This window comes from Fistularia commersonii, chromosome 31 (genome assembly GCF_037954325.1).
Source record: "Fistularia commersonii isolate RoL2024-O1a breed Wild chromosome 31, RoL_Fcom_v1.0, whole genome shotgun sequence".
Classification (NCBI taxonomy): domain Eukaryota; kingdom Metazoa; phylum Chordata; class Actinopteri; order Syngnathiformes; family Fistulariidae; genus Fistularia; species Fistularia commersonii.
In genome coordinates this window covers 11397123-11536745 of record NC_141314.1, presented here as the reverse complement: position 1 = coordinate 11536745, position 139623 = coordinate 11397123, and the positions used below count along the sequence as shown (strand labels likewise).

General features: G+C 53.6%; 6 protein-coding genes across 16 annotated transcripts in view; 3 read left to right on the top strand and 3 right to left on the bottom strand.

Annotated features, from left to right (window-relative positions):
- Positions 1-19601: 19601 nt before the first annotated feature.
- Positions 19602-60987, top strand: LOC147215901 (spermatogenesis-associated protein 13-like). 5 transcript variants are annotated; one of them, XM_086178758.1, is made up of 15 exons: positions 19602-19926; positions 20509-22101; positions 24409-24744; positions 25690-25816; positions 25904-26010; positions 43460-43639; positions 45030-45119; positions 46129-46329; positions 47828-48007; positions 48633-48865; positions 49528-49657; positions 52058-52189; positions 53777-54020; positions 55056-55124; positions 56971-60987. In XM_086178758.1, exons 2-15 carry the CDS (start codon positions 20581-20583, stop codon positions 57144-57146), a joined length of 3726 nt encoding a protein of 1241 aa, XP_086034884.1. In that variant the 5' UTR covers positions 19602-19926; positions 20509-20580; the 3' UTR covers positions 57147-60987. The 5 variants fall into 5 exon arrangements, with proteins under 5 accessions (XP_086034884.1, XP_086034881.1, XP_086034879.1 ...); XM_086178755.1 differs by lacking the exon at positions 24409-24744; XM_086178753.1 differs by lacking the exon at positions 24409-24744 and having other exon boundaries at positions 25901-26010.
- On the bottom strand, positions 60749-64186 carry asb12a (ankyrin repeat and SOCS box-containing 12a). The gene is made up of 4 exons (XM_086178762.1): positions 64022-64186; positions 63404-63733; positions 61787-62315; positions 60749-61710 (listed from the first exon to the last, which is right to left on the bottom strand). Exons 2-4 carry the CDS (start codon positions 63662-63664, stop codon positions 61565-61567), a joined length of 936 nt encoding a protein of 311 aa, XP_086034888.1. The 5' UTR covers positions 63665-63733; positions 64022-64186; the 3' UTR covers positions 60749-61564.
- Positions 64187-66765: 2579 nt separating this feature from the next.
- Positions 66766-71883, bottom strand: zc4h2 (zinc finger, C4H2 domain containing). Of its 2 annotated transcripts, none has more exons than XM_086178763.1 (5): positions 71577-71883; positions 70654-70825; positions 70401-70573; positions 68400-68589; positions 66766-67431 (listed from the first exon to the last, which is right to left on the bottom strand). In XM_086178763.1, the coding sequence occupies exons 1-5, from the start codon at positions 71627-71629 to the stop codon at positions 67318-67320; spliced, it is 702 nt and encodes a 233-aa protein (XP_086034889.1). In that variant the 5' UTR covers positions 71630-71883; the 3' UTR covers positions 66766-67317. The 2 variants fall into 2 exon arrangements, with proteins under 2 accessions (XP_086034889.1, XP_086034890.1); XM_086178764.1 differs by having other exon boundaries at positions 68400-68562; positions 71577-71846.
- A 1588-nt stretch (positions 71884-73471) lies between these two features.
- msnb (moesin b) lies at positions 73472-82257 on the top strand. Of its 3 annotated transcripts, none has more exons than XM_086178761.1 (15): positions 73493-73593; positions 74089-74136; positions 74314-74397; positions 74639-74734; positions 74812-74934; positions 75333-75484; positions 75565-75648; positions 75733-75879; positions 76230-76326; positions 77285-77448; positions 77597-77727; positions 77851-78011; positions 79577-79669; positions 79966-80124; positions 81724-82257. In XM_086178761.1, the coding sequence occupies exons 1-15, from the start codon at positions 73585-73587 to the stop codon at positions 81886-81888; spliced, it is 1713 nt and encodes a 570-aa protein (XP_086034887.1). In that variant the 5' UTR covers positions 73493-73584; the 3' UTR covers positions 81889-82257. The 3 variants fall into 3 exon arrangements, with proteins under 3 accessions (XP_086034886.1, XP_086034887.1, XP_086034885.1); XM_086178759.1 differs by having other exon boundaries at positions 79891-80124; XM_086178760.1 differs by lacking the exon at positions 74089-74136 and having other exon boundaries at positions 73472-73593; positions 79891-80124.
- Positions 82258-86619: 4362 nt separating this feature from the next.
- Positions 86620-96841, top strand: LOC147215897 (androgen receptor-like). 4 transcript variants are annotated; one of them, XM_086178861.1, is made up of 9 exons: positions 86620-86858; positions 89753-89889; positions 90111-90227; positions 90338-90421; positions 90506-90715; positions 90978-91122; positions 91602-91732; positions 91844-91995; positions 95929-96841. In XM_086178861.1, the coding sequence occupies exons 1-9, from the start codon at positions 86713-86715 to the stop codon at positions 96091-96093; spliced, it is 1287 nt and encodes a 428-aa protein (XP_086034987.1). In that variant the 5' UTR covers positions 86620-86712; the 3' UTR covers positions 96094-96841. The 4 variants fall into 4 exon arrangements, 3 of the variants coding, with proteins under 3 accessions (XP_086034987.1, XP_086034986.1, XP_086034985.1); XM_086178860.1 differs by having other exon boundaries at positions 90503-90715; XR_015109242.1 differs by lacking the exons at positions 86620-86858; positions 89753-89889; positions 90111-90227; positions 90338-90421 and having other exon boundaries at positions 90547-90715; positions 95929-96148; positions 96345-96841.
- A 30192-nt stretch (positions 96842-127033) lies between these two features.
- efnb1 (ephrin-B1) overlaps positions 127034-139623 on the bottom strand; it is a 54357-nt gene continuing 41767 nt past the window's right edge. Inside the window, exons 3-5 of the mRNA XM_086178664.1 lie at positions 137387-137479; positions 131248-131364; positions 127034-130139 (exon numbers count right to left, since the gene is read on the bottom strand). Of these exons, the coding sequence (XP_086034790.1) occupies positions 129748-130139; positions 131248-131364; positions 137387-137479 (602 nt within the window). The 3' untranslated portion in view covers positions 127034-129747. The remainder of the gene's footprint in view (positions 130140-131247; positions 131365-137386; positions 137480-139623) is intronic.

Sequence of the window (139623 nt, the reverse complement as noted above, 5' to 3'; positions counted from 1 at the left end):
TCGCCGGCGCTTCACACGGCCCGGTCCCACCTGCGACGCCCCAACATCCACGTCGGGATGATGTTCGTGGACTTTAACACCGTCCTCCGAGACGAGCTGGCCCCGAAGCTCTGCAACCTGGGTCTCCCTGCCTCTGTAATTGTGGATCTACGATGTCCTCATCCACCGGCCTCGGGTGGCGAGGTCGCAGAACTCCACGTCTTCCCCTCGGCGTCCTGAACGCCGCAGGGCAGCGTACCCGGCCCGGTCTTCTTCACCATCTTCATACACAAACAGCACCATCAAGCTTGCAGTGACACCACTGTGGTGGGTCTCATATCAGACAAGGATGAGACCCGCTACAGAGAAGAGGTCCAGCACCTAACCTGGTGGGGCTCCAACGATAACCTCATCCTCAACACAAGCAAGGCCAGAGAGATGGCTGTGGATATCCAGAGGTCCAGGAGGACACCACGTAACCCCTCCACGTAACTGGGGATACAGCGGACTGTGTTGACAGCTTTGGGTTCCCAGGCACCCGGCCTGACCTGGACCGCTAACACCTCACGCCTGGTGAAGACAGCCCAGCGACGAATCCCCTTCCTCAGGAAGCTGAAGCAAGTGTAGGTCCTTCACTAACTTCTACGGACAGACCACTGAAGTTACTCTGGGTCCCAGCGCCGCAGAGCGGTGTGGTGGCTGTGCAACACGAGATGGAGAGGAGCTGGACCGGCTGCCAAGCGTCGTGGGCTGCCTTCTCTCGGATCTGGGCTCTACCAGGATCTGGGCTCTACCAGGATCTGGGCTCTACCAGGATCTGGGCTCTATCCACGATGCCCAGATGCAGAACAAGGCCGGGAGCTTTGCACCGGATCCCTCACACTTGGACAGCAGCCTGGTCGTGCCGCTCCCATCGGGAAAAGCGGTGCAGGAAAATCAAAACCCACACATATTGGCTGGAAAAACCACTTCTATCCTTTTCTTCTCCTTTCGGTTTTTCCCTTCAGAGGTCACCGCAGCAAACCCACCTTCTCCGTCTCACCCTATTCTCTGGATCCTCCTCTCACAACAACTTCTCTCACTACGTCCATAAATCTTCTCTTTGGTCTTCCTCCAGACCTCCTGCCCGGCAGCTCCAATTCCAGCATCCGTCTACCAATATATTCTCCATCCCTCCTCTGTCCATGACCTGACCATCTCAGTCTGGCTTCTCTGACCTTCTCTCCAAAACATCTAACATGCTGCTGTTCCTGAAACAGCTTCTATCCAGGAGCTGTAAAAGCAAACCCTTCTCGCCCTTGCAAGCCACCACACCCCACCACACTCGCACCTGAACCCCCACCTGTTCGGCCACACGCTAACACGATTCCCCCCCGCTGACGACCACTCTGCCCCGGGACCCCCGCCGAGACAATCTCACACCGACACCCCCTCGCACTGATCTGCACTTTAAACTCATCCTCCGCGGCGTCCTGCTGCTAAATGTAATAGCGTGTCCTTCTGCACGCACCGTTCTCGCCGCACTGTGTTTGTAACCCGTCCGTCTATTTTACTATCCTGTACGCACTCTGAGGCGGGAGCCGTCGCCACGTGCACGATGACAATTACACTCTTGAATCTTAACCGTTCGAAGCACGGCTGTTTTTAATATGATCGTTCAACAGAAAAAGAAGCCGTCCTGCATTTGGTCTCATTCAATGCTACAAAACGTCACAGCGTCATCGGCGTGCCGTCGCCGCGTGCACGATGACAATTATACTCTCGAATCTTAACCGTGAGACGCACGGCTGTTTTTAATGTCATTGTTCAACAGAAAAAGAAGCCGTCCTGTATTCGGTCCCATTCGACGATACAAACGTCACAAATCGTCCGCCTAATGATCGCGTTCCAACCCCGAGCCGCCACTCAGAGATTCAGTTCGACACTTCGACCGACTCGGAGGATTTCGGGAACGCGGCCGGGAATCCAAGATGGCCGCCGCACCCGTCCGAGCCACGCCGCCAGGTTCGGAAAGTCACGTATGAACGGAGGCGCATCGCGGAAGCATCTGCGAGCAGTTTTACACAGAGGCTGATCGAAAGCAGTGCTCGCAGATTAAAAATGACAAACTAAGCCCTGAAAGGAAGTTTCCGCCGGCGTCGTGTCCGCGTCGAAACTTCCCACATCTCCGCGCCGACGTGAGCCGACTCTCGATCGGACCGGCGAAGCGCGGACTCGGCGATGGTATCCGGGTTTCATCCCGAGGCCCCGCGGTACTTAGGCGCAGCGCTGAGAAGGCTGGGGGGGGATTCCGAGGAAGAAAAGAGAGGCCCGAGCGGCGAGAGCCTCAGAGACCCTTCCCGCTCTCCCGGAGATCGCTTCGACTCTGAAAACTCAATCTGCGCTTAATCCCGTCTCGGAGGGACGCGCACCCGCACGCGTACATCGGGACGTACGCATGCAAATGCACGTGCGGCTGAATTATGCATAAACATCCGACGGATGAATATTATACATAATCACGACAGCTGCGAGGAGGACCCTCTCCCCACAGGAGAACGTGCGCTGATGAGTTCTGAAGATGAGTTAAGTACAGGATAATAATAGTTTTCCTACATTTAGACCATTTTCTTATTATGCGCGCGCGCACGCCTCAGCCGAGGTGGTTTCAGGGCCTGCCTCGCCAAAAAGCACATGTTGAAAGGACTCTTTTGCAAAACATATGACACCTTTCCCAGCGGAGTTCTGGCACAGAACAAAGTGTGTGACAGATGAAGAAAAGCCGAGGCGTCTTCAAAAGATCTCGCCGCCTCACCTTCATATCCGAATATACATGAGATTTCGTTTGCCGTTTTTTCTTTTTTCCCCCCCGCCCTGCGTTTCGGTTCAAATGTACACGCCGCCTTTTCGGTTGTCACGCGGTGGTCATGACGCTGACAATAAACAGCTCCCGTGCCCCGGCCCCGTGCCTGTTTCATGTTTTATTTAGATGTAATTGTCTATCATCAGATGGGGAAAAAAAAAAAAAAGAAGAAAAAAAAAAACTTACACGAGTTCCGCGAGAGCGAAACGACCCTGCCAGACTGCAACAATGTCTGAAACCCATCAAGGTTGCTTTCTCTCCGGGGACAAATAGTCTCATTCATTCCCGGCGACTTGTTCTGTTTTGATGCGGGCTCGGCTCTCGGCAGCCATTTGGATGATCTGTTCTTCCGCAGCGAAAAGGTGAGTCGCGAACAATAATGTTTTCAAGGGAGGTAAATTAATTCCTTGGCACTATGTCAATATGCACTTGGAGGAACCACAACACTGACACATCTCCAATTCCAGGGTGGAATTACCATAAATTACACCGCCGAAGTTGATTCCCGGCTACTCCCACCGCTACTTGCGGGACGAGTAATGACCCGGGTGTCATTATATATAAGGATAATTAGCTAAATACAAAGAATTCTGCCAACCGTTCCCCAAAAAAACAAAGATTTAACCAGCTTGTTTACCCGTCGCGGTGCGTGGGTTAGCCGGGCAAGGCGGTCTACGCGCTGTGAAAGATGGCATCACGGATGCAGGGCATCGCTCAGACGCGGCAATCAGCTCGCCTGGAAGGTTGTCAGACGCGAGGTGGACTCGTCTCAAAGAGCAGCGCCGCAGCTCACAGGCGGCATTAATGAAGCTCGGGCTTTTCTGCCGGCTCTCCGGCGGTCCGAACCGCCAACGTGTCTTCTCTTCGACTTCTTTTCAAGCGTCTACAGTCACTAAAAAAAAAAAAAAAAAAAAAAAGTTCATTATACTAATGAACCGGGTCTTTGAAAGCGTCAACACTCTGTTGATGTGAGGCTCTTTGATCGACGCTCTCCCTAATGCACACGTTCACGATGTTCCAAGGCTAACTCATCTTCGCCTGGAAAGACAAGCAAACATTGAAATGGTGGTGATTTGGACTTGAAGGGATGTCACGCGTCGCCTCGTGACTCCTCAGCTTTTCCGGAATATTTGATTTCATGCAGAACTCTGCTCGGCGCGTTTTCTCCAAGCTGTTAGCGTTTACCTTGCAGACGTCCCAGGTTGTGTTTGTGCAAATAGAAACGACAGAGCGCTTCTTCTTCTTCTCCTCCTTTGGGCTGCTGCCGCATCCAATCATCTGCCTCCATCTGCCTCACCCTCTCCTCCCATACCGACCCCTCCCTCCCTCCCTGTCCTCTTCCCCTCCATCCATGAACCTGCTCCCTGGTCTTCCTCCTGCATGGCTTCAACCTCCTTCTACCCAGATCTTCTCCATCCCTCCTCTGTCCAAGTCCAAACCATCTCAGCGTGACTTTATCTCCAAATGAGGTGCAGAGAATTCAGAAGAGCAAGCGGAGTGGAGGGGAAAATTGGAAAATGTCTCCCCTTATTTAGCTTTTTCATGACTTGCAGTTTCAAAGCACTTTGCAGTAGATCACATTCATATTCACACACACACACTCACACACACACACACACACACACTGAGGCACTGCCCAGACCAGCTGGAGAACCTGTGGCACTTTGCTGTCGCGGCACCTCGGCCTGCAGACGGGCGTCTCGCGGAATCGAACCGACAACCTCCGCCGTCGGACGGCTGCTCGGACTTAATTATCGCTCCTAATATTTTTTCAATAGGACTCAAAGTGGTCGTGAAAATTAGAATGAAGCCCGCAGACATTTTCATCCCCTCTGCCATAAAGTAAACCACAGTAGAAGTAATAAAGATAATAAAAAGATTAACTTTTTCTGGCAAGTAACGATGGCAGTAGAAAAGTTGCGCGGCCGAACGTCAGCCCTCCAAAGCCTCGCTCTGCCTCTCGCCTTCGGCCGGCCGGCCGCCAGCATCCTCGCACCCACGGCTACGCCCGCGTTATTAAATCAATCTGAAATATTACGCGTCCATTTCCCCGGCAACATTAGCCGCGTAAAGTAGAAATGGCTTTTCTAACAAGTGTCCGTGTGCGAGTGACTAATGTTGGAAACAGGTGGAGACCAGATGATCGCAGGAGGCTGCTTGATAGATGACCTGGAAATGAATGATCTAATTATCTTTGTCTGTGTGTGTGTTTGTGTGTGTGTGTGTGTGTGTGTGTGTGTGTGTGTGTGTGTGTCAGGACATGGTGGGTCTGAATGCCAGGGTGAATCCCACAGATTTCTGTCACACTGCAGGGACTGTTTATGTAACAGGCTCAAATGTATCACAGATTCATGGTTTTGCTTTTATTTGCAAGTGGATTTGTTGCCAAATGGTGCGGCAAGTGTTCAATAATTTTTATGATTATTAATTATTATTTTAGACAACAAATAGCAACCAACTTCAATAAGATAAACGAAATAAAAAAAAGAATATTGAAAACGATTTTAAAAACCAAAATGATAAAAAGTGAACAGCAACAGACAATAACAACAATAACAATAATGGAATAAAAATGAAAGAACAACAATGGCATTAACAAAATAACAGCAACAAATCAAAGATATAATTAATACATTTTTGAGAAAAAGTAGGCCTATTACTATTGTTGTTATTATTTTTATTGTTTTTACGGCAGGTCTTGTTTTTGCTTGTTATTGTTATTCATGCTGCTTTTATAATCATTATTATTATTATCGTCAATGCTGTTTAACTGTTAATGTTCTATTATTGCCGGCTGTCATTGTCATTAGTTTGGATTAGTCTTTCATGACATTATTATTGTTGTTGTCAATGCTGTTGTTAATGTTGGTGTTGTGTTATTTACTGTTGCTTTTGTATCGTTCATACTTTTGTATCCCACCTTAAGCTCCAGTGACGTGCAGTCAGTAGAGGCAGGGGACATCATGGAAAGAAAAAAAATGTAAATGAAAAAGTAAATCAAATGGTTATATTTATTCAGTGATTTGTACTGTAAAGTTATTTTCTGCTTAACGTCACCATTTTTGGTTGTTTTTTTTTTGTTTGTTTTTTAAAATCGCTGAAAACCTGTGATGTGTTTCTTGTGCTGAGCGATCATAAAACATCTGTGAAGAGACGTTAGGTGAGGCAGGCAGTGACGGTGCCTCACGTTAGGGGGCGCCGCTGATCCCAGGGATCCTACTTACTACTCCGCAACAGAGTAATAGAATTAGCATTAGCAAGCTACAGTAAACAGTTAGCAAGTCAAGTGCAGCCATCCAGTTATTTTTCCCGATCTCGTGGGTCTGTATAGCTCACAAACGGTGAGGGATGAATGTAAATCTCCTGGGCAGCTTCTCCACTTTTTGGCCCAGAAGGATCTCATTCAAACTGTTCCTGACACGACAAAGTTCCTCCGACCGGCGGTCACCGTTCCGGCTACGACAGCGTCAACGGAGCGCTCGTTCTCAACGCTGAAAACACTCAAAACACACAGTGGAACAGGAGCGATCGAGGACGACTGTCTTCACTGGCAGTGATTTCCAGTGAGACTTTTAAAAGTGAAGAAAGATAAGGACGACTTCTACAAGCAAGTTATCCAAGCTTTTCCTCTGAAGGAGCGGCGTATGGACTTCATTTATAAATAAAGATAAGAGATAATAACATTTTTTACATGTGCCTTTTTTCTATGCTACAGTCTGTATATGTAAAGAATTCTGATCTGATATTATAAACAAAACACATTAACCGCTGCCAATAAAAAGGTGAATAAGCTGCTCGGTAGGTTCATATGTTTGTAAATCTGACAGCGATGACGTCAGTGTCTCAGCAGCCGTGCACCTCAGTGCACGTCACTGATAAGCTCACAGCCTTTACTTCTCACACACGTCTATGTTTCCATCTGCATCAGTGGAGATGCCGTTCCCAGCCGAGGAGCTCCAGCCTCTACATTATTTCAGAGACGGGCCACTGAACCGTCGACTATCCGCAGACTTTTAACTGTTAAACCACAAAAATGCTTTTTTGCTTCCTCTCATAGATGTAGAAAACATCTCTGATCGCCGAACGTAATTTGGATGCGTCTTGAACTCCGGAACGTGAGGCGAAGTTAATTCTGCTTTGGTTAACCCGGGCCAGCGTGCACGCTTCCACCGGCTCTCCAAGTATGGAGAGTCTGCTTCTGACCTGACCTGGTGTTCTCCAGAGAAGGTCTCCTCTGTCACTCCAGGCCACTCATTCATCTCCGGCTCCATTTTTGACTTTGCAACACATTTTCATTCAATTGATGTCCGGCGTTATCAAAGTTAGCATTTTAAAACCCGACAGAGTCCGGAGGCACGGAGAGGGTGAGGGGAAGGTGGAGAGCAGGCAGCCAGGAAGGGCTGGAGAAAAGACTATCAGCCTGAAGGAAAAGAAAGGTGGAGAGCGGCGGCTTTGGAGGCTCTCAGAAGCAGACGGGAGGCAGAGCTGGAGGTGTGGACGCTCCTCTTTGGGAGTGAGGAGGATGGAGAGGATCGGGGAGGAGGTCATCAGATCAGACGGCCCTCAAGGGCCTAAAACCAAACCCAAGGTTCTGTTTTAGGCCCTCGGTTGCTATTTGTTGGTTGCAAACCCAAGGTTTGGTTCTAGGTCCTCTCATCTCCTCCCTGTACACAACATCACTTGGTTCTGTCATTCGCTCCCGTGGCTTCTCTCACCACCGCTATGCTGACGACACACACCCGATCCCGTCTTTCCCTCCGTCAAACACACAGGTGGAAACCTGAATTACAGCTCGTCTGTCCGACATCTCAGATTGGATGGCGACTCACCACCTGAAGCCCAACCTAGAAGAGACTGAGCTGTTCTTTCTCCCGGGAAAGGTTGTCCACACAGAGATCTGGTCATCACCATTGACAGCACCGTGGTCAGGACGACCACAGCGGTGAGAAACCTGGTGAGGTCCTGGACAACCAACTGTCACTCTCAGCAAACGTGGCAGCGGTCCAGGTTCCTGCAGATTCCTCCTTCACAACATCAGGAAGACTCGCAGATTCCTCAACGGTGACCATCAGGCCTCTGGAGCTTCTTCAGAAAGCGGCAGCTCGCCTGGTGTTCAAGCGTCCTAAATTCTCCCACACGCTCCCCTTCTTCTGTCCCTTCACCGGCTCCCGGTAGCCGCCGCATCAAGTCCAAGAGCCTGGTCTTATCTCCAGGATATGGTCGATGCACTCGTCCCTACCCGTCCCCTCCGATCCGCCACCTCCGGACGACCGTCCGCCCCGTCCCTCAGAGCCCCGGCCGATGATCCGACCGGTCTCGGCTCTTCTCGGTCTCGGCTCCTCGGCGGAGGAACGAACTCCCGGAAAAGGTCAGACCGGCAGGTCGCTGCATCTTCTGCCGTGAGCTGAAAACGTACCTCTTCACCAAGCACCACCACACTAATCGCACTAAGGCCCCCCCCTCCCCGAAAAACAGCAATGAAATGACTCTATATGTATGTATGGGGTTTTGAGATGCCATTTAGAAGAGTGGTGACTCCTGACTACTGGTACTTTGGATCTTCGGTGACTGAATGGCACTTTTGTAAATCGCCTTGGATAAAAGCGCCTGCCAAATAACTGTGATGTAATGTGATGTTGTGCTAGATGTTCTGGAGATAAAGTCACACTGAGACGGTTCGGACATAAACGGAGGAGGGACGGAGAAGATCTGGGTAGAAGGACGCTGAGGGTGGAGCTGCCAGGCAGGAAGACCAGAGAGGAGGTTCATGGGGGGGTTAGATGGAGGCAGATGATTGGCTGTGGAGATCTGAGAAGAGCAACCCAAAGACAAAGAAACCCACGAAGAACAGAGAGCCTGGAATAATGAGGCATATTCAGCACTAATGTTTCCCTTCCTCATGTCACCTTCAAGAATCAAGTCTGGACCCCCTGCCGGGCGATCATCACCGATGAACCACCGACGTTTGTCTGACCAGGATTAGCTCGCACGCTTCGGAAGCCCGACGGCAGGAGAACACGGTCGGGGTTCCCCGGGATCGTCCGAGGCGCTCGATGGCGCGAAGACATCCCGGTAAATAAAAACAGAAAGTATCAGATGAGCGTCTCTCATAGCAACAGATATTTTGCCGTCCCGGCGGGGAGCGGGAGCGGCGGCGGCGCTGCGGGGCGGAGGACGAGACGTGGGGGTTTGATTGCTAATGCTAATTATCCTCAGATTTCCGGCGAGGAGTTCGGGGTATCGAGTTAAGACCCGCGATTCGGCGACGGAAATTTGCCGTCTGACGAGCGGATCGTCTTCCTGCGACCGCGTGACAACGGAACGGAGGAAGGCTCTTCAGTCCGCCGAGGACGGACGCCGGACGGCGTCCAGATCGACCGCGGCGGCCGCCGGCCCGTAATTACAGTCCACACCATCACGTTGGACGCGCGTGACCAAAACACAACGCGCTGTTTGCGGATCGGTCGCTCGGCAGCCGGGAATAAATCAACATTGGGCGAGCGCTAACATTAGGAGAATATTTATCCTGGAGGACAAACGACGAGTGTGACAACGCTGCCATATTGGGAGAAGTAAATAAAGCGGATTAAGCGTTCTGGTGTTCTGGTGATGTTCTGTTCCCAGACATGTTCTAGTGGGACAGATGGAGGCAGTGAGACATGCAGCCCCGGTTGTTACGGCGGCGGCGGCGGCATCAGTCGCACCACAATAAACTGAGGAGCGCGGAATCACTTATCACGCAAGCATCCGGAAACCCGGGGCGCTGGAAATGAGGCGGGATATTGAAGGATGTCGGGACCTTTGACGGATGGCTTCGGATGCACTGACATGCTGTTGTGACTTTTAAATTAATTTCTCCGCTCCTGGTGTTTGTCCAAACATGAGCTGGGCTCACAGAAAGGTACGTAAACACAGCAGCGCTCGGCCTATTCATGGATATTTGAAAGGGAGAGCGCACACACACACACACACACACACACACACACACAAAACACAAACACCGGTTTGCATCTTTCATTCATTCATGCATTCATCATCCGTACCACCTGGCCTGCACTGAGGATCGGGGGGGGCTGTAGCCAATCCCAGCTGTCATTGGGCCAGAGGAGGGGTTCACCCTGGACCAATCACACGGCCCCATTTAGAGACTACAACCATTCACCCTCTCATCCACGTCATACAGACATTTCAGGTCACAAGCATTTGCCCTCGTTTACACGTCATTCAGAGACCAAGAAGCATTCACTCCTTCATCCATTCACTCCTTCATCCATTCACTCGCTCATCTATTCACCTGCTCATCCATTCACTCCTTCATCCATTCATTCATTCACCCATTCAGTCGCTCATCCATTCACTCCTTCATCCATTCATCCATTCACTCGTTCATCCATGTACTTGTTCATCCGTTCACATGCTCATCTATTCATCCATTCATTCATTCATCCATTCACACGCTCATCCATTCACCCCTTCATCCGTTCACTTACTCATCCATTCACTCCTTCATCTATTCATCCATTCATTCATTCATCCATTCACTCCTTCATCTAGTCATCCATTCACTCCTTCATCCATTCATTTGCTCATCAATTCACTCGCTCATCTATTTACTTGTTCATCTATTCACCCGCTCATCGATTCACTCCTTCATCCATTCACTCCTTCATCCATTCACTCGCTCACCCATTCACTCGCTCATCTATTCACTTGTTCATCTATTCACCCGCTCATCCATTCACTCGCTCATCCATTCACCCTCTCATCCATTCACTCGTTCATCCATTCACTCGCTCAGCTAGGGACGCGTGGCTCGATCCGTTCACTCGTTCATCCCCTGGTCCTCTGTAGATCATGCATCGCCAGCTCCTCATGCAGAGATGTTCCTCCTCTCTGCCTGGGTTCTCCAGAGTTCCTCCCTCCTGTTGTTGGAGAGCGGCAGCAGAGGAGCTCGCCGCGCCCACACAGCTTTCAATAATGGATGAGTTTCATATCCTTGCAAAGTTTCATTCTGATTAGTGTCGACCGACGTCGGGCAGAAACGACGGTCGTGGAAAATAAGCAAAATATTTTGAAAAGAGAGGAAAAAATCAGCCGTGGCAGCTCTGTGACAGTAACCGAGCATTTAATGAAAATGGAAAATCAGACATTATTGGAAAGCTTCTGACGGCGCGGGAACTGGAAGACTGACGTGACGCGGCGCGTGAATCTCGCTCGGCTTCTATAAAAGCAAATATGTCTGACGGCAGCACGCGTGTCCTAGCTCTTTATTTCCATCGCGTTCATTTAATTTCCACATGAAACTAAAGGGCATCGTGTACTGCAAACATATGAGGACTTCATTTTTCATCCAACTTGAGGGTTTATTTCATTTTATTTCTAATTATTAGCCATGTTCTTTGGGGGGAATCGCAGGGTATTAATGCAAATCTGGAGGAAGGGGCTTATTTGCGGAGAGGCCGAGGCATCGGAGGGAGCGGGGGGATTACCTTAAACCCGCTCGCAGTTTAAGAAGGTTGTGTTTCTTCTCAAAGCCGCAGGTACCGGAGCCTCCGACGCTCGGACGTCTTTGAGATCCCGAAGCCGATCTTCTTACCGCTCTATCTGGGTTCCCCCCGAAACACGGATTAATGAAGGAGCGGCCGGTCGAACACGTGCGTCCCCGAGGTAGCAGGAGCTGATCGGGACGCCGGCCGGCGTCGTCCGAAAACCACCGCCGAGGTCCGGTGGCCCACGGTGGCCCACGGTGGCCCCCCTTACCGGCTCTGGGTTCCTGGTCTTTGCCACCTTAGCATGCTGTCGCTGCGGTGCACCGACCTCAGACTGAACCAGCGAACGCCAGCGAGCTCGGGATGGAGACGGGATGGAGACGGGGTGAAGACGGGGTGAAGACGGGGTGAAGACGGGCCGCTGCCGCGTCCACAAACATCACAAGCAACCCTTGATGTTGCTACTCCTCCGATCAACAACGCGATGACATCGTCTGACACCCGTTGCGCGCACGGACATCCAGAAGCGCCGTCTGAGAGAACGAGATGAATTTTCTTGGCGACGAAGGGAAGAAGGCGGAGTTTGGGAAGAGCGGCTAAACACTGATTAAGTTGGAAAACAAGGGGTTCATTTGAGGGCCGCGAGGAAGGAGAAGGACGTCGTCTCAGACGCCGTCAATGGAAGGATTTGGAAATAACAAAAGGAGAGAGAGACGTTTCATTGTTCGTGGCCCTCTGAAAGTATGGGATGCCCATTCATCGCCACCTCTGTGAGAAAACCCTGCCAGCTCTCTCTGTTTAATCAGCAACTGCATCAGGAAGGCAGTGCAAATATCAAGTCTGGCCATTTCCCCTTTTTTACATTTCACATCTCAAGCATGAGGCCAAATAGAGAACGCAAGACCCCTGCCATTTTACTGAATCCTTGTAAAATCAATTTTAAAAAGTACAAACAAAGAGAAAGGGGAAAGCAGGCGGAAAGTTTACGACATTGATTGAAGACTGAAGACTGCAGAGTTTAGTGCATTCAGACGCTTTGGTAATTATATTTTTGGTTAAAAAAAAAACACAATCCCCTGTGAGAGCAGCGGGGTGTTATTCTGTCCACGGGTTTATTTTCTCCCCGCACGGCCGACCCCGGAATAATGGACGCCCGGCGATCTTTGAAAGCCACTCTGACTTTTAGATTCCGCCGCCTGTAAAATGTTTTGGGTTTTTTTTAATGATTTTTTTCTAATCACGGAGTCCGAGCTAAATCACGCGCAGCAGGTCCCCCACTTCAAGATGGCGGAACCTCCGAGCACCATATGGACGCGGCACCGAGGACGTCGTCCCGAGCGGAGCTTCGCGCCGCTGATCCGCAACCGCGTTTGGCAGAAGGTCTGCGCGCCGACGGATTTATCGGGCGAGGATATTCTACCCGGGACGCGCGAGAAGACGGGCGCAGACGGTGATTAGGACCAACACCAGCACGGAGGATTAAATGAATATGTGGGTTTATTCTAGTCTGGTGTTTATTGTTCTGATTTTAATGCAGCCTTTGGGGCCTCGTGGATAAATTATAACATTTATACGGCGGAGCAGAGCATTTGTCTCGGCGGGCAGCGCACTGCTTATTTTTAGTATTACGTAAAAATTTTTTTAAAAAAACAGACAAGTTAATTAGCAAATTTGAGTCTTTCAAAAAGGTGTAAGATTAAGCACAGCGGTGGGTCACACACTCACACCCGCACACACACACACACACACACACACACACACGCGGGATTTTTTTTTGATAAGTGTGTCTTTCAAGATCCGAGGCGACGTGCACGTGTGCTGACAAAATAACTCTTTTGCAAGTCCCTTTGTGTAGCGGCTCATGTGTTGGCCGCCCTGCGCTCGGCGGCGAACAGGCCACCGCGCATTCCTGCAGCTCCACAGGAAGCCCGATTTGCGACCGTCTCATAAATAGCTAAAGAGAACAATGACAAAAGTCATAATTCATTCATTATCTGCAGCGCTCATCCTGCACTCAGGGTCGCCGCCGCCTATCCCGGCTCCGATTGGCCGAGGCGCCGCTCACCACGGGCCTCGTGTAGAGACAAACGTTCACAAATCGAAGAAATGTAAGGTCTCTGCTGGACCTCCTGGACCGTCGGTGGAAACCAGAGTGAACATGGAGACTCCACACACAAAGCCCCCCCACGTCGGAATCCATCCCGCCACCCTCTTGCTGTGGAGTCGCTAATCACCACGCCGCCCGCCTGGGGAAAATACGGTTTCCCAGCACGGAGCTCCCGACGCGAAGCTCCGGGTTCATCTTCCGAACAGGTCAAGAAGCTCGTAGAGGAACTCAGGACACACGAGAGCATGCAAACATCTGGACCAGAGAGGTTCTTGTCAGGTGAGAAACCAAGCTCACAGCTCCGGGAAAAGATTCAACTTAATCATCTTTCGGTGTGACAGAAAGTCACAGGCGACGAGGGAGAAGGTTCGGCAAAGAAAGGAAGCGACAGACCTGAAGCAGGAACGCAGGACCTCCGCAGAAGATCTGCCCATCGCCTGCAGGAACAGGTGGAGACAATCAAGACCTTTCCCAGCGAGTGAGTGAGGGAGCAGGTGGAGGCAATCAGGAGGCGTCCAGGTTACGCCGACACCTTCTATGGACGGTATCTTTCCCAGATCTCGTCTGCTCCCGGGCAGCAGCCGGAGAAGAACTCCAAATCTGACCTTCTCTGTAAATGCGACGAGAACTCGGTTTCATTTCTAGCGAGCGGGTCCTCAAACGTAGGATTGTAATTCTAGTCCGAATCCCTGCGACTCGCGACAGCGTGGCTGCGACTGTTCGCTTCCCTCTGATCTTAATCTGTGGCCCAAAAGGCGGTTCCCGCTTTCATTTCTGTCAGAAGAGACATTCTGGTATTGATGTCGTCCTTTGCTGAGATCCATCCGCTCGCATCAAAAGGTCAGGAAACCGTTTTAGATTCCTTTTCAATGGCAACCCGAGCACGGCGGCGTCGCATTATCAATCTCTACCGAGAGTGGCTATCTCATTTAAGACGCGCCGGCGTGGCCTTCTTTGGCACGACCTTCACGACAACTCCATTTGTTGACTCCAGTAGGAGACATTTAAGGCAGCGGGATCCCCCCCACCCCCCCACCCCCCGGGGATCCTCAGAGTGGAAAGAGTCAGGAGATCCCTCTGCATCTCTGTGGAGGACTCCTGTGATGGACCACCAGGGTGGACTACGATGGAGGACTCCTGTGATGGACCACCACGTTGGACTACAATGGAGGACTCCTGTGATGGACTACCAGGGTGGACTACCATGGAGGACTCCTGTGATGGACTACCAGGGTGGACTACCATGGAGGACTCCTGTGATGGACCACCAGGGTGGACTACCATGGAGGACTCCTGTGATGGACCACCACGTTGGACTGCAATGGAGGACTCCTGTGATGGACTACCAGGGTGGACTACCATGGAGGACTCCTGTGATGGACCACCAGGGTGGACTACCATGGAGGACTCCTGTGATGGACCACCAGGGTGGACTACCATGGAGGACTCCTGTGATGGACCACCAGGGTGGACTACCATGGAGGACTCCTGTGATGGACCACCAGGGTGGACTACCATGGAGGACTCCTGTGATGGACCACACTGCTGTTCAATGATACCGTACACGTCCCATGAAGACCGACATGCTTGTAATCTGTGCCCCCATGAAAGAGTCCCAGGGAGGGATTCTGTTTCCTCCTGATGATACCAATAATAATAATAATAATAATAAGGATACTAACAACAACACCACGCGGATGCTTATCACTCCATTTCTTCTCTTTTTCCTTTACATGGTGTTTCTATTTGGGGGGTTGAACGTGGCCCCGACGTGCCTCTGCTTATTCGCGCCGCATAATCAATGTGAAAAGACTCCGAGAAAACGCAATTACTACCGTTATTACCATAAAAACAATTCCTGCGTCGGCCGGCTGCGGCAGAAGGACCCGTCTAATTGAATCTATTTCCTTTGCAGGTGATGGATTCACCTTCTGTCATGGTGGATGCCGTCTGATTTCCGTGCCGGGGAAATATGGTTTTATTTTCTGGCTAATCTCCGCCGCCTCGTCTGCTGCCGGGTCCCGCCGCATTCTTTCTTTTTCTTTTTTTCCTCTCTTTCTGTTCCCTCCCCCTCCGACTCTCTCTCTCACATTACCAACACCAGCAGGGAAATGATGGTAATTGGCCATTTTGGGCTCGGACAGCTGCTAACATGAAAGCAAAATTGTCTTCGGCTCCGAATGTCGGGCTCGAACCTATTCAAGAGTTTTATCCCTAATAACTAGAATCTGTCTTTTTTTTTTTCTTTTGCTTTCTGCACACACAGACACACACACACACACACACACACATGCGCCGATGTAGAAGAGATAAATAAATGAGCCCATATGGGATAAACACACAAACGCTCTTCTCAGCGAATCCACCTCGATTCGGCTGATTGGGGGAGCGAGATGAGGCAGATGTATGTCTCTCATACTCGGATTAAAAAAGGCTCTTATCTCTCCTCTTAAAGCCTTTAAGCAAGGACGATGTGCTTCGCTGAATAATAAATGAGAAAGTTCCACTTGACTTGTAGCTCTTAATTTAAAGCCAGCCATTACCTAACTCGCATCAATTAGGCATCCTCCGATTCTATGAAATTGGCCGACAAAAGTGTGATATCACGCTTCTCCGGGACCGAACCTCTTTGCAAATGTGCAGAGCAAATGGAATCATCTCGCAGCCCGCCGGTGGAAAATCACCAAATTGAATACAGTGATTCGGCGGCCCCGTAGAACGTCTCCGGGCCGGAGATGGAATCGATGGCCGAGGGTTTAATCACATCTAACATTAATGCCGGCCACATCTCCCCGGTCTAATTCGTTACTTTCACGCTAAATTACTTCTTAGCCCGGGGCGCCATTTCTCAGGCGTAAAAAAAAGTATATGCGGTGGCAGTTTCGGCGGCGCGACCGCGACCCTGGGATTGACACGCACCCACGGGCCATATCTCCTCCGAGAACGCGCCCGGGGGCTGCCGCCGGACGCCCGGCGGCCGCCGCTTCCGCGTGGAGGCCGAGGAGGATCCTGTCAGCGGCCGCCGCCGCCGCCGCACAGCCCACCAAACACACATCGACGGCACTTCATTAAAGTGCCGCATGCAAATTCACTCAGTTTCATTTCATCACTTTAGATCAATTCCTCCCATTTCACTTTATCAGCATGACCCCCCCCCCCACACACACACACACACACACACACACACACACACACAACCTGGATTCACTCCTGAAATGGAGCTGAAGTTTACTATATATTCGATTCTTGGTAATAAAATGGGTTGACTTGCAGTGTGTGTGACCGTGTGTGTGTCTGTGTGTGTGTCTGTTTGTGTGTTGTGAAAGAGCCTGAGTGCCATCATGTGGCAAGGATGTGCAGCTGCAGGTGTGTGGTTTGTGTGTGTGTGTGTGTGTGTGTGTGTGTGTGTGTGTTGGGTGGCTGCAGGGAGGGAGGCGGGGTGTGTTAACACACTCGGACAGCAGCAGCAAATATTTCAAGCCGGGAATCAGACGGGCGTCGAAGCTTCAAGACCCCCGGCAGGAGGAAGGAAGGAATTCTTCTGACTCTTCTGCGTCCATCAGGTCTGGCAGGAGGACGTGTCCGTCCTCCATGATGCATCCTGGACCTGAAGAGCCGAGGTGTCTCCACATCCTCCTCCTCTAGATGTCTCTCTTCGCCCACTTTGCTTTCCTGGCAGCACAGTTACATCAACATGGAGGAAACAGGACATCTCAACAGTGTGTGTGTGTGTGTGTGTGTGTGTGTGTGTGTGTGTGTGTGTGTGTGTGTGTGTGTGTGTGAGGAGGAAGAGGGGGGCAGAGTCTGCATGCCTCTCCATTGTCCACCATGTGTTGGACCTGCAGGTGCTTGTTGTTGACAAGAAGGTCCTCCGTCACAGTGTTTTCGTCCTCCTAGACTTTGAAAAGTCTCCTCGCCGTCGTGGGAATCAAAAGCGCTTTGTGGAGAGTGATTCTCGCTCAGCGGACGGAAGGCGGCGTAGAAACCAAAACCTCTCTCTGATAAGACGGAGGATGTGCCTGGAGGGAACGGGAAGAGGACGACACGCCGTTTGTCGTCTCCCTCTGCCTGGAACCGGAGCAGGGAGAGGACGGGGCGGCGGGGGAGCGTGTCCGGCTCCTCTGTAGCGATCATCTGACCGTCTTCTGTCCTCCTCCGTCCCAGAGGACACTGGCCAGAGTCAATGGCAAGGTCAGAGGTCAGCGTTCATCAAGCAGATAACAGACTCGCGGCCAATCAGCCAGAAGAATGCAGCTCCACGCAGATGTTCTTCTCAGGTCACACCGGGAGGAAACAAGACCTGCGACTCTTTATCTGCGTTATTTCTACCCAGTGGAACCTCCTGCAGCCCGGGTGGCCTCCTACTCCTTCTTTCTCCTCCAACTCCTCCTCCTACTCCTACTCCTACTCTTCCACCTCCTCCTCCTCTTTCTCCACCTTCTCCTCCACCTTCTCCTCCTCCTCCTCCTCCTCCTCCTCCACCTTCTCTTCCTACTCCTCCTCTTTCTCCTCCTCCCCCGTCGCAGCTCCTCTGTGGAGGAACGCCCAGAGCCGGCGAGAACAAACATGGTGTAGAAGAAGGTCCTCCAGAGCGAACTGCCATTTAAATTCCTAAAAAATCTGCCGTTTCCTCTCCTCCTCTTAAACAGGAAGTAGAGCCGCGGCCGTCTTCCGTTGATGTTGTTTATTGGAGCACGCCTTCCTGTTCTCAGATGGGTGCTGATAGAGCCGCATGCCCTGCCATTTTACAAACACACACACACACACACACACACACACACACACACACACACACTGTCTGGTCAGCCCCTGTCTCGCTGCTCTCTGATGGATGCAAGATTAGCAGCGTTTAAAGGCGACAAGCCCCGCCCACAATCAGGCCTGTAACAGTCCCGGCGGCCATGTTGGCGCCGTGTGACCGCGACGCACCGCACGTAGGGGTGCGCTCGTTCAGATCGATGCGTGGGTGAAGGTGCCGGACGAGTGTGTGTGTGTCGGAGGGACGGCGCCACGTGCAGCGGGGCCGGGGGGGGGGAAGGTATGCAAGTCGGCGTGGGGGGGGGAATGTCAGGAATGTCGGGGTAATTCGACCCCTGCGACGGCGCCGAGGGCCGGTACCTGCTCCGCCTCCGCACGGGGGCCGGCGGGGTCCGGCTGGGCCCCGGGCTCCCCGACACCTGCACGGGGCCCCCAGCTGTTTTCACACCACATTCACCACTTCCATTCAGTCGGCCGCCCATTTGATCACACACACACACACACACACACACACACACACACACACACCCTCGGCGACCCCTGGCCTGGCCGGGTTTTCACCGGCTCTGACAAAGACCGGTGAAATAATCCCAGCCGTCCTGAACCGGGGGCCCGAGTGTTCGCCCCGAAGAGGAGGCGTGGCGGTCGCCATCGACCCGTCGTTCGCCACCGATAAGCCGATGGCGGACGGCCGCCATCTTCTTTCGGAGCGGCCGAGGCGGGGGCGGGGGGGGCAGGAAGTCTGCCGGGACTCACAGGAAGCGAGCGCGCGAGAGGAAACGGAGAGGAGGGCGACCGGCGGCCATTTTAATACGACATGTTGACGACTTAAACGGGAAGTGTAAATCGCCACGTCGCCACGACGACCACTACGCCCCGAGGAGCCGGGAGCCCCCCCGCTCCCCTCCCCCCCTCCCGGCTCTGCGGGCAGCAGGGGAAGCGCGGACACGGCGAGGTATTTACATACAGTCAGACAGACTTCCTGTGATTGTCAGCGCCGCCGCGCTGATGTCAGATCCAGCGCTTCCTGTGCGGGAGGCCGAGCGCCATGTGATGACAATGGGCTCCAGCAGGACGGAGAGGAGGAAACGTTTAAATTTAGGCCTCCCTCCTGCCGCCATCTCCTCCTGGGCGGCCGCAGAAACGTTTGGTCTGGGTGGATTCCCGGTGCCCGCTCCCCTTTCCCTCCCTCCTATGGCAGGACCGTCTCAGTTCACGCACAGCACCCCGGCCGCCTGCGGGGTCCGGCCCCGCGCTGCTCCCGCACCAGTCCTCAAGGAGGTCTGAGGACCACCTGCACCTCCAGGAGGAGGAGGAGGAGGGTCAGGGCCGCAGAAGGAGGAGGAGGAGGAGGAGAAGAAGGAGCGGCTCCTCCGTCTGAGGCCGCGGACGCGCAGAGGAACTGCGTGCGTGTGTGTGTGCGTGTGTGCGCGCCACCCGGAGCGCCTCACCAGAGACCAGCCGTTGCCGGACGCGTCCTCCGCGGCTCTGGAGCGGCGCCGCCGGCCTGAAGGGCTGACGGGCAGCGGCAGCGGCAGCGGCAGCGGCGGGGGGGCGACTTCCGCCGACAGCGTCCCGGGGAACCGCCGCGGCCGACCGGCGCTCCCATCCAGCCGCCGGAGCCTCCGGGTCTTCCGGACGCGTCTCGGGTCGGAGGTGCGCGGGAGGCGTCCGGTGCCGCCCGCCGGTTCGAAGCCGTCCGACCGGAAGCCGCGGCTCCGGGCGCAGCGGGAGAAGTTTGGAGGCTGAAGGTAAGAGAAAGTTTTACTCTCAGAAGAACAACTTTACTCGCAGTTAAACTTTGCGTCATCAGGGACTCTTTACGCCGGTGGCGTCATTTAAAGAGGAAACTAAGCGCGTGGATTCTTTCTCACGTGTTTTATCTCCTTTTGAACGTTTGAGGAGAAACTCCGCTCTCAGACGGAAAACTTTGATCAGTCAGGAAAAAGCCTATGAATTGGTAATGACGTCATACTCGGCCAGTCCCAGCCCCCCCCACCGGTTCCCATCGCTTCAAGACGCGTGATGACGTCACAACCGACCAGGTGACAGTTATGGCGGCCGTTTCCGTGACAACACCCGTCTGGGTGGTGGAGGCGTTTTTTCAAAAGGGGGGTCGGGGGGTCGGGGGGGTCAGGGGCTGTTAGGTGGATGCCCCCGATGCCCCACCGGGGCGTCAAGGAATATATTGATAATCCTGATTGATCGGCGTAAATAAGATCGTCGCCGTCCAGGTGAACCCGTCGCTTGCGAGAAGAGTCCAGTCCTCGAAGCGACGGGGCCTTCGGTTCCGTGCCGGTCCGCCGTTTTGAAACGCCGTTTTGCTCCTCCAGGTTTTGGAGGCGGAGCGAGCCGAGGCGCCATGGTCACCGGGGGCGACAGCTGACCCGAGGAATGAGAAGAGGATGGAACGGAGGGACGCCGCCGCCGCCGCCACGGACAGCGACGACCCCAACGGGTTCGTCAACCGAGTGTTTAACGTCTCCCTGGACGTGGAGAACGAGACCGGCAGCGTTTCTATTCAGGAGGGCCGGGAGGAGGTCCTCTCCGAGGCTCTTCGGGCCCCTGTCAAGGACAGGCAGGAGGTCAACCGAAGGCCCAGACCTTCGGGGGGCATCTGGAAGATCCTGAGCCGGAAGAGAACGGCGTCGGAGCTGGAGCGCAGACCCCACTCCATGGTCCTGCTGGGGGAGGCCTCCGTGCCGAAGCTCTCCTTCACCGACAAAGTCCGGTCCTTCAAGAAGCTCAAATCCCCGGCGGTGTTCAGAGGGAAGACGGGGAAGCTGTCCACCGCCAAGTTCGGCAGCTCCTCGGTGGACGAGGACTCTTTCTGCCGGGACTTCGGCACGCCGCAGCAGACCGGCAGGGGCGCGCTGAGGCACCGCGGCAAGAGGCACTCGTACGCCGGCTACACGGCGGAGTTCGACTGCTCCTTCGAGGACATCGACCTCGCCGCCCCCCCGGACGAGCAGGAGCCGGCCAAGGCCGGAGAAGCCGCCGCTCAGAACGGCTGCAAACCTACAGAGAGAGTGTCCTACGTGAAACGAGGCCACGCCAACTCGACCGGCGGCCTCAAGGCGGCGCCGGCCTGCGAGGAGCCCTGCGTCAAGGCCAGTCCTGGTACCCACCCCCGCGCCGGGAGGAGACCCAAAGATGTTTGGAGCTACCTGAGGAGGATCTCTCTTCTGGGTAAATCCCATCCTGCCTACTCAGAGAGGAGCTTTGACTCTGAGCTCCACTCCCTGGACAAGACGGTGGACTCGGACTACGGCTCCGTCGACCTCGAGAATATCAAGGACTTCCAGCACCCTCGGACCAAGCACTCGGAAATCAAGGGGCACTTCGGCGGACTCTTCAAGTTCTTCAACAACGTAGCGGAAACTGCCAGAAAATGGCGGACGACGTCTCGCTCCTTCTCCCCTCCGGAGGAGGAGACGGATCCCTCCGGCTCCCAGCGGTCCAGGCAGCAGCCCCAGCTCAGCCAAGGACCCCCGGCGGCCCCGGCGGCCCCCTCGTCCCCGCGGACCGCCGCCCGCTTTGACAGCGAAGCCTCGGCCCCCGCGAAGGACGGACAGTCCCCGAAGGTGGTCCTGAAGGCCTTCAGGCCCTGCCCCCGGAGCCGGGCCGCCAACGGCCTCCGGAGTTCCGGGTCCACGGATGGACTTTGGGACGGCCAAACGCATCACGTGTCCTCGGTGGTCGTCGACAGCCACGCGCCGGCGTCGAACCCGAGGACGAACGGGGAGAAACCGTTAAACTGCCTCCGTCGGGAGCGGAGCGCCGAAGTCCCCGCAGGAAATGAACCGGATTCCAGGGACGCTCCGTCCGACTCCCGGCGGGGAAACGATATCCAATCACAACAAGGCGATAAGGAGAGCATCGCCAACAGTGCGCCGGAGTCGGATTCCACCGAGGAAATATTCAAGGTATGTGACGTCGATTCTAAGCGTGTTTCCTGTCCGTGGACGTCTTACACGACTCCGCGTCGAGGAGTCGGCGCTCCACGTGTGATGATTTCTTCCAGGTACTTCCGCACATTCATTCATTCCTTCATTCTGTGACCGCCTGCCAGGCTTCCTAAACGTTATTAACGCCGCCGCGGGCATGCATCATGTGATTAATGTCTACATTTCCAACCAACCCTCCCCATGTAACTGTCAAACCACCGCCATTCTGCTGCTTCCTAAAACAAAAACGTCATTAACGGCAAACAAAGATTGTCGGCCGCTCGGGCCGGAGTCACCGAGGTGTGGCTGAGCGGACGAGGAGGCCGGCGGCCAAAGAGGAAACGGCGTCCACCGTTGTCCTTTTGCTCCATCTGTTGGAGAGCAGGGGGAACTGTGGGGGGGTTCGCTCCATCCTCCATGGGCCTGTGAGGAAGCCCGTTTCCCCTTGCTTTGCCTGTGTGTGTGTGTGTGTGTGTGTGTGTGTGTGTGTGTGTGTGTGTGTGTGACGGCGGTAGCCCAGGGAGCTCGTGATGCCTGAGCGTTCATGTGGGCAGAGTTAGTCACCTCCCTCCCAGTCCCAGCCGCAGGTCGGGGCACGTTGACGACTCCAGATCTGACATCTGGAGACTCAGCACCCTCTCATGGTGGTCGGTCACGGCGGCGTGGCGAGAGCGGCCGGTCGGACGCTTGTTAACGCGCCCGCTTGTAATCGGAGAGGCGATGGAAGCGGAGAACCCTCGCCGTCATCGGCAGATGTAGCGATAAACGTCAGGGTATCTGCCTCGCAGACAAAACCTAGCGATTCCAAGCTTATCGCTCCAGATGAGCTCAACAACAAAATACACAAATTATTTCTGCTTTGCTTTCTTTTAATTTTCCAATTCATTCGAATGAATCACTTTGTTACTGTTGATTTAGTCACTTATGGTTAAATTTGGCTGCTTTTTATTTAAATCATGATAAAAATAAATGAAATAAATTAGAATGATTAGAAGAGCCATGTACACAGTGCTAGTTTGTCCCAGAATACTTGCACACACTCAACAGTGTGTGAGCATTTGTGTGTGTGTGTGTGTGTGTGTGTGTGTGTGTGTGTGTGTGTGTGTGGGTGTCGGTGTATGTGTGTATAGCTGAGACCCAAATTATTCATAACCCCTGGGGGAGGAATAATTCTGACCTTGACAGTATATAAATATATATATGTATGTACATACACACACACACACACACACACACACACACATACACACACGCACTTATACAGTCCAAAATTATTCATATCCACAGGATATGAATAATTTCAGGCTTGGCCGTGTGTGTGTGTTTATATGCATATACATACATACATACACACATACTGTACATGTATGTGTATACATGTGCTTATATATGTGTGTGTGTGTGTGCGTGTGTGTGTGTGTGTATATATATATATATTTATATATATATATATACATATATACATATAGATAGATAGATAGATAGATAGATAGATAGATAGATAGATAGATAGATAGATAGATAGATAGATAGATAGATAGATCTATATGGATCTATATATTTACTGGTCAAAAAAAGTAAATGGAACACTAAAATAACACATCCTAGATCTGAATGAATGAAATATTCTTTTTAAATACTTTGTTGAAATACATGGTTGAATGTGCTGACAACCAAAAAGATCAATGGAAATCAAACATATGAAGCCACGGAGGTCTGGACTCCAAGTGAAAGTGTAAAAACACACTCCGGGCTGATCCAGCGTTGATTTCTTGTCCGTAAAACTAGTCCAAATAAATGTTGCTTCCTAAGTGAACCGTTGGATTTCACACAAGTGTGACTGACTTGGAGTTACATTGTGTTGTTTAAGTGTTCCCTTTATTTTCTGAGCAGTGAATATTATATATATATATATCTATATCTATATCTATATATATATAGATAGATATAGATAGATATACATATACACACAGATATGGACATTGTCAAGTCGAAAATATTTATATTCCTGGGATAGGAATCATTTTGAACACACACATATTCTGTATGTAAGTGTAGTTTGGTATATCTATACATATCTATAAATGTATAAAACCATGGTATCTCCATATGTTTAGAGTCCATAAATGTAAAAGATGCACTTCAACACCTGCGAGGAGCCGGAGCTCGCCGTCGCCAAAGAAGGCCCCCCTTTTCCGAGGGGGCGTCTTTTATTCTGGCGGTTGTGTTTCTCTGAAATTGCCAATGTGTTGTTGCCAAACTGCTGAGAATCTGTGCCAATCGCAGCTGTGTGAGCAGATCGCCGGCGTAGCGCTCGCCGTCGGCCGGCCCGGCCCTGCCGTGCCCCGTTGTTTCGCGGAGGGGGCCGCGGCCGAGACTCGGAGGCCCCGCCCCCGCCCGGCGTCGGCGGTGCTGGACCGGCGCAGGCCCCATCCCGACCACGACCTCTACAGCCAGTACAGCCAGGCGGGCTCCCTGTGCCGGCGGAGGAGCAGGCCGGCGGCCGGCGCGCCGCACTCGCCGGGCGGCGGCGGCGGTGGGACGGCGGCCCGCGCCCGGCCCTGCTCCGTCATAGAAACCGGCGCGGCTCGGGAGACGCCGCCCTCGGAGCCGTACCACAGAGTAAGACGTCGAATCGACACGGCCGTCGCAAAAAAAGCCCTCACACTGTAGAGAGCAGGTCCAGGTGGAGGACGCCGAGAAGGTCTTGAAGCTCGTGAAGATGCGAGCGCAGTATTTCTACGGCATGCAAGCTTCATCCTCCTCCTCGTCATCCCTTTCTTTTCGCACCTTCCCTCTCGGCCTTCGTCTTCCTCTGTAGCCAATTTTCCGCCTCATGGCTCCCGTAAGCTCTCCCCTCTCATTGTCCTCACTAACCCGGTCGGTTCGCTCTAACCTCCACCCGCTCGCCGCGACGTGTCGTCCGGACGATTTCCCAAAATGTGCAGGGGGGATGCATGCTAACCCGCTCGCCGGAAGAGGAATACTACAAGAAGCCAGATTTGATTTCGAGGCACAGAAGAAAAGGCCTTATCTCAGTGGTGTTGACGCCATCGACCCTTAAAGACGTAGTTGTGTGGAAAAACATACAGTGTGTTTCAATAATCTTATTCTCGTTGTTATTTGGAATCCTGCACTTTATACTCTAGAATATGAGGAAAAATGTATTGTTTTTGCAATAACAGAAAAAGAAAGAACGTGAATATAGGGCCGTTCGAAAATACAGCAGGGTCTGCATTTTTCTTTCAAACTCAAATATTTTCTGTAAAAATGAGACCAGAAGTCGTCGGCGGTTACGCAAATAACTATTAGTTTAGTGATCCTGGGGATTTTATTTATATTTAAACGGTAAAACAGCGCAGTTATTTGTTTTTGATTAGCCCAACATGGGTTTCCTTCATGTTCTGTCAAGTCGTGAAAAAATGGCTGCATCCTCCTCCGTGCATTGATTTCGAGTCTAACGTTTAGCGTCCCAGAAAGAGCACAGAAATCCAAACTACTTTGAAGCCGCCGCTGTGCTAGCGCTAGTTAGCACGTGGAGGTGTCCTAACTGCTCGGTGCCCCCAGGCCTTGTCTCGCCCGCCGGGCGTGTCGCCTCTCGAACCCCCCCTGAGGATTTCCCTGCAGCGATGCCGCTCCCTCCCGCTGTCGCCCGGCACGCTAACGTCGCTGGCGCTGCTCCTCCGTCAGTCAGGTAATCACGTCTTCTTTTGCGTGCGACGCGCTTGGATTGTTTCTTTTTCCGACCTCGTTTTCATGGCCCCCTTGCCGCCCACAGAAGACGCGGGCCGGGCGCCGTCGTCGGTGCGCCTGCGGTCCGGAGAGGCCGGCGGCTGCCGGAGGAGGAGGCTGCTGAGGCCCGGCTCCGAGCCGCTGCAGGTCAACATGGTGAGTTGGAACGCCGACATGTCTGCCGCCTCACGCACGGCTTTGCTGCAAATAATCAGGAGATGGAGCCAAGTTCTAGCAAAGGGGATCTGAGCCGCGACACTCAGCCGCTGATGTTTATTACCGGGAGCTCGGCCACCTTCGTTTACAGCAGGAACCTCTGCTGAGCTACGTCCCGTCATTCTAAGCTCCTCTGAGGCAGCATGGTGGCCCAGAGGTTAGCCCCGCCCCCTCGCTGCAGCAGGTCCCTGATTGGATTTCCACAGGGTCCCTTCCCATTCAGGGTCTCCATGTCCCCCCATGTCTGGGCGGGGTTCCTCGGGGTTCCCAGGTTTCTTCCTGCCGTCCGATCACATGCAGGAGTTTCGCTGGACTCCCTGCGTTGTGCAGTTGTGTGAATGAGAGGGTGGATGTTGGCATGTCTTCGTACGAGTCCCTGTGATTGGTCCAGGGTGAGCCCCGCAGCCGAGCCGAGGTCGGCCTCGGCTCCGCCTCCGGCTCTGGCTCCGCCTCCGGCTCCAGCGTGCAGGATAAGCGGTGTAAAAAAATGAACGAATGCACGAAGCTCTGGGATTTGTGGATTTGTATCTTTCCAGCAGTGCCTCCGTGGTGCATATATGAGAACCTGAAGGGGCTAGTGTGAGGCCTTGTGAAGGGAGGTGTGTGTGCGTGTGTGTGTGTGTGTGTGTGTGCGTGTGCATGATCGACAGCCCGTCTCCACTGCCGGACACACACGGTTGTCAAGGCCCCGGCCGGCGCTTCATCACATAATGAAGGAAGTGATCTGTGGAGATGGCGGCCACGCCGATGAATGTCACACGCCTCTCCGGGGCCATTACTCATCAACAGGGTTCCAGATAGCGAACGCGGGAACATGGATTTCAGTCGTACGTGCCGATAAAGGTCAGAGTCAAACAAGGGCTTGAAGAATATTCTTTTTTTCCTGCTGTAATTATTCTCCCGTTTGCACGAGCGGACGCCTCGGCTCTTTGCCAGAGAGCTTTTTTAAGGCTCGCGGTGGACGGCGTGGCGTTGTTGAGCTGCTTTGCGAGCGCGTGCGTGGGAGAGGCCTGAGATGAGGCTACCGTGTGACCGCGGAGGATGCAGACGTGCTCACGTGCACGTGGCGGAATCAGCTTCGCGTCTCCGCCGGGCGGCAGAGGAGGAGCCGAGGAGAGAATGATTGACGGCTGTCACTGGAAAGGCATCCAGCCCCTTTCAGACTGAAGGAACTCTTTGCAGCTCCAAGAACCTTCTCAGGAACTAGTCCAGTTCTTGGTGCGTTGGAACAGCAGAGGACCTTCAGCTTCCGGAACCGTCTCTGGAACTCCGAGGAGTAGCGGGATCCTTCTACGGTTCCGTAGGAGGTCCTCTGTGATTGGTGGAACTGATAAGGTGCGTCCAGTAGCAGATACTTCTCGCAGAGCACCATTTTTAAAACCTTAGGTTCTCGCCGGTCAGATGTTTTCCGCTGTCATCCTTTGACTGGCGCGTGCAGTCGCTTATCAAAAAAATATTTTAATAGGTTTTATTTAGATATGCCAAGATCGCCATAATCTTCCAATTTAAAATAATATTTTAAAAATGAACAAACGAACATGAAATTCATTTAAATGAAATACTTGTTGATTATTTTCATAAGCCACAGGGAGCCGCGGGGGGACGACCTCTGGCCTAGAACCTTCCCAGGAACTAGTCCGGTTCAGAGGAACCAGGTCCAGCTCCAAACCACGGTCTTTCTACGTCTCCATAGGAACTCAGGTGACGTCCAGGAGGTGCTCGGTGATCGGGGGGTTAGCGGATGCTTCTTGCAGATAAAACTTGTCCTGGTCCCTGGTCAGGTGTTTTCTTGGGACTAAATACAAAGAAGCAGCAAGAAATGGAGGGACCAAGAGGTGGGAGCTCTTCTGACCTGCGACGCCTCAGAGGGGCTTCCAGGGCTCGCAGAGGAACATCTGCATTTGTCCAGAATAAGCAAGGCGTTAGCTAACGGCTAACGGGGTCCTTCACTCAGCAAAGCAGTGCGAGGAGAAGATCCAAGCACCTCCATCATCTGGTTGTCCACGGTTATTATTCCACGGACGCGGTGGCAGCTTCCACCTCCATGGTGTCCATGTTGTCCTCCTCGTCTTCCTCCCCGGCGGTTTGTTTCCGAGTGTGCGGCCGCGGCACCTGGAAGCTACTTCCTGGAACCAAACTGGAGGCGGACCCTTCTTAGAACCTTCCCGTGTGAAAGCGTCTCCAATGAGCCCGACCCGGAGATGTTGAAGGTACAGGCTGAGAAACCGCGGCTGGTCAGCTGTGCCAAGCGGGTCTCGTGGCAACGCGAGCCGTCGTCTCGGGAGGACGTTGGGATGTGGAGGAAGACGGCGGAGCTTCTGTGAGCCTCCCGACCACCGGTTCCTCTGCGCCGTCCGGCATCTGCGGTACGACCCGACGTCGAACGTGACGGAGCCTTTACCGAATCCTCCTCTGAGAGGTTTGGATTTAAATCGAGCCGCGGGTCGTCAGCTTTTCCGTTGTTTCTTTTTCAGAAAAGGTCACACCGCCGCGTTTAACTTCTTCCCTCGCGCCGGTCTAAACAGCGCGCACGAGCCACCGCACAACGTTGCCATGACACTCGCTGGCTCCCGTTCATCTTCTTGCCGCTATCTTTAGGCCGCCTTTTTGAGCGTGAGCTAAAAGGAGAAAGTGTGTGGGTGAGAGAGGGAGAGAGAGAAGAGGGGGTGGGAAAGATGCTCCCTTTGTTGGAGCTCTTCTGTGTCACGGCTCTTCCCCGGGGGGACGGGGACGGTCTTGGATTGGTGCAGGGAGTCCACATGGAGCCTGAGACCTGCAGGTCCGGGAGATGTGTGTTTGGGGGTCTTCCTGTGCAGTAACATTGATCCTTTATTTGATTTGATTTCAATGATTTATTTTAGGCGCCTTTAGTTGTTTTTTTTGTGTATCGAGCTTTCAATGATTTCATTATTTTCCATGCTTTTAATTGTCGGTTATGTTTGTGCTTTGGATTGACGGTTTCTATTATGTGCTTTTAATTAGCTATCTGACAGACTGTTCTTCCCACTGACATATATGCAACATAGTGTACGAGTGTGTGTGTGTGTGTGTGTGTGTGTGTGTGAGCGCGTTTATAAATGTGTGTGTATATTGGGCGCCCCTCCCAGCAGAGTGTTGGGGGTTCAGTCCTCCGTTCTGCATGCCAAAGCGCCCCTGAAGCCCCCCCCCCCCCCCCCCCCGCCCGGGGTCACTCCTGATCGGTCTGGTTTGCGTGGCAGCGCCGCAGCCGGTGGCGGTGAAAGGCTGAACGTGAGCGCCAGCGTGACGCTCTGTGGAACAAGGGGCCAAAGCCCTATATAAGGGGAGACCATATATTCTGTATGTATGCACATGTGTACAGTGTCGCACGAATCCACGCGTGACACATGCGAGCGCGTGTGATCTCAGGGTGGGATCGTCGGCGGGGTGCAGAGCGGCGAGCTGTCAGGAAGGCTTCCACGGCCCGCAGGCCGCGGGCGAGGAGGAGGCATTCTCTCCTCACTGCAGTGGATTAACCGCTAATGCTGACTCTTCTTTTCTCCCCTTCATTTAAATGGATTTCTCTCCCTTCCCTTCCCTTCCCTTCCCTTCCCTTCCCTTCCCTTCCCTGCCCTCTCCTCTCCTCTCCTCTCTGTTCTGCAACGGCCGGCGGAAGCGGCGGAAGTCTTTGTTAATTCCCCCGGGCGCCGCGGGGACGGTTTGCTGTGTGTTGCTAATGCTAGGCCCCGAGCGGCGCCGTCAACTTGTCAGGAAGGCGCAGCGCCTCGTTAACTTTATGCAGATTAAGACTTGACGAACGTATACGATTAAGTTGAGAGCGACCTGGGTGTGGGCACGGCCGTAATCGTCTTATGCAACGCGATCTATTAATTATGAACGTGTGAGTCAGCGTGCAGTGGCGGGGGAGGGGAGTGTGTGTGTGTGAGTGTGTGTGTGTGTGGGGGGGGGGGGGGGGGGGGAGAGTTTTTAACATAGATCCACGCTCGTACTCCTTCACGTGGAAGCAAGCCAGGACAAAAATACTGATTTCACATTCCCTCACACACATGCAAACACACAGGGTTGACATGCTCTCCTGTCAGGGTGTGTGTGTGTGTGTGTGTGTGTGTGTGTGTGAGTCACACTGACATTCATTCCTTGGTGATGAATGAGCAGTTATATCTCCGTCAGACACACAAGCTTTATTTTTACACCCCTTTTGGGGTTGCAAACGTGTCTGCATGTACTGTATGTACAGTACCCGGCTCTTGAATTCTTCTGGGCCGCCGTTCTTCCTGTCAAGGCCACGTTTCTGCTCTGACTGACTGCGGCGGCAGCTGGAACGGCTTCCTGGGACGCGGCGGCTCCGATAAATTGCATCTCTGCTGACAGAGTCTGAGCAGGTGGTTCTGCCGGAGTGTCCTTTGGCAGCATCTTTTCCAGAATGGCTTTTCTGCCTGTAAGGTGTGTGTGTGTGTGTGTGTGTGTGTGTGTTACTGTCGGTGCATGCTCGAGAGTTCAACCCTATGTTAGTGAGAGTGACAGTGCTCAGGGCTTCTTCTCTCTTATATAACTTTGGAGACGGTTGTTTTTGCAGCCTGTAAAAGCCGTTCCCCCTTTTGATAGCCCACGTTAGCGCTGACCCAGGAAACGCAGGCAAAGTGTGTGTCTCTGGCAAACCGGTGTGTCCTGTTTTTTCCAAAAGCTTTGCGTTTATGTTTGTTTTCCTTCAAATTGTGCGTGTCGGTGCAAGCGCGGAGTCGTCCTTCGGCGCGGCGCCTCGGCTCCTTCCAACCGTCATATTTGGAGAGCTGGAATGATGAGGATCTGCTGCTCCTGCGTGAGGACGGTGATTTGGGTTTATTCTGCAGATGACAGATGATTTAAGAAGCGTCCAGCTCCAGTGTGGTTCCTCCTCCAGAGGAACCTTTCGCAGGCGGTGAGGGACCTCAGCAGGGTGACCTCCACCTTCAGCTCCACACTCAGAAACAAGAACATGACATGGACATCTTGGAGGTGGAAGCTGCCACAGTATTCATGGAATAATAAGTGTGGACTGTCAGGCGGTTTAGGTGTTTTTATCTTCTGCGCCGTGAAGAATCCACACTTATTCTGGACAAATGTGGACGTTCCTCTTCGAGCCCTGGAAGCCCCTCTGAGGCGTCGCAGGTCAGAAGAGCTCGCAGCTCTTTGTCCCTCCAGTTCTTGCCGCTTCTTTGTATTTTGTTTGGTTTGCTGCCGGTGGATCATTTAAGTTTGACGCTTTTTTTTTTTCATAAATACAAGGAACCAAATAGACATGGAGTATTTTGCTTAAAGGTCCCCTTCAACCCGACGAGTTCAAAATGCCTCGTTGCATGCAGCACTGTCATTTTGTCTTCTCTGCATTGATTCAAAAACAATGCAACACATATAACATTATGCGCCGTGTTAATTCATTTTAAATTTCAAAAGCATTTTGTGGCTCCCGCCATTTTCTTTACTGTGGGAAACGAATCCAAATTGCACTTTGACCCCTGTCCTAGGAGCAGTAGTGGGTTCCTCCAATGAGAAAGCAGCAACTTATGCCCCCCTCCACACACACACACACACACACACACACACACACTTGTGGTCACCTGAAGCAGACGACCAATCAGGGCCGAGGCCCGACCGGTTGCCAGATCCTTCTGTCACTGAAAGCCGTGGTTGAGTTCCTCCTCCGGTCGGAGTCGGCCGGTTCGGTCCGAGGTGGGAAAGTAGAAACGGTAGCAGAAGAATCCAGGTCGGTGAGCAAAGTCCTCAGATCCGGACGCCGGGTCGGAATCCCGGGGAACAATCCGGAAGGCGGATCCCGAGCGGCCACCTGGCAACCAGGCTTCTCGGTGCCGCTCCTGATCGGCCATCGGCTCCAGGTGAGAGACAGCAGGTGTGGAGAGCAGAGGAGGAACACCGAGGGGAATCCAGGTGAGCGCAGACTCTGATACTTCACCTGATGATGCCGGAGGTCTCCACCACGGCTTTGGAAGCTGCAGAGCAGGTCGAGGCCTCGCCGGGCGCGGAGGTTTGGTCTTCGGTTTAAAGGTTGTATCATTGAAACTACTCGGCAGTGGATATTTTTGCCCGTCGCCCTCCTGAGCTTCGGCACGAGGTCGGCGTGAGGTCCTCCAGAGCTTCACCGAATTTAAAGCAGGCTGCTTTCATGACAGGAGAAGGTCGTAAAGTAGAAGAACGACCGGCACGATCGGCTTTGCCCCGTCTTCATTTCCATGCCCTCGGGAAGAAATATATGAACTGAATTTGATCCTTTGCGGACAGTTTTTATGTTCACAACAAGTTGTGGAAACGGCTGGTGGCCGGAGAGGCGAGAAGGTGTCTCACGCTGACTTTGCTCTCAGGAACGTCAGCGACGTGTCGCTATCAATATTAGCGGTCGCTGGAAATGTGCATTTTCAGAGAACTAGAACATTAGCTTTCCAGAAGTGGAGAAGACGCAGGTGGGAGCGGCCACGGAGTCTGGTTTGGAGACACCGAGGAGGAGGAGACAGGAGGCGGCAGAGCTGGAGGTGTGGAGGTTCCTCTTTGGGAGGGAGGTGGACAGAGAGGACCAGGAAGGAGTCCAGCTCGTGGTAGATGTTCAGGAGATAAAGTCAAACTGAGAAGGTTCGGACAGAGGAGGGGCGGAGAAGCCGGTCGGAGAAGCCGGGCAGGAGGTCTGGAGGAAAGACGGTGGTGGGTGTGAAGGACGTGCGAAGGAGTTAGTGGGTGGTTGTGCGTCTTTGTGTGTCCGTGTGACGGACCTGTCGCAGCTGAACCCGCCGCCCGGCCAATCACAGCGGGGTTGGGCTGCGCCCCAACACAACCCCAGGTGGGGGGAGATCAGTGAAGATGATCAGGCTTCAGACATCCACTATCACCTGGGTTTCATGTAGAACCTGCAGCATCTCTGAAGGCTCCGCTCCCTGGAGCCTCCATGTGGTGCACCAGGCCGACATGGAGCTTTTACTCCGGATCCGGCTAAAAGTAGGACTGTCAAAATAGCGTGTTGGACCGACTCCTGACGGGTGGCCCGCTCTCTGCCCGAGCGGTGGCCATTTTACCCCTAAAATAATGAGACGGAAGCTAATTGCCCGTGTGGCGCTACGCTAGTTAGAACATGTCCTCCAGGTCTGCGTGAGGGACGGGCTGGATTTTTGTGGCAGCTGCCACTTCTTGTGTGCATTATTTATCTTAACGTCGTGCCTCTGACCTTCCTGGACTCCTGCAGCGCCACATGTGGTGTCAGGGGGAAAAAAAAGAGAAACATCTCCATCACATATTACGCAACCCCTTGACTCAGCGCAGGTTTTTCCTGGTTCTCCGGCTCCTCCCTTCCTCCCTGACCTCGGCGCCGGTCATCCCTCCATCACGTCTTTAATAGGTGGAAACGGCCGGTGGAGGAGGGACCGCGAGGAGCGCCGAATGCCAAATGTCGTCGCCGTTAAATATCAAACCGCCGCAGGGGTTTCCGCTCGGCGTGACGGCGCCGGGTTTCTTTATCGCTCTCCTCCCGTTGAAGTGGCTCGCATGATAAGCAGCCGGTGGCCGTGAGTCTCCCACACTTCTTCTCGGGAAACTGGACCAGCTTCGGCTCTGGGGTTTTCTGGGTCTGGACGCGGCTCGGCGGATGTTTGGTTTTGTGATCGGAGCCCAGATCTGAGTTAGCGGCGAGCGGGATGAGCGTTTGACACCCGCCGCTGTCCGTGAAGTGGTGTTTAAACACAGTGGGACGCGCCGCCGCCACGTGGCAGCCCAGAGAGAGGTGTGTGTGTGTGTGTGTGTGTGTGTGTGTGGTGGACTCGTCCGTGAAGAGATGGGAAGTAGTTGTGGCTGAGATACGCCGACGGAGAGCATCTTTGGCGAGAACACGGGAGGTTTACGGGCAGCTTAAGGATGGTCGGAGGACGGTCCGATGGTTCTAGAAAGAGGAGCATCTTCTCTCGTCCATAAATGAAGTTCAGACATAAAGGAAACCACCGGTTGATGAAAGCGCTGTAGACGTGGAGTTTTTTTTTTTCTAGAAAGCTTTCAAACCCCAGACTCATTGAGAACATCCGGGATTACAGAATGAAATAAATCTCATCCCTCAGAGCGCTTCCTTGTCTGAAGATGAAGGAATGGAGAGAATTGAATTACAAGAACGATGAGGACTTAATTGAACGGAGATGGCGTGGACGTGCAGAGGTTAGCTTCACAACAGACTTTATAGATCTTTAAACTTTACAACAGCGAGATGCCGGTTCTCCTGGCAGAACTTCTGGCACGAGCGCAGATGGTGGCGATGGTGACCTGGTGTCTGAAGGGACGTTCGTCCTAACACACTTTGACTGACTGTGACCCACTGACTTGAGCAGAAAGACTGATCCGGACCTCCAGAACAGCTGACGTCTGAACAATGGCGATGGTCCACAGGAAACGTCCAGGGGTTTATTTTTGGTGTAGCGGCGGAGAGGTCCGGGGGGGAGAAGCAGGAAGTCGCCGCGGCTGTTTTTCAGCGACGGGAGGGGAACAAAAGGAGCGCAGCAGACCGGAGCGGAAATAGGCGGGGTGGGCTTCGCCTCCGTCAGCCGCATACCTTCTCAGCGCAGAAGATTCATTGGTGGGGCAGAAAACTACTTCTGACCATCAACAGAATCCTTCCCCTTTGGGCTGCTCTCCTCAGGGTCTCCACAGCCAATCATCTGCCTCCATCTGGACCCCCCCCCCCCCACACACACACACACACACACACACTGCATCCACAAACCTTCCGCCTGGCAGCTCCAACCTCAGCATCCCTCTCTCCGGGTCTCCTCCGTCCACGTCCGAACCATCTCGGTGTGGCTTTATCTCCGGAACGTCCCTCAGATGGACTCCTCCTCCATCCTCTTCGTCCTTCTGGCTCCTAAAGAGGAACCGTCCAGATCTTCAGCTCTGCTTCCTCCAGCTCTGCCTCCTGTCTCCTCCTCAAGCAGACACGATGGCTGCTCGCTCCTCCGTCTTCCCCACCCTTCCTTTCGTCACGTCCGTGCACGGAGGCTCAGAGAGACGAGTATCATCTCGTAAACAATAAACGACGAGCCTCGGGAGCTCCGGGATCCAACCTCCGGGTTTTCGGCATTTCCTTCTGCGCACAATGATTTGGGTTATTTTGGGTTCTCCGTGTTTACAATGTCCGGTAAATGTCCCGACTTCCTGTTGTAGATGTCCTCACTTCCTGTTTGTAATTGTGTCAGAGACCATATTGTTTTGAGGGAGCCGTCAGCGGGGAGTATCTCGATGACCCCGGCCGAAAAGGTGACGGTCCTTTTTAAAAGAACAATGTTTTTGTTGTTGTATATTTGCATACGTGCGCGTTGCACCCTTAAACGGCGGTAGCGACCAGTTTGGAACGTGACTCCTCTCGCTGTCTGGGCGGGGGGACGGCGTGGACGGCGGGGATCTTCCATCTTTCCCAAAGTCCCTCCCTCCTTCATATGTATGAGTATATTAGCATTGGTGTCTGTGCAGATTTAGACTTTCAGATGTGACCTTTGTTGTCTAAATGTCAGGGAGATTGGAGAGGGAGCCCACAGAGGTAGCGCCGGCTTACGTAATGTGCTCACTCTGCGTTTCACACGCGCACGCACGCACCCACGTGCACGCTCATGCACACACCAGCACCGAGCAGGGAAAAAAAAAAAAAAGGGCTTGTTTGAGGAAGGTTGTCATATCTCAGCTGCGATGCTTGGCAGGGATCTCTGCAGCTCACTGAAAGCTCTGCTTTCAGGAGCCGTTGCTTTTATCAGCATGTATGTGCAGAGAGTGCCCTGGAAATTATTTATGGCTTTATAAATACTGATATAGTGCACTCCTTTGGTGTCGCTCTTTAGAACGTCTCGTGGTATCTTTTGATCCGTCCCGGAGCTCTGAGCCAAATGTGAAAGCAGATGAGTGTGGGTGAGCGCGCGTGTGTGTGTGTGTGTGTGTGTGTGTGTTGGGTGGCTGGCTGGTTGGAGGGTATGGGAACTCAGCTGAAGTGTTTCTCTTGGGAAATAATTCATGATCGCAATGCGTCGCATTCATTATCTGCCAAGAGTCGGGCGCGTGAGGCAGATGAGGAGGCCCGGGCCGGCGGCGTGCTCGCGTGGGTCCGTCAACCCGAGCGCCAGAGTAGCGATGCGCGCTGGGTTGCGTTTCGTGGTCGGGTTTCCCCCCCAGCCTTTGTTGGTGGAGTCTCCGTGTTTTCTGCGTGGGGTTCCTCCCGCTGTGCGAACACATGGGGTTCAGTGGAGACCCGAAGTCGTCCAGGCGGTGAATGAGGGGGTGAATAGTTTTGTCTTTTGCTACCGGTCCAGGATGAACCCCAGGTTCGCCCCGGTGGCGGCCGGGACGGGCTCCGGCGCCCCAGATGGATGGCCGATGACGTTGGATGAAGGTCCCGACGGGGAGCGGCCTTTCCGTGTCCGGTCCGAAGCCCCGCAGCGGCTCCAGCGGAGACCCTAAATGGTCCAAACACGCGAACGGTAGTACGTCACCATATGCGGCCCCGAGACGGGCCGAGCCGGGAAGCTCCACCTCGCGCCCGATGCCTCCGACCCCTGCGACCCCTGCGACCCCGACCGCAGGACAGGGCTGTGGATGATGAGCAGATAACTTTAACAACATGATTAACAAGCTCAGAGTCACTTGTTCACCTGTTTTGCCATCGGCATCGCAGTCCTCGAAGACCAGCGGTCCCTCCTGCCCGGAGATCGGGGTTGAACACGGCGCCTGCAGCGGCTGTGTCATCCAATCAGAGAGCGGCAGACACGGTCACATGTTCGCCAGGAGGCGGTCTGCTCCGATGGAGCGACAGGGTCGTCGGGCTCCTCTGAAGGCGTCACGTGATCGGCGGCCACTGCGGAACGCCTGTTTGCAGGTGCTGGGCAGATGTTGAAGGAGCTGCGATGACTTTATAGGGAAGGGGAGGTCGGCCGGGAAGACTTTTACGAGGATTTGAAAAATCCATTGAACTACTCGCATCTTCTAAAAGGTAGTTTCAGTTCCTTAGGGACGCGTCCTGAGGCCGGGAGGGTTTGAATTCTCCACCTTCTGAAAGGACCTTTTGCAGGCCAGACTCTGTTTTTGCGGCCCGGGTGTTCAGTGAGACGGGGACTCTGATCCCGTGATCTTGGTCACAAACACTTCTACAAGGAGTTTACGTGTCGCGGTGAACTTGATTTTGCACTACTTGATTGGACTGAACCAGTTTCACCGTTTTGGCTCCGTTGTTTCTAGAGATAACCCCGATAATCAGCTGCCGTTCCAGAACGTCCGCAGAGCGCGTCTTGTTTTGTTTGCTCAGTTGTAGCTGAGTAAAAGCATTTGTCCTGTCTTGGTCCGACCCGACCGACAGAAGATACGATCCTGCGGTTTCAAGTATTTGTTGGCCTTCGTCGTGCGCTCGAACGTTTTCGGTGAGCAGTTTGGACGAGGGCTGCTGCGTTTTATTCCAACCGGGTGTTTTTTAGCTTAGTACTGCAAGAATTAAACAGTCCCACTCCTGAAGATGGTGTCGTGCAGCATCTGCCCGAGCGTCCTGCCACCTGTAGAAGCGTAGCGGTAAATTCGGTGATTATGTCGAGGAGCCGTATGGTGTCTCACAGCGAGAGCGTCCCGGTCGGACTCCGTTCACCGACGGTGACCTTTTCTCCGTGGCATTTCCGTGCACGGAGGCTTCTCTCCAGGCTTCTCCGCGTCCCTCCAAAATCAAAACATGCAGTTGGTTCACGGAGGACTGTTTGATGGAGAGTTTATGTCGGTCCCTCCCCTGCGGCGGCCCGTCCAGGACCAGCCTCGCCTCTGGAACGCAGATGCATGAGGTTGGATGTGATATGTGGAAGCACTGGTGTCGACCTCAGAGTTCTACATTGGTCTCGCTTGGATTTATTCAGTGGCCGGTCGCCGCTGCGCGGCAAAGCTGAAGAGAGCGTGAAGTTCATTTGCGTCCAGTTATTCCATATCACATCGCAACGCCGTCTTCTTGTGCGCTGCAGGTTGGGAACATATGAAGCCAAAAAAATAAGCTTTTATTGGTTGATATGCACCTTTTATCTGACATCCAGGGTCACGGGGGGGCGGAGCCTATCCCAGCTGTGCTTGGGTGGGAGGCGGGGCTCACCCTGGACCAATCACAGGTCCTCTTATAAGGGACATCCAACCATTCCCGCATCATGTGTGGCGTCAGGCCGTCGCTCTGCTCTTTGTAACCCGTGTTGGTCGCAGCCCGAACTCATCCTGCACATTTTTGTCGGCCTCCTTTATTCTCGTCGCTGTGTTTCGATTGTTATTTCATTCCGGTTGTGTATTTTTCTTGATGTTGAGACGTTCTTCTACCTGATGTTGTTGTCTGCTGTCTCTTTATCTGCTGTCTATTCATTCATGAATGTCTTCTGTCTTTCTATTTATAATTACAATTTATTTTAATTTCTTTTGACATAACTTGTGCTGCCGTGACAAAGGTATTTCCCCTTTGGTGATCAATAAAGTTTATTTCCTATGAATGTGTTCGGACTGTGGGAGGAATCCACGCAGACACGGGGAGAGCGTTCCTCCCGTGGGAATCCAACCAGCAACCTTCTGCTGCGAGGAGGCGGAGGTAACCATCCATGAGAGGGGAGAAAACATGTGTGTGTGTGTGTGTCTGCACGGCATCAAATTGAGATGTTGTCTTGTAGAAATCTTGTTTTGGCAATTGGACTTGAATTTGTTGACATGAAGAGGTGAAGAGACGGGTGACCAGGATGGAGAGGATCAGGAATGAGTCTGTCAGAGGAACAGCACATGTTAGATGTTTTGGAGAGAAGGTCAGAGAAGCCAGACTGAGATGGTTGGGTCATGGACAGAGGAGGGATAGAGAATATATTGGTAGACGGATGCTGGAATTGGAGGTCTGGAGGAAGACCAAAGAGAAGATTTATGGACGTCGTGAGAGAAGATATGAAGGTAGTTGGTGTGAGAGAGGAGGATCCAGAGAATAGGGTGAGATGGAGAAGGTGGATTCGCTGAAGGGAGAAGCCGAAAGAAGAAGAAGAAGAGGTTTCATCCTTCATCCTGGAGGCGTCCCCAGTTCTACAGGGAGTTTCCCCAATGTGACCTACAGGTTTTTCAATATTACCTTGGATATTAGAGATATTAGAGATATGTCGGTGTCTTAACAGGATGTGCAGGAGCTCCTGCAGCAGGAGCTCCAGCAGGAGCTGCTGCAGGAGCTCCTGCGTCCAACTGATGTCAAACGGCTGAAACCTCCGCGAAGCAGGAGATGTTTCCCTTCATCGCGGGCCGTAAATAACAAACGAGTCTTATTTTTGGAGGCTGGGCGGAGGAGCGGGGTGGAGAAGGCAGCCCCCGGTCAGGGAGCCCCTCCCCCGGCGCCGGGGGACGCAGGACCGCCTCTCCACGGCACAGCCGCTCTCCGCGCCACGCACTCCACCGGAAGGAGGCTCGCCAGCTGCGGACGGCCTGCGCACAGCCGCTCCTTGTCCGCCCGGAGAGCCCCGGCAGCCGGGGGGACGGAGAGAGGGAGAGGAGGAGGAGGGAGGGAGAAGGAGAGAGAGAGAGAGAGAAGGAAAAGGAGAGAGAGAGAGAGGGAGGGAGGCAGGCGAAGCACCGGCAGGTGTTGACTGGCGAGGAGCTCACGGTGCAGCCTGATGACGATGATGATGGTGAGGATGATGCGTCTCTTCCCAAACACTTTGTGAAAACCCGCACGCGGCGTGACGAGGCGTGCGTGGACGCGTTTTGCTTTCGTGTCGGTGGATTTCCCGGTCGCTCCGGTTCGGTCCTGGGAGGGAGGGAGGGGGGTAACGGGTAACGGGCGGCCGGGAGCGCAGCGCTGCGCCACGGCCTCGGACGTCCAGACGTGCGAGGTGGTCGCGGCGCCGGTGCTCGTGAACGAATCCGGAGCTCCATCGTCGATCCGCGCCGTGCGTGCATCACCGTGTGTTTCTCCGTTCCGGTCGTAGCCGTGCGGATCCGTGATCCTCCACCTTCTCCGCGGATGACCGCGTCCCTCCGTACCCCCCCCCCTTCCCCCCTCCCCGCCTCCCCGCCTCCCCTCCTCCATGTTGGATCGCTGTATGACGCGCGCATCCCTGGGATGCCGTCGTCGTCTCCGCGCGGGCCGCGCAGGTAGCATCCTGCTAATGAGCGTGCACGAAGCGCGGCCCCGCTCCCGGCCTGCACGCTGGCGGGCGGCAGCCAATGGCGGCCTCCGTCTCTCCAGGTCTCCCCCATTTTAGATGCGGCCCGACGCGGCTCCCATTTCACAGCCCGCGACGGCCACGGCCCGTGGACGCCGCCGGCCCCGCAACCCACGCAGGGAGGCAGAGCTTCCAACACGCATCTCTGGGAGATGTGTGCTTGTGCGTGTGCGTGTGGAAAGGCTTGTAAGACGGCAGGGAGAAATGCGTCTTTGTTTCCGGCGTGTCCGCGCGGGTCCGCAGGTGCCATCAATGTTGAATGAGCGTCAGGAATAGATGCGTTAAAAGCCCTTCCCGGGCCCGTGACGGCCCTATTAATAGGACGGCCGGGCTGTGCGTGTGCGTGCGTGCGTGTGCGCGCTCGACCGGGCCAACGCTCCGGCTGGTAGATGTGCGCGGTGTGAAATGAACACGCGTGAGCGGGGAAGCGTCCCTTTACCGGGGCCTTTCCGGAGCCCCTGCGCGTGCACGTGCACCGAGGCGTGTGCGTGTCGGTGTGCGAGCCCGTCTGGCCGCGAATGTTGATCGGAAGTTGTTTTCCTTCCCGCCTCGCGAGACGCGTCGACTCGTCCGCGGCTCCTCCGGGGCACGCGGTCACCGGGGGCGTGCGTGCGCGCGCGCGTGCGCTTGATTTCTTTTTTTTTTTTTCTTTTTTTTTTTTTTTTTCTGGAGCCGGAGCATCTTTGATTGGCTGCCGGAGCCCGGGATGTGAGTGCGTTACATAACGGGGAGGACGGACCGCGTCACGGAGACGAGCCGCCGCCGCCGCCGCCGCGCTACTCGACGTCTCGGCTCGGAGGACCTTCATCTCGGCCGCTTGTCATGCTCGTGTGAGCCGGACTTCTCCATGCATACCCTCTCCGAACACTTCCACGCCACCAACATGGTAAGGCTGAAGAGAGACGTGCGTGCGTGTGCGTGCGGCGGGCCGGGGCTGCGGGAGGCTCCGGATGCCGCGGGATGCGGGGCTGCAGAGACGCTGCGAGCAGAAGAGCGGAGCATCTCCGTCCTCCTCCGTCCGCATTGCCTCGCTCTGACCCAAATAATACGGCGGCTCGGTTCGGCGTCGCCGCTCGCAGCCGCACCGGAACACCGGCGGCCGGTGCGGCGGTCAGCAAGGCGACGGCGTGCGTGTACGCGCCGGGGTTGGAGCCACGTCCGAGGCCGTGCTGGGGCAGGAGGAATTGGCAAGATTGATTATGTAATGCTTTTAATTTATTCAGACGTGTGTGTGTGTGTGTGTGTGATGGAGGGATCAGAGGAGCCTGAGATGGACCTCCACCTCCTTTCTGTGTCTGTCACCTCCATCACAGCAGATTGATGGGGCCTTGATAGATGGTGCAGGGGCTGAACATGGAGCCTGTGTGTGTGTGTGTGTGTGTGTGTGTGTGTGTGTGTGTGTGTGTGTGTGTGTGTGGTTTGGGGATGATTAGACCACGCACACACCGGAGTGTGTGAGAGCTGCGAGGTTGACCTCGGTGCCAGAGGGCCCCTCGGTGCAGCTCCGCTCTGAGGCCCTGCTGTGGGGCAGAGCTGCGCCAGAGTCCCGCTCATGTTATTCCCCCCCCAGATTGGTGCAACAAAAGATTCAAATCAAATTCCCTTTTTTTCCCCGACTGGATTTTGAAGTATTTTTCTGTGCGGTGTTCGTCGGTGTTGTTTCCATGGCAGCGTGACACATGTTTTTGCGCTAATCCCGCTCTCCTCCTGTAGCGAGGAGCTCCGAGGCTCGGGCCGGAGCCGCCGCCGAACCGGCCCACCGGGGACACGTCTCACCACGGACACATACATGACATTATTCATGCCGCCAGTGACCGTCTGAATATTTGACACACACACACACACACACACACACACACAGCCCTGGATGTGGAGATAATCCGATGCATCCTGAAGTGTCCTTGCTTCATCCCATCGCCTTGTCGATACATTTGAAGCATCCTCATCTGTCGTCATGACGACGGCTGTTCTTTCCCCTCCAGGCACGGACAATCCCCCCCCCCCCCCCCCCCCCCACACACACACACACACACACACACACTCCTCTGCCCTGGTTGGCTTGTGTTCCCTGCAGCTGTCTCAGTGAGCCGTCAGTGTTGTGGGCTGCTAAACAGATTTACGGGGCCAACGTAGATGCTGAGTTGGAGAGCTCAGATCTTTGCGGGACGTTTGGCCGGATGAACAAATCGCTACCTTCCCTGGCGGTTCGGGTCGCGTCCTCGCGGCTGCCATGTTGTCTTTGTGCTGGAAGGAGGTTTGAAGGAGGCGAGGTTAGGAATGAAGGAGGCCTTCAGTATCTGCATACCTGCAGCCGAGCCGTCTGCTGCTGCTCCTCCCCTCCAGGGGCCGGGCGCCTTGTTAGCTCCGGACCGGGAGGAGCGCTGGTGAACACCACTTTGAAAAGAACAAGTGGAACACACACACACACACACATATGGCCGTGGCTTTGTCCGGCGTGTACGTGGGCTTAAGCGCGGCAGCACGTGTGTGCGCATTTGTTTGGGACGAGGCGTCTCGGCGTGATGGATGGCCGGGATGGTCCTCGGCCGACGCGGGAGGGCTTCCACAGCAGCATCTTCTGCTTTAATGAGAGCAACCTTCAACCCCCCCCAGGAGAATACTGATCAGGATGACATGCTCGTACAGGCCGGCCCCGGCGTCGTGCACGGAGCACAATAGTTGTCGTCGTGCAATTAAGACATTTGTTTTCAGCGTCACGCAATTTCCACATTATTTATTCATAATGCTGAAATCAATGGGAAAGATTTGATGAGTCATCCTTCCGTGTTTTTTTTTTTTTTTTTTTTTTTTTTTTTTTTCCTTCTCCAAGAGACAGTGCTGCAGATAATGTAACCCGCGCTGCTGGCAGAGTGAAGGAGAGGAGATCATCCCTTCTCATGTGCTTTGCTTCCCAGAACTGATATTCCGTTACACGTGTAATATTGTAATGTCATGACGGGCCCCTCGGCATCCCGCGGGGGGACCGGCGCCGAGCCGCCCGACTCGGCTAACGTTGTCGTGGACCGGCGTAGGCCGTGGCCTCGCCCTCCGTGCGTTCCGTCGTTCGGGCGTCCGATGATGATCCGGGGCGGTTAAAAATCATGGATGTTTTTAGCGCGCCTCCCCTGACCGGCCGCCGTTTTTCAAACGATGCGACGGTCGAGGAGGACGTACGCTGACCCGCTGCCTGTCTGTCCCCCCCGACCACCCAGTTGATAAGTGGAGGCTCCATCGTCAACGCTGAGGCGGTATGGGACCATGTGACCATGGCGGACCGGGAGTTGGCGTTTAAGGCCGGTGACGTCATCAAGGTGCTGGACGCCTCCAACAAGGACTGGTGGTGGGGCCAGATTGATGAGGAGGAAGGCTGGTTCCCTGCCAGCTTCGTACGGGTGAGTTCACCGCAGCCACGGCTGGCCAGCAACCATAGACACAACACACTCCCACGCACGCACAGAGCCGGAGGCATACGGACATATGCGCACGACGCACACGCACGCGCCAACATGCACGATTGTAAAAATCTATTCAACATCCCCTTCACAAATACACAGCGATGCAGTATGCATTGGTATACAGCTCTGGAAGAGAAGAGACCACTGCAAAACTATCGGCCAAGTCAGTGTTTGCTGCTGTCTTACTTGTAAATTGGCCATTTCTACATCTGTATTTTTATGTATATATTTGTGTCTATATGTAGGAGACCACTGTAAAAGTCTCTGCTTCTCTGATTTTGCTATTTACAGGAGTATTTGTTTGAGTGTTCACGTTGGAATTCGGAAATTGTCTGTAGTTTAAGGAATGACACAAATGTTCATTTCGCACAAGGATATACTTTATAAATGGAAAAACCAGAGGTGCTTGTATATAATTCTGCAGTGGTCCCTCGGTTTTATTCCCGAGCTGGATACCGGAGGTCCTCGACTCGCGTCGGAATTCCGTTCCGACGGCACGATGTTGCCGTTGAGTCGGAGACGCCTGTCGCGCACAGAAACGCCTGTCGGTCAGCTGGGCTAAAACAGGGGTAGCGTCGCAATCGAGGACATAGAACTCTGTGCGGTAAAAATAAGAAATCAATAAATAGACTTACACTTGGGAGCCGCGATGAAGGGCAAAAAGTTTCAAAAAAACAACACGAACCAAAGACGGCGAACGTCGCCGGATCCAGTGCGGCGTAGAGCCGGCGAAGGCTAGCGAAGCCGCCTTCCTCGCATAGCGCCGCGCGACGACGTGTTCATCCGCTCCCGTCGCCAACGAGTTCCAGCGTCAAATTGTTTGAATGTCGCAAACGGCCTAAAGGGCGAAGGGGGAACGATGGAACAAGACTTTGTTAGTACGTTCATGGGAGACGGCGTCGGTCGAGGACGTTGTAACTCGGGACCGGCCGAATGTAGACATTTTCACTACTCCGACTAAACCGCAAGAGAAGACAGATTTGGCCGGCGGTGCACGGTGTGTTGGGAGCGACGCGTACTTTAGCGCTCGCTTCCGCGGTCCTCTTCGGCGCCTCCCGTCCGCGGCCGAGGTGGACGATTCCCCGCTCGTACCGACGCGTCGCCCCGGTCGTCTCTGACTTGAAATGTTGGGTCTTTTGAGAAGGAAGGTTTTGGCGTCCTCGTGGCGGGCTGAGCTTCCCGCGGCAGAGCATCCCCGAGACCCTCCTCGTCATGGCCATCCCCACCTGTCCACCTTCCATCTCCACTCCCGAGAGGGCAGGGCAGACAGGCTGACTGACTGTCAACCAAAAAGTATCTTTCTGTTGTGTCATTCTTTCTCTCCAAGGTGGAACCCCACCCTCCTCAGCCCCAAACAAAACAGGTTTTCTATATCAACCCTATAGCAACTCCACGCTTCCAAAACACCACGTCAAAGGTGCGTTTTTCCAAACTTCATCCACCCATCCAGCCCGCCTGCCCGCCCGCCCGCCCGCCCGCCCCGCTCCAGTCTGTCCACGCAAGCGCGCCCTCGACATTTTCCAAAACATCACCATAACGTCACGCGTCATCCCGTCAGGGTTCGGCGGAAAGGCACGGCGGACGAGTCAAAAGTAAAGCTGACGCCTCGAGCGCTTTCGAGCGGATTCCTCTCGACCGACATGAATGTAATATATAGGAGATGAACTATATACTCTGGAATGACCATTCCTGGTAACATTCATGCCCATTCCTATTCTGCATTGGTCATTCTGCTCCGTCTTCTATTTACTGTTGACTCTGACTACGTATTGGTCTGGACGCTGCGCTCCCGGTTCCCGTCTCCGTGCTCGACCACCCGTCACTCCGCTTGTCTGTGGCGCTGCATATCTCATCCTGTGTTTGGCATTCTACCCGTTGGTTTCTTTCTCGATGTTCTCTTGGCAAAGTGTGTGTCGTCAGGTGTTGGCTGCTGGGCATCTTTTTTTTAAAAAGAAAAAAAAAAAAAAAACACGCTCATGTTTTGGTCCTTGTTTTTCTTTATCGGCGCGAGTGTAACATGTGTGTGTGTGTGTGTGTGTGTGTTGGGAGAACGCTCACATGTGAGGAAAGTGTGTGTGTGTGTGTGTGTGCGCATGTGTGTGTCACATGGGGACATTGGGCATGGGATGCCCTCTGGAAACCAACAGTGCAGTGAATCATTTAGCCTTTATGTCCTTTACCTCTAAATAATGCTGTCTCTGTAAGATTTGTCTTCTGCGTGCACTTAAGACAAGACGGTTCCAGCTATATTGTCATTTTTTATTTTTCACCTAAGGAAGAAAACCCAAATCTCTAAATGTATCTGTTTGCTAATGTTTTTTTTTCCATCAGATTTATAAGCATAACTGTGCATTTTGTCTTAGAAGTGTTAGTATTCATGACTCTGTGTGTGTGTGTGTGTGTGTGTGTGTGTGTGTGTGTGTCAGCTGTGGGTGAACCAGGAGGACGGCGGGGCGGAGCCGGCCGAGGGGACCAGCGAGGTGCAGAACGGGCACCTGGACCCGACCAACGACTGCTTGTGTCTGGGTTCGCCCCTCCAGAACCGGGACCAGATGAGAGCCAACGTCATCAACGAGATCATGAGCACAGAGAGGCACTACATCAAGCACCTGAAGGACATCTGCGAGGTAGGAGAACCCGCGGGCGGCGCCGTCACGCCTCGACGTCCTGCCGCCAAAATGGCACCTGAAGTCCAAACTGCACGAGTGCCATTTTGTTCAGTTTTTTAAACAAATGCACCATCTACCTTTTTCCACCGCCCTCCTGTTTTCAGCTGGCGAGCTGCTTCTACATGACCGAGTCCAAATGATCCGGCTACCATAAAAATGCAGACGGTTTGTTTGCTTCTGAGTGTCGAGTTACAAGTAGCCCTCCTTGTTTCCTCCCCCTGCGGCAGCCTCACAAACAAAGAGGATACCGTCTCATTTTGCAACCGCTAAAAAGATAAAACAGAACTATTTGTGTCCGACATTTCATCTCTTTGCGTGCCATGTCAGATTTCTAAAATTGTATTCATTAATAAATTCATTTTTGAGATGTACCTCGCTCGCCCAGCTGCACAAACCCATGTTGTACAAAACATCCCGGACATGTCGCCGTTCCACATTTCCGCTCCGTGGGACTTTTTGCACAAACAAAATGAAATGGTGGGGAAAAAAAAATATCGTAGGTTTTCCGCTTCCTACTCGTTGCCGCTCATTAAACCTTTCTTGAGTTTAGTGTGTATTGCTTGTGTGGCTAACTCTGCGTGGCTAACTCTGCGTGGCTAACTCGGCGACTCGCCAGCGTGCGAGAGTTTTCCATTTGCCGGTGCGAACGAACGCCATGCTTAGTGAGCAGCGCGTCAGAAACAATCAAATGCCTGGGCGCTAATAGATGCTAGCCTCTCCTCCGTCCTGTTTACGCCGTGCCATCGATCGCTAGATGGCCGTGCACGGAAGAGGCGCAGTCGCGATGCCCGTCATCGCTTTTGGTGATCTCTGATCCTCCGGGAATAGCAAAACCGAAATAAACTCGGTTGTAGAAAAAAAAAAAAATGTCAAGAACTCGTGCAAAACAAGGATTTATCATCGGCCGACATCAGACGGGGTTTAATTGCGCCTTTGCTTTGGAGGAGGAAGCAGCGTGCGGACACTCGTGCTCATATCTCAACGGGACGTTGCGCCTAAGGGCTTTTTGCCGACACAAACGCGTCACAATAAAAAGAAACATTTCCATATTGTTGTGAATCCCGTACTTTGGAAAAGTCTATCTTGAAGCAAGAGTCCCACCAGTGGAATTGCCTTTTTTTTTGTTTGTTTTGTTTTCATTTTGCTGCCATCTCGGGAATTTTTGTATTTCACAAAGACGGGAGAACGGGAGGTCACGGGGTAGAAAATAAAAGAAAAATAATTACTTTTTTCCACACGGCAAAGCCTGGGGGAATTTAATTAACTCCATGAATTGTTCTGACAAATTGGCTTGACCCTAACAAAATTGCTTTTGTTTATTATCAAGGGATTTGATGGTGTGTTTTGTTTGTTTTTTTCCCCCGTAACCTTTTGGCTCTGCCACAGATTAGGACCCCCGCCCTCCGACTGTGTCGCCCCAGAAAAGCCAAAGATAACGCCGCCCGTGTTTTTGCAGGGCTACCTGCGCCAGTGCAGGAAGCGCGTGGACATGTTCAACGATGACCAGCTGAAGGTCATCTTCGGGAACATCGAGGACATCTACCGCTTTCAGATGGGCTTCGTTAGAGACCTGGAGAAGCAGTACAACACCGAAGAACCCCATCTCTCCGAAATCGGGCCGTGCTTTTTAGAACACGTGAGTGTGCGTTCGATCATCCTATTGGCTAGCGTGGAGGCTAGCTGCTTCTCCTGGTTGGATTCCAACAGGGGGCGCTGCTGTGTGGAGCCTCCATGTTCTCCCAGTGTCTGCATTGGGTCGCTCAGGGTTCCTCCTACGGTCCAAACACATGCAGGAGGTTCACTGGAGACCCCGCATTGTCCAGGGGGAACCCACCCACCGCCTGGCGACACCTGGGATAGAAGTTGTCGACACGCAATTTGGACAATTCTTGTCCAAATCTTCTTGTCTCGGCAGCTGGACTCGAAGACGTTTCAGACCCTCAACCGAAAGACCTCTTCAGTTCTAATGACCTCTGGGGGGTTCATGAATGTCTGCCAGGTTCTCGGGCGGGTCCGGGTTGTGGCGGCTCGTCGTGTAAATGGAGTCGTATTCAGAAACTCCCCGCAGGTGGTTAGAACTGAAGAAGCTTCTCGGACGAGTGAAGAAATTCAAGTCCGCTCGCCAAGATAAGATTTCGACAAGAATTCACCCTGACCCCGGTGACCGAGAACCCCGGCAGACGTCTCATGACAATCGTCCTCGTCGGACCTGAGCTGGTTGTGAAAAAGGCCCTCGTTCATCCTCCCCTCTCGCTCTACAGCAAGATGGCTTCTGGATTTATTCGGAATACTGCAACAACCACCTGGACGCGTGCATGGAGCTGAGCAAGTTGATGAGGGACGGCAGGTACCAGCACTTCTTCGAGGCCTGTCGACTCCTCCAGCAAATGATCGACATCGCCATAGACGGCTTCTTGCTCACCCCCGTCCAGAAAATCTGCAAATATCCCCTCCAGTTGGCGGAGCTTCTCAAATACACTGCTCAGGAGCACAGGTAGGGAGCGCATGTGAAGGCACCCGAAGGTGCAGCTGATGCCGGACGGCTGTTTTTAGGTTGTGAAGCCGCCGCGACCGTTAACGCCGCTCCGACGGTTGAACCGGCGCGGATGTTATTTACGCTCATCTAGAAATCTCAGTCGTTTTGAGACACGTGATTCATGAGCATCTCGGTGTCGCGAACGCGGGGTCGTCGCGCGGAACGTGCAATAAACCCCCGGCTGATGATTTCCTGCGTGAGAATCCAGGTGTGCGAAGTCATGCGTGCAAGCCGGCGTAAACACGGTGTAAGTGATTCAGCGCGTCTCAGCCGGCTCCGGGTCATTCACAAACCATGCGTTCTCAGCCAGAGCGAGGCAGGTGCCAGCTCTGCCGGCGAGGCCTGCCAGATCAGTGTGTTTGTGCAGAGAGAAGGGGCTATATCTGGCAGATTACTGCGCAGTCAAACACACACTCGCTCCTCTTTGGATCCTCGGCACATCTAAGACCGCCGCCGCCGACAGTAAATAAATGTTATTATTATCCGCCCCGTCACGGTTCTTAATTTATATTCCGACTTCTTCGGTCTTTCGCTACGACGACGTCACAAGTCGCCAGAACGGAAGTGTTTCTCCCGTCTCGGGGGGGAAATCGCTCATCGTGCCCGTTTTCTGTCCGCAGCGACTATCGATACGTGGCGGCGGCCCTGGCGGTTATGCGAAACGTCACCCAGCAGATCAACGAGAGGAAGAGGAGGCTGGAAAACATCGACAAGATCGCCCAGTGGCAAGCATCGGTGCTGGACTGGGAGGTGTGTGTGTGTGTGTGTGTGTGTGTGTGTGTGTGTGACTGTGGTGACCCTGTAGGTCATGCAACACAAATATACAGCATTATAAATGAGGGTGAACGTCAGTTTTTATGATTCCCAAGTGCTGGCTCTCAGGTTGTTGAGCCAGGTCTTTGCTGCGCTGCCATTGGCTGGGAGGCTCCTTCACCCGTAGAGCCACCGTAAGACTAACCAACCAGGACGGGTCGAGTGTCCGGGCTCCCGGGTGGAAACCGTCATCGAGCACTCCTTTATCCGCCGAGCCCTCTCCCGCTGTAGTGATCTGTCTTGTTTGACCGGGTCGTCAATTCTTCACCTGGAGGTCTTTATCCCGCTCCCGAGTGTTTGATGCTTTTTCTCTCCGGCCCGGAAATTTACGGGGCGTCGTTGTCGTCCAGCGAGCCCCGTTCCATCGCTCCCCGCTTGTCGAAGGGGTTTTAAACTCCGACGGACCAGTTGTCCGTTCTAAATCAGCAAGTAGGCACGTGTTTGCAACCAGTCTGGCCTTCATCACATTTTGCCCGGCCTCTTCAATAATGGTCACATTCTCACATCGGCCAGTGTCAGGATGTCTTCGTAGCGTTCCACGTTGTAACGTGCACGAAGTCACGCTTGGACGGAGCCTCCGATACGGTATTTGACCCTCCTCATGGTAAAACTTTGTCGAAAATCTAAACGGCATCTGGAGTAAAGTCAGTGGTCGAAGGGCAAAGCCGAAGCCGTGAAGCTCTTCACCCCAGCTGGTCTCTTAGTCCGCTCCAACTCAAGAGCAGCTCTGTCGCGGTGTTCGCTTGACAAATGTCAATCGCAAATGTTGCATTTGGAAGCAGCGCACGTTGGCATTGAGACGTCCAGAGGTGAAGAAATGTGTGCGAGAAGGTTGGAAAGGGTGGAGAAAAGTATCAGCCTGGATGAAGGGAAAGGTGTAGAAGATGAGAGCAGCCATGTTGTCCTGGTTAGACACTGAGGAGAAGACTGGAGGCAGAGAAGAAGCTGTGAAGGTTCCTCTTTGGGAGCGAGGAGGACGGAGAGGATCGGAAAGAACTCCAGTAGGAGTTGATCGTTCCGGAGATAAAGTCACGCCGAGGTGGTGAAACCATGGAAGATGTGGTTCGAAGAATGCTGAGGTCGGAGCTGTCAGGCAGAAGGTCTGCAGGACGACCAGAGAGAAGATTTATGGATGGAGGGAAAGCGGACAGGAAGGTAGCCTGTGTTTGGAGGGGTGAGATGCGGCAGATGTTTCCCTGGAAGGAGCAGCCCAAAGGAAAAGAAGATATGCGGCCACTCCTGCAACGCGTTCTTGGTGCTTTGATTTTTTTTTTTTTTTGTAGATACCGAGCCTTCCTGTTTCTCCAAACACAGGAAAGCCTCTGTGTTTGCCGATTTTGGAAACCTGAAGGATCCTCAAAGGGCCGGCGTGCTCCTGTTTGACCACTGGATCCTGGAGTGAGAGCGGCGCCGACTCCTGACCACATGTGACGGGAAGAAAAGGCCGCATGTTGCGGAACCTTTTCCGAGCGACGACACGGTCGTGGTGGTCGCAGCGGGACCTCCGGCGGGGCCCGGGGCCGCTCCAGGCTGAGCGTGAAGCCGTCCAGATGAGTCAGCATCTCCACGTGGTTGAAGCAACGCTTCCTCGGGGTTGGAAGCGATTTGCCGCCTCAAGAGAAGGACATCAAGTATCTTTATTTCGTAGAGGATGGCGGAGCGTGGAGGTTGACGGGCCGATCTCGGAGCCCCTCGTTGCGCAGGAGCTGCGATGGCTCTTCTGGAGGAAATGGGAAGCGACGACTGGAAATAGAAACCTTGTTTATATCTCGTTCTGTGACTGGTGACTGAAAGGCGGAACGCCGGTTGGTCGTGACGCCCAGGCAGGGCGGAGCCGGATGAAGGACCAGGTCCTTCCTTTGGAGGTGCTTCAGTTGTCTAAGGCCAGCGGGCGCCAGTTGTCAGGAACGTCCCGGCCATACGTGGCCAGCAGGAAGCCCCAGGAAGAAGGAAGAACATGCTAGGGGCCGTAGCGGGAGCCTCGCCGGGCAAAGGTGAGCCTGGCAGCTCCTGGAGAAGAGAAGGGTACGGATGGAAAGTCCCGGTCGGTGAACGAATGCATTCCCAAGAACGGTTCTCTGGAAATTTCCAAAGAAGCCGCCCCTGTGGGACGACGACGATGGCGAAGGCCGGGACCGCGTTCGGCATCCATGCACTTTTACATGTTTGTCTCTTTGACGCGCTCAAAAGAATATCTCCTCCATGTTCATGCTCAACTAAAAGGACGCAACCTTTTTTTTTTTACTTCTATCTCTCAACCTTCGCCGAGGATATTTTCCGTGGTGTGAAATGAAGTCGTTTACAAAGTTCACTGAATTTCCCTTTGTGTTTGTCTAGGGAGATGATATCTTGGACAGAAGCTCGGAGCTCATCTACACGGGGGAATTATCCTGGATCTATCAGCCGTACGGGCGCAGCCAGCAGCGAGTTTTCTTCCTCTTTGATCACCAGCTGGTCCTCTGTAAGAAGGTAGACTCTTTTTGCTCGCTCATTTCAAGATGTTTTTGGGGGGTTTGGCCGAGCCGCCGCGCACCCTTCCCTGCGCTCCTGAGAGTTAGGCATCGCACGCGGATGACGGAGACGCTCGAGGACAACGTGACTCCTTCAACCTGACCCGAGGAGATTACGTAACGAGAGTTTAGGCGCAGGAGTCCTCGGCGGAGATGCGTTCAAACGGCACCTCGCACAAAATGGAGCTGTGGAAGTTTGGGCTTTGCACAAAGGCGGCGCGCCGCTGTCAAGACGGATGCTCACGCTTGGCTAATCTCATCCGCGCGCACAGAGACGGATACAAATGCGGGCAGACATTTCCACCGCGCGTTCACCGAGGCGGCGGATCCGCATGATCGCGAGCCTCGAACCACGAGGTCTTAACCGTTACGCGCGGGGTTTCTTCAGCCGCTTTACCCTTTTTCGATCTTCGACGCCCGGCCTAAAAACGAACTCCGTAATTCGCAACGATGCGTTGGCTTTGTTGGTCCGGTGAAAGGACGACTCCTCGAGACATCACGCTCTGGCTTTTTCTTGTTTTTTTCTTTTTCCTCTTCCGCAGCCTCCGTACAACCTTTTTAATGACAGCCCCGAGGGCGCGTTCATCCCACGTTGTTGCATCTTTTCTTCCCGTCTTATTCTTATCAGTACATCGCTGCGGATTTGTCCCTGCACGCTCATTAGAGGTTTCTTCCCTTCTACCGTCGCTGACCTTAAAGTGCGACCGGGCGTTTTGTGGTCCTCGGGCGATAAAGCACAAAGAGGGGCTCGTGTGGACATTACATAAAGATAAGTTGTTGGCTCGGATTGTCTTGGCCTAATGTACTACTTGATGACTTCACCTTGTGCCTTGGGAAGCGGTGAAACAAAAAAAGGAAAAAGAAAATCATCCATATGAATGGAAGTTGGTTTCTTTTCAAATGGAAAGACGGCGCTCCGTGCCGGCGGCCGCCAGATGAACGGGCGCGCGGTTTTTCAGCCTCGCACTCACGCCTTCGGTCACGGGACGCCCCCGGTCGGCCATCGGATGTTGAGCCTTTGCGTTAAGAGGCGAGGGTACTAAACCCTGCGCCGTTCATCGGCCAAAACCGCAGGACGGCGTCGACTCCGCGTGGATCGGTTGAACCGGGTTTCCGAGCGGAGCGGGTTTTTCCCGGAGAGACTTGTACCGCAGCGTCTCCTGGTGCTGGAAATCCAAAGAGGTCCGAATAAACCGGCACCGAAGTAGCGTACGCATGATGAGCGAGACAAAGAGGGCGCCTCTCGCGGCGTCAGTAATTCAGCGTTAAACAGTCGTCGTCGTGGTTGTTGTTGTTACATCCGCAGTGAGCTCGTAGGCGTCGATGCCGGAGTGATAATAACGGGGAAGAGCAGATTTGCAGAGAGATCTGGCATTCTGCAATGTGCAAGGATGGTGTTTGTGTGTTTCACAAACAGATGGAAAGGGTAACATGAGACAGATCGTCAGAATAGCAAAGAGAAGGTGGCTTGTCGACACCTCCGAGGTTCGGCGCACACGAGCCTGTCGGCGCGCAGTAAAAGACCTCCTTCCCTGCTCTTTCCCAGGATCTCATACGTCGGGACATCCTGTATTACAAGGGCCGTATCGACATGGATCGCTACGAGGTCCGGGATGCCATAGACGGACGCGACGACGACTTCAACGTAAGTGTGAAGAATGCTTTCAAATTGTGCAACAAGGACAGCGAGGAGATCCACATCTTTCTGGCCAAGAAACCGGAGGAGAAGATCCGCTGGCTCAGGGCCTTCCACGAGGAGAGGAAGATGGTTCAGGAGGATGAGAAAATCGGTTAGTCACGCCGCCGACGTGCACCGCGCCGACTTGGAAAGAATTGTCTCGTTCACAACCGACACCGAGGCCGCGGTCGAAGTCGCACATTCGTAGCATCAAACTGTTGCTGTCGGACTATTGAGCGCACGCGAATAGTAGCCCCGCCGGCTGAAAGTAAGTCAATAAATCTACGTGTGCAGATACAGGCCGCACTCGTCTGAAAGCTGCATGGGTTCACGTTGTAACATGGGATTTACGCATAAACATTTTTAGTAAACTTTTAATTAAACACGTACCGGTAACATCCGCACGTACGTACGGGAAAAGCTTTTTCCGAACAGCGGCTGTAACGCGGCTGATGGAAAAGATGAATAATGAATGAGACGAGGAAAAGTTGGTCCGTCCATTTTCTCCGTCCTCCTCTAGCCGACGGCTATCCGTGTCTTCCTCCTGCGCATTAAAACCGTTAAAGTCGTCGTTTTCTTCGGAATCGGACGGCCTCAGAAGCGACGAGGCTCAACGTTTTGGTTAAGTGAACCTCGTTCGCCCCCGAAAAATCCGTCAATTAGTCGTCGGAGCCGCCGGGTTCAAACCGTGGGGGAAAAGTGGCGTCTTCTCGTCCGGAAATGAGCGGACACGGAGATATCAGACGTGAGACGGTGTTCCGCGTGGGACGGGTGTCCTCGGTGTGCCTGACGGAGCTCCGGAGTCGGTAGAGTCATCGCGTCCTGTCGGAAATAATCAAATATTAAGCGGACGACTGAAGATGTTTGCAGATGTTGCGCCTCGTTCGTTCACCGCATCCACGTTTACTCAATGACTCGCTCTAAGTCATCCCGGAGGTAGGACTCGTCACGGCCTTCAGGAAGACGAACAAATGCCTTTGTTAGATGTTTATGAGAAGAGCGTTCATCAGGCGAACTCCCGTTTTCTGACTTCATTTAGCAAACCGAAGCGTGAGCGTAACTTTTAACCCGTTTGTGTTTTGAAGGAGCCGCCGGCCGGCCGGCCGACTCCCCGCTCTGTTTCACCGCTCTGCCGTCTGTCGCTTAGGTTTCGAGATCTCCGAGTACCAGAAGCGACAGGCAGCCATGACGGTGAGAAAGGTGACCAAACAGAAAGGTGAGGCAACAAGAAGATATCAGGTGATTTTCCTTTTCTTTTCCTTGCCGGTGTGCTCTGTCTTCTCATCGCTGTTTACTCGTCTTTTCGACCCGCTCTGGTTTTGCATTCTACACTTTTTTCCGCCAAAGAAAAAAAATTTGCTAACATTGTCCGTCGACGCCGCGGACGAGACGGTCACCGAACGACGGCGCTGGAAGCGCAACGGATTCGCGTTTTCTCGCCATCTAACCTTGGCTATCTCCTCGGAGTCGGTCGCGCGCAGCAAAAGCAGCTGATAAGCATCAATGAAAAGACAGAGGGCTGTTTGCATGAAGTATTGATTTGAAGGGTGATAGCAGTGTGCGCCACATGCGGGTCCTCTGTCCAACTTGCAAGCGGTTCGGCGGTGGAGCGCCAAAGTCCGCCGCGTCACGGCCGAAACCGCGGCGCCGACCCGATCCCTCCCGGCTTACGGCGCCGGTATTCGACCGGTCGCCGCGAACCGCGTGATAAAGCGTGACGGAGCCGAGCGACGGCGCTAACAGGCCGCCGGCGTCCTCCGGGACGTTTGTCAAACGAGCCTTCGGAGAGGCCGGCTCTCCGCCGACAGAGGGCCGGCGTGTCAGAACTGCTGGCATCACCCTTTGGTAGTCGCTAGGCTAGACGTTTCCACATCTGACTGATGTTCTTGCCAGTTCCACGATGAGCATGACCATCCATGAATGTATTAATGACCAATAACCACTGCTGGATTGTTCTCTCTGACATTAGGATCCCTCTAGATGTCTGTCAGAAGTAAATGTTGTGTGTTTCTAAGTGCTGTATGTGTACATGGCTGGCACAAGGTGAAGTACTCTCTTGAATTTCAGATTCATTTATAGATTTCATCTTGAGAAAGAGGGCCATGTTGTATGGACATGGTTTGAAAATGATAAAGGTATATGCTCTGGAGTTCTCCTTAGCGCTAGCACAATAAGATGCCATGGCAACTGCTAAGCAGCATTGGGGAGGCGCGGTGATTGACGCCGGCGTCGGAGCCACGCGCTCGCCGTCCAATCTGTCCATCGAGCACTAACCGGGCTCTCCGAGATAAACGGGCTCCGCTAACACCGGTGGCTCTAACCACCTTCTTCCAAGTGCCAAAAGCAAAATACCCACGACAAAAGAGGTCTTTTTCTGAGATGCCATGGCAACTTTTGACTATTTCATCTCCCAGTTATTGACCGTATCTGATTTCCAACGACACTAGCGTAGTTGTGATGCTTGTAGACCGTAGGCCGACGACATCCTAGCTCCTAGTCCGATGCATATTAACGGCTTTCTTTTTGGCTCTATTTTCGCCGCTCTTTGTGTTCTTCGAGTGTCGAGGGTGCTCTTCAGACAAACGTTCTGCGGGAGAACGACGTCCGTGGCTCAAACGCCCGGCCGTCGCCCCGGCGCCCTCGGGGTTGTCCCGTGCGCGCGGCGCCGAGTTTGATTGAATAGCACCTCCGCTCCCCCCTTGTGTCATCGCTAGAGCTGACTTCTTCCTTTCCCGTCCGATTCAGCCGCCGTCGTACGATCATACCGTGTCACCTCTCCGGTTTAATATGCAGGAATGTTAACGGCGAGGTCTCATTTGAATGTGTGTCTGCCTGGTTTTTTGTTTTGGTTTGTTTTGTTTTTTTTCTGTTGGAGCATGAATAGATGTTGTGCAGTCCCGCCGGGTGGCGGGATGGAATACTTACGGTGTTTCCTCTTTGCGCTCTGCCTCCCTTCCTTTCTCTCGCTTTGTGCCCTGCATCGCCTCTTTTGCCCCTCCTTCCACCCCCACCCCTTCCTCCGCCTCCACCTTCTTCTCGCTCTTCTGCACCTGCTTTCCCAGGTGTAAACAGGTGCACGCCCCCCTCATACCCGCCCCCGCAGGACCCCCTCAGTGCGGGGCAGTATGAGGTAACGGAGGACATGGCACAAGGAGAGGTTTTTGAATTCAGTCAATCCAAAAGAGGCCAGGCTCCCTTCTGGCAAAATTTTAGTAGATTAGCTCCATTTAAGAAATAGAGATACTCCTGAGACTCTCTTCTGAAGGACCAGCTATTTTTTCTTAGAAGCACTAAACACTGGATTATGGTGTCCTATGATGAAGAAAATACAACAAACCACACACACACACACACACACACACACACACGCGCGCGCCAGGGACGTCAGTGTTAAGGACCAATGTTAATACAGAGTGTGACTGAGAAGCAGCAAGAGGACTGAAGACTTGGATTTTAAAAATTATAAGAGAAACTTCACCATTCATGTATGTTAGTAACGTTCTTAGTCACCGCGCTTCTCCGGACGAGTCCGACCGTCATGAACTGCTTCCTCCCCCCCCCCCCCCCGGGCTCGGCAGCAGCCGCGGCCGCGCCATCTGAATGTTCTGAGGTTTCATGAGATTGTTGTTTGATTTCATGACTTTTATTTCCATTCTTTTTAAATCCCTTCACCTGGAGAAACACCGCGCGCCGAAGCCAGGTCCCGTCCCCGTGCTTACGATTGTGTCCCGAGATCTTGCCGCGCTGCTACGTGAGATTGCCCGTTGCATTCTTGTGAATGTGAGATTATAAGACGAGGAATGGCGTCCGAAGGACCCGTCGGGCCCGGCCGTCGGCGTCGCTTCTGATTTCCATCCATCTTCCCCCGATCCCGGACCCCCCTCCGTCGCCGTCCTCCGTCGCGCTCCCGCGTCTCGTAGCCCTCTCGTCGCCGGATCTCGACGGTCACGGTGTCTGCCCGCCTCCTCTATCTCTGCAGCCACCTGCAAAGTCGTGCTTTCCGAACAAATGGCTAGTTGGGAACATCAACAGAATATTTACATCCTCTCCGCCGAGCGTTTTGACAGGGTATTCCACTCCCGTCGCACCGAGGAGCCGTCGGCCGCTTATTGTCTTTTTGGTTTTTTTTTTCTCCCGGAGCGCCTGGCCGCTCGGGTGAACCAGCTGGGCGCGGGAGATAGGCCCGCCACGGTCCACCTGCCTCCTGTCAGAGCGCCTCCCGCCCCCCGAGACCACCCCTGTAGCACTGTGCTGGCAGCTCACCGGGCGTTTTGGTTCGTCTCTCTGAAAGAACGAGGCCTACCTCCGCGGATCCACCTGCCCGTAGCGTACGGAGGGAACGGCCCGGCATACTGAAGGTCCCGGTCCGAGAAGCACCTTCTTGGTCCGTCTTGAGCGCGAGGGCGGGAGGTTCGAGGTTCGGGTAACGCGGGGAGCCGGAGTCGGTCGGCACGTTGCTCCGATGGATTCACGCGGACTACCCCGTCTTTTTGCGGGTCCGGGTCGGCATCGTGGCCGCCAGAGCGACCGCGGCTCGCCGTGGACCCGAGAAACACCCTGGAGCTGCCGTGACCCGGATTCAGACCGACATTCCGACGCCAGACTGGAGAAAAAGCCGCGGGCGACTGTTCTTTTCTACAGAGGGAATGTAACCGCAACAACCGACCACGACCGGCGATCGCATTTTGACCACAAGACCCAGAAGAACATCTCGATCGTCATCCGGCGGACACACGGTGCGACCACCTGCGCATCCTGCCGTATCATCGCTTTCCCCGACGCGACTCCGCGTTCCTTTGCCTTGTGACGAGGTCTCCGCCGCCGCCGGTTTCCTTTTCGTTTGCGTTTGGTTTTCAAGTGAAGAACAGCGGAGGAGCGTCCGAGGCGTCCCGAGGCTCCGCCGAGACGGCTCGGGAAGCTCCGCTCCCTCGTCCGCTGGGATTTCCAGGCCATGCTAACCTCAGGTCCTGAGCTTGCCCCCCCCCCACCCCGCCCCCCACCCCCGTACACAGACACACAAGCATGCAGGTGAACACACAAAACACACAATCACGTGCACTTGCGGGCCCGTCGTGCTGCGGAGAAGAGAGATGCTATCTTAACAGTGCCTTCCAGCATTCCACTAGTGATTCTCTATCGTTTCATGCGCTGATTTGAATTGGTCATGTATTTTCCCTTCGGTGTTGGACTTGCAAGTGTCTCTCTCTCTCTTTCTCTTTCTCTGTCTCTCTCTCTCGGTCTCCGGTGCACGGCGGGAAGCCTGGCCGTGCACCGGAGACGCTCGGACAGAAAACTCCGGTGACCAGGCCTTTTTTCCGTGTGAGTAGATCCCGTGCTGTCTGACTGAAACACTTTGAACACACACCTTGTCGTACTCTTATCGCACTCGCATAGCAGTAACTCTATTGCACAAGACGACGTGAAATTCTTATTTGAGATGTTTAGACACTTCTAGAGTTCCTTTTATTATCTATTCAAACGCAGCGAGAGGCGGTTTGATTTGAATATAGAGTAGAGCGCGTTAGTTTCCATTCGTCGAGCTAGGTGACGCGTTTGGACGTGCGTTAACGGTGAACCACGAACTCAAAAAAAATAAAATAAAATAAAAAAAAAAGAGTCATCTATTTTAACTTTATCAGCTACACACTGTAAATACTGTAAAAAGGACAGATCATATATTTGGATATTGGTATTTTGCGTTGGAGACGAATGTTGTTCCAGTGCTAGCGTGCTGTCGACCTCAGTACAGGTAAATGCATGCTCGTGGCATCCGATATTTTGCATGAGACTTATGACAACTCTTAACAGATTGTTTAGTTTCATTTATCTTCCAGTGGGCGGGGGGTGGGGTTGGGGGGAGGGGGTGTCCCCCCCCCCCCTCCACACACACACACACACACACACACACACACACACACACACACTCATGCCGTCACCCCCCTCCCGGTCGGCCCGTCTCCTTCTCACCGCGCTCTATTAGCTCGTGTTTCCGTCGCTCGCCGTCCAGGTGAGGGTGGTCGCGCAGAAGGCGCCGGCGTTCTCGCAAAACCCTTGGAGCGTTTCCTTCTGGTTGTTTCTAGAACGCCATCGACTGCGGAGGCAAAAACGGGTATCTTTATTTTTCTTTTTTTTTTTTTCTACAGCGAACCAAATAGGAGTTTAGCACCGGTGGCGGGTGTTTGTGAGTAGATTTGTAGTGGAGCTGAATAAATGCGAAAACCTCTGGGGATGAGCTAAAAATAAACATAATCCTGAGGACACACACACACACACATACATGCGTGCTCACACACACACACACACACACACACACACGTGCGGCACTTCATTACAATTCACACCACGCTCATGTTTGAAAGCGATCCTTTTGGAAGTGCAATGATTGGACTGCAAATAGTTTTCTCATGTGTATTTATTGAAGGCAGTGTTAAATATGAGCACCTCGGCCACCCGTGTTTCCACTGCCGTGTATTTCGGGGTTTGTTTTTACTGGTTTACCCGCCGCTCCGATCTTGAGGGCCCCGCGGGGTCGCGCTCCCGAGCCGAGGCGGCCGGGTTTTTCCGTGGCTCCGGGGTCGGCGGGTACGCGGGCACGCCTTCTCGCGCCACGGGAGCGGCGGTCGCGGTCGGTTCCGTGGTTCCGCGGTCCCGATCCGTTCCACGAGAGTCAGGGTCTCACGGTCTCCGCGAGCCGCTCTCCGGACCGGCCGCCCGGGTTCGGATCCATTGTAAATGACCATCCGGGTTCGAGCGCTGGACTTTCTGCCCATCGCGGACAATTTACTCGCAGTTCGCATCGATTTTTGTCACCACATGCAAACGTTTGTCATCTTTTAGTTCTTTTCTTTTTTTCTTCTCGCTGGCCTTTTTTGAGTTTGATTATTTGTTGTAGAGATGAAACTTAATGCCTATTCAATCCAGAAACTGTGAATGGGAGAGTGGAGATGTCAACTGTATGTACATTATATGTTTTGATGTAATAAGACGCACTGGGAATATGTTGTACTTCGCTGTAAAAATGAATCCATATCAGATATAGCTGTACTTTTTGTTGAAAATAAAAACCTCCTACAGAACTATGGGCGAAGGCGTCGAAGCGCGACCGAGAGCATTGTGTTTTATTTCCCGTGGCGTGACGGCGTTTCCTCTCGGGCGATCCCCCGGCCCCGGCGGCAGAAGGCTAAAGCGGGGAAGGTCCGAACCGCGGCGTGAGGACAAGAACGCCAGGAGCCCTCGTCGGGAAGCCGCCGGGGGAAACGAACCCCGGACACAAGGAGCGCCGAGTAGGACGACGCAAGTTCTCCCAGAGTCTTCTGCCCGCTTGACGGAACCCTGCCGAGGTTGTTTTCTAAAGGTCACTTTGAATGCTTGGAGCTTCCCGTGACTCCACGGGAAGTTCCCCGAGCCCGTGCAGGGAGGAGCTGCGGCAGGAGACTCCACTCCATGTGCGGCGTGACTGTGGTCTCTAGTGGACGGTCCTGGTGGCGCACCTTCAAGGACGTCCTCTCCCGCTGTTGGAGGTCAGGACACCCGTGCCGCTCGCCGCTTCCCTTCGACTAATACCTCACACTTCACGAACTCAGATCTTCATAGCGAAGGTTCAAACGACCCGCCCGGGCGGGATCGAGGGCGGACGTTTGCCGCTCGCCCTCGACGTCACGCCAGGTCCGAGGTGTTGTGCTTCAGGTAGTTCCTGAGGCGGAGAGGAACGTCCAAACTGTCCACGGCAGGCTCTTTGGCGGCGAAGGCCAGGCGTCTTCGGATGGCGAGGCGAGTCTGGGACATCAGTGTTTTGGGACGAGCTGGCGGGAAGACACGTTGAGATGTTTGAAGGCGAGGGCGAGCCGGAGGAGGCGGCGGGCCGCGGCGAGTACTCACCTCGCTCCTTGAACAGGAGCCCCAGCGCCTCGCTCTGCTTGGTGTTCTTGTCAACGACGAGCTTCGGCAAGTAGACGTCGGCCCCGAAGTCGACGAGAAGCTGGACGTACTCGGCGCCGCAGCCGTAGCGCAGACACACCTCCAGGACGGTCTCGGGCTGCTTTATCCGGGCCAGCATCTTCTCATCCGTGCAGTTGTAGTCTGGGTTGGCCCCGTGGAGAAGCAGCGCTTTGAAGCAGTCCAGGTGTCCGTACACGGCGGACATGTAGAGGGGCCCCCTGCAGGCCGTGGCGTTGGAGGCCCAGTCCGGCACCTTGGGCCGGACGTCCGCCTCGGCTCCGAACCGCAGCAGCTCCCGGAGAACGTCCGCGTCGCCCTCCCGCGCGGCGGTCAGAACCGGCGAGCAGTTGTTGTGCGGGCTGCCGTTGGGGTCGGCGCCGGCCTTCAGCAGGGCCACCACGCAGTCCAGATGTTTGCCGCTGACGGCCGTGAACAGAGGCGTCTGGGCCTTCACGTCCAGGCCGTCGATCTGCAGGGAAACAGCGGAGAACGGTCCTCACCTTGGTCACCTTAGAAGCTCCGGACGGAACCGGGAACTGGGACGATGCTGTCCTGCTGGCGAGCGTTTGATTAAACCGTCTCACTTGACACCTTATTACCGTCCTGGATGTGGGATCGGCGTGCCGTAAAGGCTGATCGAGGTGATCTCGTCATTCTGGTCTCGTTTGGCCAAATCAATAAGACATTGAACTGTTACTAGGAAGTAACACTGGAAAGAAGAAGGAAGGAATTTATTTTTTTATTGTTCCTCTTTATTTTCTCCTTTATTTTCATTTCCTTTGTTTTCTTTATTCCTATTTTCTCCATTTTATTTCTTCTCTTTTTCCTTCATTTTTTTAAATTTTATTTCATTCATTTTCTTTTTGTATTCCTTATTTTAATTTTTTTCTTTATTTTCTCCTTTTTTTTTCATAGCACCTCTATTTTCTTTTTTATTTTCTCATTTCATTGATTTTCCTTTTCTTTGTCTTCATGTTTTTTCTTCATTTCATTTGTTTTCCTTCGTTTATTTTCTTCTCCAGTTCCTCTATTTTCCCTCCTTGAACCAGCCGGACCGTCTCCAGACATATTGGTGCTTATCTGTCATACCTGACTTTGCATTTTAAGCGTCCGCTATCTTAAGTGACGGCTGAGACGGAGAAGCAGATCTTCACAGATGGAAACTAACCAATGCGCAGTGCACGTAAATGCTCTGTGAATTTACCGGCGCATGCACCGGTGGGTTTTATGTCTCGATTTTTTCAGAAACTTATCGATATGAACTAAAACTGTGTATATACAATCCCATCCTTAACCTTCTCCAGGCAGATGTTGCAGATTTGCGACAGCCAAATATCAGATGTTTCCTGCGACTACAACTTAATTTGAGCCTGAGAGGGTTAATATGAATTCGCATTAAACTAACGTTCATGTCAATGCCAATATCTAGTTAAAAATGGAAGTGGTTTAGATGTTTGTGCCGGACAGAAGAAGCCCTCTTTCCGGGAGTGGCAGGAGTTCGGCTCCTGAGCCAGGACGTGTTCTTCCGACCGGCGGGGCCGGAGATGACGGTCTCACCTCTGCACCGTGATCCAGGAGCATCTCCAGGCACCTCAGGTGTCCCAGAGCGGCGGCCGTGCGGAGCGGCGTCACCGGCACCCCCCATCCGCTGCGAGCGTTGATGGACCTCCTGTAACGCTCCTGGGCCAGGAGCTCGGAGAGGAGCCCGGCGTCGTCGGCGCTCACGGCCTTGTTCAGAGCCTGACACCGATGGTTGTCCTCGTCCTCCTCCCTGGGCTGCAGCAGCGAGAAGATCTTGGAGATGTCCATCAAACTCATGTCGACAGCTCGGCCCAGAACCGCGACGTGACCCCGGGCTGGAGCGCGTCCCGGCTCCTCCCTGCCAGGCTGCAGAGGGTGAGATCGGCCGCCGGCGGAACGCAATCCTGTCATTCCGGCTCGTTTTTTTTCCCCGTGATTTTTGTATTTGAATGTAAGTCGTCCTGGCAGCGCCTTCTCAACGTGAATTCTCTATCGCACGGCGGGAAAATAGCGCAGGCGGACGACGGGGTCCAGGTAAAAGGAGCCGGTCGTGTGAGGCCGGCGTGGACGTTCTGCGCACGAGACATTTTTAAAATCGTGCACGGGGCAAACAAACGGGGCAAACAAACGGGGCAAACAAACGGGGACACTCACCTCGGCCGCTGAGGAGATTCACAGAGGAACTCCGAGCCACCGCCTTCCGGCGACGTGGAAGCAGAGCTCCTCCGAGGAGTGTGTGATGCTCCGGGAGCTGTGGCTCTTAGGACATGCTGTATCGTGTGTGTGTGTGTGTGTGTGTGTGTGTGTGTGAGTGAGGGGCCGGGGAGCTTCTTGCAGGGGGTGGGGGCTAATTTTAGGCCACAGATGGGCCTCGCTGAACTTCCATTCTTGGATGGTGGAAGCAGGTTTATAATTAGAAAGGTGATAGCAGCGCAACACCACCGCTGATTGGAGTGTGTGTGTGTGTTATTTTCTTCTTTGTCCTCAAATGAAGCAAAGATGTGTGTGTGTTTGTGTGTGTGTGTGTGTGTGAGTGACAGCCCCGGCTTCACTTTAAGGTTTATTTTGGGGGCCCGCCATCACAACATGCCCCCGCTTGCACGTGGCGGCAGCCATTTCACGGAGCGTCAGCTGCGCGGCTGCCAGAAGCTCGGTCCGAGCGGCGAGCCAGCTGACGCTCCGCCGGGACGCCGTGACCTCTGACGTCAGGAATCCCGACCATCGGCCGTGCCGCGATGACCGGCGTCGGCCTCGGTGCCAAACTTTACGGTGCCAAACAAACGACGGCACTGGCGGGGGGGAAGCAGCATCTGCAGGTCACGGGTGTCATGTGTCCGCAGGGTGGCGAGATGATGGACACGCGACACTCACCCGGTTACACCTCCGTCCTCCCTGCTCATGGGTCGCTATTTATTTCCTTCTTTCGTCCTTGTTGTCTGAACACCTCCCCAACACACACACACACACACACACACACAGTCCTGATCCCCCGAGGGAGAGGAGGATGTTTCCCCAATTGAATTTATTTTATGATTTATTCAGTTTGATCCGATGTGACTGTTGACTGATGTGCCTATAAGCCTCGTGCATTTCACTGGATGTTGCCTTTTTAGTGTTATTATTGTTTGACTATATATATAAATATTACTAGTGTCATTACTGGGCTTGAAGGCTGGAGCTGTGCTGACATCCAATGGTTGAAACTGTTTTGACATCCCATACTGATCATGAGCTAAACGCTGTGTTCACATCCCATAATTTCTGTGATTTTAACACCGTTGCTGTTTCAACATCCCATAGTATCCGCAATTTCAACAGCCGTTGACATCCCATAATATTTGTGTCTTCATGGCTGTAACTGTCTTGACATCTCATAATTATCTTGACTGTAATGCTGGGATTGTTAGTACATCCCATCATGATCTTGATGTCAGCACTCATGGCATCCCATAATGGTTAATGGTGAATACCATAGCAACTGCGTTGCCATCCCATAGTAATCATGATTTAAACGCTGTCACCGTGTCGGCATCCCATAATAATCGCGATTTGGATGCTGTCAGCGTTTCGGCATCCCATAATAGCTACGCTTTCACCACCAACTATGCTGACATCCCATAATAATCCCAGTGTCTCGGCTGAGCAGCAGGCAAACACAGAGGCGTGGCGTTCTGGCTGTTGTTTGTTATTGTTTGTTGTTTGTGTCTGTGGTTGAGGTTGTTGATGCGCTTCCGCCTGCTGCCACTAGAGGGCGCTAGCAACCCGCCACCACTGCAGGCGCCGATCAAGAGGGCCGGTGAAAACATGGCGGCCCGCGGCCTCTCCGGCTCCGGCCGCCAAAGTAGAGGTCGTCCCGCCTGCTGATTTCAGATGCGAGGGAGGCCGCGGGGACGGAGGCGGAGGTGGAGGCCCCGGAGGCTCCGGAGGCCCCGGAGGCTCCGGTACCTGCGGCAGGTGGGGCAGCCTGAGAGGGCGCCGTCACCGCCCCCGGGCCGCTCAAGGTCCCGGGCAGCCTGGTATCAGGCCGCGGATCAAAGCCTCCCGGGGCAGATAAGGAGGGGAAGGACGCGCACGGCCTCTTCCACGCCTTATTTGTGCGCCTCGGCGGGTTGTTTGTGTTCCCCCGCCGGCCGCGGGGAGGGGGGGCTCCGGGGGGCCGGCTGTCTGCGGCCGCTGTGAGCGGAGACACGCCGCGCCGGCCTTGGAGGCCTTTATCAGGGGCAGGGAGACACAGCTCCGGCCCCGCAGACTAAACACACACACACACACACACACACACACACACACACACACACACACACGGCTTGTGCAGAGGAGACGGAAAACAATCCCCCGTGGCTTGAGGACATATTTTCTGTCCAAAGTTTTCAGGCGCGCACACACACACACACACACACACACACACACACACACACACACACCGGAGCCTCCCCCTCTCAGGAGCCAGCATTAGGGGAGTTTGTGCCAAATCATCAAAGCCCTCTGATGCCCCTCGCTGGATTCGGGAGGAACTATTTGGTGGAAATATGCAGGTCACAGCAACCTGCGGTTGCCTGGGCGACGACTGAGGAACGTGGGGTTGCCCTGGCAACAGATGAAATGTGGGGTTACTGTGACAAAAACACTAAAGGAACTCATTTAGCAAGACCTCGCTGTCCTTTTCCAGACAAGATAGCTGCAGACATGACAGGCCCCGTATTTATACAATGAAAGAGACGGCGGTGCGGCGGAGTCACACGTATCCCCCTCTGCGTCCCCACGCCGGCTCCGTCCGCCCGACGGCTCCACGTAAACGCATCCGTACGTCGCCGGCGTCCTTGTGCGCGGCGCGGGCGACGGGGGATCGACGCTTCTTCTTTTATCTCAAGCGCCAAAAAAGTACACCGCAACACGTCGGCTACAAAAACAGCCGTTTATTGTCTCGTCGGTGTATTAAACACAACACGTCTCAAAGCGAATGCCTTCGGCCGTTTGTATCCTTCCAGTTTGGCGGTCACCCGAACACTGTAAACATTTAAGGGTTGCAATTTAAAATTGGACTTTTACATCCACACGGAAAACGTACACAACGGACGACGACGGAAGCCTGCATGCATTAAAAAATAATGAGGAATAAGCGTTAGAAAATACAGTACAATATCAAAAGCAATAAATCTATTGCGTCATGGACAAAATAACGTCGAATCACATTTCTATTATTGCAGTTACATGGTCGAGGACTAATAAAAAGTCATACGGCTACGTTTTTCCACAGCACGGGGAAATCAAACAGATTCATTGACACATAATGAACAGTACTTTTACGTCGAGTGATCGTCGGTCAGTCGCTTCGGCCGCCCCGAAGCGCCGACCTCCTTCCTTCGGCCGTACATCTTACAGAGTACGGCCGAGCTGGGATAAGTGTGCGGGCCCGTCCCCTCCGCCCGCCTCGGTCCCACCAGGACCGCCGTCTACTCGTCCGGCTTCCTCTTGGGTTTCTTCGGGTTGCGAGAACGACTCTTGGCCTTGCAGAGCGGGCAGATGGGAGCGTTACGGTGGATCTGCTGGTGGCAGGATAGGCATGCCTGGAGGGAGGAGGAGACATTTAGGGCACGCCCGCACACACACACACACACACACACACACACACACACACACACACACACACACACACACACACGGTGCTGGATCTTCATGTAAGCTAACAAGGACCCTCCGACGGCCACTTAAGAGTTGGGATATAATATATATATATATATATATATATATATATATATATATATATATATATGTTCTGTAAATGGGGCCAATGTGGACGACAGCAGGCACAGCAATCAGCCAATCAGCCAATCAGCCAATCCCGGCCACGGGGAGACCTTCTGCTTTTCCAGAGCAGCCTTTAGCAGCGAGTCCCAGCAGGACGGAGCAGCTCCCGCTGGACGTGAGCGCGTGTTTGGGCGGAGATGGCGAGCATGATAAATCCTTTGTGATCCTTATAAGTGGAAACAAAGTTGTTGTTGGCACAGCCGAATCCGCGGCGGCGGCGGCTCAACTGGAAGCGCTCCGACTACTCATTAACCGGTCCCTTGTTTGATTTGAGAGTTATTCATTTATTTTTTTTCGACGAAAATCAATTTGAGCAGTCGTTGGCTAAACAGGGCGAGGAGCCAGCAGCAGCCGGGAGAGATACTCTGTCCAGTTGACACGACGTCATAACACCGTCTAATGTTTATCTAGAGTCGTTTCTTCCTGCCAGGGCCACACAGGAACCTAACATTCTGTCGCAGCTGAAAGCTTGTTTTCACTCTTTTCTTCAGCAAATGCAGCTGTTTGTCAAATTCAGGGGACGGAGGGGTACGTTGAATAGAATCAGCAATAAATCACCTTTGAAATCACTAAAACTCTTAATAACAGCCGAAGTCCAGCGAGAGCAGCGGGAGCAAAGTATGAGGAGAAACTGAACCACAGCGTTCACACTGTATTTGTGTGTGTGTGTGTGTGTGTGTGGACCTGACGCCGCTAACGTGTCCGCGGTGGAGAAGCAGGGCCGTACCTTCATGGGCGGTGGCTGCTGTCTGAAGGTGGCCGTCTGCCGCGCGTCCTGCTTCCTGGACACCTGAAGCTGCTGCGCGGCGGCGGCGGCGGCAGCGAGGGATTCTGGGATGGCGGGCTCGTGCGGCTCCTTCTGCCACTCGGCCTTCTGCTTCTCGAAGTAACTGTCGAAGGCAGAGACGGGCAAAAACCTGGATAGCTGTGATTGTGATTTAGCGCTGGGGAACCATGTCACAGGACAGATTATTGCATCTACGCTGCACAAGGAGGGACACGGACACACACCTGAATACTAAGGCGCCGCGGTCAAGCTCGCGCGCTCTCTTTAATACGGCGCTCTGAGCTAAACTACCGTCATTATGAGAGTGTTTGCATGCACGGCGGTTGCTGTGTGTGGGCAGGGGGGAGCCGCTGAAAGAAATTTAGCCTTGAACTTTATCCCAGGCTGGCCCATTTACAGAAAATATCCCGTTTCATTATGCTATCTGCTTTCCTTTAAAATAGATTTGGAATAGGTTAAGAACTTTGTGAATTCATAGAGCATATTTAATGACCCGTATTTCCCGTGATCGCGATCGGCTGTTTTCCAGGCCGGCAGTAGCGCGTGGCGCGTGGCGCCTCCTCACATCCACCGGGCTGAACCCAGAATCAATTCTCTCTCAGCCCTGATTTGACGGGAGTTAATATTTCAGGCTGGTTTCCCGGCTATTAGGGAAGCACGGGGTGCTCATCATGTGCTGATATATCAATCTCACAGGATATTCGAAAATGTACCTAACACCCAGCGGGACCGGAAGGTGTGACTTGATTCACTCGGAAGTTGCTCCATCACACCTTGGAATACAATTACAGTGGGCTTTCGCTAATAGGTAAAATTACGGGAGAATTGCTCGCGGAGAACAGGACGTGTGACGATGGGTTCTGAATATCCCTTCGGTCCGTCTTTGTGACAGGTGTCGTCCGCCGAAGGAAACCGGCGGCGGTAAATCACAAAGTTTGCTCGACTTTCAGGAGCACGAGAGAACGTCGCCAAGGATGGGAGAGGAAGACGGCTCCCGCCTGGACAAGGGGTGAGCGTGGCCTCGGACGGAGGGCTGTCAGCGAGGCAGAGATTTCTCTCAAATACACCTCTTTATCACATTAATGGAGTTTAGAGAAGAAGGCTCGGACAAACCGCGATCAAACGTGCGGGCTGGTCCGTTTGGGACCGATCAGAAAACGGATTACCGTCTAATTCAGAGAAAGTTATTGCTCCTAAAAAGGGCATTCACTGAAATTCCTTCTTGATAATATAGATTCAGCTACTAACAATACATATAGTTAATATTAATAATGTATTTTCCATCGTTTATTTAAAAAAAAAAAAAAAAACGGTCATATATGATATTCTAACTACACACTAGCAATCAGGTATTGATCTCTAATTCTTTGTTATTACTGGTATTTTCCGTGCAAATCCATAAACCCCGCTTTCAAAGTCACAACCAAGAAGATCCAAGACGACCCGGCAGATAATTTACCGGCCAGTAACCGCCGGTGGATGACAGTTGTTTTGTTTCCGGCGGCTGCAGCTCAGCTACCTGTCAGCCCCTCTTTATGGTAGTTTAAGAAAAAGGACACTCTGAAACTTTAGAGAGCTCACTTCCACCAGCCTTTTTTTCCCGGTCGGCAGAGCCGGAGGTGTGAAGAGGTCTGGCAGACGCGGGAGACGAGAGCCTGACCCGCACTGATTGTGATGTGCTTCATAAATGAGGTGAGGAAGGGGATCCAGATGGGCAGCCTGATGCAGGGCCAGATCTCTCTAAAGCACAGTTGTTTTCGCCACTCGTGTAAAGTATTCTGATCATCTTTCAGTATCTTTAGCTCATTTTCAAATCCCGCATTTTTGTCTTCTTTCTTGTGATTCAGAAAGAAATGAATTAATGCCGCGCGTACTCTTAAAACCCCGACCACGACGTGGCGCTGCATCACGGGGCTGTCGCTGTGTGTTGTGTGCACTCACTCCAGGGAGAGTTTCTCCTCCTCTTCATTCAGGTTGGGGAGTCTGTGGAGACCTAACGTCATCCTCAGGGCGTCGACGTGCTCCTTCAGAGGCTTGTACTCGTCGTGCAGGCGACGCGTTGTTTCCAGCAGCTTGTTCAGGTCATTTTCAGACTGCTTGATGGTGCTCTCCATCTGAGGGCGCGCGGTTGAGATTAGCTGGTATAAAATCCAGACATTTGGCGCCACCATATCTGGTCATGGACCCCACCTACCACGTTGATATCTGCGTGGATAAGCCTCAACTCCTCTACGTGTGCCATCTTCTCCTGTAGCAGGAGATCCATCTCCTGCTTGTACTCCTTCAGATGCTTCTCCTCCGACTCCAGGGCCTCGAACTCGATTTTCAGACGAGACTTGATCTTCTGCATCTGGATGGTCTTGTTCCTGGAGAAACGAGACGTTTATCTTCCAGCAAAAAAGAGATACGCTATCTCCCCGCTGAGATCGCAAGTTCTAAATGGCACAAATCGTCCCAAAGCTGTAAAAAAACGTACAATTGTAAAATCATTGCGACGTTATCTTTATTATCCCTGTAGCCGGGTCCAATGAAAATATGGGACCCCACTGCACTAGCAACAATTATAACAGTTACTGCAGCCAAGGAAAAGAATGGCACAGCTTAATAACAACAACATTATAATGCAAATGTTTAATACAGTCTCTGCATCTGTTCCTTCCTGACAGAAACAAGAGCGGTCCTTCTCCCAGAGGTGTTCAGGGAGCCCATGACAGCAGCTCAGGAGCTAAGAAGCTAAAGAGCTAAAGAGCTAAAGAGCTAGCTCAGCCTCAGCCATCATTAGCAGCCCACATCTGGCGTTTGGTTGATTCACATCTGGAATGTAGATAATCCCGACGTGCGCCTTAACGAGTGTGAATGTGTCGTTAAAACTTATGTATCAAGCAGAGGCGCTTCCCTGACGAACTTGTCGGACGCCAGCCGAATTCCGCCGTGGGTTTCGACTGTTTAAGAAAAGCAGGTATTAGCTAGCGACCACCGGCTAATGCTAGCTGAGCGTGCTAACACGGTAACAAAAGCGGAGCCGAGCTGCCGGGCGGCTGGCTAGCGCTAGCATCCCGGGGACCGAGCGGGCACGAGAATCCGCGGACGTGTGCGTGTCCGCGGCTCCGTCCTTACCGCACTTCGAGGATGTTCTCCAACTTGCACATGATCTCCTGTTCGTCCGTCATGGTGGCGGGGCCTCTTCTCTGCGAGCTGTCGCCAGGAGGCCACGGTGGTCTCCTCTTGTTGATAAAAACACAATAGCTGGCGGGGGCGCGCACGGGAGCGCGCGTCCGCAGCGTGACCCGTGGCCACGCGTGATGTGTGTGTGTGTGTGTGTGTGTGTGTGTGTGTGTGTGTGTGTGTGTGTGTGTGTGTGTGTGTGTGTGTGTGTGTCACAGGAGATGCCTCTGCACACACACACACACTGATGAAGATGGAGGCTGGGCTGGAGGTGTCACTGTGCTGCAGCCTGTTTAATTCGAGTTCAGTCCTTCTTAAAGGCTGCAGAGAGGCGACCTTCTCCTCCAGATGCACTGATTTGCATGAGAATCAGCTCCAGCGACTCGAACCCTGGGTCTCTTCTGCGCTCTTGCACCATCACCTGCAGGGAAGAGGAAGAGACGCCGTCACCTGTGCAGCGGACGGAGCACCGGTGCAGAGTACAGTCAGGAGAATAAAGCTGCCGTCATCATGCATTTCAATTCTGTTAATAAATAACATTTATCATAGGCGAAGATTTATTCCCTTATCTTTGCACTTTGTTAATATCGCAAACAAGTGTTTGTGGCCGGGTGATCACCGATGATGGAATCATCGTCGATAATCATTATCAGCAAATGTGGGGTTATCGCCACTTTGATAAAAACGTGAAGCTCGTACGTGCGGCGTGGAGCGATTGGTGTAGAACGCCTGAAAGGAAACGTTGCGTCCGCCTCAGCATTCCCGCGCGAAGCCGTCCACGCCGCGCTCCTTCTCAGAAAGGTCATCCGGTAACTGCCAATCAAACTTTTCAAAAATCCCGGCGGGTTCGTTCGTCCCCTGCAGTCTCATTACACGCGTCGCGAATGGCGACTTTAATATTCTCCCTCCCTACAAGAGCGCGCTGACGTAGGCGTCCATTCAAGTTCAATCCTTCCCGTTCCTGACTGACATTATCGCGGTGGAGATGATATTATAAGTTACATAATAAACGCGGTGCTTAGCTCGCAACCCAGCTGCTATCGCTCTTAATCGCTGAATATCCATCAAAACAGGAGACAGATCGGCCCGCGTTCCCTGGGGCCGGCGGCTGACGGGTGTTACACACACTTCTCATCGATGTAAATTATGTTTCTCTAAGCCTGAGACTCCAAACAAATCCACAAGATTGGTTTGTTTGTTTGTTTGTTTGTTTTTCAATTGCACGAGATCTTTCAAGAATCGTCGTGTCGTTTAAACGGACGGCGGGCTGTTTGGGTGGGTTTAAGTTTCTAAAATACGACATAAGACATTCATTCATTCAAAACGCAACATCCTCTCACTCATTCACACACAGAGACACGTCTGGACAGCGCAGGGTCTCCAGCGAACCTCCTGCATGTGTTCAGACCACGGGAGGAACCCGGAGGAACCCCACGCAGACACGTGGAGAACACGGAGCGTCCACACCGATCAGGAAGACCCCCAACCAGGGAGCTTCTCGCTGCGAGGCGGAAGCGCTAACCGCTGCGCCGCCGGGTGTGAATTCAGAAACAACAGAGACTTCTAAAGTCAGTTTGTTGATTCGCTATCAGGTAGCAGAAGACTTCAGATGCTTCAGCCCACGGCTCCTCGGTGTCTGCGCGACGATATTGAAGTTTCGGGTCCGGCATTAAATGCCAGCGGCGTTGGTGCCGCAGGTGTGTGTGAGCCACCAGCGAAATCTGATGATTTGAAGGAGAAAAGCGTTCTCAGATGTGGGCCGGCCTTTGGAAACGCGTTGGCCCCGGGATGCCATTGGATTAAATAAGAGAGCGGTACTTGGGACCAGCACAATGGTCCATTCTCATCCAGTCTAATCCTTGTTGGTATTGCAAGCGGTCTCATATGACTCCGCAGAGAAAAGGGCTACTACGGACGCCTCTCTGAAGAAGTCTTTCAGCCGCAAACTACAGAAATACAAATGTCAACGGTGAGTAGCAGCTTCTCGGCGTGAGCGTCTTCCGTTTTGATAGCGCGTCCACGTTGATTTGACGAGGTTTGACGTGAGGCTTGAGCGGTTTCGATACGGTGGCCGGGGTTGGAGTCATGTGAGACGGCTCCTAGCGTAAAGCTGCTTTTAACGCTAAAGCCTGACAGCTACGGTTCCGTGTACATTGCGTCGATGCTAACTGTGTGGTATGACGCCGATAATGATTATTATTATGAATTTCATTTTTATTATCACCGTTTATAGATTCTTGCCGCTGTTATTATTACGTCCGGCGGCGTCTTTCTCGTGGTGAACGCGGCGAGTCCATCCGGCCCCGGCGCCTTTTCTGCTCTTAGCCATAACTTACACCCCAAGTCCAATCTGATAGCCTCGAGCGAGAGCGACGGGCGTAGTTCATACCTGTGCATCATGGAGTGAACCCGGTGTCGTCGGCTCAATCTAAAATATACTGTGGGCTTCATTTCTTGATTGTAGTCCCCACCAACATCTTGTGATTGGATGCTCCTGGTTGAACAGAAGAATGTAAGAACACTCTTTTTGGTCATTTTGCTGTAAACCAACCCCCAAATGTACCGTTGCTTTTAAAGAACCAAATGAGTAGTGGTCCCTGTCTCCCCCGTTTCATGCTCCTCCTCGCCTTCCGGACCGTGTCACAGACGATCTTCTCGGACCCCCTCCCCTGTTGTTTTTCTCCGGCAGATAAATGTCAGAGTCACAACCATGGACGCTGAGCTGGAGTTTGCCATCCTGCCCAGCACCACTGGCAAGCAGCTCTTCGATCAGGTAGACTAAGTGGCACAAACAGAAACTCGGACGCGCTTTGTTTTTCCTCCCGCCGACGCAGAATGGTCTTGGCCGGCCTTTTCCAAACAGAGGTCGAGGTTTCCGGGGACAGAACATGCTATGCAGAGATCGTCACGTTCTCCGAGGCGAACGGTGTTCTTGACTTCGGGTTCCGTTGAAAGCCGAGCCGGCCGGTCGGCAGGACCCGCCCGGGTGTGTGATGACGCTGTATGATGTTTAGATCGTGAAGACCATCGGGCTGAGAGAGACCTGGTTCTTCGGCCTGCAGTATCAGGACAGCAAAGGCTTCTCCACCTGGCTGAAGCTGAACAAGAGGGTGAGGTCGATGCAAATCCGTCCTCCTGATTTCGGAACGGGCGTGAAAGAATGTCGTTGGCGTGGGTCTGCCGGCAGGTGACGGCTCAAGATGTGAAGAGGGACAACCCTTTGCTGATCAAGTTCAGGGCCAAGTTCTACCCCGAGGACGTCGCCGATGAGCTGATCCAGGAGGCGACGCAGCGACTCTTCTTCCTCCAGGTGAGACATTAATGTTTGCGCGAGATGCGTGGCGCTTCGAAAGGGATCGCGGCGGTGAGATCATTTTCTGAATTATGTCGCATGATATATCTCCAATCCGTATCGGGTTTCTTTTTGTCTGGAATCGCTGAATAATTCATGCGTCCTTATGTAAGGACTGTACCCTGCAGATGCAAAGATAAATACGGTTTCTCAATCAAAACAAAAGCTGAGCCTCCTATAACTACCCCAGCTGAGGTCTCACAATGACTCACCCACCTAATGAAGCTCACGGGATTACGCGCTCACAGGAAAACAGATAACCTCCGGAAACCTCCGAACCACACGATTGCATCCCGACGCCGCGAGTCGGATGCCGCCACCCCGACGAAACGTATCCTCTGCACGCTGCCTTTCAGGTGAAAGAAAGCATCTTGAATGACGACATATACTGTCCGCCGGAGACCGCCGTGCTTCTGGCCTCGTACGCCGTTCAGGTCAAACACGGAGACTACAGGAAGGACTACCATGTGCCGGGATACCTGACGAGAGAGAAGCTGCTGCCCCAAAGGTGGGTCCTGCGGGAGAAAAGTTTCACTTTGCTCCGTCATCTGAATTCCAACGGCGCGACCTCTCTTCTCATGAAACCAGGGTTTTAGAGCAGCATAAGCTGAATAAGAATCAGTGGGAGGAAAGGATCCAGGTGTGGCACCAAGAGCACAAGGGAATGCTGAGGTATCCTCCGACTTCCAAAGCTAGAACCGCTCTCCTGTGAGCAGTTGGTCTGTAGCCCATCGCAATTTTCCTTCGGCTCCACAGGGAAGATGCCATGGTGGAGTACCTGAAGATAGCCCAGGACCTGGAGATGTACGGGGTGAACTACTTCTGCATCAAGAACAAGAAAGGATCCGAGCTGTGGTTGGGGGTGGACGCCTTGGGCCTCAATATCTATGACAAGAAAGACAAGTAGGTCCCGAGTGAGCCGGATAGCGCACGAGAAAACCGGTCGGACGGTTAGCGAGGCCATATCGGCGGTCGGTCAAAGGTGTCGACGGACGTTTGCCGACCCGCCGGCTAAATCGCATGGATGTGTGTGCGAGCGTGACCGGATATGATGGGAATTCCAGAAAAACATACAGCGATCGAGAGTCACGTCCCACATTTACCGTAAATCTTCCACAACGTAAAGCTGCGATCGCACAAAGTTAGTCCTTTCATCGATCTGCCGGTGCTTCAGACCGACAGATTTATTTGAATCATCCGACGTACTCTGTGTAAAAAAAAAAATGACCGCGATCCGTACCTTTGTTTTACAGGATGACTCCGAAGATCGGCTTTCCCTGGAGCGAGATCAGAAATATTTCCTTCAACGATAAGAAATTTGTCATCAAGCCCATTGACAAGAAATCTCCGGTATGCACCGGAGACCGTCACAGTAATCGCCGCCTCGTGCTTTTGTTTCAGGGGGGGTTTGGGGTGGGAGCAAGTTTAGCCCAGAGCCCCGAGGTCATAAAAGCCGAATGCTACTCGCTTACTCGTTTGTCAAACTGCGAGCTTATGTTCCCACGGTGCTGACAGCAGCCCGGGGCCGGCCCTGGAGCCGGGCCCGGGCCTGGGGCCGGGCCAGGCGTAGTGATGTCAGGACACTAACTCACCGTCTCGTGGATGTTTTGCATCCCAATACGTCGGACGCATGGTGACCCGAGCATAGAAAGAGGGCCTGCATTCGGGGAATGCCCGGCGCCTCATGGAAATCTGAGGTGGCCCCCAAGCCCGAGGGCTGGCGCCGTCGGCGACCCGGTGACCCCGATGACAACAGAACGGCAGGCTTCCGAACAGATGGCGGCGGGGAGATGCGTTCCTGTCCCGACCTATTGATAGACGTCACAGAAACGGCGACTCGCTGATTTTGCCTTTTGCTCTTCGGAACGAGGAGCTCTGCGCTTTGGCCTTCTCCCGGTAACGCCGTCCTCCGGCGGCCATCTTGGTCTTTCTTCTTGAAAGTTTCAGCCTCGGGTCTTTCCTGCCATCACTCCTGGCTTTGTCCTTTCACCGACAAAACAAAGTAGCGCCGGCGCCTCCACTGCTTCGTCCGCATGGCCGAAAGGTTGCCAGGTCGGCGTGCCGGACGCCGAATCCCCAAAAATCCATCTTACCTCTGTCCGATCTCTGGTCACGAGCGCGGAGGTCGACTGTCAGGCACGACCCGGGATACAAGCAGGGGCGCCATCACCGGCCTGGTTTGGGGGTCGAGTTGTAAACCGAGGAACGGGAACTTCAGAATCACCGACCCCTTCAGGACGGGTAGTTTCTGATCTAGATCTTTCCTTCGAATGGTGTGTTGACCGTCTGTGGGTTTTTTGCGTTGAAGGACTTCATCTTCTACGTGCCCCGTCTTCGCATCAACAAGCGCATCCTGGCGCTGTGCATGGGGAACCACGACTTGTACATGCGCAGACGCAAGCCAGACACCATTGAGGTGCAGCAGATGAAAGCCCAGGCCAGGGAGGAGAAGAACAAGAGGCAGATGGAGAGGCAAGTCTGGGAGAGATGACGGGGGCTTCTTTTCTTCTCGCAGTTTACAGTGTGTTCTCTGTACTTTAACAAATAACCGCCGGGGATCGAGGGTTTTTTTTTTTTTTTTTATTTTCGGATGTGTATTTATGCACAATTCTCCTGTCAGGGCTCTGCTGGAGAGCGAGAAAAAAAAGCGAGAAAACGCCGAGAAGGAAACAGAGAAGATTGCTCGCGAGACCATGGAGCTGATGGAGAGATTGAGACAGATTGAGGAGCAGACAAAGAGAGCTCAGGATGGTCTGACAACTTTCTGAATGCGAATGTTTCTCGACTTCACTTTTATTCTTTGCGGTTTTAAGAGCATGAAAAGAAGCGCTTCTCATTGTCGGAGGTTCTCCGTGACGCCTGTTGCGTGTTCAGAGCTGGAGGAGCAGACCCGCAGGGCGCTGGAGCTGGAGAAGGAGAGGACGCTGGCCCAGGAGGAGGCCGAGAGCCTGGACATGGACCGCCGGGCCGCCGTGGAGGCCAAGGCGGCTCTGCTGCAGCAGTCCCAGACCCAGATGAGGAACCAGGAGAACTTGGTACATGAACATAGTGCACCTCTGCCCGGCCGGCGCTCAGATCCGATCGCTGCGTCTTCTGACCGGGAAGTCGGCAGTCACTCCTCACACTCCGCAGTCTTCTCCTCTGAAAACACCCCCAACACCCTCGGGATTAGAGTACGTGGAAGTCATTGATTGGTGGGCTCTTTCCGCGTCTCCCTGAAGACGGGTCAGGTCTGAGGTCTGAGGTCTGGAGGGTTTGGAGGCTCCGGAGAACTTTGCTCCTCTGCTCCTCTCCTGAGAGCCGGCGGAACAGGCTGCCAGAAGACAAGCAGCTTTTATTAAAGCTTTTTGGGCTGATTTAAGTGACGGCCAATTAAGATACACACAGAGAGGTGCATGCGTGCACGCACACACACACACACACACACAAACACACAATGAGTTAATTTGTCATCTCTTTGAATCATCAGTGTTTCTGTGGCTGAGTTTTGAAATGAACATGGGTGAGAGGGTTTTATGCTAGTGGTTGTAGGATATGAGTGAGAGGGTGAGTGTTTGACCTGAATGAGTGAGTGAAGGGTCTCCAGAAGTGTCCCTGTGATGGATCCAGGGTGAACGCCGCCTCTCGTCCAATGGGAGCTGGGATAGGGCGCCTCCTAGCAACCCAGCCTGCAGGCGAAACGGTAGAGGAGAATTCTTCTTCTTCTTTCGGCTTTTCCCTTCAGGTGTCGCCACAGCGAGTCAACTTTCTCCATCTCACCCTCTTCTGTGGATCCTCCTCTCTCACACCAACTACCTTCATATCTTCTCTCACCACGTCCATAAATCTTCTCTTTGGTCTTCCTCCAGACCTGCTGCCTGGCAGCTCCAATTCCAGCATCCGTCTACCAATATATTCTCTATCCCTCCTCTGTCCATGACCCAACCATCTCAGTCTGGCTTCTCTGACCTTCTCTCCAAAACATCTAACATGTGCTGTTCCTCTGATGGACTCATTCCTGATCCTCTCCATCCTGGTCACTCCCAAAGAGAACCTCAGCATCTTCATCTCTGCAACCTCTAGTTCTGCCTGCTGTCTTTTGGTCATTGGAACAGTTTCTAGTCCAAACATCATCTCTGGTCTCACCACTGTCTTGTACACCTTTCCTTTCCTTCTGGCCGATAGTCTTCTATCTCTTGGTACCCCTGACACTTTTCTCCACCCATTCCAACCTGCTTGGACCGTCTCTTCACCTCTTTTCCACACTCTCCGTGGAAGAGGAGAATGAATGAATGAATGAATGAATGAATGAATGAATGAATGAATGAATGAATGAATATTCATTACATTGTAGGTATAAGATTATTGAAGGTGCCGCAGTGTTTCCGCTCCTCTGACCTGTTTTGTCCTGACACCAGCTCAAAGCAGCAGCAAACGGTGATGTAACTTTCCATACGTTTGCGAGCTTCCAGGTGGACGTGGCTCACCGGCGCACCGGTAAAAAGGAGCCGCGCCAAACCCGAGATATTCCTCGTAACAGCCGCGTTCGCCGTCGGAGCTCTGTGACCTTAAATCGGGAGCCGCCTTAACCCCCTCCCCATTTGTGTGCACGTGTGTGCAGGCCACTGAGCTGGCGGAGCTTACCTCTAAGATCTCCCAGCTGGAAGATGCCAAGAAGAAAAAGGACGAGGAGGCGCTAAGATGGCAGAAAAGGGTGAGAATTTGATGAAAGGGCTGCGAGGGAGACGGAGGATGAATCGAAGATGAGCGGAGACGCCGTTAAAGTGACAAACCCGGGCGAGCCGAGGCCGACCCTTATTTTTCAGAACTCCCGACCTCATTTAGAGTCGTACCTGTCGTTCATCCTGTGGTGCGTTTGTTGAAGGTGCGACGATTCTCAATACGGTGCACCCCTGCCCCGCTGTCCGTTGTTAGGCGATGATGGTAGAGGCTGATTTGGAGAGAACCAAAGAGGAGCTGAAGACCAAACTCATGGGTGTCCACATTCAGGAGTCGACCCACCCTCACCTCCACGATCACGACGAGACGGACGAGAGCAGCGCCGAGGCGAGCGCCGAGCTGACGTCCCCCGGCACGGTGCGCGATCGCAGCGAGGAGGAGCGCCTGACCGAGGCCCACAAGAACCAGAGGCTGCAGAAAAACCTGAAGGTAGGGTTAAACGGATAAAGTGGCGGGAGGTAACGCGCGGATCCGATGTCCTCGCCGTCGGGTCGGAGGTCATCCGGCGACGGGTCGGAGAGGCGGCGAGCGCGAACGCCTAAATCAGGAAATGACCGGATCATAAACGTGCATTTGAAGGGACGACGTCTCAAATACTGAATCCCAATCATTCCGACAGGCCGACGACCTTTACGGCCGCACCTCGGAGAGACCGCTCCACATCTCGGAGACGAATTAACGTCCAACTTTCTCCGGAGACGGGTCGTGACCCGGCGACCTCCGACCTCGCGTTCACTCCGGGATGGGACCCAATCCACGTAGCGTCGACGTTTGCGCAATCAGCGCGTAATGCTAATCTGGGAAAAGGTCATTCAGACACGGGCCGAGGATGCGGGAGGACCTTTATCTGCCACGCGGGGAGATATCGTAACGATAACATGCTTTTCTCGGGATGCAAAGTCTTTCGCTTCTCCGAATTCAAAGGCCTCCTCTGCCCCGAAGCCTTCGACAAACAGTGTAAATTACAGTTTTATTGTCTCCTCCGGAGGCCGGCGCAGGCTGGACGGACGGGCCGGATGATTCAGCCCCGCTTGTTGCCGTGACTTATCACCTCATGCAAACATGACATGTTCCTCAGCCGCTGGCAGTTTGCTCTTTCCTGGTTTGGATGTTGGGCAGGAGCAACCCTCAGACCCGTCTTCTCTCCGAAGGCTGATTCCGAGCAACGGGACACGTGACGGCCGACCCCCGACCCGTTGCACGCCGGCCACCGACAGCCAGCGGGGGTGCCGGACCCGGGTCTTGGTGTGTGTGTGTGTGTGTGTGTGTATGAGGAGGGGGGGGCTACGCATTTGTCGCTCTTGTGAAATGAGTCCGATGGCAGGACCATAAATCCTGCCGTCCTGCACGGCCCGCCCGGGTGATTATCGAACCCACTCAACGTAATCAATGTCATAAATAACGGTGTGTATCCCGCCGCCCTCTTGAGGCGAGGAGGCGTTCGGCTCCTCACCAGATGGACGGCTCACTCCGCCGCCGCCGCCGCCGCCGCCGCCGCCGCCGCCTCCTCTTCTTGCTTCACTTTCCCCTTTTTTATGTTGTTTTTACTGATCATTATCCAAACCCAATGTTCCCCTCAAAACCAAGTCTGGAATATCGCACGCAAATATCCACGTCTTTGGACCGACAATGCGCCGCTGGTCGGAGTCCTACTTTTCCTTTCTTTCTCGGAGAGCCTCTTCTTCTGTTTGCAAATGCTCAGTTAAAACCCCATCGGAGACCTTGCGTGTCGCTAACAATCAGGACAGGTACGGCGTCTCTGATTTGGTTTCATCCGGGGCGGGGGAGGGGGAGGGGGAGGGGTATCACGGCCTCGCCGGAGCTTATTAATACTGGAATATTCTTTTTTTTTTTTCCCCATTTCCCGGCCAAACAAAACGGCGCGCGATGTTGCAAAGAATTCTCGACACAAAAAGGAACTTAATAACTCCGGACAATAGAGGGTGTCAGATCGGGATTGGGGGGATCTTCTGCATCCCCGGGAGCCTCGGAGGATGTCATTCACTTTGCGTCGGCGCTCTCTTTCAGTTCCTGAGCGCCGAGCTGGCCGGGGCGATAGACGAGAGCAAGAAGACCCCCAACGACCTGATCCACGCCGAGAACGTGAAGGCGGGCCGCGACAAATACAAGACCCTCCGGCAGATCCGCCAGGGGAACACCAAGCAGCGCATCGACGAGTTCGAGTCCATGTGAGGAGGGGGTTCGCCGAGGAGAAGAGAATAGCGGCGTGGATCAGAGAAAAGAGTCGTGTAGGTGCAGATGGCATAGACGGATCATCGACCGACTATACCAGGTCGACTGTAACAGGCAGTAATGTTCCTTAATATCTTCTAATGTTTATTAATCGTGATCCCTTTTAATCCGAGAGATCCTCCGCGCATCAGACGACTTCTCCCGAGCGGAGGGGTTCTTCCCTCGCGGCCGGCGCCCCGAATCCCGTATTGTTCGTCACGACTCGCCGATCGGGCTTTTCGACACCTCTGCGCCGCCGAGCGAGCGCGGCGAACGGGCCTGTGATTAAATATTCATTTATCACGACTGTTGTCCTGTCAGTATTAATAAACGTGAAACTAGAAACGGCCCCATATGTGGGACAGATGTGTCTCCCGGCATGTATGTCCTCCCGATCCAATCGCTGCATCGGGCCGGGGCGGCCGCCGTGCACTGAGCTTTTTAGCCGTCTAAATGTTTCCCTTGGCTCCACGACAACACTCAGCCCGCCGTGACACACTCATTCATTTTATTTCTTTTATTCCAACCATCTGCAGGCCTTGGAATAGCTTTCCTCGCCGCCTGCAGGAAGGCTGCAACCAGCATTTTTCTCATAATTGACTCCACATCTGTTGCATATGTAAGGGTGGTTCCGCACACCTAACTCCACTTAGCACCTGGAACGCATCCCAGCCGCCGCTAATCAACTCCCATCGTGGTCTCGCTCATCTGCTCCCACGGTGTTTGGAGAACAGCTATCTAGCTCAGCTCAAACCTGCTAACACAGGGGCTTTAGCTTTTCCACCGTCTGATGTGGTGGCACGGCGGCGCAGCGGTTAGCGCTTTGCTAAGGTCACTGCTCGGATTCCCGCGAGGGCCTTTCTGTGTGGAGTCTCCACGTTCTCCCCGTGTCTGCACCGGGTTCCTCCAGGTTCCCCGGGTTCCTCCCGCAGTCCAAATGCACGCAGGAGGTTCTCCGGAGACCCTGAATGGACCAGACGTGTGGATGAGAGGGTGAGTGGTTGGAGGTCTGAAAGTACATGTGGTCCGGAGATGGAACCAGGGTGAACGCCGCCTCTCGGCCGGTGACGGCAAGGATGGGCTGCAGCGGCCCAGCGACCCTGGAGAAGGAGAAGAGACACAGATTGTGAATGAATGAATGTTGATGTGGCTCAGTCCCTCCAGAGGGAGGGTTGGATCTTCAGCCCGCCGCTCCTCCCGTCTGCATACTGAGGAATTGAAAGCACAGAAACTCCGGTTGCTCACGATGGACTGATTCGGGCCTCGCATGCGCGGCAGCTCCGAGCGTGTGTGTGTGTATGTGTGTGTGTGTGTGTGTGTGTGTGTGAGATCCAGCATGAAGGTGATGAAAGGACTACAGGAGTGGAGACCATTTACCATTTGACGTCTCTTCATCATCTGCAAGTAGTTCCCCACAGAGGAGCTCAGTGCACGTTAACATCCACGCACAGGATTGTTTCTCAAGACATCCAGAGTCTCGTCGGTTGACAGATTCTGCTCTCCTCTTTCGTGCTCACCTTCATCACGCCTTCATCACACGGACGTCATCTCTCCTTCGCTGCCAGTGACACCGGTTTGTTGTGCTCGGCTCGACCCACATTATTCTGACCCGGTGAGCTAAGTCTTGCGTGCCTCGGCCCGAAAATGAGAGCGCTTGGGTTCGAAACCCGTAACATCTGGTCGGAGGTCGTCCGGTCTGACGCCACAGCGCCGAAATCAGACCTTCCCGACTCCCTGCGTCCTCCAGCTTTAGTTTCCTCCGAGGCGGGACACTCTTCCAAGCTCCCTGTGGACGGAGGGTCGCTGCCATTACCGGAGACATGCTTTACATCAGCACAGCGTTGCTTGACTGGCTTCCGGCGGCGGCCTCATTGTTTCCAAGACCTTCTCTTTTATGTGTCCAGGCCCGGGAGGCCTCACACACGCTCGCTTGGACCTTCAGACATGTGATGTTTGGTCTCAGTCAAGCAAGCAGGTGTGAAACCTCCATTCCCAGAGGCCGGAACTCGGGCCGAAACTGGAAATGTGTTTTCTGTCGACGTGAAGCCGAACCTCGGCGGGGCCGGAAGTCTTTGCACGCGTTTGACTTTTGGACCCGTCTGAGGATACTAAAAGTCGGACGGCAGATATGGAGAGGATGGGATGGAGATGCACCAAAAGAAAGCTAACCTTTGCTCCGAGCCGGTGCCGTCAGCAGCAGAGATCTAAAAACGGCGTTTCCCACCGCTCCCTCCATCCCTGGCTAATGTCTCCTCCTTACATGTCACTTTTCCTCCGCCGCTCACGGACGCTCACGGCGCCACTATTTACCAGCTCCTCGTATCAAACTTAAATCCAGCTATTAGCAAATGTACTCTTCAATTACCCTGGAGTACATCCAGTGCTTTCCTCCATGTCGGAGACCTCATTGTCATGGTAATGGGCTTCAACCCGAAAACATATCCATTTCTGATATTTTATCAAAATACTAGGAGCGATGACACACCAAGTGGGATGGGTGCCGTGATATTTGCCAAACAAAGCCGGGTACAAGGTGACCTGCGTCCGGATTCTGTCCCGGAGGAAACCGATGGACCGCGGACGGACGTTTCAAAATAAAGCCTCGACATCGTGTGCAAGAGGAAATCCTGAAAGGAGAGCGGACCGTACGCTGTTTTCACTTCTTTTGTTTTCTAGTTCCTCTTTTACTCTGAAGGTCAGGCGGCGACTTCCTCTCCTGTTTGACTTTAGCTCTCGTCACTCCGTCGACTCCCGGGTGTTTCGGGTCCCGGCCCGTCGTCTACAACCGACTGGAGGACGTTCCTCCTCTCATTCCGGAGGTTCCCCGGTTCTTACACATCGCGTGGAGTTTCAGGCGTTGCCTGTGTGTGTGTGTGTGTGTGTGTGTGTGTGTGTGTGTCATTAATATTCTCACCTGAGCAGGTAACAGAAGGACTTACGTGGAGATTGTGGGATGCAAGAGAAGCCAGTTGTGCTGAGGCTCCTTCAGGAGTCTCCTGGGCTCTTCTGGGTTCCTGACCTTTCCAGCTGAGTTTTAGGGTGCAGATGAATCTGCAGGGTGTGTGTGTGTGTGTGTGTGTGTGTGTGTGCATGTGTTTGTGTGATGATCTGTCCTCTCCTTGAAGGAATTGAGTCCAGTTACCATCATGAGTTTGACAGAGCGTCGCCGTCCTCCTGTTTTCAGAAGGGACATGTGGATTTACGTAGGGACTCTGCATGAAGACCATCCTTGTCTGAACTTTCCAAGTAGAGTCCAATGAGTCCCTGCGTCCTTCAGCGCCGGCTGAAGAGCTGAGCAGGACTGCGTGAACGCTCGGCCTGAGGAGTCACCACAGCTTCAGAGCCTTTGCTTTGCATGTGTTCCTCTGCAGCAGAAGGTCAGGTTCAGAGGGCACTTTGGTGAATTGTCTTGAAATGAGTCACATCAGATGCACACACACACACATACACACACACACAACGTGTCTACTGGATTGCCGATCAGATTGCAGTTCAGATAATTTCATTTGGGCTAGTGTGTGTGTGTGTGTGTGTGTGTTAACAAGTCTCCCATCCATAGATGGAGGCAGCCAGTGGCAAAGCGGTGGTTTCCTGAGTCAGCAGTCCAGAAGCCCAAGTCCCGTCAGACAGCCTGGATGATGGGATGAACGCAGGCCTTCCATCTACTGCATGCATCTCCAGCATCAGCAGGTTGGTCTCCGTCCACTCCGGGCCGCAGCAGGTCGGGTCGATGCCCAGATTTTCCGCTCAAGGTTTAATTTCCTCCATGTGAAAGCGGTTTCCCCTTGAGTCGTCGCAGCGAATAAGGAGGCGAAAGAAGAAAACATCTGCATGCACTTAGCTGATGTTTGGATTTGATCAGATTATACTCTGTGAATGTGTGTGTGTGTGTGTGTGTGTGTGTGGTTCAGTGAGTGGCAGCTCTCTGGATGCCGCCCTAATTGTTGTACAACAATCCCTTTGCGGGAGTGGATGTCTTATGAGAAGGTCCTGAATGAAGGCTGCGGTTTGCGGTGGCGTTCCTCTGAAATGAGCTCCCGCGCTCCACATGTGCCCTGATTCTCCCCGAATTCGGAAACACCGAATTACATGGGAGCGGGCGACGTCAAACGAGATGTCTAAGAGATTTAAACGCCATGAGGCAAAGCTAATACCCTCCGAGAAGCAACACGTGTAATTTCCAGGTCCAGTGAAGATGCCATGGCTACCAGAAGGTTGTTTTTGTTTCATATCGAGGAGGATCCATGATGAGCTGGCTTTCTGTGACTCACCAGGAAGGGAGAACGGAGGTCCCGTTTGCATTTGCAATAACCGCTACGTCCTGTGAAATGACAGGATTCAGTGGGACTCCAGTCCGGGGGCCGCGTTCTCCGCCGGGGACGGCTTGGAGGAGAAAACATCTGCAGCCGGCGGCGGGACGGGTAAACGGACGACGTCTCAGAGGTCGGAGGTCACACGGACCCGCCGTCAATCAACGAGACGGACTCTCCGGACAGAGCGGCCGTTTGAGACGAAGACAATGCGACAGTTGAGAGAAGCAAATACTCCGTGCAGATGAGGTCACGTCTGTGTGATGTCATGGAGTCTTTGTGTATAAGTTTGGATCGTAAACGGTCGGTTGGGATCTTATAGAAGCGCTTCGGACTCGTCTGCACTTCAGATTGTACGGATTCAGTTTGGATGATGTCGAGCAAGTTTGAATCATATACAGTCACTTTGATTGGATTGCAGACGTTTGGATCGTATATATTCAGATTCCAGGGGATTCGGTTTGGTGGCCACAGGATGGCGTCTCCACTTTTTGCAGATGATGCGGTTCTGTCGGCTTCATCGGTCCACGATCTCCACCGGAGCGGTTCCAGGATCCGCGCCTCCAAATCCGAGGTCGTGGTGCTCAACCGGGAACCGACGGAGTTCCCACTCCGGGTCAGGTAGGAGGTCCCGCCCCAGGTGGAGGAGTTTGCAGCGGTAGATGGATGGATGGATGGATGGATGGATGGATGGATGGATGGATGGATGGATGGATGGATGTCATACAGCTGGTTCAGATCATATATAATCAGAGCAGTCCTACTGATCCTGGAGGTGTCTTCTGAGAAGGTAGATGTTGAGGCTGCAGAGCTGAGAGGAGGGACGTCGACGTCTCATGGTGTTTCATGTGAGACCTTCATGCTGTGTTTCCATCCATCTCCTGGGTGGAGGTGCTCCGAGCAGAGCGGAGGTCATGCAGGTTCTGGAAGAGTGGACCCTCAGTCCAGGAGGAGGACGGGTCACGCCCCCCCATGAGGTGCTGAAGCCCTTCCATGATGATGGGGGTCTTAGGGAGGTGTTTGTTGGAGTGTGACCTCGCGCACACACACACACACACACACACACACACACACACACACACACACACACACACACACACACACACACACGTTAAAACTCCATTCACTGTGTAGGGGAGTGGTTACTTTCACTTCAAGACGACCTTCAGATTCAACTCTGTGTGTGTGTGTGTGTGTGTGTGTGTGTGTGTGTGTGTGTGTGTGTGTGTGTGTGTGTGTATGCTGTAAGTTTAACCTGCTGTGTGAATCCACCCTGCCGTTACTACACGGTAACGACACCCCGGGGTCCACATGGATCCTCCCCGCGCTGGGTGGGCGTTTGCTTTGTGTCACTTTCCACGCGGAGTGTCTCCCCGCCCCAGACTCCAGTCGCGCTCGGACGGCCCCACGAGCTCCGCCGCCGCCGCCGCTCTCGCGAGAAGCCGCAGTAAACCCGCTCTTGTTTGATCCCGACTTGTTGGCAAACTTCACCGGTTCTTCGAGGTGCTCCGGAGCGTCCGCCGGTCCGTCCCCTCCCCGGCGGTGGGCGTCCTCGCTCCCTCCGTCCGTCCCTCCCTCCCGCGCCGCCGCCGCCGCGTCCTCGTCAAACTCCAGCGGACGCCCGTGTGACATGGCCTTCCGTTACCGGCCGTCGGACTTCGAGGACGCCCCGAACCCGTTCGCCGGGGGCCGGCGCGGCGCGGACGCCGCCTGCGGCTACCCGGGCGCGGCGGCGGGGCTGAGCCAGGCGGTGTCGGTGTCGCTGAGCCTGGACGCGCTGCCGGCGGCGCCCGGCGGCGCGTACGCGGACGGCGACCCCCCCGCGGGGCGGCGGCTGGACGCGCCCGAGGCACCGCCGCCGCCGCCGCCGCCGCCGCCGCTGAGCTGCATGGAGCTGCTGGCCGCCGGGGACGCGGACGGCGCGCACACCGTGACGCGCGGCTCCGTGATCTCCACCTACGTCTGCAGGGAGTCCACGCTGTTCGCGGACGCGGAAAAGGAGTTGCCCGCGGCGTCCGCGGCGGACCGCTTCCCGCCGCCGGGACCCTACGCGTCCTACCCGGGCGCGCCCGGCCTGTACGGCGCGGTGTGGCGCGCGTCGGAGCGCGTCTACGGACGCGCGGAGCCGGAGGGACCCCACGGCGGGATGTGCGAGTACTGTCACTGCGCCCGCGCCGGCGTGGGCTCCGGACCCGGGTGTCGCTGCGCGTGGATCGACGCCGGCGCGCCGGGGACGCACGGCTGCGGCCAGCCGGACGGCCCCCGCGGCGCCGCGCCCCCGCCGGAGCGCGTCGCCTTCTCGTCCATCAAGACCGAACCCGCGGGCTGGCTGGAGTGCGCCGACCGGAGCTTCAGGTAACAACTCCAACACCCGCTCCCGCCACCTCCCACGCAGGTGGACCGCGAAGAGACCGCACGCCGACACCGTCACGCTCCGCGGGGCTGAAGGTCCCTGGACCACAACACAAACACCAGGGACGCGACCTGCAGGAGGCTGCAGAGCGCCCCGGACCCCGCGGAGCAACCACTAGGACCACCCGCCGTGTCTCCACTCTGGTCAGGACAACCTGACGGATCTGTTCCCGGTTCCGCCTTACAAGAACTTGCAGGATCTGTCACAGAGCTCCCGGTTTGGAGAACCTGACGGATCTGTTCCCGGTTCCGCTGTACGAGAACTTGCGGGATCTGCCAAAGAGCTCTTAGTTCTAGTGCAGGAGAACCGGAGGGATCTGCCACAGACCTCCCGGTTTGGAGAACTTGCAGGATTCGTGCCGGTTCTGCCGTAGGAGAACTTGCAGGATCCGCGACAAAGGCCGTGAGCCGCCTTCGGCCTTGGCCCAGTCCGTTCCTCCACCCTCGCGTCCGACCCAAGTTTCAGGCCTTCCCTCGCTCCCAGCCATGCCGGGACGGCCGGACACTAAATCAGCGTCCTTGTAAACATGAGATACAGCACCTGCTGCTGATTCTGTGTGGAGGAGCTCGCCGCTCTCAGAAGGCTCTTTTAAGGTCAACCGTCGCCAGGCTCGTTTCACTTGTTTTGGTGCGGTTGTGTTCTGAAGGGGGGCCGGGGGGGGGACCGGAGGGGGACTGGAGGGGGACCGGAGAGGGACCGGAGGGGGACCGGAGGGGGACGGCCACCTGTTTGGATCCACATGGTTGCCGGTTCGATGGCCGCCGTCAGCGAGCGAGCGCCGTCTCAACCTAGGGTTTTTTATTCTCCAAACCACTTTTTTGAACATATTTAATTCTGCTGCTATTTCTTCATTTATTTTTTGATTATTCCTGATTTTGCTTTTATTTTTCCCTTTTTTCCTTTTGAATTCACTCCATTTATTTGAGATTTAAATGTGGAAAAATAGAGTCATATCATGCGGGGATGAGACCTGCAGAGGTCCGGCTCTGAATTTAATACCCTGACTGTCATAGAAGGATTAAGTCAGACCGCCGACACACACAAAGACACACACACCACACACACACACCGTCCCCGACCACTCTGCGCGTTGTGTGTCCAGGCACGAGGACCTGTTCCCGGGTGTGTACCTGTCCGACCGCAGGGTCTGCCAGGTGTGCGGAGACGACGCCTCGGGTTGTCACTACGGAGCCGTCACCTGCGGCAGCTGCAAGGTGTTCTTCAAAAGAGCCGCTGCTGGTGGGTGCCTCACACACACACACACACACACACACACACACACACACACACACACAAACAGGACTGCACAGATAAAAGGCACCCTACACCTGATTTAATTCCTTACACCTACACACCGGCTCAGGCGAGCAGGGCACGCTGACCTGACGTTATTAGCGGAGGACGCCCACGAGCGAGTGGAAAGCGCTCCCCCTTCCCTGATGCCTCCCGTGTGCCTGCAGGTAAACAGAATCACCTGTGCGCCAGCCGCAACGACTGCACCATCGACAAGCTGAGGAGGAAGAACTGCGCCTCTTGTCGCCTGAGGAGGTGCTTCATGTCTGGAATGAGCCTGAAAGGTGGGTGGCGGCGGCGGCGGGGGGGTGTTTCCTGCGGAGTCGGGGCGACAAGTCCCGAAACGGTCTCCAACAGATCTTATCTTCTTGCTCGGTGTTGTTATGGACGGCAGGCCGCAGGATGAAGGGCGGCGGGCAGACGAGGAGCGGCGAGGAGGAGCAGCGCCCGGCCCCGTGGAGCACCGGGGAGAGGGCAGGTAGGACAGACGCCGTCCCGCCGCCGCCGCCGCCAAGATGGCGACGCCTCCGGCCCTGGTTACAGTAGCTGTGGTCCCCAGCAGCGTCCTCCCAGGCCCTGGTCCTCAGCATCCCCCCGACGCTGCGCTCCTGCCTCTCCCTGCTCAGCGTGCTGCAGGCCATCGAGCCCGCCGTGGTCAACGCCGGCCACGACCCCGCCGAGCCCGACAGCTCGGCCTCCCTGCTCACCAGCCTCAACGAGCTCGGCGAGAGGCAGCTGGTCACCGTGGTGCGGTGGGCCAAGGCCATGCCAGGTAGGACGATCAAAACGCAATCGCGGCTGAAAATACCGATCCGACAAGATTCGATATCTAGAATGTGGAAATTCTGACAACGGACGGAAGATGCTTGTGGAGCACAGGTCAACCCGACCTTTCAAATATCCACCACTAGAGGGCGCCGTTCTCCCATTTAACTCGAGGAACGGAGGCCGCGTGTCGTCCGTGTCAACGCCTGCCGTCGTTTTAATTGGAGGGTCAATATCTCGTGGTCGTAACACGATCGATGGTCCGCCAGGCTTCCGGGATCTCCACGTGGACGACCAGATGACTGTGATCCAGCTGTCGTGGATGGGCGTGATGGTGTTCGCGCTGGGCTGGAGGTCCTACACCCTCACCAACAGCTCCATGCTCTACTTCGCTCCAGACCTGGTCTTCAATGAGTGAGTTTCTGTCTGGAAGGGGGACCTTTCCTCCTGCGGGGAAACACCCGGTGTTTGGACTCTAGATAGCGAATGTCGAGCGTCTTCTAACCCATCGTCACGGCAACCGAACGGCGCCGCAGATCGTTTTGTGGCCGAGACGAGGCTCGTTGGAGCCGCGGCTTCAGAAAGCGTTCTGGAATTCCGCGGATATCGGCCGTAGACGGTCTCCTCCACGCAAAGCGCCTTCTTCTCGGCCGAAGTTCGTCCGAGGCGAAACATCCGCCCTCGACGCCGACCCTCATTTTCCTCTGCGCCCTCGTCCTTCTCTTTTCCCATTATCCGTCCCACTCTACCTTCTCACCTCCTCTGCTTCTCCATCTCCGATGTTCCCGCTGCTCTCGACGCCCTCCTTTTATTCTTCTCTGGGTCCGAGCCGATCCGGACCCTTTCGCCGTTCTTTGTTTCACACCTGGCGCTCCTTCATCTTCTCTTTTCAGCCACCGGATGCAGGTGTCCAGCATGTACGAGCACTGCGTGAGAATGAGGCTGCTGTCCCAGAGGTTCTGCATGCTCAAGGTCACCCAAGAGGAGTTCCTGTGCATGAAGGCCCTGGTTCTCTTCAGCATCAGTAGGTCCACGGAGAACCGAGCGACCGCGCATTCACTGACGCGCCGGCTCAGGCTGCGTTCAGCCTGGGAGAAAGCATACGCCTGCTAGAGTGTCTCCTTTGTGGTCACAGTGCCGGTGGGCGGCCTGAAGAACCAGCGCTGTTTCGACGAGCTGAGAACGTCCTACATCAAGGAGCTGGACCGCTTAGCCAGCCACCGTGACGAGACCACCCGGACGCAGAGGCTGTTCCAGCTCACCCAGCTGCTCGACTACCTCCAGTCGGTAAGACGCTCCTCCGCGCTCCGCCGAGGCCGGGGAACGTCTGCGACCGGGGTTTCCTCGGGAAACGCCGCTTCTCGGCAGGAGAAGCTGATCCTGGAACCTGAACTCCTACGGCTGGAACATCTGCAGGAGGCTAAGCTCCAGCCGCTGCAGGATCTGAGGGCCGTCAGGAAAAGGTTCGGAGATCCAGGCGGCCCGTTTCAGCTGCAAACACGCTGCCGCCGCAGCTGTGCACGCTTTGCTTAACTTGAGTTAAGCTACGTTGAGCTGACTCAAGCTAACTTGAGCTGACTCAAGCTAACTTGAGCTGACTCAAGCTAACTTGAGTTGAATGTAGTAGAGTGAAGCTAAGTTAAGCTAAGTTGAGCATATTTAAATTGAGTTCAGCTCAGTTTGGTTATGCTAAGCTGAGTTGTGTTGGGCTAAGTTGAGTTAAGCTAAGTCAAGCTGAGTAGAATTAAGCTAAGGTGAGATGAGTTTAGTTAAGTAGAGTTAAGCATAGTTGAGTTAAGCTATGTTGAGCTGAGTTAAGACAAATTAGTTAAGCTAAATTGAGCTGAGTCGAGCTAGGTTGAGTTAAATGTTGTAGAGTTAAGCTTAGTCGACCTCAGTTGAGTTGAACACATTTAAGTTGAGTTGAGCTAAGTAGAGTTAAGATAAGCTGACTTAAACTAAGTTAATCTGAGTCACGCTAACTTAAATTGAGTTGAGCTCAGTTGAATTAAGCCAAGTTAAGCAAAGTTGAGCTGAGTTAAGATAAATGAGTTGTGCTAAGTTGTGTTATGCTAAGTTGAGTTGTGTTGTGCTTACTTGAGTCAAGCTAAGTCAAGCTAAATAGAATGAAGCTAAGTTGAGTTGTGTTTAGTTAAGTAGAGTTAAGCTTATTTGAGTTAAGCTACGTTGAGCTGAGTTAAGACATAATAGTTCAGCTAAATTGAGCTGAGTTAAGATAATTGAGTTACGCCGAGTCAAGCTAAGTTGAGTTGAGCGTGGTAGAGTTCAGCCAAGCGGAGTCAAACTAAGTTAGTCTGAGTTACGCTAATTTAAATTGAGTTGAGTTCAGTTGAATGAAGCATATTTAAGCTAAGTTGAGCTGAGTTAAGATAAAAGAGTTGAGCTAAGTCATTTTGTTTGGGCTAAGTTGAGTTAAGCTAGGTTAACCTAAGTATAATCAAGCTAAGTTAAGTTGAGTTGAGTTTAGTTCAGTAGAGTTAAGCTTAGTCCTGTTAAGCTATGTTGAGCTGAGTTAAGATAAATTAGTTAAGACAAATTGAGCTGAGTTAAGATAAATGAGTCAAGCTGATTCAAGCTAAGTTGAGTTGAGCTCAGTTGAATGAAGCATAGTTGAGCTAGGTTGAGCTGAGTTAAGATAAATGAGTTGAGCTAAGCTGAGTTGTGTTGGGACAAGTTGAGTTAAGCTAGGTCAAGCTAAGTACAATTAAGCAAAGTTAAGTTGAGTTGAGATAAGTAGAATTAAGCTTAGTTAAGTTGAGTTGAGTTTAGTTAGGTAGCCTTAAGCTTAGTTGTGTTAAGCTATGTTGAGCTGAGTCAAGATAAATGAGTCAAGCTAAGTTGGGTTGAGTTGAGCTAAGTAGAAGTTGAAGTTAATCTGAGTTTAGCAAAGTTGAGTTAAGCTTGGGAGGCCATCAGGGAGAAGCTCCTTCCAGTTTGCGGCTGTGACAGATGAGGTTAGACAGGAGCCTCCACAGACCCTGGTGTTTGCAGAGGACACAGCGAGGTGGAGTGAGAGCAGGGAGCAGCTGCAGGAAGATCTGGAGAGGTGGAGGAATGAAGGTCAGCTGCAACAGCACTGAATCTGTGTGTGGAGGAGAGGAACCCAAGATAACGGCGAGGATACAGGGAGTGGAGACGGAGAAGGTGGAGGAGTTTAAGTGCGGGGGGTCAAGAGAGTTAAGAGCAATGAAGAGGGTGGAGAAGAGAAGAGGTGGAAGAACATGTTCAAGGAGGTAGGAAGAGAAAAAGAGCGTCAGCCGGAAGGAAAAGAAAGGTAGAGCGATGGATGGATGGAGAAGGAGGATGCTGTCGGTGATGGAAGAAGATGCAGAGGAGGGGGTTAGAATGAGGCAGATGTTTGGCTGTGAGGACCTCCGAGGGGAGAAGCCCAGACGGAAAGAAGATACGTCTGCAACTGTAACCACCTCTAACTGTATTCCAGCCTTTGAAGGTGCTGAAGGTTTGATGGACGGAGATTCTGCCAGCAGACGTTAAAAGTCTGGTTTGCGTCTCCATATGGCCAGGTATTTTATTTTGTTTTATTTGATTTGTTTTTTGTTTAGAATTGTTTTTTTTTTAATCTTATTGATTTTTATTTTTTTTTATATTTATTTTGTTTACATTTTTGTTAGTTTTTTTATGTAATTTTTTTTTTTATTGTTTTGTTTAATCTCTTTTTTTTTTTTTTTTTTGGTTTGTTTTATTATTCCTTTTTAATTTGATCTTTTTTTTTTTAATTTCATTTTGTTTTTTTCGCCTGCCCCGGCTGTGACTCTACGGGAGATTTTATCTTTTACATTTGGCAGAATGGTGGACTTTTACTGCGTTCTGTGATCTTGGGTCATCTAAGAGTCTCTGAGGGAGGAGAGAGGGAACCTTTGAGTCATCTGTGCAGGCAGAGGAGAGCGAGAGGAGAGGCAATGAGTAACAGTCGCTGAATGTTCAGCTGAATATGTAACCTGCACAAACCTGCACGAGGTCGGGCTGTGAAACCATTTCGACGTAGAGACGACAAAAGAATCATTACAAACAATCCCGATTCCCGACGGCGGCTCCCGCATGGCGTCCGTTTTCCTGCGGCTCCTGGTTTTCAGCCGGGCCGTCGGAGGTCGCGACCTCGGCCCCGGAGCCGCTTTCGCTCGGCCGGACAAACATACAGACGCGTATTTGCATTTAGAGTTTTTCAAACAAATCAGTCTTCGCTCTGCAAACGGCTCACTTTCACATCTCCCGTGAAGAGTGACAATCGCATTGATTGAATTTGGAACTGAGAGGGTGAATGTTTATCCGTCTCCGTATGACGTGATCGGTCGGATGACCCTTTACCTCCATCCAGTGGGTTATTAATCTTGTTTTTTTTTAATTTTTATTTTTGGAAACATGCATCCTGTCACCGTGAATCATTGATGTCTCTCCGTGTCCCGGCGACCGCTCGATTAAATATCAACCCAGTTTATCTCTGTTTGTCTGGACTGGGAGTCCCGATAGCGACCCCTTGATGCACTTCTAGAAAAGAAAGCGGCTTCGTTCGATCTTTAATTGTGCAAATTCCGATTTTCCAAACTGGGAATTCTACATTCGGGGTAAGAAACCTTGTTTTTCTGTGTGGCCACTAGGGGGCGACGGCGAGCGGCGTTCGCACAACGACCGTCACGTCACGGAGGAAGAAGAAGTATTAAATCCCGAGTGGAACTCAAAAGTATTTGCGCTGTGACTGTAAATCAGTGGAGATTATAACGGGATTGGGATTTTTACAGTTTGATCGATAATATGGTTTTTGAAGGGTCAGTGTGTGGAAATGTGTGTGTGGGGAAACCGCGGGTTTAATCTTTAACGAGGCGCTGCGATTTCAGGCCCTTGTTATATAATCCCCCCCTCCGCCGCACCGTTACAAAATCCTAATCTCTGAAGGAATCGCTCAGCGGGGCTGTTTTTCCTTCTGCTCAGAAATAGTACTTTACTCTTGTACTCGAGTATTTGTACTTTTACCGGTTCGCAGCTTCTAACCAGCAACGCGCAAATGTCAAACTGAGGGTGTTTTTTGTCCGCCGACAGGTTCATGTCTGTCGCCATGGAGACCCCCTTAAATGCCTTTGTCCGCGTTCTCGGCGGTCCCGCTTTGTATTATGGGATGGAGCCCCCCCCCCGCCGCCGCCTCCGCTCAGACCTTCACGCCCTGTCTTCCTGTCGCCGCCGCAGGTCGTGAAGAAGCTGCACCAGTTCACCTACGACCTCTTCATGGAGGCCCAGTCCCTGCAGACGCGCGTCAGCTTCCCGGAGATGATCTCGGAGATCGTGAGCGTCCACGTGCCCAAGATCCTCTCGGGCGTGGTCAAACCCATCCTGTTCCACGACTCGGCGTGAGGACGGGGGAAGGTCTCCTGACCTTCTGGCATCGTGCAGGAGCAGCATTCTTCCGGTCCATCCATTGTAATCTAGTTACACCCGCTGTCTCTCTCGCCGCCCGATCTCCTTCTCCGCGCCATCGGCCGTTTCCCCCTCCGCTCTCCGGCTTCTTCTGTGGATGGCTTCCTCCCGTGGCTTGTCTGTGTGCAGTGTTGAGATTTTCCGCTTTACGACCGTGATTCTTAACTGGCGTACCTTCTTACTCGTAGATGAACCCCCTCCCGCCGGAGCTTCGGCCGCTAAATGCTCAGGACCAACGGACCGACGGTCCCGACCCGCGTTTCCGCTCTGTAGAGGTCAACCGACCCCCCGCTGAATGCACTCTTGATTCTCGCACACGTGCACCAATCAGTCAAGGCGGCGGCACGGGAGGAGGAGAAGAAGATGAAGAAGAAGATGAAGAAGAAGACGAAGTCCTCCTGATGAAGTTACAATTTTGAAAAAAGAGTTTACTTGTCTCTCAGCGTGATGTCATTCAAGTAAAGCTTTTTTTTTTTTTTTTAAGAGTGAACATTTCCTACCGTTGTAACTTTTCTACCAATGTACTTTTTTAACGTGTTCTTTGCAGACGCTTCGTTGTGAATCATTGCGCGGTGGCTGCGGCCGCCACCGGTTTTTGCTGAACATTAAAAGAGGAACAACCTGGTTCTGCTCGTTTTTGCCAAAGTTTACAAAATGACATGTAATAAAACTGGAGCATGACGGCGTCCGGCTGTGGTTCTTGGCTCAAAACCTCCAACGCTAATGAATGAATGAATGAATGAATGAGTGAATGAACTGCACCTTCATGGCCGCGGAGCAGCGGTTAGCACCGCCTCCTCACGGCCAGAAGAAGCCTGCGTGTTCTTAGCGTGTCTGCGTGGGGTTCCTCCGGGTTCTCCAGGTTCCTCCTGCAGTCCAAACACGTGCAGGAGGACCCGAAGACCTCCAGATGTGGATGAGAGGGTGAATCTCTGGACCAGAGAAAGAGGAGAGGAAGTGGAGGTAGAAGCATGATGGACTGGAAAAAAAGTTTGTGTGTGTGTGTGTGTGTGTGTGTGTGTGTGTATTCACACTCCATCATCCAGGTGATGCTGATGATGACCACCTCCACCTCCGATTCAGTTTTCCTCTGGATTCTCCTCTCTGGTTTCCCTACTCCAGGTCAGAGGTCAGAGCGGAGCTGGAGGAAGATCTCGCATCTCTGCTTTGACTTCAGTCCCATCTAGTGGAGAACGGTGGACCTGCGCGGTGCGGAGGAACCCAGGAGGCCCAGGAGTGAAGACATCTGCTGGATCCATTGACGTGAACTTTGGACTGCCATTGGACACGGACCCGCCCGCTCCAGAGAAGTTGCCGTGAAATAGTCGGGAGTCACGGAGGAGGAAGTCATGGACTTAAATGGAAACAGTGGATCTCCGAGACTCCTGTCATAATGTGATAGTTTCATCTCTGCTGAAGGACGCAGTAGAACATCTGAGAGAATCTACACGGTGACCTTTGACCTATTGTCTGCTGCTTCAACATGTTCTCTGCTGCCCTTCAGCAGGACCGGCCATGTATGTGTGCGTGTGTGTGTGTGTGTGTGTGTGTGTGTTTGTGTGTGTGTTTGTCTATTTCTAATTTGACTCCAAATATTGTGATATTCTCTGACATTCAGAAGGTCACTGCACTGCAATCAAACGGACCCTGCATGGAAAAATATTATAGGAAATATTTTGTCCGTCACTGATTGGTTGATTGATCAGTGAGGTCAGCCAGGGGAGGCAGGAGAGGCCGTGCCTCACTTGCCAATCTTGGAAAGAAAAAAATGAAAAATGAAAAAAAGAATTACCATCATTTCTCGACTTTAAGCCGCTTCTTTTTTCACACTGCGGCTTAAACAGCCATGCGGCTAATTTATGTTTTTTTTTTTTTAGCTAACCAGCTTGACGCCGCCAAAGCATTTCACCTCGTCGCATCGGAACGATGACATGACCGGGAAATTCTGAGGCCGTTCAAATCCGGCCGCGAAGAAGACGACTTGAACGGTTTTAGTGCACAGGAAGAAGACCCAGATAGTTGCACAAAGCGTGGATAGAAAATGGACAGATGAATAGACTTTTACTTGTCTTATTTATTATTCATCTTTTTCATTTGCCGTGTTACAGCCATTGTTTGCCAAGAAGCATTTCCAGTAAGTATGTGTGGATGATAACACTGTGGATTTCATTAAACGTTAAAAAAAATAAAGTTTCTCTGTAAACATCTCCTGTTAGAAGGTGGACACCTGCAGCTCAAACACAAGTGTGGCCTTTATATGGACACACAGATTGATTCAGAGAGAATTATATTCTGGTTCGCTTAATTGTCCGGAAATTACAGTCAATGGTTTTATCCGCACTATAAAGGTATTTTTTATTTTACTTCACTCGTTTTAGATTTTTTTTTCAAAATGTCTGGATTTACTGCTCAAATACTCACAAGTCATGCGGTGAGGCTGCCGACTGCCAGCATGCTCTGCACTCGGACCGCCGTCCCTCTGGAAGTGTTTAAACATTAAAACATTAAAATGTGTACACACTTTTACAACATGAATTATATTTCCAATGTAAATTGTTTTTTTGTACCACGTGTACATGTGTTACTAGTTTCTCGTGCTGAGCGATCAGAAAGCGTCTGCTAAGAGCCACAAGGTGAGGCACGCAGCTCTCGTGCCTCTCGGCAGGGGGCGCTCCTGATATAGCACTTATTTTTTCAAAATGGAGGATGACACGGAGATGACACGAAGGCTCGCCGCACGTCACCGTGATCGATTGATAAAAGAATCGATGAGTGAATGAGTCCGTATGTGTGTGTGCGGGGCCCTGCGATTGGTCCCATAGATAATGAATGAATGGATGAATGAATGAATAATCCTACCAAAGCGACGCACCGGGAACAACCGCGCTCCGTCAGAAAGTATCAGGCTGTGCGATGAGGTCCTTGGGCGACCCAAAGGTCGCGTCCTTGGGCGGCGGGAGCGGCGGGCGGTAAGACGACCCCTCCCGGCCGCCGTCCATTAAGCGCCAATTAACTCCCTATTAATATTTCAGCGGACGAGCCGCGGAGCCGCCGCTCTGCAGCAGGAGCTTCTCCCAGGAGTGCTCGAACACGAGCAGCTTTTAGCGCGACATAAAGAGGCCTGTGTAATGGGCCGGAGGAGGAGGAGTGGCAACCTGATAGCGCCGAGAGGAGACAGACTTCTGCAGCTGACGGAGGGGGCATTAGGAAATCTGTGATTTCACAGGATCAGACAGAAATAATGCCCCCCCTCCCCTCCCCCCGACATGCTTTGATAATTATAGTCCTGGTTGTTTTTCTCCTCCGTGACGGGGCGAGCGCTCCGGAGCCCCGACGCTTCTGGACGGCTGCCGATCCGACACTTTGCTGTGTCAGGCTGCTTCGGACGGATATTTCAAAACCGGTCGTCGAGGGGAGGGGGGGAAACTCCCTGCCCCGAGAGCAGAAAGAGGAAGGGAGGGAGGGCGGCCATTATATGACTCTTCCCCAGGGCGACTCCCTACGGATCAGGCATTTGTCTTCGCTTGAAAGTAAGATTTATTTTCCCAGCAGTCGGAGGAACTTTTGAAAACGGCACCCCCCTTCTCCCCCTCCCTCGGCGCTCCGCCGCCGTCCGCCGTCCACGCCGCCGACGCTCACCTCTCATCCTCATCGCCTCTACTCCATCATAAGCCGCCGTCTCTTTGTGCCGAATTCGCCGACATCTTTGTGTTGGTGATTAAGAGAAAGAGGGAAGCAGAGGAGGAGGAGGAGGAAGAGGGGGAGGAGAGGTGGTTGTATCAGGTTCCCTCCACTGGGTGTAGATGTAGTCTTAGATTTCTCTCTCGGCTGCTGATTAACTATTCCTGCATGTGTGTGTGCGCTTGGTGAGTGTGTGTGTGTGTGTGTGTGTGTGTGTGTGTGTGTGTGTGGGGAGGAACTTCAGCTTTAATTTCCCCCAGCCCCAGATATTACACCCCCACGCTCGCTGCTTTTATTGGAGCAGAGACCCAAAAACAACCAAAGTGTTTATGATGCATTAAAACATGGCATTGAGTGTGTGTGTGTGTGTGTGTGTGTGTGTGTGTGTGTGTGTGTGTGTGTGTGTGTGTGTGTGTGGTGTGTGTGTGTGTGTGTGGGGGGGGGGTGCTGTAAATCCATATGTTTGGCTCTGTGTCTTTGACAGAGAATTAATTCCTTTATGGAGGGTTTTGTGTGTGTGTGTGTGTGTGTGTGTGTGTGACTGATGAGTGTATCACGACGTGGAATGACGCTCATCACGTTGGAGCTCGGAGGCGAGAAATCTTCAGGGGTGAGAGGGAGATGGAGTGAAGACCTGCGTTAAAAAACAGTGTTGAAAAACCACTGTTTTGTGAGTCGCTTTGGATAAAAGCATCTGCCAAATGACTGCAATGTAATGTAATGAAAACTAATGTAATGTAATGTAATGAAATGCAATGTAATGAAATGTAATGTAATGTAATGTAATGAAATGTAATGTAATGTGATGTCATGTCATGTCATGTCATGTCATGTCATGTCATGTCATGTAATGTAATGTAATGTAATGTAATGTAATGTCATGTCATCTCATGTCATGTCATGTCATGTAATGTAATGTGATGTAATGCAATGTAATGTAATGTGACGTAATGAAATGTAATGTAATGTAATGTAATGAAATGTAATGTAATGTAATGTAATGTCATGTCATGTCATGTCATGTCATGTAATGTGATGTAATGTCATGTAATGTATGTCATGTCATGTAATGTAATGTCATGTAATGTAATGTAATGAAATGTAATGTAATGTCATGTCATGTCATGTCATGTCATGTCATGTCATGTCAGTCATGTCATGTAATGTAATGTAATGTAATGAAATGAAATGTAATGTACTGTAATGAAGGGTTGGTGACACGGAGGAGTCGTTCCCACCCGTTCAATCGTGGTCAAACGGTGCACGAGGGGGAGCTGTGCACGCGTCCTCCGGACGGCGCCGCTTGTTGCTGTGGGTGAAGCGCCGGCGGCCTCCGTCAGCCGCAGTCACATCGGCGGGCTGCAATGGGCTCCGTCTCCCTGAGCCTGGGCTCCACCTCCGCCGGACCCGGAGTGTTTTCCCTCTTCTTGGCCTCTGGACTCCATTTCCCTCTCACGCCTTTATTTCCCTGTTTTTCCCCTGTTTCTGTCCTCTGTCTGTGGCCTCCGCCTCCCCTCGCTGCCAAACACACTGCCGCCCTCGCCTACGGCCATCACAGGACAGCGTCCCCGTCCAAGGCCGCTGGCCAAGGCCTGATAGATGGCGGCCCAGCCTTCCTGTGTGTGTGTGTGTGTGTGTGTGTGTGTGTGTGCGCTGATATTTTAGCTGTAAGTGAAGCTGGATGGGCAGTCATCTCCGTCTGCCTCTGTGTGTGTGTGTGTGTGTGTGTGTGTGTGTGTGTGTGTGTGTGTGTGTGTGTGTGTGTGTGTGTGTGCGTCAGAGGCCGTCCCCCTGAGCCCGGGCCCAGGTGGGTCTCCGGTTTCTGGAACACGTGACCTCGAGGCACGGTGGCCTGGTCCTGGGGGGCATCAGACATTTTGAAGAAACCAGACCCCGGAGTGGGAAGGGACCAGAGGACCAGAGGACCAGAGGACCAGAGGACCAGAGGACGCCTGCTGCACATACACACACACACACACACACACATACTGGAGGACGAAGAAGAGGAGGAGGGCAAAGACGAGAAGGAGGAGGAGGATCTAGAATAAGACAGAGTGTGTCTTTGACCCGGCGGACTTTCATTTCAGAGATTAACCCAGTGAGCTGAGTGTGTGTGTGTGTGTGTGTGTGTGTGTGTGTGTGTGTGTGTGTGACAAAATGACCAAACCTTCTGTCTGTCTATCTATCTACAGCACACGTGTCAAACTCAAGGCCTGCGGGCCAAATGTGGCCCGTCACGTCACTTCATGCAGCCCGCGAGAACGTCTTGAAGGTTCTGATTGTATCTAAATAAATAAGTCAAGCAGATTCAGGGAACCATCAACTACATTTCCCACAATTCCTGCTGATCATGTGTTTCGCCATGTGACGGCATCCCACCATGAGATGACAGTGTATTCACATCAATGACATTTTCAGAAACACAAATGATCCCTAAATGTCCAGGGGAAGAAAAGTTGATGTAGATGGAGGCTTTTTCAAGAAAGATGGGAAAAGCCCATACATGTTTGTGCTTGAAGGAGAAAATCCGGTATGTCTTTTGTGTTACGAGGCAGCGTCGGTTGTCAAAAGAGTACAATCTACGTCCAAACACGGAGCTAAGAATGCTAAAGTTAGCAATCCAAAAAAACAACAATTGTCCAAGAATTAAAAGCCAAACTAAGATGGCAGCAGAATGTGTTCACGAAAGCCGCATCCAAAATCCCCGCAGCAGTGGAAGCGAGCTTTGGAACTGAGCAACTAGTAAACATCCTGGTTTTCACATCCATGCACGTGCATATGTAACATTTTGGATTTGAATCAGTCATAACTTCACATGAAGGAGTAGTTTATATTTATTTTACGTTACATGTAGTTCTACTGTTACTTTTACATGTGGCCCTTTGAGGGCAGCCGTGATCCTAGTGTGGCCCTCGCTGGAAATGAGTTTGACACCCCTGATCTTAAATGGCCCAAAGATCGGTCTCACCCGTCCAAATAAGGGGAATCAGGTGTTCCACTCACCTCCACGCCCACAGGTGTGTCAAATCAAGCACCAAAGCATGCAGACTGTTTTCACAAACATTTGTGAGAGAAGTTCTAGTGACAGGATCTCCGAACGCTTCGGCATACCTGGACATTTTGGACAATTCCATAAGAACAGCTTGGAGCTTTTCTTTTCCAACAAGACTGTGCAAAAAACAACATAAAGACATGGACGACAGAGAACTTGAGTCCTGACCTCGACCCCTCCGAACAGCTTTGGGATGAATTGGAGCGCAGAGCAAGAGCCGGGCCTTCTCGGCCAACTTCACCGTGCAGCTCTGGAAAAATGCTCAAAAGTCCCAGAAATACACTCCTGAAGCTTGTGGACGGCCTTCCAGAAGAGCTGAGGCTGCAAAGAGAGGAGCCTCATCTTATTGAACCCTGTGGATTAGGAATGGGATGTCACTTAACTTCTTATGGGAGTCGAGGCAGGTGAGCAAATACTTTTGGCCATATTGTCTGTCTATCTGTCTATCTGTCTATCTGTCTATCTGTCTATCTATCTATCTATCTATCTATCTATCTATCTATCTATCTATCTATCTATCTATCTATCTATCTATCTATCTATCTATCTATCTATCTATCTCTAAAGAAAAACTTTATTTATCCCGAAGGATATTGTTGTGCCAGACTTACAAGAAAAACATAACAATAATAAATAATAGTAGAATTATTTCTACTATTAGAAATAATTCTACTATTATTTATACTATTACTATAGAACAATAGTAGAATTATTCTACTAAAAATAGTATATTTTTACTATAAACAGTAAAAATATACTGTTTATATTTGTATAAACAGTAAAAAAAAGAAAAAATGTATGTATCTATCTATCTATCTATCCATCTCTCTGCTCCCACTGGAATTCCCTCCACCAATAATTCCAAGTGTATACTTTGTGTTTCTGCTGCTCGGCCCTCAGGCCGGACACGTCTTTAGTTTGGGAAACGCTGCAGCTTTGCCACACAAACACACACACACACACACACACACACACATTTCCTGTTCATCTGTCCTCCCCTCTCCTCCTCAGTCATCTCCTAAATTTCATAATTGTAGCCACTGCTTCGGGCGTCAGCTGCGTGTTGTGCAGAGGAGGTTTGAAAGTGACACAAACACACACACACACACACACACACACACACACACTTGGAGGTTTTCTCCCGGCTCTCGGGGGCTGGGACTGTTTTACGGGAAAGCGTGTCACGGGTCAAGTGACTGAATTATTAATGCAAGTGAGGTGCAATAACAGTGGTGGCTTGTCTGTTGTGATCCCGTCTCCCCCGGATACGGACGCATCCAAATCCAAATCCAATAACGCCGAGTCGGCGGGAGAACGTCCCCCTCCTATTGTTCCGTCGGTCGAAAAAACATCTCGAGTTCTCGGGCCTTTGCGCCGGAGCGTCCGCCGTCGTGCATCGACCGCCGTGCAACGTTTCCAAGGACACGCCGATACGTTTCCATCCCGGCTTTTTTTCTTCTTTTTTCCGTTTCCCCGTCGCTCGCCGGCGACGTGTGCGGCGGTCCCCGCAAACCTCCAACCTTTGCTCCCAGCTCTGGCGCCAGATATGGATTTTTCTGGTTTCTGAGTGAATGCGAGGCGCGTTCGACTGAGAATTCCCGCATTTGCATACGCAGTGAAGTACCCGAGTATTTTCCGAGCGCGGAGCACGTGTGAAATCCGCGTCGCGATTGTTTTCCGAGGTTGTTTCTCACAGAGCCGGCGCGCAAACGTGTTATTGTAGAACCCCGGCGATGGATTCCTGACCCCGGCCCGGGAGGATTCCTTGCTCTGTTTTGAGAGCGGCGCTGGAGCAACACGGGGAGGGAGACGCGAGGTCGCCCCTTCAGCATTTATTACGCGGCGCTGCCAGAAAACACAGCTCCTCTGGACGGGCCGAACCCGGCGGGCCGGACGCTCGGGTCGGCGGCTCCGCCTCGGAGCGGGGAATCAAACGTCCTTGTTAATGCAGCTGCTGAAAAGCGTCCCGTCAGGAGCGGTCACTCCTCTTCTTTGTTTCTTCATCATTTGTACTCGCCTTTTCATCCCCCTCTCCCCGCTGAGCGCAGCTGAAAAAAGGGGGACGTAAAAAAGAAATCGCCTCCGACATCAAACCGAACCCCCGCCCCCCCTTCCCCTTAACGCTGGAAATGGATATGATGGGGAATGAAGGAGAGACGCTGTGATGGGATTTCCTCGCTCCGCCGTCGCCCGGCGGAGGCTCAGGCATGTTTGGCTCCATCCGGCTTGTTTGCGCCATAATGCATTTTTGTTCAGACTCGACATACGTTTCCCATCTGGGGGCGGGAGGAGGAGGAGGAGGAGGAGGAGGAGGCGGGAGGGGGGGAAGGGGGGTGTTTACAGTCCCTCCCCTCAAACCTCATCTACGTCCTCTCGAGCCTAAATGAGCTTGAAGACAAAACCAGCTCTGTGCAGTATCTTTTTTTTTTCTTTTCCTCTAATTTGCTTTTTCCCTCATTACGTTCCCGGCTTTACGGGGAGCCGAAAACAAAAGACGGCATATGTAATTAGCACATGACTGGAGCGTAAACAGGCCCCCGTGCGCCGCGGGGCTACGCTCGCGGCGGCGGGCTAATTGTAGCGTTCCCCTTCTCCTTGGGTGCCCGGGTTATTCGATAGCTCACGGTCTGACAAACGAACGTGCGCGAGACTCTCGTGCGAACGCTCTTCCTGCCTCGTGGAGGGGAAGTCACGTGACCGGCGCTCGGAGCGGAGGCGAGCGAGTCGGGGCACCAGTGAAGTCAGACTTATTACAACGCACGCTTTATAAGGACGTGACTTTTTCCGCTTTATAAGCGACTCTTTTTTCCAAAATATTATCCAAAAGTTGCAAAGTTATTTTTGGTCACCTTCGGCCTGCAGACCTGGCGACCCGCACGACTTCTTGACCAGGACGGGCGACTCAGCTCGGCGCGCAGCTATAATCATAGAGGCCGCTGCAAAAATAACTGCGCTTGGACCGAAAGCAAATGTCGCTGGCGTTACGCAAGTCCGCAACCCTGGACCGGCCCTGCGGCGGCGCTCGCTGCACAAAACCCCGCGGGGGGAACGTGCATTCTTCTCTTCCTTAATGAACTTAATGGCTGCGCGGCCAGATGTTGGGAGGAGCGCTGCTAATTGATGAGCCCTGCGTGCCGGCGGAGGGGAAAAAAGGTGACGCTAATTGAAAAGACAACGCAGAGATTTACTCGGGGATCGATCTCAATTCGGTCGGCGGCAGGAGGACGTTCATCTCCGCCGGAGAATCGGGCTCCGGCGCCGCGGCAGGATGTCGCTCTTTCACCGGCATTGGGTTTCATGGCTTCGCGTTCTGGCTTCGGCGTGCGAAAGCGCCTGCGTGGATCTCACCGGCGGCGAAAAAACCACAGCACTCCGACCACGAATGGCATTCCGCCCTCGATTTTCGCGCCGCCATTTTCCCGGCCCGTCGTGGTGTTTGTGCGTTCGCAGAAGGAAGCCGGAGGGAGGCCCAGAAAAACCCGGAGCTCTGCCTCTCCGCCGAGGGGGGGGCGGCAAAACAGCGAAGGCCTACCTCTGAACCGTCCTCACGTGGGAGCTCACATTTTCACGAGTGCCGCGGAACCCAAAACAACGTGGGGTCGAACCCCGGCGATGCCGACGCGCCGCCCCGCTCGCCTGCCGAGGGAAGCTGTCGGGGTTTTTGCCCCGACGGTGTGATATTACAAGCCCGCGGAACGTAATCCAACATACTGCCAGTTATTAAAATATGACCATAGCAGCTCCCCGGGGCTGTATAACTCTCACACACACACACACACACACACACATTCCTGTGGCAGACATGTAAGCACACTGATCAGGCCGCTCCCTCTCTGCCTTCCTGATGCAGATGCCCAGATGTGAAGGTTCTGATTTAGAGGGGGGGTTTCGGGGGGCCGCCGCTTCATTCCTTTCGAAAAAGAAAAGAAATGCGAGGAGCGGCTCGCTATCGGCCGAGGAGCCAGACGTTTTCTGATAGGAGGTCGGGGAGCAGAAACGTCTGGATGCGATGCGCGTCGGCACCACATCTGCTTTGCTTCTGGACTTTGGCTGTTTATGTGGCCGTGCGATCCTGCGCGCGGCTGGCGTCCCCGTGGGGATAAAACACGCATCTTTTGGACGGAGCCTCCCCCCCGAGCCGTCGTCGTGGCGTTTCGGGCCGAGCCGATACCATCTCTCAGGAAGGAAGCGGAGACGCTCGGCGCCGCGGACGCCCGTTCGAGTTTATGAAATTATCTGGACCGGATGAGGAGGCGGGGCGAGCGTGCACGTCCTGCGCGGTGACAGATTCGCAGGGGAGGAACCCTGATGTCGCTTCATAATTCAACAGCCTGCTTTTTCGCTGGACCAGACTCCCAGGAGGAGATGGCCGCTGTGTGTGTTTGCATGCACCAACATACATACATATATCCTCACACACACACACACACACACACGTGTTGTGCAGATTCACCGGTGGTGTTGGTGGCGTCTCCTGGGCCCAGAGCAGGACAGGAGATTTATGTTCTCTGCCGCCCAGACGTGGTTCCTCCGGCTCATTAGGGATCCCACACGGTCATACGTGTTACTTTAACAAGCTGTAGCGGGGCTTTCTGTGGAAAGGTTGGCGAGTGGGGCTGGGAGTGGGGTGGGTTACGGCCGTCACCCCCCCACACCCACCCACGCTCCGGCAGAAAGGCGGCTCGGACGTCACGCCGCGTGAGGCGTCGCGGGGACAAACTCCAGGAAATGAGCTGCGAGGTTGTTTGGACATCTATCATGGTTAGCGGCGTTTATTGAGCCGAGCTTCAATGATCCTCTCACACACACAAAGACGCGCTGGAATTAAAGCGTCGGCCGTGCGCGGTGTGTGTGCGTGCTGGTAAATGAAGCAACCGGCGGGGGGGGGTTACACGTGTGTTAATCTCTGTGGTTACCTGATACGCGGGAGTGTCTTCCTCACATTCTGCCGCAGACATGGAGAGAACAGGAAGTCGATGCTTCCTCTCCGCTGGCGGCGTTTATCTGCTCGGCTCCTAATCCGCTTGATGATGCGTGCCGCTCTTTTTCCGCTTTCTGCCGCACGTCTGCCGATCTCGGCCGGCTTCCTTTGTCATGCGTTGCTCATTTGCTCAAACGGCTTCATCGGAGACCCGCCGTTGCCATGGAAATGGACCCCGACGCCGTTCCTCGGGCGATAGCTTACCTCGTGCTCGCCGAGGAGCGCACGTTAATGGTTTCTAAAATGAAGACGTAGCACCGTTGCGCCCGATGAAGGGAAATAAGCCGACCGAGGGCCGATAACGGCGTCCCGGAGGCCCGGCGGTGCCTCACACAGGTGAGCCGCGTGACGGCCGCATCCTTTAACCTGGGATTTAAGACGGGGCGCCGCCGTCCAGCGGTGGCGTATAAAACGCCGGCAGTCAAATTTTACAGACCAGTAAAGTGTGCCTTAATAAAGGCGTTGGAGTGGCGAGTGGCTCCGGGACGATGGAGGGCGTCCCCGGGAGCCTCAGAGATAACGCGCCGTCATTCACCTCCGATGGCTTCCGGAAGGGGCGGCGTCCAGCGCCGGAGGTCCGGCAATCGTCTTTCCTGACGATTCCTGGCGTTCCTGATTGGAATTTCCCCACGGGGATTAATAAAGGATGATTACTTTTATGGTCACGCCAAACCTCCTCGGGACGGGACGGGGCGCCTGCGCCGAGGACGTTCGAGTCGGTGAGCCGTCCGGAGCTTTTAAAAAAGATACTGGACAGATCTGAGGGGTTTCCGCTTTCCCTCCGTCCGCGCCGGCGGCGTCCAAAGTCAACCTTTTCATTTCAAATGAGTCAGAACCAGCGTGGCAGAGCGAGAGGCGGCGCTGCGAATTAATCAGCCGTCTGGAGGGGAAACAGAGAGCGGCCTTCTGAGGCGGCGTGGACCCGAGGCCGGCGTCCACGCCCGCCATGACGGCGTCCAGACTCCTCCTCACGCGCAGATGACGGGGTGAGGGTGGCGCCGCTCAAAACACAGTCGGTTTTGTTGTTTTTCCCAGACGTGCTGCGTCGCTGACAGCTTTGCGTCTCCTCTCTGATCCGGGGACGCGGCGGCGGGAGGCGGCGGCAAATTGTCCAGGTCCTTCATGGACAGAGTGCTGGTTTTTAATTATCCCCAGCTGTGCTTCATCTCCCTCCCCAGCTGGGCTCCACGTCCTGGTGTCCTCTGCCTGCACGCCGCGTTCACACCCGAGTCAAGGTGAGGACACACACACACACACACACACACACACACACACACACACACACACACAGTGGCGACGTGAACACCTGCGCGCAGCGGCGCTCACCTCGCCGACCGTCGTCCAGGAGCTCCTGGTCTCGGCCGCTGTGTGTTTCCAGTTTCCCCACGTCTTCCTTCTGGAAAAGTTGCCGCGCTCCAGAAACCTGGAAGAGTTTTTCCCCCTGAATCATGTTTGAACCCGTTTCTGCATCACCTCAAATCCATTACACGTACAAAGACAAATATAAACTAGAAATTATGGTGCAATTTAAATTCTTCACTTTGTTTCTGAATATATCTTCTTCTGCTGGCGCTTTTCATACTTAATTCTTTTCACCCTGTAATTTATTTCTTGGATTTCTAAAAGCTGTAATCTATTTTTGGAAGCTTCTCCTGGCGCGGGTTTTAATCACGATGCCCCGATGGAATTTCTTCTCTCCGTTTTTAATTTTAAAAGACTGATAGTTTATTTATATCTTGGAGGTCTTCCTCTAACGCTCACCCTGATCTTGACGCTTGCAGATAAGCTAACCTGAATTTACCGCCACGCCGCGATACTGGCATTGAGAACATTCGCCCCTTCCTTCGTTATCTTTATCTTTCGCTTCGGGTCGCAGTGGCGTTCGTCGGAGTCCATCCCTGCTGTCGTCGGACGAGAGACGGGGTTCTCGTATCCGGACGTTCGGCCACTCGCTCTTCTTTCTCCCCCTGTGGGAATCCGACCGCGGACCTTCTGGCGGCGAGCGGGAGGCTCCGACCGCGGCGCCGCCCGAAGGAAACATGTGAATAAGTGAATTTGCGGCGTGTCCAATGCAAACGCACACAGAGCAGAGGTCGCCGAGCGCTTTGACGAGCGTGACAATAATAAATTATGATCCACCTTCACAGCCAGGCGAGCCGCGCTGATGAAGACGTGTCTGCGGCTCGCCCTCGTTCCGCCGTAAGACCGTCCAAAACATTGAAATAATCATCGGAGCCCCGAGGCGTCGGGGTTCCTCCTCGGATATTATTCTGTTTCCGTTTCCGGGGGCTTCACAGCCGGAGAGGAGACGGCCGATCTTCTCCGACCATCTCGTCAGAGAACTCTCCGGTTTGATTCCCGCTCACGTGCGACCGCAGTTCTGGAAGTGTCCGGTCGGGCGCCGGCCTCGGCCCGCCCCCGCCGATGACAAGTCTCCCGGAAGAATGTTCCTCATCAGCGCAGCGGAGCTCCGGGCGCTGGCGGAGATGTGTCGGGGTGCGCCGAGGTTCCGCCTTCATGTTTATATATTGCTTTTCCTGCGTTGGAGGGCCTCCCGTTGGCGGGCCGGGCGCGGGACTCCCGGGCTCCCACGCCGCTCCGCCACCAGACAAATGCCTCTGGAAGCCGTCCTGGTGTGAAACTCCTGCGCGGCGTTTTGATTGAATCTCAGTCTGAAGGAGGTGGACTCGGCCCATCTGCGCGACCGTCCTTGGCCCGGGTTGAGGGTCCGGGGGGCGGCGGGGGGGCGTTATCACACTGAGAGACTGTTAGGGTCATTACAACCCTCTGCGTCGACATTTCCATTTTTTTCCGGTGGGAGCCAAATGCTGCGCCGGAATCCCCGTGTCCGTCCGTCTTTGTTCCCATCCCTCGCCATCCTGGCCCGGGCCGCGCCGGCGCAGCTGCGAGCGGCAGCGTGTAATAAAAGTCTAATGCGAGCAGCTGCTGGGGGTTTAAACTGTAATGAGATGGTGTGTGAGATTACCACACTTCGCTAGTCGCTGAGAGAAAGCTTGGCACTCCGACAACACCCCCCCCCCCACCCCAACGGTACAATTACACTTTAGATATGGCTAATAGAATATCCACACAACGCCTGTAAGCAAGAGGCGTAATGAGCTTTCGCTTAGCTTCTTGTCTGCCCTCCACCCCGTTCCGCCCCCCCCACCCACCCGATGCCCCCCGTCCCGCAGCTGCACGGAGCGTCCACCCCGAGGAGCCGCCGTAAATGGCGAGGGCTTGATGTAGGAAACAGAGACAGTCTTTCTGGAATCAAAGGGATGCCTGGTAAGAAGATTCCCACAGGGGTGGAGGAGGCGGAGGAGGAGGAGGAGGAAGCCGAGGAGGAGGTGGGTTTTTTTGTTTTTTTGTGTTTTGTTTTGTTTTTGTTTTTTTTTTTTCAGGGGCGTTTCTCACCCCCGAGCGTCGGCTTACATCAACCCGACAAATAATTCGGGTTTGGAGTCGTGAAAACTTAAGGATGCCGTGTCAACCTGAGGAGGCGTCGACAAGCCCGGTGAGTCCGAGCCCTCGTGGAGATCTGCGGCGTGAAGGTACCTTCAGGACACTTTGGGACGTCTTCTTTGCGATCAAACCGCATTTCAATCGATCGTTCATTCATTCGTTCAGTCAGGATCCGCGCCGCATGTCCTGCCGTCAGGGTCGCAGTGGGCGGAGCTTATCCCAGCTGTCATCGGGCGAGAGGCGGGGCTCACCCTGGGCCAATCAGAGGGACGCATACTGAAACGTCCAACCGTTCGCCTTCTCATTCACATGTCTGGGTGGGAGGAACCCGCATGCAAGCGCTAACACATGCCGCATCTCCGTTTTTAGCACAATTTCAAGGATCATCTTTTATCCTGCCGTCTCTACCTGCCGCGGCGGCGCTGAGATCGAGGCGCCGCCGCCTCATCGGAGCCGAGGGGCAGCTCTCCTGAACGCGTGGCTCTTCATTACCCCGAGCCGAGCGTGAACATTCACATCTGCGCGGTGCTGGATATTGTGACGGTGACCCCGGGGAGCCGTGAGGTCGACCCTCCGCCCCCCCGGCCCGGCCGGCGTCATTCTGCTCCTGAAAGCGGAGCCTCGCCGACAATTAGCGTGGAATTGCAGGCGATGAGGTGATGGGTAATTTAAAGAGTCTCGCCCCGGCCCCCCCCCGGCCTCCTCGGCCTCCTCGGCCTCCTTGGCCGCCCCGGAAGCAGATTTCCTCGCGGGGTCGTGAGGCAGCTGGCAGGGACGGCCCGGGAGAAGGTCTCTCGTTTCACTTAAATGTGAGCAAACTTAATTTTCTGCAGGTATTTCAGAGACGTCCGCCGAGGCGTCGCCGGACGATCAATCTCTTAATGAGTCGTCGTCGCGCGCCGCCGAGGAAGCCGCGCCGTTTTTTCCTTTTTAGAAAAATGGCTCTGCGTTTTATCTGGCCCGACGTGCACGCGGGTCTCGGGTCCCATTACGGATGCGGAGGATGGCGGAGTCGTCTAAAGTTTGAGTGAAAGGGTTATCGGCCGGCCGCGCCGACCCTTTCATTAGCTTCCCGCGTGTTTTTATTACCATCGCTGGGCAGATACGGCCCGGCCGAGATAAGGGGTTGTCACTTACCGCGGCCGGTTCCTCTACCCAGGAGATTAACGCCGAGCCGTCGGTGGAAGCTCCGATTAGCAAACATCGGCTCGCGGCATCAAATTAGGGAACACCCAAACAAACCATCCGGCTAATGCATCCGTCAGTTCGCCCGAGCTTCCCCTGTCATCTGCTGGTCATGCGATGCGGCGGCGCTGCGGCCCGGAGAGGAATGCCTATTCCCACAATCTCCGCAGTATCCCAGCACTCTCCCTCACTCAAACGTGCGCTCCAGCTGTTCCCGCTATATGGAGTTGTGAGGATATAATGAGCATGGAAGCAGCTGCTTCCTCCTACAGTAGAGGCCCGGGCCTCTCTAATCCTGATCATTAAGCCGGGGAAGGGTGTGGGGAGCGGCGGCGCGCAGCCTCCAGGGCCTCAGCGCCCCGGGACACGCCGAGGAGACTTGGGTTACCCGACCGTTTTATTAGCAGGTATGGACCCTTATTGATCTGCCCAAAGTTGTAAAAGGGATTAACTTATGCAAGACAGCTGGACGGACGACTACAAAGAGGAGCGGAGGCTGCGTTCGTCGTCCGTCGACGTCCCCAACTTCGCCCGGGTGCGGAAATCGTCCGGCGATTTTCCGGTGTCGGCGCGGCGGACGTCGCCGCGCGCAAACTCAATCTTACATAGAAAATATCAGATTATGAAATATTTATGCGCTGACCTTTGCGAGTAATGATTTCATGATTTAATTTTCTCCGGCTTTACCTTAAAGTGCAGAGAGAATACAAAACAGATTCGGGCCGCGGGCGCCGGGGAGGTCGAGCAGCGGCGCTCTATAGAGACGGTGACATTTGCATTCCGCTTGTAAATACCAACAACACTCGGGCAGATTATTCATTAATGTTGTGTTGTCTGTTCTGCTAATGCCTCCCTGCCAGTCCCCCAACATTAGCCAAGAAATCCCCCGCCGTCTTTGAATCCCCGCTCATTAGTTATGACGCGGCTGAAGTCGGGAATCCGCCGGCGTCCGCAGACGGAGTTGTAAATCACAAACTGCGGAGTTTCGGGCGGCGCCGCGACACGGTACCTTTAGAACGGCGAGATGTTCGGCTTTATCACAGCCGAGGCAGCGAGGAGCTGCGACCGGACCCCGTCTTCGGAGCGATAACGGGCAAATTAGCATTATGCTAATTCAAAGCATGACCTCGCTGTTTCCGGAGAATTTTTTTTTCCTTCTCCTTTTGATCTGCATATTAATGGCCCTCAGACGAGATGGCGAGACATGAAACGCCTGAATGAAATCGGCGGGTTAAAAAAAGGCAGCGCCGTAATTAAAGCTGCAAAGAGGAAGGTTTTCCGCAGACAACGGCCGCGCCTCAAATTCATAGCGGCCGCCCATATTGATATTCCTCGGCCTCTCCGGTTCACCTCCCGAATCGGCGATTCTTCTCTCGCCGTCGTGCAAACAAAGCGCGGAGGGAGGCGCTGAACTTCCTCTCGCACCTCCAGCAGAACCCGGCGAACCGGCGACTTATCCGGGCCTGATTCATAACCCCCTCCGTTCTGGATAAACAAACTCGCGGAATCACAAACCAAACTCATTTTTCAAGAAGCGAGCCGAATGCGGTTGCAGTTCGGCCCGGGGGGGGGGCTTCCCGTGCGACGGCCTGTCAATGCATTTGCTCCAGCTAACCTCTCCTGACACCCGGAGCCGGGGACCCCCCTCCAAATGTGTAATATTCAATCTTCCTGACAGCTCTGCTAATGACCAGGAGGAACCAAAACAGAGGTAATAGGTGAGCCTCAAAATTGCTTTCAAATTATCCCTGATAATGATTCCCTTCCACGTAATAAAGCCCGCGCCGTGTGTGTGTGAGTACGTGTGAGTGGCAGTGTGTTTACGTCAGGAGAATGCAGACTGGCAGAGCTAATTATTAGCACTATTAAAGGTAAGTACACCCAGCTGCATCTCAGACAGGTTCTAATGAAGGACAGCGGAGGGGCTGGACTCTTTCATCGGCCGTCTCCCGTCGCCGGTCGGCTCTGGACTCCACGCGTGGGATCGTTCGGGGTCGTTCACCCGAGGGCGAACCCGAGACGCCGTCGCCGCCGCCGCCGCGTTACGGCCGGATAAACGTCGCGGGCAAAAGAGGGCGGGTAAGTAAAACACTCGTCGTCGTTGGAGACGAACATTTGAAGCGGAGCTTCGACTCATCTGTTCGGTTTGACGGTGAAACATCACCTTTGGCGGAAATAAGACGATTCATCCGAACCCGTTTGCAAATACGGAACCTGACGCGTTCCCGCTTATTCCCATGAAAACTCCATAAATATGTATGATATGCAGTTGCAGCCAGCGGCCGGTAGGAGGTTTTCATTCTGTCAACAGGAGTACGCTGAAGACGGGAGAAACATGAAAACAGGTTTTTTTAAAGCTTCAGTAGATAAAAGTACTTGTTAGATGTAGAAGAAGCATACCACAGGGCGCAGAGAGAGGAGACGAGGTGGTACGAGGACGTCTGGACCGGCAGACAAGTATGCCAGGGTGGTGCAGGACACGCTGGAGATGAGGGGCAACCATGGTGTCACTGAGGAGACACTGAGGAGAAGACAGGAGGCGGAGCTGGAGAAGATCAGGAAGGAGTCCAGCAGAGGGACGGCACATGCTTGATGTTCTGGACATAAAGTCACAGCGAGATGGTTTGGACGTGGACAGAGGAGGGATGGAGGAGATCCGGGCAGAAGGACGTTGCGGTCGGAGCTGAACTTGGTGGCAGAAGGGAGGATGCAGAGAAGAGGGTTAGACGGAGGCAGACGATTGGCTGTTGTTGAGAAGACGGCAGACGATTGGCTGCGCAGCACAAAAGAAAACAAAGAGGAGGTCCAAAGTCTTTGTGCCGTCCATCTTCCGGCCGCACGCTCGTCCACTTCACGCCGTCCACCAAGAAAAATCAGAACTAACCGCTTCGCAGCAGATGAGCGCATGAACTCACAACCAGCTCCAACAACTCCCAACATTGTTTGGACCATCAGAGCACAAAGTGTTTTCTGAGGCGAGTCGGGCGGACGCAGCTCCACGGCGAGCCAAGAGTACGCGGTTATGGTTGGAAGAATGGCGGTCATTGTTAAAGACCCTAATGCTGACTGTCGGCGGAAGGCAGGAAGCAAACATCAGCCCGGAGAGCCCGGAGCCAGGGCTTGTGGTCGAGATACTTCCACACTTGCCCGGCCTGAGAATTCCCTTCTGAGAGGTGTCCATATCTGGACAGTGTAAACACCGGCTGTTTACGACACTTTAAAACCCAGAGGAGAAAACGGCCGGGTTTGCGAGAGTCGCCCCCGCCGAGGAGGAGGAGGAGGAGGAGGAGGAGGAGGAGGAGGAAGAGCGACCCACAGTGCCAGCGAGTCCATTCCTGGGCTGGAGGACAGGAAGTGAGGAAACTGTTGAACTCCTCGCCATGCCCGTCGTCCGAGTCACTCCGCTCGGTTATGAAATCCAAATTGTTGTTTTTAAGGAGCGGCGTCCGGTCTCCACGGGCCGGTGGACCTCAGGAAGGAACTCCGTCCGGCCGCACGGGCCGTCACTCCAAATCACTCCCGGCAGTTCATCCACCGATCAATCGATGACACGATCGACCGATCGATTGCACCCGTCGGGTTCGGCGGATGACAACATCCAAAGGCGTCAGTCGGGAGAAGACGGCGTTTACGGTCAGCTGGAAAGAAAAAGCGCGCCGTTCTCGTGCCGATTCCAGGAATTAGCCGAGGCCGGGCATCTCTGGCGGATTCCTGGCGCCGCTCAAAGGCACAAAAACAAGCAAGAGAAAAAATCTCCCTTCACCCCGTACGACCTGCGCGAGCCGGTCGGCATTCTCGGTTCGTTTTGTTTGGCATTTTTGCACGAATCTGCGTCGAGGTCTTTCAAGAGTAACAGCTGATCAATCGCAGCGCCAGGATATTTATGTGAACATACCAGCGTTATTTCTTGATTATAGCTCCTAAATAGTAGCGCGGCGCGGGGGCCAAACACAACTTCCCTTGTTTTATTTCTGCTAGTTTGAGGTTTATTGTCAATTCTCCCCTCGGCTCTCCTCGCCGGCACGCCGCCGCAAACAAACGGAGCGCCGTCACTCGAGGAAAACACCCGCGCGGCGTCGTCAGGCATCCGCTCCCCGTGTGTTTCCAGGCAATCCTTGGCGAGATGCACGGCTGAGCTCCGGAGTCCCCGGAGAGCCCGGCCGCGCTCCGCTTTTCCATCTGGACTCCATCGCCGCGAAAAGAGACGGAGGAATCGATGAATCAAATGGCGCTTCGGATCCCACTGAACCGTCGGTGACACTCCGTCGGCTGCTTATGTTGCGGCGCTGGCTGGAGAAGGATCGAGGAAAAAGAAGAAAAAAACAGGTTCGTCGAAGTGTTTAGAGACGACGAGAGCCAAAGTGGCGGTGGCGTCTTCGCCGAGATGGTTTTTACTCGGAAGAAACCGGAGCCGCGTTCCCTCTCCGGAGACTTCCTCCGCGCCCAGATGAGACTCATCGGCCGCAAACGCATATTTTCATGCATCGGCGTTTCTCATGCACGGCGAAGGGAAAGATGGCGGCTCTGCGTGTCGCGGTATGAAGCGACGTGGAGGCTTCGCCGTCAGGCCTCGCCGCTTCCTGGCGGGCGTCGGGTCGGAACGCGACCTCTGACCTTCAGGGGCTTGCGATTGCAATGTGAGACGTTAAACTTTTATTAGTTAAAAAAAAAAGCTAGATCTGCATGAATAAGATATTAGGGAATACTTCTAAAGGAAGGCGTGCGTGTGTTTTATTTAGTTTTTTTGCTTGGGTAATTGGTACCACACACACACACACACACACACACACACACACACCATTAATCTGCAACATAGCTGCACAGGTAAGTTTAGTATGTAAATGAATATAAGACAGCGCACGTTTGCACGCAAGCCATCCTCTCCGTTTGCACTCGGGGGCGAGGAGCTCGAGCCGGAGCTGCTGAGCGAACCCATCTCTGCGAAGTGGCGGGCCTCCCGCCGACTTGTTTCCTTTCTCAAATTACAACAATTATGAGTGCTTTTAACTTTCCAGAGCGGGTGAATTATGGATGGTATAAAATATTTAAAAGCGGCACGGAGCATCAAGAACGGGCTTCATAATTAGTGCACGGCGGCCTGAACAAAAGCTAAATGAGCCCAGAGCGGCTCAGAGCGTGGCTCTTTGACCTCCGTGCAGAGCGTATATTTTCCAAACATATGTTGGCTATTTTGGCAGCTCTGGACTGTGAAACTGAGACGGGAGGGGGGGAGGTCTGCTTTGCATGTGAGCATGATCTAACTGGCTGTGAATACGGGGAACGAGGCGGCGGTTAGCGGTCGGGGAGGAAAGTTAGCAAACTCAGTGACATGTTTGTGTGATTTTTATGAGGCTCTGCGATGGAATATGGCAACCCGGGGCTTTTTCGGGGCGACCGACCCTTCCGCGTTGGCGCGCGGGTTTCTCGCGCCGACACACCCCGGGTTCCCCGTCGACCGGCGCGTCTGATTTGAAACGACAAGGCGACTCGGCCACCTGACAGGGGGAGCGCCCCCGCGGGGACGGGGCGACGCCTCTTTTCCGCGCTCCGCTCCCGATCCTTCCCGTTCGCCTTCCAGTCAGCACCAGTTAGCGTTTCCTTCGGCGCGTGCGTGTCCGAGTGTGTCCGCGAGCCTGTGCGCATGGCTAATTTCCACCGCGATGCACCGCAGTCGGCTGTGAGCGTTCCCCGGGATATTGATGTGCTGCATATCAGGCGGCGGGGAGTGAATCAGCACTGCGAGCCGTAAATATTCTATTGTCACTTTAATGCGTCGGTCAACGGCTTTGTCCGGGGCGACGGGGCGACGGGGGGACGGGGCCCGCCGCTGGTCCCGTCCCCCCGCCGCTCCCAGAAGACAAGCATCTCGCACGCATTTGCACACACTGCACGAACACACACACTCAGACGCCGGCTGAAACAGAGAAAATGAGGGGAAAGTGTGACAGAGGTGGACGACACACACACAGACACACACGCATGTGCGCGCAGGCGGGCACAAAGACACACACTCCGCCTCGGGTTTTTTCTTGCCGTCACAGATGATCAGGCCCAGCTTTGGCTTCGTCTCAGCTCTGACCGGCTCCTGGTCCCCGAGCCAAACTGCTAAAAGACATTAAGTCAGCAGAGAGACGCACCGCTGCCTCCTCTCACTGCTAAGTAAAGGACACTAAAAGAGTGCGCGCGTGTGTGTGTGTGTGTGCGTGCACATCTCGGCCTGAACCGAAGACGCAAACATTCACACACCTATCTGTGCACACACACACACACACACACACACTCGCGCTAATGAGTGTTTGCATGCAGCGCAGCCTGTGCAGCCTCCTCGGTGATGAGGTCAGGGGTAGAATATTTGGAGCAGCCTTCCGGTCTCTCCGGGCGCACCGCATGCCTGTCGCAGCTCACTGAGCAGACTGTGAAAAGCTTATGTAAATGACGACCCACTCAGATGTGAAATCAGCCCTGTATTAAATTGTTTTGTTCCACTTGTCAGAGCTGATTAGTCCGGAGGCTCTCCGAACGCCGCGCAGGTATTGTGTTGATTGTGCCGGTACGGGGGCCCGGCCCGGGAAGGATCCATAGATCATCTCCGAGGAGAGCATACGCGTAGGTGGCGGGACGCAATTGCTTTCTGAAGTGTGATCGCCGGTCAATCCCTGGACGGATTAGCGGGCCGGCCCCGGAGGACGCCGCCGCGCGACCCTTCGCGGATGCACGCTGATTGCGAGCCGCCCCCGCGAGCGCCCGGAAAACTCTCCACCTGTCTCCCGGAAGGAGGCCGTCCCCCGGCCGTCTCCGGGCCCCGGATCACACGTCCCATTAGCCGGACCGGAGCGCAGGTGGCGCGACGGCATCGCTTCCGAGCCGGGTCCGAGGAGGGGCGTCGGGGGGACGGGGTGAGCGAGGGCGAGCCGGGGAGATGTCTGGGCGGAGAGAAAGCGATACAGAGGGGAAGGAGGAGAGAGATTGCGGCGCGGCGGCCGGAGGGCCGCGGCATAAAGCAGCTCTTTGAAAAGGCCAGACAAAGAGGAGAGGTCTCGGCCAAATACCTGAAAGAATGCGGAGAGGAAAAAGGAGCGCGGCCAGAGGGAGATAAGGCGGTTAGCCGCACACCCGGGCGGCTCTTGTGTCATCGGATCGGGTTACCGCCACTTCTGTGTGAGTGTGTGAGCGTGTGTGAGTGTGTGCGAGTGTGTGTGAGTGTGCGTTCACCTTTGTGCCCGTCCCTCTGAGCGCCGTGGTCGATACTGACCCCGCTGACATTCCGGAACAGTCTGTCTGCCTTCACGGTCCGGCGGGGTCGCTGACAAAGCCCCGACGGGCACGCCGGTGTCTGTGGCGCCTCCGGGGCCGGGCCGGGTCGGCGCTAAAGCCCCCCCTCCATGAGCGGCGGGCCGAGGAGGAGAAGAACAGCGGCCGCTGCCGGCGTTCCTCGGCTCCTCGGGCTTCAAAGCCTCCCGAGAGCGGCGACGGCTCTTCTAAAGTGATTTTCAAGTCCGGGCTTTTTATCTGCGTGTGGGAAAGCGCCCCCCGGCTGTTCTGTAAGCTCAGCTACCTTTGAATAGATTAACAGAGCTTCGGCATGAAGGCGTCTGCAGAGCCGCCGCCGCCGCGAAATGAGTCTCAAACCGTCCTCCTCTGGAAACGACAACAAGCCTGTCAGGATGTTAGGAGTGGATAATATGAGCATCCAAGACCTTATTAGTCCTGATTGGGGTCTGATAGCAATTAGATCCGCTCCGGCACACAAACTGACTCCTGTCTAATGATGTCATTGACCTTGCCCCCGCCGGAGGTCAGAGCGGCCATGTTAAACCATGCGTAATGGTTCCGTGTTTAGACTACAAGGGCCTGTCCGGCTAAATGGTGATGGATCGCCTCTCGCTGCCGCCGGTGGTGTGTGTGTGTGTGTGTGTGTGTGTGTGTGTGTGTGCGCGTGTGCGCGTTGCGTCGGATGATACGGGTCTCAACACGATACGCGGCTGATTAAATCAATACGCCCAGGAAATGTATGGCCGGGTCTCCATTTCAGTCCAATAACGCCGGCGTGCACGCAACCCCGCGGGCGTGCACCCTCCAGGAGGGTTTGCAAAGCCACGTCAACAAGGACATTATTTTTATCATTTTCCCGCGGCGCCTCGGGAAGCAGGCCGCGGACGCAAAACGCAGGCTGCTTTTCCCTGACCTGTTTATTGGGTTTGCCGGCAGACGGCGGAAGAATCGGGCGAAAAATGACAAATCTGGCTTCGGAGGTGCGGAGGTGCGCGGGGGGGGGGGGGGGGGGTGTTCTGGCATCTGCGGCGCTCTGCAGGTGCCCCCCCCACCCCCACCCCCACCTTCCACCCCAGGGGGGGGCAGGGCGGCGGCGAAGACGTCGGAAAAAGCAATTTGTGCTATTTAACTGCTTCTGCCTTCCGTCTCTCTTCCTTTCACACCCGCTCTCTGGTTCCTTCTCACCCCGCCGGTGACCCGTGGCAACCCGGCTCTAATGACCGCCGCAGCCCGACACTCATTAAAGGTGGTCAATTAACCGGAGGGCCTGGAGTCACTTTCACCAGACGACTTGTAAAGGCATATTTTGGTCTGGCTTTAAGCAGACGGGGAGGGGCCGGTACCTGGAGGGAGGGGGTGATGGATGCAGGAGGGGGGGGGGAAATATAGAGAACCCCCCCCCCCCGGGGAGTCATTTGTTTTGTTTGTTATTTGTTTTGTTGAACTAGATTCGGTTGGTGTTTTATAGAAACAAACTCAAAAACTGTGGGGGAAGAAGAGAAAAAAAAAAAAAAAACAGCGAAAATTGCTGAACAGAGCACAGAAAATGAGATCTCACGAGAGCGGAGATGAAAAACAGAGCCATCTGCGCCGAGGGTTGGCTCTCCGAAGACGATCTGGTCTCATTTCAAACCTTTGGACGGTTCCGTGCAGTAAATCACGGCCGGCGCGGGCCTTCGTGCGTCTGCGTCGCTTCCCGCCGCCGCACACGTATGTGTGCGCATACGCGGACATGTTTTTCCCATTGTGCGCGCTCGGCAGTGTAACGTATCTGGTTTTTAGGTGCCCCCCCCCCACCCCCCCGCCGGTCTCAGGCCTATGGAGTCATCAGTCTGTGAAGGTCAAGGCTGATTCAGAGAGAGACAAGGCAGATTGGCATGGAAATGGAATCTGCTGTCTCCGTGCCAAATGTCCAGACCGACTGCCCTCGGCCTCTCATCACGTCCAAGTCTATCCACTCATCGCACTGTCCCCCCCCCCACCCCCCCACGCCGCCGCCGCCGCTCCTGCATACCAATATCCCAGAGTAACTCGGCCCGGGAGCGGACCCGTTTATTAATCACGATGTCAAACAAACGTCGGCGCAAAAACAGCCGACATGATTCCAGCTGCTAGCGCGGCTAGCAGCCATCTGCTTAGCGCAGAGCGGCTTTAGCCCTGAGAGATCTGAGCGGCTCCTCGTCATGAAACAAGAAACACACTTAGCGAGCTAATGGATGCAAACGCAAAGCGCTGCTCGGAGATATTATTCAAATGTCTCCGCGCGCTCTATCTTTACAAGAGAAGTCAAGTAAGATGATGTGAATGAGGCTTAAGTCAAGTCTGTGTTTGCGTGTGTGTGTGTGTGTGTGCGTGCGTGTGTGTGTGTGTGTTCTGCCGTTGCGTGTAATGAGCATGCGCTTTTGATATGAATGAGTGCAGCGAGGCGTGAGATGAATGTGTGCCCACTGGAACGGAACAAGTCCTTGTACTTCATGCGTGTGTGCGATTTTTGTGGCTGCATTTGTAGGTTTTTTTTTTTCTCTCTTCTGCATCTCCTATGTGCATGTGCGTGCACATGTGTGTGTGTGTGTGCGTGTGTGTGCTCCAGCGGGGGTGGGCGTGGTGGGTTATTGGGCCGAAATGGGTCCCTGCCCCTTATGAATATTCATTTACCCCCCGAGTTCCACTGATGTCTCACTGATGTCAGCTTGCGTGTGGGAAAGGGGGTTGCTGTGGTAACCGCGCTCCCCGAAAGCTGTTTTTACTGCTGCAAAAAAAGGAAGGGGGGGGGGGGGGTGGCTTGTGTGTGTGTGTGCGTGTGTGTGTGTGTGCTCCATAGATCATCCCAAAAACTGGAATCGCAGAGCGGCGGAGTCATAAAACCCAGTTGAGTGAAGTCTCCCTGATCTCATGTGGCACCCTGGAAAGTAGGCCAGCACTTAGGTCACATGTTTAGGTCAGTCGTCCCTCAGCGACGGACCGTCTAATGCATCCTGGCAGCCGCTGTGCAGCCGCTGCCTTGCAGGGGGAGCACAAAGGCATTTCTGCAGCCGCTCATGATGCTTCCTGTCCACTCCTCTCTGTTTCACTTCCCCCGGCCGAGGCGCCGCTGCCAGTTGGTCCGTCGAGCAGAGAGGCTCGCGCTGAAAAGCTGTGTTTTCAGAGGAGGAGGAGGAGGAGGAGGATGACATTGAGGGAACCTTCATCGCCGCGCCGAGCGAGAGATTTTTATTATTCTGATGTTGTCACTGTCAGGCGGCGCACATGCGCACGGCCGCCCACTCGCGGTCCCTCGGCATCCACCCTCAGTGCCCCCGCAGATGTTCTCCAGTATTTAGGTCAGTCCGCGTGCAGATGGGTGGTCAGCGGCGCCGGCGTTAGCTCGGGTTTCCAGGAAGCCGTACAAAGAGCCAGTGAGCGCCGGGCCTCCCCGGCGTGCAGATCCTCCTAATCCAAACAGACACTTTGGACCGCTGCGAGAACCCGAAGAGCCGATGAACTGGTGGTGAGCCTCTTCTGCGCTCCACGCTCACGGGTGCAACATCTACTGGCCAGTAGAAGGCGCTCATCAGAACTGCGACTCGGCTATTGGGAGCCGTTGGTTTGGTGCAAATGTTCTCACGAACGAGACCGTTTCAGGGAGCTCCTGCCGAAGTCCAGCTGACGTACCAGCTGAACTTTGGGGAACTTCTTGCACATGATCTTCTACTCCCCCCCCCCCCCCCCCCCCCCCCCTCCAGGGGTCTCCATGGAACCTTCTCCTCTGCCACCAACTACCTTCCTGTCCTCCTCCTCTAGACCTCCTCCGGCCTCAGCATCCTTCTCCATCCCTCCTCGGTCCAAGTCCAAACCGTCCGAGCCGCACGTGGCCTGTTGCGGGTGTGGACGGGTGAAGCGGTGAAGCGGCGAAGCGGCGAGGCGGCGCCCCACGTGAGCTGTGGGCCGGGAATGGAGTGAAATGTGGGTCAACGCGTTCAGGAGGAGGAGCTCCTGCACGTTCCCCGGGTTCCTCCCACGGTCCGAACACATATAAAAGTCCAGCGGAGACCCGTCATTGTCCAGATGTGTGACTGAGAAGATGAACGGTTGCACGTCCCTACAGGAGACGCGAACTGGTTTTGTCTTTGCTGCGTACGGGGGCGGCGTCCCGGGAAACAAACGTTCCCGGTGTGATTCCCGGCTCCTCCTTGAGTTCTTGAGCAAGACACTGAACCCCCACCTACTCCCTGGGTGGTTCTTCCATGATGGCTTAGACGCAGACAGGAATTTCACGCGAGGGATTCATAAAATGAAAAAATAAATAAATACGACGTACAAATGTACGAGCGAAGGGTTGTGTGAGGTCCGGGTGACAGAGTGAAGGGTTTTGTCTCGGTATCGATGAGTGAACGAGAGGGAGAGCGGTTACATATTTCTATAAGCGTGTGAATAACGGCGTGAATGTCTGTCTGTATTTGAAATGTGAATGTGGGTTCAGGGTTGCATGAATGCCGCTCAGGGAAATGAATGAATGTGCGAAAGATATCGGGGCTGTAAAATGTGTATTTCCTCCACGGTTGTTGCGAACGCAGTGCGACCGGGAGGAAACTTTGTCCGCAAACACAATAACAGCCGTTCTAATTTGTTCCTTGAACTCCGGGTGCCTGTCAATCATCCACATCTTTAATGGAGCTTAAAACCAGCGGGCGCCGAAGGACCGCGGCCCGTTGCTCGCGCCGCGTCTGCGTTGCAAGGTGACTCCTTGGTGGCGTTGAACATCAAGAGGAGTTTGAGTGAAAGGGGGGAAATGAGAGAACCAAAGCTCGAAGGCATAATACTGTAATTGGAAAATTGTGCAAATGCGTTTTGGAGTCATGTTATATAAATGGCCAGCAGAGATAATGCCCAAGATTTCAGGCACGGCCTAATTGAGAACGAGAGACGGAGGAGGAAGAGGAGGAGGAGGAGGAGGAGAAGGAAGAGGAGGAGGGGCGGCGAGGCTGTGGGGGCGAAAACCCAGCGTCGCTTTTTAAATTGGGCGAAGGAAACGTGGATGGGAAATGGGGATGTTCAGAACGGGAGGAGGGCTGGGAGGGGAAACACAGTCTGCTCTTCAGGAGGGGAATCATCCACACTTCCATCCCCGTGCCACACACCTGTGATGCAACAGTCCACAGCTGCAATTATTACTCCGTGTGTGTGTGTGTGTGTGTGTGTGTGTGTGTGTGTTGCACCCCTCCCCAGTGTGATTGGTGAATCTGACTCTGAATCCGTGCCTCGACTCAGACCTGATCAGGCAGGTTCCGGTCATAACAATTCCATCAGTGCTGACAGGTGGTGTGTGTTTGTGTGTGTGTGTGTGTGTGTGTGTGTGTGTGTGTGTGTGTGTGTGTGTGTGTGATACCCTGGAGCACTGGGACCGCTGGGTGGAATTTCCATTTCCTGCCGGGTCGGAGGACGGTTGTTTGGATTGATTGGGATGTGGGTCCCATTCGCCAGCGGTACATATGTTAGCGCTCGGCTAATCAACCCCCGCTTGCAAAGGATTTTTCCTCCTCTGACTTTCCATTTTTCCGCCGCGGCGTCTCGGATTTCCCGGCGAGGCCGGAGGATCGACCGACGGATCCGCTTGATATTTGACGAGACGCGTCTGATGAAGGGCATTAGCGCACGTGCATTATTGATGAGCGGCGAGTGATGCATTAACTCATTAAATATGCATCTGTGCATTACACGGGAAGAACAAGTCCCCGTGGCGTGTCGTATTGATCCCGGTGTGAGTTACGTACGAGTTCGCCGCGCGATCCATATTCAAAAACATTCGGAGACGCCGCACTCACGGGCCGGAAAGCGGCGGCGCCTCCCTCCGGGTGCGTCGCCTCCTGCGTAGCGTCAACTTCCGTCTGGTCCCGTCAAGGCGCCGTCGTTGAGCTCGCCGGCTCCCGCGGCGAGCGGCGCCTGCAGGAGAACCACAGCGGTGTGAAAGCACCGCCCGGGCCGGGAGGTGGATCCCGAAGACACGATTAAACCTTCAGAGGCATTCATCTTTCAGGCCTCACCTTAAAGGACCTCGCGGGATCTCCGATGCTCCTCTCCGGTGGCGGCGGCGGCGGCGGCGGCATCGCTCCGTGAATTTATATTATTTATAAGTCCCTCTGCCGGGGGAGAGAGGAGAGGGGGAGCTCGTGTGAGACGGAGCTAAGTTTTCTCAAGTCTCCACATTGTCTCCGGGCTCATCTCCGGGGAATCGCCCCGTTCAAACACTCGCCGCCGTCCCGTCTTGGCGTCCGTCCACACGCTCAGTATTCACGGTCACGGACGGAAACGGTTCCCTCGGCGCTCCCGTCCACGGGTTTCATCTGGAAAAGACACCAGAGCCGCGGCTCGGAGGGAGGAAAACGCAACCCGCGGGTTTTCACGTTCACCGGCTGCTTGTTACGGGCTTTGAACGGCGAGGCGTGGAAATCCTGAGCGTGGAGATTGATTGACAGGTGGAGGTCGGGGAAACCAAACACCAGGTCGGCTTCACGTCTTTCCCTGAAAATAGATTCGGTCGGAAAGACACCACGCAGCTTGATTGGTGATAATTCTGTGTTTTTGTAGCGTCGACTCACGTTGAGGCCCTCGTGTCTCACACACACACACACACACACACACACACACAGTAGCTCAGCGGAGGGAAGGTTTTCAAAAGCACACGGTAACGGGGATCTACGGGGGCGTCTCAGGTCGGAGCCAGATGAACGTACCCGCCCTGGGGCGCCGGGGAGGCGGAGAGGTGGTGTGTGTCGGAGTGTGTCTGCCAGGAAGATACGGAGGTGTGTTTGCTGGAGCCACAGGCGCATCACGCTTGTCCTCCGAGGCCTCCTTCGCCCTCTGGAAGGCGGCGCCCGCAGACGGCGAGGGAAAATGGCCGACGGCTTTAATAACATTTCATGCCAGCTCTGCTTTCGGCGAGGAGCCGGAGTTTGCGCCGCGCTCGGGTAAACACAGACTGTAATTTCAGACCAACGCAATGGAAACGCAGAGTGCAGCCAATCAGATTTAATCACGTATGAAGAAATGTAATTTTGGAGGACACCGGGGCAGAGCGGCTGGACGCGGGTGTTAGCCGCCGCGCGGGGAGGCGTGTCCCGACTCCCCGAATATGAATTTATGAAGCCCGCTTGTGATTTCAATCTGACTAATGTATCAGAACAAACCCATCTGTGCAGCGCTGACCCCCGAGGTGAGGGGGTTCGGGGGGGTTCGGCAGAAAAAACAAAGACGGAGAGCGAGAGAAGTTCCATGGGAAAAATTTTATTCATCAATATGCCGTAGTTTCCAAACTAGTGGAACGATATTTCCGTTGTAGCTGGTGCCGATAGGATACGCTGAGAAGCGGCGATAAGAGTGGCGAGAGAAATCAAAAAGAACAAAAAACTCGACAGTTATGATTCAAAACAAAGAAGGGAGACAAATCCAACGGGCTCTCCTTTACACATGCACGTGGAGAAGTAATACTGAGGCTGCCGACCAAAGCGGGAATCGGAGGACGAGCGGCGAGAACCCCGGGTCGCTCTGGTCTTCTTCCGAGCTCGCCGGCCTTCGCCGCTCCCATCGCACTCGTCTGCTCCGGACCGGAGTGTCGGTTTACATCCCAGAATGGAGGGGAAAATGGAGGGGAACTCAAAAAGCGGTGGATGAGGCGGCCCTCTGCGGAGCCTTCCTGTATAAAACTCCAACCCCCCCCCTCCTCGGCTTCCTGTTTTTCTTTTATTTTTTTTTGGCTTTTTGTTGTTTTTTTTTTTTTTCATTTTAAAACACGTGGTAACAAAGACTTTCTTGACAACACCGGACGCCGCGGAAAACACAGCGACGTGTCCGTCGCGATATTCCGATTGACTCTAAAAGAAAAAAAAAAAAAAAAAAAGAGACGTTGCAAACAGAGACGGAAAGAAACCAAAAACGCGAGGGTTCATACAAAACACACTTTAAAAAGACGGCTATTTACAAACATCCTCCGTTACAAAAACCTAATCTTAAATTTCTGAGCAGTGTTCAGGTGAAATTACATCTTAAATCGGGCTCTATCCATATATTTACATTTCTCTGATATTCCTTTCACCCCCCCTCCCTAATTTTTTTTTTTTTAATAATATTAAGTGGTGACGAGAATGGATGAGGATGAGAATGGCGCTGGCCGGTGGCGTGATGGCTCCCTGGCTGGTGTCGGAGGACGAGCTCCGATCCACGACACGAACACTGGACCTGGATGGCTTTCACAGAGGGACCGCCCGCCGGCTTCAAACGCGCCGCTCGCAAAAGTGCGAGCAGCTGTTTCGGCCGTTAGCTCCGGGGTTAACGGCGCCCCCCCGCCGCCTTTCAATTGGGGCGGCGTGGACAGGAATAGCGCGTGGCGGCAGGTGATAGGTGGCTGAGCAAACACTGAGTCTGACCGTTTGACTGGAGATAAACCTGGACCTGTCAGTCTCGGTGCGTCCGCGGGCATGCGTGTGTGTGTGTGTGTGTGTGTGTGTGCGCGCGCATGTGTGCACATCTGCGAAGGAGAAGCTGGCCTTCCCCCGTCGACACCACCATTAGCTGAGACTGCGGCGCTCCCTGCTTCAGTAGCCTATGTAGGTCCTGTCCCCTAAACTGCTATGCACACACACACACACACACACACACACACACACACACACACACGCACAGAGCTGCTAATATGAGCAAGAATAAGCACAATCTTCATCCAGCTGTGCTACTTCCTGTCGCGATGCTGCGACCCTGAGCCGCAGCGTCCTAGCGTACGGGCGGGCTAACGTACGGACGCCTCGCCCTTCGCCGCGCCGCTAACCTTTCTCAAGTCGACCTCTCTTCGCGGTGCGCCGGCTGGCGAGCGTGGGCACGTGAGTCACGCTGACGCAGAGCTGACTCATGATAGCGAGCGTCGTCCTGAACTTCATCTGGCGTTTGACGTCTGACTACCGCGCTGGGGGGGGGAGGGGGGAGCGGCTAAGCTAGCGGCCAATCAGAGCGGCGCGACAAAGAGTGGAGTTCCTGTGAGGTTTCACCCAAACATCTCAGACACGTCTGAACATCAGGACGCCTTCTTTCTGTACGGTTACTCCGTGTTCCTGCCTGGAGACAACAAGCCTGCCTGGATGGGTCTGGACATGCCCACACACACACACACACACACACACACACACACACACACACACACACACACATACACACACAAAAATACACTTAAGTAACAGATAAATACCCCGGTGATGGTAAACTCATATCAGACGTATTGAAAAGGGGAGTGTCCCCCCCTGAGGGAGTCCAGGTGGAGGTCGGCGGTGGGATGGGCGATGGCGGCGAGGTGAGGTGACGTCCTGTACATTGTGCACTCGTAGGAAAAAGTCTAACAAAATACGACTGCTTTGTGAACTGAATCAGGGTGGAGGGAAGTCCTCCGTCAAAAAGTGTAAGTAAGGCAAACATCAGAGGTGCGACGGGAGAGGAACACACGGTGTCTGATACCTGAGCTACCTGGAGAGGTTCCCTGGCCCAGTGTGGAGCCCTGACACACACACACTCTCACACACACACACACACACACACACACACACACACTCACACACGTCTTATTCCACACTCAACCTGCAGGCTGGGTGGTGTTTGGGGGTGACTGTTACTGGCTTGTGTGCTGGGCAAATGTGATTTTTCAGTGGAATAAAGGACATCGCGTGGGGCCGCAGGAGACCGCTGGGGAGGACGTGTGTGTGCGGGGGGTTTTTTTGGACATCCCGTAAAAACAGCCTTGAATAAACCTCTGCGGCGTCCTCGGTCCGCTCGCGGGAACGCCGGCCGCCCGTCGGCGCGTGTCTCTCCGGCTTTGTGCGGCAGGCGGTGGAAAGGACGCGGGGCTCGGCGGGGCCGCGGAGTCCCCGGACGCCAGGGAAGCGGTCCTCCTAAGAAGGTGGACGGCGCGCTCCCCTCCGTCCGGCCGGCCGGGGGGGCGTCACACCTTGTAGTAGATGTTGGCCGGGCTCTGCGGGGGCATCTCCTGGACGATGTAGACGGGGTGGCCGTAGTCGCCGCTCACCTTCTCGTAGTGAGGGCAGTAGTTGTTCTCTGTCCGCAGCGGAATGATGATGTCGCTGGGCTCGGTGCCCGCCGTGCTGGGCAGCTTGGGGTTGGACAGCGTGCTGAGGGACAGCGCCGAGGGCCGCGCCTGCGAGTGGGCGTTCTTGCGAGCCCTCTTGCGCATCTTGATGACCAGGATGACCAGGAGCAGGATGAGGAGGAGGAAGATGACGCAGCACACCGCGATGATGGAGAACAGGGCCACCTTGGAGTCGAGGAAGCCGGCCGAGGTCGTGGAGGAGCCCGACTGGTCCTGGTTCATGGAGTCTGCGAAGGGGGGGGGGGGGACGGACACAGGGGACGAGTTAAATATCAAGATGGCCGACACATCCGATGGTATTTTAGCCTTTTGTCCGATGGGTGAGGGGTGGGGGGGCCATACTCTACTGAAATCTGAGGAGGACAAAATGTGTTTTCCATGTATGCAAGCAGCTGCTGCTCACACACACACACACACACACACACACACACACACACTTTGCTGTCCATGTACCCCTGGTATCCCTAAAGATGGAGGTCCTCACTAATGGCTATGCCTCCACACTCGGCTGACCACCAGCCTTTTCCGGAGCGTCCCCCCGCAGTGAAACCCAAGGCACGCACACACACACACACACTAGCGCGCACACACACACACACACACACGCATGCGCACACACAGATTCGGAGAGAGAGAGCTGTCAGACATTTCATTCCTGAAACATCAGCTCCTCCATTCCACCTCTCACCGTTCACTTAACATCACTACTGATCTAACAATGGCGGACAGGTAGATGCCCCCCCCCCTCCCCCCCTCCCCCGCCGCCGCCCTCACTGACATTAGGGATTCCTTTTACGGAGCTGCTAACGTCAAATAAGCAATAATTAAATGAGGCTGGCTTATCACGGCGGGACAGGCTGCACCCGGAATACGTTTCCCGGCTTAGGGAAGTTGTGGAGTAAGTGGAAAAGTTGTAGTGTGTGCAGAGAGGTGGAGCGGCGCCGGGCCTCCCTGGAAAGAACCTGCACGCACGGAGGGCCCGGGGCGCCCCGGGGCTCCTTCGGCTATCGCTGCTTCTAATCTTCATTAATCTGCAATTCTAATGAGGATGGAAAATATAAATATACATATATATGAAATAAAGGAGTGTGACGTGACTGTTTGCTCTTGGCAGGGTTTGTTTGCTTTCACCCAAAAGCTGCAGTGTGGTGAGAAATGTAGGATTCTGTAAGATATTGGTTCAAACTCACGGCTCAGCCGTCTCTTATAGGAGATTGGGATTCATTATGAGAAGCAACCTGGAGGCTGTGGATATTCTCTTCTTAAACTTTGCTTTTCTAAAACCTGCGTGCTCAGTGTGCTTGGACAGGAAAGTAGCGGGGCCGCTCTGCTCACCGGGGTTCCCCGGTATCTCGGGTCTGGGCTGATCCGGGTCTGGCACTTTGGGGCTGGACTCCGGGATGACGTTGTCTTCTGAATCCTCCGGCCCTGAGGGGTTGGCGGCGTTCGGGACTGCGAGAAAAAGGAAAATGAGAAACAGGTGAAACTCCAGCCTTGGCGAGAGGCACGTACGTACGGCGGGCAGCACGACCGCCCGCTCCTCCGCCGGGGTTATTTCGACTCATCCTGCGATATATATATATTTAAACCGGGCAGGAGGTTATCTTTGCACGCCGCCCGCGGGAGGAAGGGCGACCTGACCGACGTCCCTGTCCTGTCGTGAAAAAAACGGCCGGATCGGCGAACACGCACACGCACACGCATGCATGCATGTAAACACACACAGGCCCGGACCTAAAATACACTTACAACACACTTAGCTCGGGCAGAATGAGGGTAGAGCAGTTATATATTAACATTTTATTGTTTTACATTATTCATCACGTTAAAAGGCCATAATATGCCTTATTTATTGCTCCGGCTGAAGAGGAGCACACTTCAAGAGGGGAGGAGGAGGACGGGAGGGGGGGGGGGGGAGAGTTCATCTGTCTGTCTGTTGCGATTTGAGCGCGCACACACACATACGATACACACACCATAAAGTCCTTAGTGTAAGCGTTGGTGGGTCTGCTGTGTGTCGTTCACAGGCAGACAGTTATAGACCGTCAACGAAGCCACTCAGGATTCCGTGTGATGCTATCTGAGGATCCGAGCGTCCCGCTGGCTCCGCCCCCCGGCCGCCGCCGCCGCCGCTGCCGTGCCTTATCTACGCCTGCCTGAAGGCCTGCTCCGGGGCCTGGGAGGAGGCCATTTGCATTTGAGTCCCGACTGCTAAGTTTCCCACGTCGTGTCTCCGGTGACGATGTGCGTATCCTCCACCCTCCACCCCGTCTTGGCGACTTGGCTCAACTTCCCGTCTGTGACAGATCCGAATGACGGACGGCTGTAATATCAACATTTTTCAAGCGTACGACGCGGCCGCCATGTTAAGAAGACCTTCGCCGTCGCCGTGAGCGAACGTGCTGCCGTCAATAATTGATGGGAGCAGACAGGAGTGAGAAGTGAAAACATTCCCACACGACGGCGGCGGGTAGGAGAGGACACAGTGATCCGATTCACTCACACACACACACACACACACACACACACACACACACACACACACACACAGCGCTGTGTGTCAAGCGCTGAGCATGTGCAAGGAGCGTTCTAATGTTCTGACCCATTTTTCTGTGTGTACTGCTGACATTTCCCTTCGCTGTGCAGACAGCAACTACCTCAGAACTGCCAACACGCCAGAAGGAGGGAACAAGCGGCGTGGGGGGGGCGGAGGAGGAGGGAGGGTGGAGCGAGAGAAGAAACGAGCAGATATGTTTGCGAGGACGGGCTGGGGTGGTTGCGGGGGGGGGGGTTTGCGTGCGAGGCGGTGAGTCAACACATTTCCAAGGAGCGAGCGAGGAAGCCGGCGAACTGCTGCGCAACAATGGCCGTCTGAAGCGCCGGCTCTTCCTCCTGCAATCAGTTTATCTTCCTTTCTGCTCCGCCGTTGGTACGCAGACAAAGGACGGAACGGGAGGGCGGGGGGGAGGTGAAAAAAAAACATATATCGGTAAATCGGGATGCGGGAAAGGGATGATTCAGCGGGCGTGACGGTGAGTCACCGGGACGGAGCCCTGGGAGCGCGAGCGGACATATGGGAGGATCCCCGGGGGCTCGGCGGCGCTCGGCGGCGCTCGGCGGCGGGGACAGAGGGGACGTGGATTAAACACAACGGCATCTGGGGTCGGAGCCAAGCAGAGCCCGGCTTTCTCCTGTTTGTTGATACCGCGCCTCGTTTGCCCGCAGAAGGTAAAACTCCGAGGCGGCGTGTTTACACTCCAAATGGACTTTCGCCGGCGACGCGCCCACAAATACACAAACGCCTCGCCCTGCGGGAGGCAAACGGCGCTCCTTGGATGGAAAGAGGTTTAGATGGAGGTTTTAACTCCATGGTGATTTCGGGGTGTGTGTTGGCGGTTCGATTACCGGCCCCTCCTGCTCCCGACTACCTGACTATATATACAATCACCCGTTGGCAGGACGCTGAACCCCGAGGTTCCCCCGCAGGTCTGGTTAGCGCCTCGCGTGGCTAACGCTATCTTCTGTCCCGACCCGGGCCGGACCCGGGGAGGACCCAGCGGACGGAGAGGCTCTTACGTGATCATAATGGTGAAAGATCCGCTGATATAATAATTGGATAGCAGCTAAACCTTAATTAAACCTATTTGGGGCACAAATGGCTTTTTTTCAATTTTCATTAATATCTATCAGCTGATTGTTATCGAAGGTTCCCAAAGGGATCGTTTACGGACGGGACTGCCGGCGCCTTCATCAGCAACGCACAGTTTTACTTCATACAAACGCGGCATGCTTATCATTTGATGATAATAACCAATTTATTCATGTCATTATTATTATTATTATTAATCTTTGACACTCATCCTGTTGTCTATGTTGCGGAGGTGCAGCAGCCTATCACAGCGGTCACTGGGCAAGGGGCAGGTCCACCCTGGACCAATCACAGGGTCACAGATAGAGACATACCACCATTCACCCTGCGTTATTATTATTATTATTATCATTATTATTATTATTATTATTATTATTATTATTATTATATTGTATTATTTGATAATCATTGTTTTTATTATTGCCATTACTATTCATATTATTATTAATAGAACTATTTGCATTGTTGCATTGCATTTGCATTATTCTCTATATTGTCATTATTATCATCATCATCATCATCATCATCATCATCATTATTATTATTAGTGGTAGAAATTATTATATTATTATTATTATTATTATTATTATCATTATTGTTGTCCCCATTATAGTCATGAATACAACTACTATATATAGAATATGTCGTAGTTGTATAATGAGAATGAGAACAACTCTATTTATCCTGAAGGAAATTGTTGTGCCAGAGTTTCAAGCAAAAACATAACAGTAATAGATAATAGTAGTAAGGAGGAAATTAGCATGAGAATTAGCATTATATTTGTTCCTATCATCACCCTCATTCTTTATTATGATTATCATTGTTAATATTCAGAATATTAAGAAATATAATCAGTATTATCATTAGAAGTAATAGTATTGAATTAATTTAGTTTTAATTTAATTTTATACTTGTTGTTATTAAGATTATTATAACTATTATCACTGTTATTATCTTGATCTTCATAATTATTGTCATCATAGTTACTCTCAGTAAGCTTTAAATGTAGTTTGAGCAATAAGGAGACTCAGAGAGGGCAGTGTGACCTTTAGGTGTTCAGTGATTTACTAAAGAAGGGAACATATAAATATAGATACCAAGTATATTTTCTCTTTAATTGCCTGCCATTACAAACCCTCTTGTATGGGTGGATGAGGGTGTATGCGGACGGGTGGGGGGGTCAGCCTCCGTCGCGGGGGCTCCGAGTGTGACCCCCGAGACGGAGGCCGACCCTCGGTGAATGGACGGTATCGCAGTGCGTAATGAGCATGTCAGGACGCACAAGAGGAAGCTGCCGGAGGGCCGGCAGAGGCGGCTGGCTCGTCTCCGTAATCCGCGGAAGCGTGACCAATGCGGATCCGACTCCGAAGAATTAAAGCCGTGATCGTAATGAACGTCTTCCATTTGTTTGTTTTGAAACATACATGGCGACCTAAATCTCCACGAATCCTTTTCCGCCCCCCGGGAACAAACCGGTCCCGGGCGTTTTGAGTAAAGCCGGCGTCGGAGCGTCTTCGTCCCGCCGAGACCCCGACGGGGAAGTGGATGAACGTCTGCGTGGACGGGAGACGGCGGAAACGCGGCGGCTCCAATTTCCTCCGGTCTGAGGCCGGACGGGCACGTACCTCATCACAGATTCCAGCCACGGAAATAGATCTAAAAGGAGCGGCGGCCGAGCCGACAGCTCTTTCTCTAACAAGGTTTTTAGGGCGCGGAGACGCTGAGTGACAGCTCGCGTCAGACCATTTGGGCAAACGAGTGCAGGCTCCGGCGGAGCGGAGGAGCGGCGGCGCAAACACTTTCCGGCTGGGAGAACTTTCCTGGAAGTTTCCCCGAAGAAGTCGTCCGCTCTCAGAACTCTTGAAGACGCCCGCTCCCGCAGCCTCGAGGACGCTCACCCCGACCTACATGCAACGCGATTCATTCGTTCGTTCTCTGCGCGGCGAATCCTGCCGCCCGGGTCGCCAGAGCGCCGGAGTCTATCCCAGCTGTGATTGGGCGAGAGTTCACCAGCGACCACGTAGAGCAGGAGTGGGCAAACTTCGGCCCGCGGGCCACATCCGGCACGTTGGTCTTTGTAATCCGGCCCGCTAAAGATTGGTACACGATTGAATGATTAGATCAGTGAATGTGGGATCTCGAACAGGAGATTATTTGATTTTTTGGGAAATAATAACAGATTAGCTCTGTGATTTAGCCTTTGCTGTGGACATACTGACACACATATATTTCTTCCCTCAGCCACAGGGAATCTTCAATCTTTGTAGTTACTGCTAACTAGTTAAGACAATTCATATTTCATTGTATTTCTTATTCTTCCTCCTTTCTACTATTATCTATTACTGTTATGTTTTTTACGTGAAACTCTGGCACAACAATTTCCTTCGGGATTAATAAAGTTGTTCTCATCTTCTCATCTCATATACGAGCTGGACGTGAAACTACAAGGGAAAAACGTCAGAATCTTCAAAACCAAGCCGGTTTTATTTTCAAAGCAAATGTCAGACGGGTCTGATATGTTACTATTAACAAACGCTGACCCGGCCCGTCTATTAGATTTTAAAACTCACTGCGGCCCCTGAGCTAAAAAAGTTTGCCTGACGTGGAGTCATTCACACGTCTGGACAACAGAAGCTCTCCGTGAACCTTTTTGTGTTTGGACTGCTGGAGGAACCCCACGCACACACGGGAAGAACACGGAGGCTCCACACGGGACCAGGGAGCTTCTTCGGTGAGGCCTCCTGAGGCGGGATCTACAACTAGTTCTAGATCTAGTTCCTCCAAAGTTCTGGGATGAGGGCGAGGGTTGAAGCCTGGGTGAGACCTTCCTCACGCCAGCAGCTTGTGAGCCTCTCTCCTCCCACCGACAGCCAGAGTACACCGCTGTCATCCAGCACATCAACACACACACACACACACACACACACACACATTCTCACACAAACACAAACGCACACAGATTTCCCAACTGGCCAGCATTTCTGCTTGACACACGAGATCCAGCTTTTAAGATGGAATCCGACCGTCGTGGCGGGCAGATGTTCCCCTCAGACGGCGGTTTGCGTCCGCCTCCGTCGAAATAGCCTCAGCCGAGGACAGAGGAGTGTTTACGGAGTAACACATCTGTGTACTGTACGCTGTCAAAGCCAGGATACCGGCGCATCTACACATGACATATATGATGCGAACCACATGTGGGGTTCAAGTATATCTAAACACAGCTCGCTTGTTTACTTCTAGGCTTTCTGCAAGGCCCCGGGGTGTGCGCACACACACACACAAACATCATCTATATTGTTTATAAAGATTCAGTAAAAGGATTATCTGTGCACTTTTTATTGGGGTCTGCAGACTTTGCTCCCGGTCATCTCTGACTTTATGCCGCCTCTATCGCATTATCGTTATTATTCTCATTATTCATTCATTCGTTCATTATCTGGACGTTATATCCTGCTCTCGTGGTCGAGGGGGCGGAGCCTATCCCAGCCGTGATTGGGTGAGATGACGGTCGACCACCGAGCCACATCCGGAGACGTTCGCCATTCGCCCTCTCGTTCATTAGCATATTATTATTACATGCTTGAACACACTGCTTGGGAAGGCAAAATAAGGACTCACACACACACGTGGATGCTCTGTCTATCCTGAGGGAGAGCAGGACCTGTCAGAGGCCAGCGGCACACACACACACACACACACACACACACACACACTGATACGCCGGGTACACCCGCCGATAAATGAAAATGTCACACCAAAGTGAAACATGGCTGCGAGGCGCCGGCACGGCGCCGTGTTCCATATCTGCGGCGGGAGCACATTTACCTTGTCCGACTTTCATGATGACTTTCATGGCTCGGCTCTTGCACACGCCTCCCTCCCGGTTCTCCAGGCCCTCCACTGTGCCGTTGGAGGTTGCTGCAGGGGGAGAAGGAGGAGATGGAGGGGTGAGCGCAGAGAAGATGACACACTGGTTAATGAGCACGTCCATAATGTGCGGCGCTAATCAATATTTGGGACAAGCGGTGATTAGCTGCAGCGGTGATCGGCCTCAATCAGCGGCTCCTCCAAACACCGGCTCTCATTAGCACCATGAGCGCGACGGCATTAAGGACGATTGAAGACGGCGAGGTGAGGAGGAGAGTGTGTGTGTGTGTGTGTGTGTGTGTGTGTGTGTGTGTGTGTGTGTGTGTGTGTGTGTCCATGCATAGCTGAGCAGTGACACATGCCAGCCAGAGCTCCAGCAGTTTGCCAAGTCCTCCGTCTCACGTCCCGGAGCCACATGTGCCATTCCTGGCCGCCCCACCAACCCCCCGCCCCCGTGGAGTTTGTCCTTCCGCGCTTTGGATCGAGTGTCTGCGTCTCCGCCGCTCTCGGAGTGTGTGTTCGGCCGCTCGGCTGTTTACCCAATGTCAAACTGGCTTCAGACGCCGTGACATGATTGGCCGTCTATTTTAGGGCGCATGACAATGACCTGGGGAGACAGAGTGTGACTCTGACCTTAACACTGAGCAGATTTGCGCAAGGCGACGTGCATGTGTTCGTGTGTGTGTGTGTGTGTGGTCGTGTGTGGGTGCATTTGATGGCAGCTCTAATTTTGGAATTCCCCAAATGATCTCCATCTCCGCTTAGTCTTCTGTTTCAACTTACTCCCTTCCCCTGAAATGCTTTTGTTTCTCTTGCCCACAGTATCATTCCCGCCCCCTCCCTCCTCCCTCTCTCCTTCTGGTATTTCCTTCACCTCATTTAGTTTTTCTCTTTTTTTTATCGGCGCTATCGGGCCGCTCCCCTCCCCTTCCCTCCCTCTTAACTCATTGACCATCTCCCTGGGTGATTGCTTCGGATGGCACCCTCATTACGGTGAGATAGCCTTGAAGAGGGCGCTTATCTAATGATGACATAAAAAGAGGCTGAGCTACAGAGGAGAGCGGCCGGGGTGTTGCTGGGTGGAGGTGGGGTGTCGTGGGGGTCCCCCAAACAATGGACTCAACACATTCATCATGGCGTCCGCTGGTATTACCCTCCAATAAACCCATGTGACGTGGCGTGGAATGGAGGTGTCTGAGGCGATGGAAATCCAATCGGGTGGATTGTCCTCCCCGAGCGTAATTAATGTGGACGTTCCGCCCGCCCCGAATCCCCCCCCACCCCCCGGGAAGAAAAACGAGATGCGCTAATATGGCGGCGCATTACCGGACGACGCCGTAAATAACAGCGCCGCGTTGGGCGCGGCTCGGAGGACGCCGTCGTTTGGGAGGATGGATGTGAGAACATGGTAACGGGGCTCTTCAGCCAATTCCCCTCTGTAGACTCAACACAGCCCAGACATGGATACACACACACACACACACACACACACACACATATATATACAGTGTATATATCTTTAGAAAGATTTAAAAGTCGCAGAGAACATTAACGTGAATGAACACTCACGGCTAAGTGAGTCTGGAGATTTATGTAGAGACCACGCAGGGAGCGCGGCGAGGTGAGGCGGCCTGTGTCCTGTCTCCAAGACACACACACACACACACACACACACACACACTTGCTACGCTCGCCCCGTCTCTCCATTTTCCACCTAATTTCTCCGGCTATTTTCAAAAAAATGCGTCTATTCCGGCGGGAGGTTGAAGCCATGCGGCTCTTTGAAGACGCGGCTCAAAGGCACTCCGATAAGGTGGCGGAAGGCGCGAGCGTCACGCTCTGGGTTTTATGTCCAGGCGGGGAGAGCGCGCCTCCGCCGGCGGGGCCGGGATGATGAGCGGCCCCTCGGAGGCCTTTGTTTGGGCAAAGAGCTGAATTTACAAAGAGATGATCACTTTATACCTGTGTTTATATTAAGACCGTTCGAAACGTCCCGTCTTTCAAAGCCTCTTTTTTTTTTCCACGCCGCGGAAAATCATAATCTGATTAACCGTGTCTGATGGAAGCGCGTTTCCATATGCCGGTCCACGTGAATCAATCTTAAGCACTATTCCGGATGGAGGCCGGTCGCAGTGGAAACCTCTTTCCGCCCGTTAAACAGCGTGCAGTCCTGTATTTGTCATCCTAGCCTCTGT

Excerpts from the sequence above, each read along its gene's own strand:
- zc4h2 (XM_086178763.1), bottom strand. The coding sequence starts at position 71,629 with ATGACGGACGAACAGGAGATCATGTGCAAGTTGGAGAACATCCTCGAA. Across the intron at positions 70,574-70,653 it reads TCCACGCAGATATCAACGTG|ATGGAGAGCACCATCAAGCA; the intron begins GTAGGTGGGGTC and ends GCGCGCCCTCAG. Across the intron at positions 67,432-68,399 it reads AGCAGCCACCGCCCATGAAG|GCATGCCTATCCTGCCACCA; the intron begins GTACGGCCCTGC and ends TCCTCCCTCCAG.
- LOC147215897 (XM_086178860.1), top strand. The coding sequence starts at position 86,713 with ATGGCGTCTCCACTTTTTGCAGATGATGCGGTTCTGTCGGCTTCATCG. Across the intron at positions 86,859-89,752 it reads GAGTTCCCACTCCGGGTCAG|GCACGAGGACCTGTTCCCGG; the intron begins GTAGGAGGTCCC and ends TTGTGTGTCCAG. Across the intron at positions 91,733-91,843 it reads CCTGGTTCTCTTCAGCATCA|TGCCGGTGGGCGGCCTGAAG; the intron begins GTAGGTCCACGG and ends TTGTGGTCACAG.
- asb12a (XM_086178762.1), bottom strand. The coding sequence starts at position 63,664 with ATGAGTTTGATGGACATCTCCAAGATCTTCTCGCTGCTGCAGCCCAGG. Across the intron at positions 62,316-63,403 it reads TCCTGGATCACGGTGCAGAG|ATCGACGGCCTGGACGTGAA; the intron begins GTGAGACCGTCA and ends GTTTCCCTGCAG. Across the intron at positions 61,711-61,786 it reads GCTCCTGTTCAAGGAGCGAG|CTCGTCCCAAAACACTGATG; the intron begins GTGAGTACTCGC and ends TCTTCCCGCCAG.
- LOC147215901 (XM_086178758.1), top strand. The coding sequence starts at position 20,581 with ATGGAACGGAGGGACGCCGCCGCCGCCGCCACGGACAGCGACGACCCC. Across the intron at positions 26,011-43,459 it reads AGCCGCTGCAGGTCAACATG|TTGATAAGTGGAGGCTCCAT; the intron begins GTGAGTTGGAAC and ends CCGACCACCCAG. Across the intron at positions 49,658-52,057 it reads CATCGGTGCTGGACTGGGAG|GGAGATGATATCTTGGACAG; the intron begins GTGTGTGTGTGT and ends GTGTTTGTCTAG.
- msnb (XM_086178759.1), top strand. Across the intron at positions 75,880-76,229 it reads ATCTATGACAAGAAAGACAA|GATGACTCCGAAGATCGGCT; the intron begins GTAGGTCCCGAG and ends TTTGTTTTACAG. Across the intron at positions 79,670-79,890 it reads CGCTAAGATGGCAGAAAAGG|GCGATGATGGTAGAGGCTGA; the intron begins GTGAGAATTTGA and ends GTCCGTTGTTAG.